General features: G+C 33.8%; 8 protein-coding genes and 1 non-coding gene across 13 annotated transcripts in view; 7 read left to right on the top strand and 2 right to left on the bottom strand.

Annotated features, from left to right (window-relative positions):
* The first annotated feature begins 21,994 nt into the window (after positions 1 to 21,994).
* Positions 21,995 to 23,732, top strand: LOC145593914 (BURP domain-containing protein 3-like). Its single transcript, XM_081650274.1, has 3 exons — positions 21,995 to 22,039; positions 22,173 to 22,281; positions 22,870 to 23,732. The coding sequence occupies exons 1-3, from the start codon at positions 21,995 to 21,997 to the stop codon at positions 23,730 to 23,732; spliced, it is 1,017 nt and encodes a 338-aa protein (XP_081506400.1).
* A 37,453-nt stretch (positions 23,733 to 61,185) lies between these two features.
* Positions 61,186 to 63,468, bottom strand: LOC145593913 (uncharacterized). The gene is made up of 2 exons (XM_081650273.1): positions 61,462 to 63,468; positions 61,186 to 61,371 (listed from the first exon to the last, which is right to left on the bottom strand). The coding sequence occupies exons 1-2, from the start codon at positions 63,466 to 63,468 to the stop codon at positions 61,186 to 61,188; spliced, it is 2,193 nt and encodes a 730-aa protein (XP_081506399.1).
* Positions 62,978 to 63,084, top strand: LOC145596382 (small nucleolar RNA R71). The gene has a single exon (XR_014103222.1). It is a non-coding gene; the product is annotated as a small nucleolar RNA R71 (small nucleolar RNA).
* A 14,529-nt stretch (positions 63,469 to 77,997) lies between the features above and the next one.
* On the top strand, positions 77,998 to 80,906 carry LOC145595594 (BURP domain protein RD22-like). Its single transcript, XM_081652011.1, has 3 exons — positions 77,998 to 78,148; positions 78,445 to 78,553; positions 79,603 to 80,906. Exons 1-3 carry the CDS (start codon positions 78,110 to 78,112, stop codon positions 80,667 to 80,669), a joined length of 1,215 nt encoding a protein of 404 aa, XP_081508137.1. The 5' UTR covers positions 77,998 to 78,109; the 3' UTR covers positions 80,670 to 80,906.
* Positions 80,907 to 81,439: 533 nt separating this feature from the next.
* On the top strand, positions 81,440 to 83,461 carry LOC145595595 (BURP domain protein RD22-like). Its single transcript, XM_081652012.1, has 4 exons — positions 81,440 to 81,714; positions 81,836 to 81,968; positions 82,386 to 82,751; positions 82,803 to 83,461. Exons 1-4 carry the CDS (start codon positions 81,676 to 81,678, stop codon positions 83,459 to 83,461), a joined length of 1,197 nt encoding a protein of 398 aa, XP_081508138.1. The 5' UTR covers positions 81,440 to 81,675.
* Positions 83,462 to 97,628: 14,167 nt separating this feature from the next.
* On the top strand, positions 97,629 to 100,354 carry LOC145594729 (uncharacterized). Of its 2 annotated transcripts, none has more exons than XM_081651063.1 (3): positions 97,629 to 97,733; positions 98,220 to 98,346; positions 98,696 to 100,353. In XM_081651063.1, the coding sequence occupies exons 1-3, from the start codon at positions 97,695 to 97,697 to the stop codon at positions 100,045 to 100,047; spliced, it is 1,518 nt and encodes a 505-aa protein (XP_081507189.1). In that variant the 5' UTR covers positions 97,629 to 97,694; the 3' UTR covers positions 100,048 to 100,353. The 2 variants fall into 2 exon arrangements, with proteins under 2 accessions (XP_081507189.1, XP_081507190.1); XM_081651064.1 differs by having other exon boundaries at positions 97,635 to 98,047; positions 98,696 to 100,354.
* A 3,038-nt stretch (positions 100,355 to 103,392) lies between these two features.
* LOC145593912 (uncharacterized) lies at positions 103,393 to 106,062 on the top strand. Its single transcript, XM_081650272.1, has 5 exons — positions 103,393 to 103,467; positions 103,550 to 103,670; positions 103,908 to 103,981; positions 104,036 to 104,369; positions 104,820 to 106,062. Exons 1-5 carry the CDS (start codon positions 103,393 to 103,395, stop codon positions 105,641 to 105,643), a joined length of 1,428 nt encoding a protein of 475 aa, XP_081506398.1. The 3' UTR covers positions 105,644 to 106,062.
* A 2,011-nt stretch (positions 106,063 to 108,073) lies between these two features.
* LOC145593489 (BURP domain-containing protein 8-like) lies at positions 108,074 to 111,099 on the top strand. Its single transcript, XM_081649738.1, has 3 exons — positions 108,074 to 108,112; positions 108,446 to 108,566; positions 109,959 to 111,099. The coding sequence occupies exons 1-3, from the start codon at positions 108,074 to 108,076 to the stop codon at positions 111,062 to 111,064; spliced, it is 1,266 nt and encodes a 421-aa protein (XP_081505864.1). The 3' UTR covers positions 111,065 to 111,099.
* A 13,050-nt stretch (positions 111,100 to 124,149) lies between these two features.
* LOC145595591 (helicase and polymerase-containing protein TEBICHI-like) overlaps positions 124,150 to 144,179 on the bottom strand; it is a 20,609-nt gene continuing 579 nt past the window's right edge. The window contains exons 1-27 of one of the 4 annotated variants that reach the window (XM_081652005.1): positions 143,759 to 144,179; positions 141,852 to 141,919; positions 140,559 to 140,911; positions 140,039 to 140,273; positions 139,039 to 139,929; positions 138,672 to 138,736; positions 138,247 to 138,352; positions 137,939 to 138,139; positions 137,623 to 137,823; positions 136,251 to 136,412; positions 135,936 to 136,175; positions 135,522 to 135,734; positions 134,854 to 135,204; positions 133,581 to 133,733; positions 133,255 to 133,476; positions 132,674 to 132,892; positions 132,450 to 132,567; positions 130,509 to 131,617; positions 129,917 to 130,114; positions 128,020 to 128,279; positions 126,821 to 127,010; positions 126,607 to 126,717; positions 126,178 to 126,530; positions 125,216 to 125,324; positions 124,989 to 125,126; positions 124,441 to 124,537; positions 124,150 to 124,363 (exon numbers count right to left, since the gene is read on the bottom strand). The exon at positions 143,759 to 144,179 is cut by the window's right edge and continues 579 nt beyond it. In XM_081652005.1, the coding sequence (XP_081508131.1) occupies positions 124,293 to 124,363; positions 124,441 to 124,537; positions 124,989 to 125,126; positions 125,216 to 125,324; positions 126,178 to 126,530; positions 126,607 to 126,717; positions 126,821 to 127,010; positions 128,020 to 128,279; positions 129,917 to 130,114; positions 130,509 to 131,617; positions 132,450 to 132,567; positions 132,674 to 132,892; positions 133,255 to 133,476; positions 133,581 to 133,733; positions 134,854 to 135,204; positions 135,522 to 135,734; positions 135,936 to 136,175; positions 136,251 to 136,412; positions 137,623 to 137,823; positions 137,939 to 138,139; positions 138,247 to 138,352; positions 138,672 to 138,736; positions 139,039 to 139,929; positions 140,039 to 140,273; positions 140,559 to 140,911; positions 141,852 to 141,887 (6,402 nt within the window). In that variant the 5' untranslated portion in view covers positions 141,888 to 141,919; positions 143,759 to 144,179 and the 3' untranslated portion in view covers positions 124,150 to 124,292. Of the gene's footprint in view, positions 124,364 to 124,440; positions 124,538 to 124,988; positions 125,127 to 125,215; positions 125,325 to 126,177; positions 126,531 to 126,606; positions 126,718 to 126,820; positions 127,011 to 128,019; positions 128,280 to 129,916; positions 130,115 to 130,508; positions 131,618 to 132,449; positions 132,568 to 132,673; positions 132,893 to 133,254; positions 133,477 to 133,580; positions 133,734 to 134,853; positions 135,205 to 135,521; positions 135,735 to 135,935; positions 136,176 to 136,250; positions 136,413 to 137,622; positions 137,824 to 137,938; positions 138,140 to 138,246; positions 138,353 to 138,671; positions 138,737 to 139,038; positions 139,930 to 140,038; positions 140,274 to 140,558; positions 140,912 to 141,851; positions 142,367 to 143,758 lie in introns of those variants that run through there. The other 3 variants (XM_081652006.1, XM_081652004.1, XM_081652007.1) reach the window with 3 other exon arrangements.

Genomic DNA, 144,179 nt, shown 5'->3' with positions numbered 1-144,179 from the left:
GGTTCAAAGTTATATATATTTCGTTTTCATAATTATAATGTGTTTGATAATTAGCTTAGATGGCTAAAGAATCAATTTTTTTGTAAGTGGTTTGGGGTTCAAATCCTCTTATCATCATTTTTTTTTATTTAGTGATGGTGTGGTATGTGGAGATGTTGGGTAGGTGACATGGCGCCGTCAAATGTTTGTGAAGTGACGTGGCGTCATGAATTGTTGGTGAAGTGACGTGGCGTAATTTGGAAGAGGCTACGTGGCGCATAGACGTTTTTATAAACGCCTTTTAATATATTAGTATAGATTGTGTTGTGTTTTGGACTTTTGGAGAATTAATTTTTGGGTAATACATGGTACTCCTAAGGGCCTGTTCTCATTGACTGAACTCAACTGAACTGAACTGAACTCAGCTGAACTGAACTGAACTGAACTGAACTGAAATGAATATTTTATAAGAGAAGGAAATTAGGAGTTGAACTGAAATGAGCTGAACTGAACTGAACTCAGCTGAACTGAACTGAACTGAATTTCAATGTAAGAGAACAGGCCCTAAGTTATTGGGTTTTCTACATTGTACCCTTCTAAATTCTAAGTTCTATAAGGTGCCATTGAGTTTTTCTACATGGTACCCTTGAGTTGTAAAATAATGACTCTAACTTAATTTGACTCAAACCGACACCATCTAAATGATCTATTTACCACTTCTATATTTATATTAGATGGAGGAATCACCAATCTTCATTATTCACTTGTGGAACTTTTGTATGATTGTTTGAGATTGAAGATAAGTACTTTAACTAAAAGAGCTTGTTTTAGATCGAGGGGACTCAAGTTATTTGTCTTTTTTTTTTTTTTTTTTTTTTTTTTTTTTTTTTTTTTTGTGCAATAAACATGCTAGTTATGTCTTTGACGGTGCTAAATAAGTCGTTTAGATGGTGTTGGTTTGAGTCAAATTAATTTAGAGTCATTTATTTTACTACTCAAGGGTACTATATAGAAAAATCCAAAAACTCAAGGGTATAATATAATGTAAAATAAACTAATAACTCAAGGTCACCTTGTAGAAATTTGAATTTAGGAAGGTACAAGGTAAAAAAAACTCAAAAACTATAGGATAACATGTAGAAAAAACCCTTAATTTTTTTACAACATAAAAAATTTTCATTTTAAAAAAATTACAATGATTCTGTCCATATTTTGTTAAAATAGAAATATGTATATAGCATATAAGTATATAATATTATAATTATTTTTTTTTTTTTTTTTTTGGTGCAAACGAGGGGCTAGACCTCGGATGATGAACTTATAGGAGTTACTTTATCGATGTTATAGGGGTTACCTGGTTAGTGTTTTAGGGGAACTCGGTCAATATTACATGGGTTGCTCGCTCAGTGTTATAAGATTTACTTTGTTCTTTTTTACAACTGATTATATGGTGTGACTAACCGCACATAAAACGTGTTGTTCTCTCCCATCCCCTGTTACAATAGATAGGTTATACTCTCTCAAGAACACTATGCTCTTTTGCCTACGGATTCCAATAAAAAAGAATCACAAGATAAACAAGGAATTACGTGATAATGAAAAATATGAGTAGCATATTATTGAATCAAAACAACATTTGACGAAGTATACTTTTAAAAACATAACGGAGTATTTATCATTCAAACTAATATTTATTTTATTCATGATTCTTGTTATCTTTTCTTATTTTATTTATTTATTTAAAGTTATTATTTATTTTGAAACCTTTGACAATATTATACCAACATTCAATGTGTATTTTCTAACCTTGGGCACCCTAAATGCTAACACTTATTTAAGAAAATATAAATGAAACACACCAATGGAGAGTGTGTCGCTACTCGCTACATACGCTCTTCTAATTGTGTTGGTGCTTCTTTTTGTACATTGAGCAAAAAAGAGCACGCATGATATTCTTTTTTTCTTCCTAACCCATAGAATCTTAATTTATACTTAATTAATGTACTAAGTTACATTTTAATAATCCATAGGAATAAATTACACCTTTTATAGTAATACTAGTACTATATATAACTAACTACATTATTTATCTTAATACTATAAGGTTTGGGGCACACCACTAGGATGGTGCATTGCACTTAATTAATTAAATAATTTAATTTACACTTATATTTTTCTCATTCCTTATCTTCATTGGGTTATGATAAAATTAGCCCACATGACCCTAATAATGATCTTGGGTGGAATAATCAGCTGTCTTTTTTGCTAGTTAAATTGATTAAGGCTTCTATCACCACCTTAATGAATGTTATTATCAAGCATTTATAGTGCAGCACTTACCATTTTTTCTTTCTCTCCATCCTATAAATGAAAAATAAAGCAATAAGAATTGGATTCTAGAACTATATCTTTATAATATTATCAAGCAAGTGATAACTATTTTTTTTATAATACATACTAAATTAAGAATAAGGGTATATAGTAGGCCATTGTCATGTATTATGGGTATCTTGATCCCATGATTAAGATCAACATTCTTATTTATTATAGAAATAAAAGACAAATCAATTCCCCACTTCACACTAAATAAACAATTGCCCATACTATTCAAAGGTGTAGAATAATTACTTCAATTAAAAGTGACAAACAATCTAGGTAGGTCAAGTTTGAATTAAGTTGCTTTCAATAATTCTGATTTGATTGAGGTCGAAATAAGTAGTTTTTAGTTTGAATGATTTATAGGTCATGTAGAAATATCCAAAACATGCATGGCGATCCTTGACCTAATAGGGAATTTATGAGAATTGGTTTTGAGTTTGATCGAAAATTGTTGTTTGTGATCCAATAGCCGAAAATTCATATCAACTATAACAATCCCTATGCTGCAAGATGTTATACCATTAGGTATAATAGAATTATTTAAGTTTAATTATTATAATTAGAATAATTTACAAGGTACATACGGTTCAAGCGTCAACTAGGGTACCCTAATGAAACCTATGTAACAGCAACTCAATTAGAATTTTGCCCCTTGATATTTACAAGTATGTCCCAACAACTATAAGTATCTCCCAGCTTAATTATAGGTTTGATCATGTTAAAAAAAAAAAAAAAAAAAAAAAGAAGGCCTTATTTTATGAACGAATCTGCATAAGTTTATGTATTTCCTCAAAATCAATAAAATAAGTTCACATGTATAAACATAATTAACTCATTGTTAATAAAATCACGGAATTAATTTATATGTTCTTAATTGCTGTTACCGTTTATTATTTCTTACGTTTGTCACAATAGATCTTAAATTCATTCAATTCTATTTTTGAAAAGATATTTAATCAATTCCCACATACACTCATTTTTTTTTTTTATCACTATTACATACTTCAATTCTTATCATCTAAGGCATCACTCAATATTCATGGAGCATCCATTGAGCCACTACTAAAACCAACATATGATTGACAAATTTGTAAGTGGATATTATTAATAAATTTATTTCTACCAACAATTGATAATCACCTATTAGCATGCAATTCAATTGTACATGTGTCAAATATCCGCAAATGACAATTCCCTATCTTATATCTCTATCCAAATATATGGGGCTGGCCGTCCAACGGTCAAATTTTTATGTTGCGTCATTATAACTATCCTTGCTTCCAATTGATTAACATGATTATAAAAATATTAGATATATATGCACTTTTTAAATGACAGCATTGTTGATCAATTAACACTTCGTATGAATATATTTGGTCCAATCAAATTGAAAGGGAGGTAATTTTTTACTAGTTGAAGTTATTGAGTATTGACCGACCTGTGCTAGGAGTTACCGACATTTATAGTACGTACAGTGTAGAAAATAAAATAGTAGTATGAGTTGCATTTTATATTTTATGTCACCATGGGTTTATTTGCGGGCTTTGTTTGTTTTTTATTTAAAGGTTAGATGAAAGAGTGAAAGACCCTACTAAATTATTACGGAGTACCTTTTACTAGAGGTGATCAATGGATGGGCCGGGCCGGGTCAAGGTCACAAAATTTTGTCATTTATCGGGTCGGTCTGGGCTAAATTTTGGGCCGGAAAATGTGTGCCCAAACTAGGCGGGTTACGCGGGCTTTTCGGGCCAATTTCGCATCGGGTCAAAAAATCAACTAAAACTGCATAAAATTGATTTCACAAGCCCGCCCAAAATTGATTTCGGGCCGGAAAAATTTGTCCAAAGCCCGCCCAAAATCGGGCCGGGTCAGTCCGTCCCAACGGGTCAGGCTCAACTTGATCACCTCTACCTTTTACAGATTAAGTCAATTCACCTTCGTATATTAACGCTTGAGAATAGAAAAAAGGGTGAGTAGACCAGGTAATAAGAAAATCCCCATATTCCCTAGCAACAGTAATTGATGGGGCTCGAACTTGTAACCTTGAGTTCTCCACCTACAACCTTTTTGTTAACCAATGGTTTTATATTGGATTTGGAGTACCATAACTCCATAAGCATGGTATCTAGGAAGCACAACGCCACAGCGAGCACCTATTACTACTTGCCAACTACTAGAGAATCAAGAAGTGAATTTTTTGCATAGCTAAATTGTGGGTTATGATTAGCGACTTAAAAATAGAGCGTATTCGGCAAAATTAGTTGTTATAGTAATTGATAGTTGTGTCGCCTACATGAGTAGCTGTTAGCTGTTTAGACTCTGTATATATGTTAGAAGCAGTGCGCTACCACAATAGCTGTTTGGTTTTTACCATAAACTAAGGTTACAGTAATTTAATAAGTTTTAATAATGAAAGTTTAAGGCTCTATTTTGTTCACTTTATCAAGAACCATAAATTTTAATTAATCTCTTGTATAATTTATAACCTAAAAATTAGTATGGATTATAATTTTTATTACTTTTGTTTTTTTACATGAATTTTTATTATTAAGTTTAATTCAAAATTTTAGCACGACTTATATACTCTAAGTTAATTCGTTTCACAAGATCCATGATAAATTTCCCCCCGAAACAGTGGCGTATCCAGGAATTCCGAACTGTGGGTTCGGAATTTTTTAAAAAATGATGATCATATATTAACTAAATATTCAATACATAAGTTCATTTTTTTTTAATTACAAATGGATGGATTTTACAAAAAAAAAAAAAAAAAACACCTACAAAAGCATTTTTCGAGTTTTCATAGTTTGAAATTAAAGCGTGCTAATACATTACTACTTCTATAAATCTATATTTCTATTGCAAAAAATCAATATTACACATAAAAATTAAAATAAAAAATCTCAAGCCCCCAATAAACACAAATTTAACAATGTAAACTTCTTCTAATTATCAATTAAAAGACCAAGTAAAAATTTTAAATTCTAAGTTTCTACAATTCAATTTGTCAACAATTCAAGTATTCAACAATATATCAAAACCAATTAAAAAAATCAGTATGTAATTAACTAATTATCACTAATTTTAATAAAATCAACCATTAAATAAAGATTTAAGAATTAAGAGGAGTAGAGGAATAAGAGGTCTCACAAACTCACGAAGAACGGAAAAACTCGGAAAAAATTACAAAAAAGAAAGATAAAAACATAAAATGAGATTAACCATTAAATAAAGATTTAAGAATTAAGAGGAGTAGAGGAATAAGAGGTCTCACAAACTCATAAAGAACAGAAGAACCCGGAAAAAAATATCAAAAAAAAAATAAAAACATAAAATGAGGGCAGTAGGAATCGAACCCAAGACCTAAGGAGGAGATTCAATGCTCTAACAATCACTCCCTTACCAATGTGCCAGGCTTTAACATTTGATTATTTATCTCACATAAATTAGTTTTAACCCTTTTTTTCTTTTTTTTTTTTTAAAAAAAAAAATTAAAACTTATAATTTTTTTCCGAAAAATCTGTGGGTTCAATGAACCCCCTTGAACCCCCCCTAGATCCGCCCCTGCCCCGAAAAGCAGACAAAATCTATGATATTTGGTTGCAAATTATTTGGTTGCAAGTGACTTACAGACAAGAAAATATTACACGAGTAATAATTATAATTCATCACTCAATTTGATTTATAGCACTAAAAAACAACTTAAGTAATGGTTGAATCTTCATAGATCTTCATGTAATGCTTGATTCTTGTCCCATCATGTCCAATTAGTAAGTCAAAGACTTTACCATCTTGCTACAACGTGCAACAAGAAATTATTTACAAGTTCCTTTTATCCAGTATATGCTTTTTTCATCAAAACTTGGACCTACATTACAGTTGCTCGATCATGATTCTACATTTCTACTAGGTATGTACTAGCTTACATTAATGCTTATATATCCACTAGACAGAAAACTTACATACATCACCTCATTTCAATTTTTTAAGTTAGTTGGGTAAAATTAATACGAGTAATAGAATTTGTTCTAAGAATCTTGACAGCTGAGAATCGGAAATGAACACTTATTTCAGGTTCCATAAATTCAAATGAAATAAGTTCCAAAAAAAAAAAAAAAAAAAAAAAAAAATCTAATAAGGATATATATAAGAGCAGTTACTTCACTTATTTAAACTTCATTTATATTATCTAAACTTATTTGAACTTATTATATTTGTGATTTAAATTTGGATAATCCTTATTAGAATTTATTTTTTTGTCTTGATGAAACTTATCTTATTTGAACCTATTGAAATTATTTAAACTTAGGGTCTGTTCATATTTACTGAACTTAGGTGAACTGAACTGATTGAAGCTGAACTAAAATTAAGCTGAAGTGAGCAGGCCCTTATTAGACATGAAATAAATGAAAATAAGGTGAACAAAACAGAACCTTAAAAGTATGTAACTATTATTTTAGAGACATCAACTTTAATAGGGACAAACACGTACATACAATGAATGGAACTATTGTCTACATTTGTATGCGCATGTATGTGATGAGTACTTATACGGTTATACGTTATATTGCCTCCATTCTACTAGAATCACCTTATATTTCTCTTAGTTTGGATGTCCCGAGCCTCAAACGGTCATACCATAAATTATTTATTTTCAACTATTTCAATAACTAAGGGTCCGTTTGGCATCCCTGTGGTTTTCTGTTTTTTGGTTTTTTGTTTTTTAAAAGTATATTACATATGTTACAGAATGGATCAAAAAATATTTAGACTTATTAAAATCATCATAATTTTGGAAACTGACAACAAAAAAGTGAAAACACCTTTTTCTTGTTTCCTGTTTTTGGTTTTTAGTTTTCAAAAAAACAGGAAACTGAAAACCAAAAATGATGTCAAACAAGCCCTAAATTATGAATTTCAATTCTAAATCTCCCGGAAGCTCTCAATTTCTTGAGCATTTCCTCGCTTTCATCAGTTCAAGTAAGAACCTTTTACTTCTTGACTATGCTTTAACTATTTTAAAAAAAAAATTTACAAAACTCTTATAAAGCCAAAGCTTTTATAAAAATTGAACTTTATATTCCACCAGAGAATCGTTTTGCAACAAATGAAGTATCTTACTTGATAAAGACACATTGGATTGGATGCCAAAGAGGAAAATCAACACAAAATAATTCTTTACATACACCGTACAACTTATATCAATTAATTATTACTCGTACTAATATTAATATTAATTACGCATTAAAGTTGTAATTTCCACTAGTTCTTGATCTCTTCTCATGTAAAACAAAAAATAATTCATCAACTTAAAAAAAATTAAAAACCATGGGAATCATGCATTGTACTCTTCTTGAAGAAACCTAATTGATAATATAACTACATTAAAAATACATCTTTAGATCATTTAGTTAATTGAGTTCAAAGGTTGATTAGACATTGGTGGAATTACAACTTTTATCTTTAAGCTAATAAGCTATTATCTTAATTTAAACATTAAGATGAATTAACTTTATAGTTTGATTTTTTTTTATTTTTAAAATTAATTAATATTTTTAAGTATACAAGTATATTTCATCCAAGAATGGAGCTTTTTTCCAAGTGAAGAAATACTACTAAAATTGGAAACCATATTAAGTAATAGTGAGTTCAAATAAATCCCAAATTTACTAGTGGAAAGGGGTGGCGGATAATTGCTAGTAGCCGTCATTTTCTATAAATCTAATTAACACAAAAGAATCTCATTTAGTAGCTTAGGTAATTGAGCTACAACCAATGACAAACAAGCAAACTGAATTAACTAACAAATGGTGTGCTAAGTTACGTTTTATACTAGCTTGCTCTTCAATTAAGTAATGGACTAATTGCTTTTCTTATTGGCTTCAACAATCATGAACTCTATTTTTAAGCTTTATAAATTAAGCTCTGTATTTATAAATTAATTATTTCAATGTTCTTTTAGGCTTTAAATACTCTCAAAGGCTATATTGCCCTTAGTGGGATAAAATTAGCTTAATGACTATAATTGGATCTTGCTAACAAGCGTTCTAGGGGTGTTAGATAGTTATCGAATACATTTGCTAAAATTGTTTAAATTTTGGAATACATGTTAAAATCACGCATTAATCTTTGTAAGTAAAGTTTATTTCAATTTAATTACTCTATTTTTAGTCATTTATCAAATGCCTCTGGGGGTGTTCATTAGCTTTTTTATATTAATAATATTATTATTACTCCGTACTAATATTATTTTAAAAAGTAGGGAGAAAATTAAAAGCTAGCTAGATTAAGGCCTTTGCAAAGGCCAACAAAAAACATTTTTACAGATGATGAGGGAGAGAAAAGGGTCACAAGGAGAGAACCAATAATTAATAAACACACCAAATTCAAAGAGAGCATCAATATAATACTTTTCACAAGCATATATATTATTGTATTACCAAATTACATTTTTTTAAAATGTAAACCAGTGAATCAGTGATAGTAAAATAGTACATGGTTCACGAGAACAAACTTTCAAAGTTAAGTAGAAATAGTGATATGAGTAAGGGCCTGTTCTTTTCAGCTTATTTTCAGTTCAGTTTAGTTCACTTCAATCTAGCTCCAATAAGTTCAGTTCAATTCAGTTCAGTTCAGTTCTTATCTTATTTCTCATAAACTATTCAGTTCAGTTCAGCTCCAATTAGTTCAGTTCAATTCAGTTCAGTTTAGTTCAGTTCAGTCAATCAGAACAGGCCCTAAGATTATTCAATGCTTGCTCAAAATTAAATAATTGGCAATTAAATTTTAAATTATAAATAAAAATGAATTTGTTGCTATTATAAAATTACTTTGCAATCCATGATGTATATACATTTTGTTTTTGCAAGGGGTTTCAATTAATTCAATTTATATTGTGAATACATGTTAATTTATAATAGTAATCAAATCAAGAAAAATATCATTTAATGTGTAGAAGTTTAAAGAATTCTATAATTTTTTAATTTATTCTTTTATAACCTATTTTGGTTTATAACCAATGATGTAATAAAAGTTTTAATGTTAAATACCTAATTTGCTCCATGAAATAATATCCATTTTATATTCATATTCGCAAAATACAAGTTTATATATTTGATAAATGAAACTCGCGTTTATATAGGGGTATTTGAGTCATTTACATCAGTAATGTGGGGGTAGTAGTGTAATAGAACAGTGGGGTGACTAGGAATTAGAGCCACATTAAAATATTCGATACACGTATGTTACTTTATAGTCAACCCGTTTGAAGAATTAACGGAGGACGACGTTAGGGTATTCAAAGTAAAGAAATTGGGGCAATTTCAATTGCAGTAGGAGCTTAAGTAAACAAAAAAATTAATTGCAGTAGGAGTTGGATCCAGGTTGAAGGATATTGGTGATAAGGGCTTCGTTGCTCCGCGAATCGAAGAGCGTATTGCGGAATTCATCTTCCAGATAATTCGAATCTTGAACATAGTAATTTGCAACCTTTAACTACACTTACAATGTCCGGCCAGAATTCCCCAGAGAATGCCTCGCCGACCGAAAACAAATGTCAATGCTCCCGCAATCCCGAGACGCTTCACTTTCAGCTTCAAAGACAAGGAAAATTGCTCATAAGCTTTTAAGGTGCCGACACTACTCAACCACCAACAAAAAGCTTTACATGACATATTTGTCAGAGTAGGCGTTAGTTTAACGTCGTGATTTGGAGCGTTTAAGATATGTCCCATTTTAACCTATGTGGAAGTACACACAACCAAACTCAACCATGTTCGAAGTTCAGACGAGTCAGAGGTGAATCAGACGCCAACAAGGACTATATAAACATGGTAAGTTTATCAAATATATAAACTGGGGCGCCCTCTTTTATATTTTGATCCGTTTTATAAGATTCTACACGAGATTAACGTCTTTATTTCTTAAAAGTTTTCTTATGTAACTATTAATCTGCCTATTGGGCTGCATGCTCCTTTTTTTTTTTTTTTTTTTTTTTTTGACAACACAACCCACACTTTCTTATACTGTACTCTTTTTTTTTTCAACATATATCGTACTTTCTCTATTCTTTATAAAGTTCTTGAATGAAGTTAAATAGCGATTAGAACACTAAAAGAATAAAAAATTCCAATGTCTCAAAAATTTAGTCCTTATTTTGTTTACCCTATTATTTCAATTTATACTAGGAAAATAAGCTTAAATAAGAGTTAATAAGTCAATATAAGAAAAGTTAAATATTATGAAAAATGGTTAATAAGGGCTATGTAAATAAGCTCAACATACATCTAATAAAAGTTCATATTAATTCTGACTATTAAGAGAAAATCAACTTAATAAACACAACCACAAACTATTGGGTCAGTTCAGCCTGACCAAATAGTTTGTCAGTCCATCTATTGTTTTTTGTAAAATATTACAAACTTCTCATACCCTCATTTCTACTCACCACCACCAACAATACTCCCACTCAATCCTATTTCACTTTCTCTCTCCTCCCTCACCTTTAACCCACCCCTATTTTCTCACTCCTCAACATCCTACTAAATTACTCCCATTTAATTTGTTCATAATTCATGCTTGAATTGAAGATTTGAAGAGGATGTTAAGGATAGTGAAAAGAAATATTGTTGATTATATTTGTCCATGATTTATGCTTGAATTAGCTTGATAATTGATTGAGATTCTCGGATTTTTCGAAAATAGCCCAAAAAATTGATTTGGGGGTTTCTTGTGTGATGTATAATTGTCGAAATTGATTGTTCTATATGATTGTATGTTGAATTGAGCGTTTTGATAACAAATGCATGTATTTTGGTTGTGAAATGAGTATGTTATGTTATACCCATGAGCTTAGTACAGGAACTTTAATGGTGATTCCACCATTGTTCACCTTTTAATTATTTTTATAAAATAAATTCTATTTTCTTGATTATATCTATAATAAGGTGGATGATATCCTTTTATAAGTTGGATGATATCCTCTATAAGTTGGATGATATCATCCATTGTCCATATGATATCCTCGATATATTCTATTATATAGGTTTCATGATATTATCTATAGTTTGGATGATATCCTCTATTGGTTCTATGATATCATCTATTGCTTATAATATATCATTTATAGGCTGGATGATATATATCCTCTAATGGCTATATGATACCATTTGTAGGCTGGATGATAATATCATCCAGCCAATAGAGGATATCATATAGCCAATAAAAGATATCATATAGCCAATAAAGAATATCATCCAGTTAGTAGAGGATATCATTCAGCCAATAGAGGATATCATCCATCTAATAGAGGACATCATCTAGCCAGTAGAAATATCATCCTCACAATAAAGGATATCATATAACCAATAAAAGATATCATCCAGTCAATAGAGGATATCTTCCAGCCAATAGAGGATATCATTCCGCTAATTGAGGATATCAAAAATCCGCATGCATTTTGTCAGTCCGAAATGATAAAATATTTCGTCAGTCCGGACTGACACAATACCTTCTCTAAACACATCCTTAATCGTCACACCAACTTTGGAATAAGCTAGGTGATAGGTCTAGGTGTTGTTTTTACTTCAATTCAAAACTTTACTTTGGTAGTTTATTAAAGATTTTACATCTATTCATTTCACTAACATTAGTCTTGTTTGTTTTTGTGATTCTATTGATTAGAAATTACATTATCCATTTGACTTTATTTTTGCATATTAAAACTGAATTTTATTGATTGAAACTTTTATCTAAGTAATACAGTAATTGATTACTTTATTTATTGTTGGAGAGAGCATACACTTATATAGTACTTGTAAAATACAAAAATATGGGTATACTTTGCGAATAAAAAGCATTTTTATTATTCATCAGTGGGCCAATATAACAGATGATCAACCAATAAAAATTGTTAAATGCTGGTAAAATGGTCTATCTTTGTAGTGTAAAGAGAGTGACACATAACAAATGATGTAGATAAGATTCGATTTCAGTTTATAAATTATGCTTTTCAAATTTTTAATTAGTTTACTTTTTTTTTTTTTTTTTTTTTTGGAGGGAAAACTAGTTTAATTAATAGCAAGTCATTAATTGCATTTTATTATAGAAACTCACCTTTCACTATATTGCTACTAGAGCTGGGCATGGGCCGGGTCAGCACGCGGGCGGCCCGGGCACGGCACGAGGATGGCCCGGCACGGCACGGCCCGACGGCAGGCCCGGCCCGGCACGATGGCACGCCCCTCGTGCCTCGTGCGGGCTGCGGTGAAAAAAAACCCAAAAGTGGCCCGGCACGGCACGAGCCCGGCCAATAGCCCGTGGCACGGCCCGCAGGCACGGCCCGCAGGCACGGCCCGCAGGCACGGCCCGCAGGCACGGCCCGCGGGCTAACGGCTATAAACTGGCGCTGCTCTTGTTTTTTCCCTCCAACGGCCATAAACGGCTATAAACGGCTATAAACGGCTCTATTTTCACCTATAAATACCACCCTCAACTTCCAATTCTTTCCACAACTCAATACTCATCTTCTCATCTCATTCTCTTACTCTCTTACTCTCTTATTCTCATATATTATAATTTATAAATTATAATCTCTTAATATTTCTTAATCTCTTATTCTATTATAAATTTTACATTTTTAATATTATTAGTCTACTACCAAAAAAAAAAAAAAAAATTGTTATATTTACATTCGGGAAATTATAATTTCGGGAAATTATAAATTCGAGAAATTATAAATTTGGGAAAGCATTGAAGCGTCATTGTAAGATCTAACTCAACTTTATTTTAATTTGTTATTGTTATTGTTATTGTTATTATTATTGTTATTATTATTATTATTATTATTATTATTATTATTATTATTATTATTATTATTATTATTATTATTATTATTATTATTATTATTATTGTTGTATACTTGGAACTATGAATGCATGCAACTCGGTGATGGTGTCGAACAATATAAAAATCATGTGAAAGATAAATTTTTTGAGTTATATAGAGTTTATGAATCTAAATATGGAACCGTCACTCATTTTGCCCCTTCTCAAACATCCAAAAGCGTAAGTAAAACGGGCAAAAGTTTGGCGGCCCAAGCTGCTAACATGTTATCTAAGTTTTCAGGTAGTGGATCATCATCAAGGCGAACACAAAGCGATGTTTCGGAGTTGCAAATGTACTTAAACTACGACTTCATGAAAGGCTTGGACGAAGATTCGAGGTTGGGGATGGACATCCTAGATTGGTGGAAATCCCAAAGCACAAAGCATCCAATTTTGGCGGCAATGGCACGTGATATTTTCAGCATCCAAGCCTCCTCCGTTGCCTCGGAACGAGCTTTTAGTGCTTCGGGAAGGGTTCTAGACGATAGAAGAACAAGTTTGAAGCCCGAAACACTAGAAATGTGTGTTTGCTTGAAGGATTGGATGGATGCCCAAGAACGCATCCAAGATCGTACTTTTACGGCCAACGACAACATCGATGGTTCCGATCGTTCTGGTTCAACTAGCTCCTCCGCATTAGCTAGTGAACATGAAGCCGAAGATGAAGACGAAGAAGATAATGAAGACCTTGATTGAAGATTACCAACAACTCGAGAATTAATATTAATTAGCGAAAATTCTAGTATTTCCTATGTACTCTATTAATTAGTGAAAATGTTAGTATTTCCTATGTTGGCTATGTACTCTATTAACATTAGCCGTATAATAAAATAACAAAATAAGTTATTCATCAATTATTGTTAGTTGTACCCTTGTACTTCATATTATCTTTTACTTAATAAATTTTTATGAATGAATTTTTTCAACTTTTAATTTTATGGAATATGTTATATTGTTATTTAATTTTTGTCTAATACTTATATAGTTATATGAATAATATGATATATAGTAAATTATGAATGAACAATAAATATTAATATAATTTAAACAATATTTAATATAACTTAACTCCATAAAAAATTTAATAATTATTAAATTCAAATATTAAATTGTATAATTATTCAATTCAATTTTTTCTTTCATAAAAAAAATTCAAGTTTTTTTAAAGTTTTTTTTAATTTTTTTTTTTAAAAAAAAAAAAGAAAAAAGGGTAAGCCGTGGCCCGTGGGCCGGCACGGTGGCCGGCACGGCCCGCCTCCACCGTGGGCCGGCACGACGGGCGGCCCGGCACGGCACGACCGGCACGGTGGGCCGTGCCGTGCCGTGGACAGGGAAACCTTGAAGGCCGGCACGGCACGGCACGGCCCGCCTCCACCGTGGGCCGGCACGGCCCGGCACGACACTGTTCATGGCCCGCCTAGGCACGGCCCACGGCAGGCCCGGCACGGCCCATGCCCACCACTAATTGCTACGTATATTAGTGTCTCTAGCATTTAGAATAATTTCATACAAAATTTTTAAGCATAGATTGCTCATTTCAGAATTGTGGATTGTTAGGATCCAATTCAAATCAACTTGCCACCAACAAAAAAAGGGATTTTGCAAGCATACATGCATCCGATAAATAATTGGTTCATGATTCTATCTTTATGCGGTTATTACAATTGACTCTAATTTTTATAATTTATGTTTTTTCTACATTTGTTATGTTGCGCATTACTTTTTTGTTAAAATTTTAAAATGTTGTCCTCTTGCATGTATTTTAGGGAAATGTGAGAATAAACATCGCATACTAGCCAATAAGTATTGTAGCAACTCGGAAAAATAATTTCTAAAATTCACACCATCTATAAAATAGGATTATTCTTAATCACATGGAGCCAATGCACTCAAAATCCAACAATACAATTATGCAATTACTACAAATGCAATCAAATTATTTGCTAATCAACATTATTTAATAATTAGTGGATGACACTATCCCCATCAAAAATTGTGAGAAAAGGTCAATAAATAATTTTTCAATAAGTATTATAAAAGAGGGGGCGTTTTAGTGGCAGAGGAGGACAATTTTAAAAACAAAGTATTAATTTAATGGTTCAAAAATGCATAAATGAAGTAAGAGTTACATAATAAGAATATTAAAAGTGGGGTTAGCCAACCAATCAATTGCAAAGATAAGCTAAGTGCTACTAAAACAAAAAATAAATTAAATGAAATTAATGATTTGTTAACTTAATGAGGTCTTTAATTTTTAACCACCGTCACTTAGAGGAAATCTCATTAGAGCAATAAAGCTCATTTTGATGAAATCAACGTATTGACATTTTTAGCCATATGATGTAATACAAAGTATTGCTAAATTAAGATTGAGACCAATTACATGTACCTCAATTGATATATGAGTTAGCATAAAGTATGTACTATCTACTTCATATAATGTGTACTACAAATTACGACAAAAAAAGTATAGCAATAAGTTTGTGAATTGTGATGCATTTATGATTCATGAACCTAGTTTAGATTAATCAGCAACATGGAAAGGAAATATAGGTATCTGTTACAAAATAAAGTGCTTCATGAACCTAGTTTAAATTAATCAAATTAGCAACATGGAAAGGAATCTATTACAAAATCTGTTTTGAGATTAATATCGAAAATGCAATGCCACGCAAAAGATCACCTGAAAAAACAATAAATATTCTGTTCACCAGAATATCAGCTCTCCAGTGATCAAGTTAATGATCGAAAACGATAAATCTGAAGAGAGAAAGTACAGAGATCAAGTTTAATTGTTTTTGGTACTTTACCTAGAAATATTGTTGCAATGATGTAAACCAAGCTATCTCATTAATAAATGACTGAGATATACATGAATACATGATTAACATGTATACAAACACAATATGATCAAAGAACAACATTAACTCGGTGTTAGTCTAATGATCAAAATTCACGATGATAGATCACATATTCAAATCCTATTTTCTCATTTGTAATTTTTAGTGTCATCAACTCATTTAAAAGAAAAAATTAAGAGCAACAATTTTCAAAATTTTAGCCACCACACGTGGTACACCTAGTATTAGAGTGGCTATGCTGCTCATGGATTAAAATAAGGAAATATTGCACTTCTTTTTTGGAGTAACATATAGGAATACGTAGAGGTGTCAATTCGGATAACCGGATGGAGTTTGGGTCGGGTCTGTTCGGGTCGGGTCTGCTCGGGTCGGATATGTTCGGATCAAAATTATCCTTTTAACTCGGATCGGGTCGGATCGGGTCAAATTCGAGTCGGGTCAAATTCGGGTCATGGTCTATCGAGTCCGGGTCGGATATGGGTCGGGTCAACTCCAGATCGGTTCACTTTCGGTTCGGATAATTTTGGATCGGGTTCAAAACGGGTTTAACCGGATAACTTCGGGTCGGATGAACATGGGTCGGGTTGATTTCGGTTCGGTCAAGTTCGGTTTAATTAAGATAAGGTTGATCCGTTGATTCATTAATTGGTCAGTTTCGATTCAATTCCTTTTTGTGTTTGGCTGGATTTTGGTCGATCTGACCAAATTCATATCCAAATAAGGTTATTTTTAATCTAGAGATATTATTGAGTTTTTACCTTATTATTGGTTCGATATGATTATTAATTATGAAGCACGAAGTTTTAGTTTTCTCATTTGATCAAGTTATGTATAATTTTTATCTTAAAGGAAAATTGAGATTGAATAATTATCGATAACTTATCATACCTATATAAGTGAGACCGAGCTAGTGATATATTGATGAGTAATAATAGTTACATATGGTGATATATACAAAATAGAATATCAGTTTTTTAAGGTTATTACAAGGTTACAACTCTTCATCAATTGTACAATCTTGTGAGGTTATGAGTTCTGTACTATTAGTTTAGTTTATTACTAATTCAATTTGTATAAGATATTTGTTATGGTTGTTAGAATTACTTTATTACTAATTCAATTTTTATATTAAAAACTTGACATTATACATAGTGATAGTTAATTGTTACTATGTACATTCTTTTTATTTAAGCATAAATTATTGCATAGGTATGTAGTGTGTATATAACCGTACGATGTATAATGCCTATAATTCTAGGATAATGCACAGTCGTAGAGGAAGTAGTAATGAAGGAAATGTTATGTATTTGTAAATACATAACAACAATTAAAATATTCTAAAAACACATGGTAAAGAGAGAAAAAAGGAGAGAGATAGGAAGAGAGAGCTCTTTATATGGACCCCACCTACTTTTTGGTTAGATTGTCTCACTTGATGGGTTTGTAGTAAACTTAAGACTCTAGACTATTTCTTTGTAGTAAAAAAGTTAACTTATTAATAATTAGTAAATATATAGTATAAGAACTTGACTAAAAAGGTCAATAATCAATTATGGTCGGGTTAAATTCGAATCGGGTAAAAATCAAATCGAGTTAAAATCGGGTCGGGTTAATAACAGTTCGGGTCAAAACAGATCGGATCTGATCGGTTATTTGTCGGGTCAATTTCGGATCGGGTTGAGCTCGGGTCGGGTCAAATCGGTTCGGTTTGAGTTCAGGGCGGGTCAAATCGGATTCGGATTGAGTTCAGGTCGGATCAAATCGGTGCCGGGTTAAGTTCAGATCGGGTCAAGTTCGGATTCGGGTTGAGTTCGGTTCGGTTACAGATCGGGTTTGGGTCTTGAATTTCTCGGATCAAATCGGTTCGGTTACAGTTCGAAACGGATAATTTTTTTCGAGTCGGTTCGGGTTTGACACCTCTAGGAATACGTACACCTAGGGGCTCACTATAACTTTTGATTTTTCAACCGACCTTAGCACACGCATGCATATACACGTATGTTTAACCAAGCCTGTAATCAATTGAAAGTTTGAAATAAACTTTTAAAGCTTTCTGTTGTTCCATATGCTTATATGACAAATTTAAAGTATTATAAATTAAGATAAATATTAAAATTTAAATCACTTAATGGAGCATTTGTTATTTGTTTTTTTTGTTATTTTTTTTTTTTTTTTTTGTTTTTTGTTTTTTGTTTTAGTGTTTAGAGAGTCACAAGAGTGAATGATGAGAATCGATCTCCAGATCTTCTAAAATTAGGAGGAAAGCTCTAACCACTTGAGCTATCCCCCACTCTCAATGGAGCATTTAATTTGTTACAAAAATAACCAATAATATAATGGATTAATGGTTCATCTTCTTCTTTTAATCTCGTTGGTTGAAAATTCAATTATTTGTCTTCGAGCATGCTTCATGAAATATTCATACCACATATCTTTGTATTCCAACTCCCATTGAACTTGGCCGAGAATGAATGTGAAAACGAGGAACATATAACTTCTAGCATACATTTGAATGAACTCAAGAACATTAATTCTATGTTAAGCATCATTTAATAATCATTGATGTTGTTTGGTAGAATCATTTAAACAGTAAGTCGGTAAATCTAAAATGTATATACCATTTAGCTGGCACCTCTTCATTTTGATAATACGGACTAGGGCTACATTCCAACAATCTTAACGTTTTTCATTTGCTATATTATTTATATATATTCTACTTTTGTCAATGCAAGATCAGTTTCAGTAAAATTCCTTATAAACTTGTAGCCTTTTGACTTCTTATGATATGTCTTCAACCATTCTTAGTGTTTCAAAAACTCCAAACTTTTCAAAAGGCCTCGACAAAAACATATCCACATTAAATTTTGTCAAAACTCATATCATTAGTCTATATACGGAATACAAGAATAGATTTAGACTTAACAAAATTGACCATGCTCGATTATCCAGTCCAAGGCTCAAAATCTATTCAAACGAGTCTTACTTGAAAATGACCCAGCCCAAACCCAACCCGAGTGACCCAATTCCTTTTCTTCACCTCGATTAGAGTCTTTGAGTTTAAATTTCTCTAGCTTTCTCCTATTTAAGCTTATTTTTAGGTTTGATTGAACTTAGGTTGATAATTGATATAAGTAATTATCAAATTATGTACTCAGCATTGGGAAGAACTGTTATTATAAGGGCTCCTGGGCTGGTCAGTTTACATCGAACACAACTATTAGGCCCAATAATATCAAATAATATGGGCCGGGCCTATGTGACAGCTAGACCCATTCTTATAATGGAGATGGGCCTTTGCATCCACATAAGCGCGTGAAAGAATGCCTTTAAACGCAGCTCCCAAAGTCAATCCAAAAAGATATTGGGTTTCCCATTTTTAAAATCAAAGATTTTATGTGTCACGTACTCATAAAATAATACAATTGGCCTGTCTTACTCAAAACTTGTTGTACGTAATGATGAATTAATGATACAAAGTGTTTTTATTACGGAGCAGTAGTTACTCAAATATTATTAAGTTGTTTCTTCTCAAATTTATGTAATTTTCTTTGATCGTTTACGAAGAAGTACTTGTATTGTTATAAAGAAGCAATGTAAATAAGTACATGAATCTACTTTATCACACAATAATAAAAGTTTTGTTTATTTTTGCAATATTGATAGGTGAGACGACACTTTTTCCTTATCTATATTTTCATCCTTGCCGTATATTTGAAAGAAAAGGTATGTCATTTTATTGACTAAGGGGTTGTTCATATTTACTGAACTGAGCTGAACTGAACTGATTGGAACTGAACTGAATTGAGCTGAAATGAATATTTTATGTGAGAGGGAAATTAAGAGCTGAACTGAACTGAACTGAACTGATTGGAACTGAACTGAACTGATTGGAACTGAACTGAACTGAACTGAAATTAAGTAAATATGAACAGGCCCTAAGAGCTTGTTTACATTTATAGAACTGAAGTGATTGGAGCTGAACTGAACTGAAGTGATTGGAGCTGAACTGAACTGAACTGATTCGAGCTGAACTGAACTGAACTGAATTGAGCTGAAATGAATATTTTATGTGAGAGGGAAATTAAGAGCTGAACTGAACTGAACTGAAATTAAGTAAATGCGAACAGACCCTAAGTAGTGTTCGAAGGATTCATTACAATCAAATCATGAATTATTCATGGAGCACCCCGTCTAACCAAAACCTTATACCAGTAACTAGTCAAGACATAATAATTAATAATATAGGAACAAATTAAATTTGTGTATGGACTTATGGAGTGCCATTACAACAAATATTTGATACTTTTACCTAATACATACATGTCCATATCATAATATAGGTTAATTAGAAGCTAAGAATTTTCCATTTACATAGCTAAGCTATAAACAAGGCAAGTTAAGAGGCAACCAATGGTAATCAAATTTATTCTCGATTAACCCTGTACAAAGTTTAACCATAATTCAAGTCTTTGACTTTTTCATCATCTCCCATTGCAACAGAAAACTTACAATAACTACGTTGAAATTGTGCTCATTTTAAAGATATACACATAGGCTACTAAAATGTTACAAGTCACCCAAAATTTGTTATTGAAAAGGATATAAATCAATAATGCATCTATAACTTTTGAGATTTGATGACTCATTATTTTGTGATTTCAGGTTGTTGGAATAGTGTCCCTTCACCCCTTAATCGATCTCTATGTACTCCCTTCTTTTCTTTATACGACCTACTTAACTACATAATAAAACTTTTTAATTATATCCGTATGAGCTAGGGAAAAAAAGCCAATTTAGACTAAGCTAGTGATCGATGTAAAAAAGAAAAAAAAAAGTGAGTAATATGATTGAGTTTGATCAGGCACAAGGCTACCAATTAAGTCCTAGTAAGAGACACTTGTTATCATATTTTTCCCCTTAACGTAGGTCTAAACACACAAAAATTTCACTTGTTTGATCATGAAGTTAGCTTATTAGTTTGATGTAATCCAATTGAATGAAAAATAAACTAACATCATCATGTAGGAAGGTCCTAATTTATGGACACGCCTCTTTATATACCATGTTAAATACAGGTTTGGAATGTAATTATCACTAAGAGAGAGTTCACTTCACAAGATTAAAGGAGGATCTACTTCAAAATCATATGATAAAAGAGTAGTTCTTAACCTTATTTAACACTATCTTCTTTCATCAATATGGGACATCACTTGATCATATGTACATGTAACATGTTGATGGTGTTGTTGAAGAAGGTCCTGCTTTAACAAAATCATACTTAGGCCACAACGTACATAGTCTATATACTTCGAAGGGCCGTACTAATGCACGGCAAATTGGCAACTTTAGTAGTTTAGTAATTTAGAAAGATATTCTACTGATGCAATAAGTATAATTGATTAACTTATTTTACTTCTAGAAGTTCTCGACACTTGAGATAAACGGGCCATGCAAAAACCGCCATAGTTACATCACGTCCTCCATCATTTTAGTGTAAGAAAATCCCAAACAATAATGTAATTTGATGATGTAGACGTAATTTTAATTTTAAATTTTAAATGCCACTTTTCAGACTTTAATTGGCTAGACAATTTGACATCCGCCCCACCATTTATTTTGATTGCTAGAGAATTCCTTAAAAGGCCTTTTAATTTCTACAATTGATCAAACGAATGTGACACTTAAATATTTTTAAATCAATATAGCCTATGTTACACCACTCGATCCTTATCAAATAATTGTTATAAATACACTCACTCCCTTTGCTAATTGCCTTACTCTTGAGTTATAACTCTGTGTTCTACTCTTCTGTAGTTCTGTTTCTCAACCTTAACCTTACTTTCTTTTGGTTTTTCTTTTTGCTCTCTACTAAATTAGCTAACCTTAACTACAATGGAGTCCTACTTCCGTCTACTATCGATATTCGTTGTTCTCTTTGTAAGATTCTTAATCCTAGCCTATTACACACTTGTTATACTATATGTTACGTACGTTTTATTTAATTTATATATATGATGATTAGAAAGAAATTATTATACTAATTGAAATTCTTTAATGTTAATTTTAATAGGTTGGACTTGGAGTTACAAGTCATGCAGCTTCATCCTCAGAAGAATACTGGAAAAAGATGTTGCCTAACACTCCTATGCCTAAGATCATTGAGGACTCTTTAAAGTCAGGTTAGTATATATGTTATATACAAGTTGCATTGATTTATTTTGGCCTGTGTTTGGTGCATAGCTTAAAACTAAAAGCTGAAACTGATTATATTAGCTGATTTTGACTAGCTGATTGTATTAACTGATTTGACTAACTTATTTTTTTAGATGATTGTATAAAGATATTTGGTAAATAGCCGATAGCTTAAAGTTGTTTGAGTATGTGAAATGACCAATAAGCTAATTGTGGGATAGGAGGATTTTATAAATTAAATGGAGATATAAGTGTCATTTCACCATATATTAATGAAAAAGCTAATTAAAAGATCCTGAAAGGAGCTTTATTTTCCAAAAAATACTTATTTAGTGAAATAAGCTCTTTAAATAAGCTTCCCACCAAACACTTTAAATTAGCTTATTTAATAGTCAATAAGCTAATGTTGGTCAAATAAGCTAATATGTCCAAAATTCCAGATTATTCATGAAATTGATTATCATGTACACGTATCTTGTAGTAATTTGTAAAGTCCTTAATTGATTAGATGTTGATGTCTATTATTTGACATTTAAAATCTACTATCATGCTTGTTACATACACTATTGTACTAGAGGGTGGCACGGGAGTTCATGTAGGAAGCAACGGAGTTGATGTGGATGTTGGGAAACCAGGCAAAGGAGCAGCCGACGTTCACGTTGGCAAAGGTGGAACATCCGTATACGTCGGTCCAAAGGGAAAACACGCCTCAGTCGACGTCCACCACAAAGGCAAACCATCTCCTTTTCTTTACCAATATGCCGCAACCAAGACTCAACTCCAAGATAACCAAAGTGTAGCCCTATTTTTCCAAGAAAAAGACCTTAAACCCGGAACTCACATGAACCTACACTTCACCAAATCCACCAATGGAGCTCCCTTGTTACCCCGAAAAGTTGCTAAATCTATTCCCTTTTCGTCAAAGAAACTACCGGAGATTTTGAGCCGGTTTCACGTGGAAACTAACTCAGAACAAGCACAAGACATGAAGGAGACTATCAAGGAGTGTGAAGCCAAGGGCATCCAAGGAGAAGATAAATATTGCGCGACTTCCTTAGAGTCTATGGTTGATTATGCTACTACTAAGCTAGGAAAAAAATTGGATACCGTCTATACTTATGTAGAGAAGGATAACAAGATGCAAAAGTACGATTTTACGGGTGTCAAAAAGGTACCATGTAAGGGGGCAATAATATGTCACAAGATGTTTTTCGCTTGTGGCGTATATTATTGTCACAAGACCGAGACAACAAAACCTTACATGGTCTCATTGGTAGGCGCCGATGGTACAAAGGTTAAGGCCGCGGCTATATGTCACGTTGATACGTCGAAATGGAACCCTAAGCATTTGGCCTTCCAAGTGCTTAAGGTTGAGCCAGGGACTGTGCCCGTTTGCCATTTCCTACCGGAGGATCACATTGTTTGGGTTTCCAAATAACTTATATATTTTTTTTATCGTATTTATTATTATATGTCTTGTAATTTTATTTAATTAAAGTACCTTTAATTTGTTATTTGGTGTGCATACCATAAAATAAACAGTTCTTGTTTATTTAGTAATGTGCCTCTTAGGCATGATTGTTGTACGTGGATCTGATGTAATTTCATGGATATGTATGTATGGATTGCAGATAATTTATTTGTAATGTAAAATATGATTATAGTTTATATATATTGCTTTAATCTCTTGAACTAACTTTTTTTAGTTAATTGTTAATTAATTAAATTCTTGACCATGTACGACTGTACGAGTTGTTTATAGGTACACAATGTACTTTAAAAAAAAAAAAGTTTTTGCTGAAATATGCTTATATTATTGGAAAAAAGAATAGTTTAAAAAGGAGAATAAGGGGTGAGAATTATCTATATTTGTAATATAAAGTTGGGTGAAAAATTAACTAATCGATAACATCAATGAATTTATGGAATTAATGCTAGGTTATTTTGTTATTTAACCTTTGTTAGAAAGGGGACACAAAATTGAAAGATTAAATTAAAGGATGTGACATGGGACATGAGTTGTTTTAATATTTACAGAATATATGTATAAATAATCAAATTGCACTAGGTTACCTAAAATAGATAGATATAAATCATATTAGTATGAATTTGGTCATCCTTATTATTATTCTCTCCATAAGTCTTTGTTGGAGTTGGTAATGCAACCGGAGATATTTGTTCTCATTTGGTTGTAGACTCGTTTCGCAACAATTGATACATGGTCGTGTGTCTAATAGTACACGATCGTGTGATAGCTCTTACATATAAACCCAACTACACGGCCGTGTGATCTTTCCTACACGACCGTGTACTTTTGCGGACAAGATTTTACCACACGGTCGTGTACCCTCACCTACACGACCGTGTACGACAGCATCAAAGAGGAAGTTTATATTTATTAGGTTTCTTTTGAAGACCTTATAAATATACTACTACTACTTTTCCTTATTCAGATATACGTTAATTTCATTATTGAAATACCCTAAACACATAAACACAAACCTACCCTTTGAGATCTGAACAGTTCTTGAGCAATTCCTCGCTTCGGGTTCGGGTACACGAATTACGAAGGAGAGTTGCGTTAAACTTGGGGGGCATGCGTCATCAGGAAACCTGTACCGGTGGTGGCGTATTTCGCTTCTAAGGCAGTGGATTTTGTTCCACGGCGCAACTGTGAGTTTGAGATCTTCGATCAAGTATTTTTCCCTTTCATCTTCTCTATTCTGTCATTGGAATCAACAGGTATTTTACCAACAATTTAGAAGCGAAATAGTATTAATTATTATACTGTTGATTCCCGGATTATTCAATTATATATATCATTTGATCGGGATCGTCGTATGAAATTCATCCACATTATTCGAATTTCAAGAACCCTATTTTATGGGGATTATTTCTTAATCGGCAGTTTGTGAAATCTGTTTACGTAGTTGATCGATTGACTTTCTTAAGAAATTAAGTTCGATCAAACAATTTAATTAAACCAATCTATTAATGTCCCTGTGTTGGAGATCAAGGTGGGTCTTGGTTTATCAAAAAATATTAATCTTATTGTGATTGTGGGACAAGGAATTAAAGGAACGTTAATCCTCTATCTTCCAAGGCTTGCAGACTAGTTGCCTTATTATTTAATTCCTAGCAAAAGGATTTTTAATGGATGGGTAAATGTCAGAGAATGAGTACAACTAATGTACAAAGATCAAAATTCTCTATAATGTAAAGATGGAGTACCAGAGTGGTATTATGGTGGCGAGTAGTTAATTTAAGTCAACTGAGATAAAGCACATCAGATAAAGTGGTCGGCCATGGGAGCATGATTCAGGTTCATTGATTGTCTATGCCGTCTATCGATGAGTATGTGGCAGCGAGATCGATTAAGCCTCATAGCTGTACAAGCATTGTACAACAATGTAAGTCACAACTCGAAGGAGTCGATCATGCTCGACATACCAGGGAAGTTCCTTCTCAGTATATTAATGTTTATCAATTTCTAACTTTACATAATATTGGTGTCTATTATTATGTGCCCCTGTTTTATATGCATAAGTTTATTATTATGAGCTATTACAATGCAATGTGGGGATGAGATGAGTTAGTTCTTGAGACTAACTAGTAAGTTAGTTGTACTCTTGTTGCTGAGTGGTATTGAGGAGGAAGGTCTCCGAAAGTGACGTTTATCTGTGGCCTTTTGCTTGTTGGTTTGCGAATAATTTATCTCTGCTAATGTATGTTTGTCCAATGATAATTTACTTATGCTCATGGACTTTAATGTGTTTTGTCCTAGTAGATTAGGGATGATATGTGTTCTATCTTACGATAGTGTGTTGTTGACCTTATTCCTAATCATGGACAATGTTTTGTTGAGCACGGAGTATGTGATAAGCTTGTAAGTGTCCCTTTTTAGATTAAAAGGGGATTTAGAATTATTATTTCTTTTAATTCTTGTGATCTTATATTAGCTTTGTTCACGAACTTGAAATGTATTTAACACTACTAGAAAACTGCTGTTTTCCGACGGAAAAAATCCCTCGAAAACACCCTTTTTTCCGTCGAAAAAGGTGTTTCCGACGGAATTCCGTCGGAAACTGTCGTCGGAAAACCTTTCGTAGGAAAATCGACCTTTTCCGACGAAATTTCCGTCGGAAACACTTTTCCGACGAAAATTCCGACGGAATCGGAATGCATTTTTGGGCACTAATAAAGTCCGTCGGAAAATTCCGACGAACACAAATCCGTCGGAAAATTCCGACGGAATTTCCGTCGGAAACGGATTTTAAGAAATTAAAAAAAAAACACGCCACGCCACCAGGGGCGCGGCGCATCACCACCTCTAAACACCACCAACCCTAAGCCCAAACCACCACTCCCTAAACTAACCAAGATCCATCCACCACCACCACCAAACCCTAACCCAGACCCACCCAAATCACCCAGATTCACCAACCACCACCACCGCACCACCACTCCCCAGCCTTCCCCAGCCTTACCCTAACCGCCCAGACCCACCCAAATCACCCAGATTCACCAACCACCACCACCGCACCACCACTCCCCAGCCTTCCCCAGCCTTACCCTAACCGCACCACCACTCCCCCTTACCCAACACAGACCCACCCCCTAATCCTGAACGACCATTTCCACCACCCTAACCCACCCAAATCAATATCTAACACCAAAACAAACCCAGATCTACAACAAATCCGGCCGTACCACCACCAGAAAAAACCACCACCATCGCAAAAAACCACGAATTTCAACCAAAAAACAAATAAAACCCACGAATTTCAACCAACAACCAAAAAAACGAAAAACAAAAAAAAATTGAAACCAGAAAACATACCTTACCAACCGAAGCTTCCAATTTCAACCCGTATTTGGTTTAATACGGCTAAATTCGACCCTGAAACCTCTAGATCTAGAGGTTTCAGGCTCGAATTTGGCCGTATAAACCATTAATAATACTCCGTATGAAATAGCAAGATAACACCATTAATATAGGCTCGAAATAGCAAGGTTTCACGGCGACGGTGAGAATTGAGCAAGAGGAGGCGGAAAGAAGATGAGGAGAAAATAAAAAAAAAATAAAAGAAAAAGGGAGAGAGGAGAACGGAGAACTGAGGAAGAGGAGAGAAGAGAGAGCTGAGAAGTGAGGAGAGGAGAGGAGAGAGAGAAGAGAGGCGGAGTGAGGAGAAGAGAGGCGGAGTGAGATAGAAGAGAGGAGAGAGAAAGAGTAGGTTGAATATATATGGTGGGAGGGGCGCCCATTTAATTAGGGTTTGAGGGGTTTGTTTTTTTTTTTTTTTTTTAAAAAAAATTAATTTCCGTCGGAAACTTATAATATTCCGTCGGAAATTTTGCGACGGAATATAATTCCGTCGGAAATTTCTTACGGAATAAAATCCGTCGGAAAACACTTACTTTACGACGGATTTTCGACGGAAATTCCAAATTCGTCGCAAATTTCCTACGGAAAAAAAATCCGTCGGAAATTAGTGTTTTCCGACGGATTTTCATGTCCGTCGGAACCGTTCCGTCGGAATTAGACCTTTTTCTAGTAGTGTAATTTGCTAGAGGTGTAGCAATTATTTTTCTTGTTGATGGTCTAGATGAGACCAGGTTGATTTCCGTGCTTATTAGTAGAATGAAAAAGGCTTGACGTAGCAAAGCCAGAATGGTCGTGCAAGTTTAAAGTGTAAGTGCCCCACATGAGGTAAGGATGGCAATTAACCTTCCATATGTCTTTAAGATCTATTAATATTCTGTGAATGTTAGTATTGTGGGGGTTACAGATATGTTTCAATTGTTTATTGGCCTGGTGTGTAGTAAGTAATTCACCCAAGTATATGGATGTTACTCCCTATTTTGTTACCCGAGTCATGTTTATTTTCATGTGGTATATGTGATGTGGGGGTTTCCAATTATGAAGAATTGATTTCTATATGTGTTTCACGTAAAGCATGAACGCTTGTGGGACTGTGGGTGATGTGTTTGCTGAATATCTGCTACGTTTATCATGCATGACCGTGATATGTTCAAACCTGTGAAATGTCTCAAGTATATGTTTTCCTATGACATGGCATGTTAGTTTTGCTCGTTCATAGAATTTGTTCTTGCTTCCTAAGCTTTATTCTGCCAGTAAAGTCGATGAGTTCATCACCTAAGGTGTATTTGATTAAAGCTTGAACTAGTTTTGTATCATCTTGATTTCACTTTCTTGATCGAAAGTTGTATGTAGATGGTTTGTCGTGTGGTATGTTTTCATGTAGTGGTGGATAAACAATCCTGAAAACCATATGAATACGCCTTGATTAACTAGTTGTGGAAAGAAGCATGTTAATGCGAGTTTGCGCTCCTTTGAGTTTATATGCTTGAGAAGAATATATCTTGCCTTGCTATTAGAAATCCATCTGTTGTAAGTATCTTTCAAGGTGAGTTGAAAGGAGGTTGATTGGAAATGAGCTGAAGGTAAGATACTGTGATGTCAGGATTTATACTGTAAGTTTGGTGCTGACCCATCTTTGTGACTCACATGGTTTGTTCTAAGCTTGTCTGTTTTGCAGTAAGGTTGCTTAAGCTTCCTAGCATGATTGATTGGAAATCAAGGGTGTGTATTTAAAACGCATGAACAGGGGACAACTTAGAAGATGAGGTATTTTTACTCATGATGTTATATCCTTTGTGATATGTATGGTGAGTGGGGGTTAGATTTGAGTACCCTAACTTGTTATGTTAAGTTTTTCTTGGCATGTGTGTTGAATTTCTTGATGCATGTGTGATGTTACTATGGTTCGCATTGATAGAGTTCATATGCTAGAATGATCATAAGTTGTTAACTTCACATGCATGTTGTTTATTGAGATAAAGATGTATATGTGTCTCAAAGCCAAGAAACAAATACAAGATTATGAGATAAGAAGAATGGTTCTAGGCAGTAAGCCAATGAACTAATAAAGGTACGCATTAATCTCATTTTTGTGATGTAGAGAAAGTATTTTGGTAAATTATATTTATCATGCTTAAGCCAAAGTTATTTTTATGATTTTCCCTTGATGTTTGATTCAAGTGTGCAAATGTTTTGCAATCTATATGATGAATACAATTATTCTTGACGTGAAGTGGTTTTGTTGTGAACTATATTGTTCATTCAGTTTGTCAAAAGAGAAAAATTACTCAATTATTGCTTGAGTTTCAATTAGTACAGGGATGAAGGTTAAAGTGAGAAAGATTCTCAAGTACATGTCCAGTAAGTTCTAAGAGATGATGATTGAATGAACAACGATGATTAGTTGAACCTCTTCAGTGTATGGTTTTTACATGATGAAAGGTGATGCTCTGTTTCTAGTGAGCTGCAAAACAAATTGGTGTATACTATCCATTATGAAGCAAAGTTTCATAAGATTGGATGACGTGTGTCAAGAAAATGATTGTTGCAAAAAGTAATCTCTGGAAGTTTGTCCATTGTGGGGGTAAGTTAATCCTCATGTATGTTCTCTACATTATTTTTCACAAGTGTCTATGTATGTTGTCAAGAACTACAGATGTAGTGACAGAGTTAGACAGATCTTGTGGAGGTGATACTCATATTAGAGTATATGAAAGCAAAGAAGAATCAAGCAGGTCCTTATACAAGGATGAAGCACAGGTAAGTGCTTGATTGTCTAAGGGAATATAGTTAAGATCCTGTGGGGTATTTTAAATTATTCCAGAGACAAAGATTTAAAAAGATGAGTCTACGTTTGGAAGTGATCTGGCTTGATAACCCTCTAATTTATATGGTTATGAGATGCTTTGGTAGACTTGTTGCTTGAAGTTTACAGGTTGAGCTTTAAGTGCTCTTAATATGTCCATAACCCAGGTTGGGTAGTCAATTGAGACAGCTTACATGGACATACCGAAGTGATTTAATTTGTTGAACTTTTGTTCATCTGAATGGGTCTAGAGCCTTGTTTTGGTTGATTCATTGTTGGATTTACACCATTTATGTTTGTTGAATCTATAACTCTTTTTAGTGGTTTGTTGACCAGGTAGATTCAGTAAGGTTGAGCGTAGCTCTTAATGTCATTTGTCCAGTTATTCTTTGAGCAGGGATTGATGATGGTTCTTAAGTGGATTTAAGACCATTAGCCCAGTGGCTCTTAGAGTAGGATTGATAATGACACCGAACGTGGAAGGTTGAGCATTGCTTGCTCTTAATACTACTAGCCCAGTTGCTTGAGAGTAGGGAACGATAGTGATCCTTAAATGACTTAGAATCACTAGCCCAGTTACTACTCAAGTAGGGAATGATAGTGGTACCGAATGACTGAGGTTGGGAGTATCCCTTAATGCATCTAGCCTAAGAGCTCATTGAGCAGTGGATTGATAGATGCACCGTCGAGTTGATAGGGTTGAACTTTACGTTCTTAATGTTCTTATTCCATTGCACAAAGAATCTTGGGTTTGCAAGGTGCTTGAATGTGTTTTAAGCCTGCAGGGAAAAACCCTAGATGTGTTGGGAATGTGTATTTTATACACAGAAGGAACACCTACGTGAGTACGAGGGGTGGCCTCCTTCAAGGGAAAATTGTGGTGTAGTTTTCCTGAAGTACTCATGAGAGCCCAAGGTGTTGGCCAAGACTGGCGGAGTTGCTCAAGTTCAAAAGGTGAAGTATGTGATACATGTTCCTTCCTCGCTCCTGGGAGTTCAAACCTTTGGATACTCACCAGAAGAGTGTTGAATACCTGTGTCACTAAGGCATTAGTTCAAACCTTATGGATACTAGTGCTTAAGTACCTAGCCTTTCATTTTACTGTTCAGATTTCATGATCTCATGTCCGTTTGCATTAGTGGGGGATTGTTGGAGTTGGTAATGCAACCGGAGATATTTGTTCTCATTTGGTTGTAGACTCGTTTCGCAACAATTGATACATGGTCGTGTGTCTAATAGTACACGATCGTGTGATAGCTCTTACATATAAACCCAACTACACGGCCGTGTGATCTTTCCTACACGACCGTGTACTTTTGCGGACAAGATTTTACCACACGGTCGTGTACCCTCACCTACACGACCGTGTACGACAGCATCAAAGAGGAAGTTTATATTTATTAGGTTTCTTTTGAAGACCTTATAAATATACTACTACTATTTTTCCTTATTCAGATATACGTTAATTTCATTATTGAAATACCCTAAACACATAAACACAAACCTACCCTTTGAGATCTGAACAGTTCTTGAGCAATTCCTCGCTTCGGGTTCGGGTACACGAATTACGAAGGAGAGTTGCGTTAAACTTGGGGGGCATACGTCATCAGGAAACCTGTACCGGTGGTGGCGTATTTCGCTTCTAAGGCAGTGGATTTTGTTCCACGGCGCAACTGTGAGTTTGAGATCTTCGATCAAGTATTTTTCCCTTTCATCTTCTCTATTCTGTCATTGGAATCAACAGGTATTTTACCAACAGTCTTAGTTTGTTTTCCCTAAAATCAACTAATATTATTCTAACGATTACATTTGTAACGTTTTTGTGAGCTAAATCTCGTCATAGTTACATACTACCACGTGTGTGATCAAATTGGGAAATTTAATTACATTTATGTGAACTAAATCACAACTCAGTCTTAGTCATGCATTATCGTAAAACTTTCCGCAAATAAACACATGGTTGAAAATCACTCAATACATCTTTTTCATGCCTTTAAATACCCCATTTTAATTCACTTCTTACCAAAAAAACATAAGTTAAAAAGTTTCTAATTAGCTTATTATCAAAATTATATATATTAAAAAAAAAAAGAAAAAATTAGAAAACAAAAAAAGGAAGAATTTCACCATTCTTTAAATCGATCTTCGTATATCAATAATTATTCAGTTTGTTCTTTCAAATAAAAAATAATTATTCAGTTTGAATAATTTCCAATGGAGTCATACATCCTACAGATTGCTACTATTCTTTATGTAAATTACATGTCTTTTTCAAATTTTTTTAAAAAAAGACTTTATTCATCTTCTTTTCACTTGATTAATGCGTTTATTTGTTTCATTGTTTTGATTTTTGATTTTTGCAGATAGCAATAACAGCCACCGAAGCAACCTTTATAATTCCAGGAGGAAAATTTCAAAAGAAAGGTATATAATACAAAGATTTTTCTTGGTAGTTTACTTCAAACTAGCTAATTTTACTCAACGCATTTTATATAGATAATAACCTTTCACATTTTGCCTACATTTAATAGGAAAAAAAAAAGATTTAAGCTAATTGAAATATTAAGAGAACTCTATAAAAAAAAAATTTGTTTCAAAAAAAAAAAAAAAAAAAAAAAGAACTCTATAAAAAAAATTACAATAAATTACGTAGTATAACAATATTTACTTGTTTGTGAATAAACTTTAGATTTAACATATTATATCTAACTCTTGATGTAATCTTTAAATGATTTGTCAAACTTTTAGGTGATGCACAGTTAGGCGGTAACTTGAACTTTAATACTCCCTCCGTCCCTAAATTACATTCCTCTTTGGAAATTTGCACGGGAATTAAGGAGGGAAGAATAAGACAAATAACAATAATTAGATAATGCAATAGGAAGTACAAAGATAGGGTAGTTATTACTCATGACATGTCATCAATCCTTTGTAAAAAAAAAGGACCAATCACATGCTCCTAATTGAAAATTTTTAACCAATCATATTCATTGTAATTTGGCACAAGGATTATGAGTGAGATTAGGTAAGGATGAGTGAGAAAACATTAAATATAAAACAGAAAAAGAGAGTTAATTTACTAAAAAAAACTTACCAAAAATAGAAAGGAGAAATGTAATTTTGGAATATCAAAAATAGAAAGGAGGAATGTAATTTAGGGACGGAGGGAGTAAGAATGTTCATGCTTCTGGAGGGTTTAATTTTGGTGGACACAAGGAAGTTTCAGGAGAAGGACTAACTGAAGCAAAAAATAAAGGTCAAACACAATTGGGTGCTAATTTGAACTTTGATAAACAAGCTAGAGCCTCTGGAGGATTCACTTTTGGTGGATCTAGCGCGGCAAAAGGACAAAACCAAGGAGCAGTTTTAGGCCAAACACAACTAGGATCCAACTTTAACTTTGATAAACAAAGTAAAGGTTCTTCAGGCTTCAATTTTGGAGGAAATAAGGATCTTTCAGGTTCTGCAAATGCTCAAGGGATGGGAAAAGGCCAAACACAATTGGGTAGCAACATTAACTTTAACAAGAATGTTCGTACATCTGGAGGGTTCAATTTTGGAGGGAAGAAGGAGATTAACTATCCCGACAACCACGCAATAGGGGGACCTCAAGGAACAGGTAAAGACCAAGCACAATTTGGCGGTAACTTAAACTTAAAGAATGAAGCTCACGGTTCTGGAGGGTTCAATTTTGGTGGACTAAAGGAAATTTCTGGAGCAGGTAAAGCAAACGGACAAACAGAGGCAAAAACTAAAGGTCAAACACAATTAGGTGGTAATTTGAGCTTTGATAAACAAGCTAAAGGCTCTGGAGGATTTACCTTTGGTGGATCAAACACGGCAAAAGGTCAAAACAAAGGAGCAGTTTCAGGCCAAACACAACTAGGATCCAACTTTAACTTTGATAAACAAACTAAAGGTTCTGCAGGCTTCAATTTTGGAGGAAATAAGGATATTGCAGGTTCTGCAAATGCTCAAGGGATGGGAAAAGGCCAAACACAATTGGGTAGCAACATTAACTTTAACAAGAATGTTCGTGCATCTGGAGGGTTCAATTTTGGAGGGAAGAAGGAGAATAATTATCCCGATAACCATGCAACAGGGGGACCTCAAGGAATAGGTAAAGACCAAGCACAATTTGGCGGTAACTTGAACTTAAAAAAGGAAGCTCACGGTTTTGGAGGGTTCAATTTTGGTGGACAAAAGGAAGTTTCTGGAGCAGGTAAAGTAAACGGACAAACAGAGGCAAAAACTAAAGGTCAAACACAATTAGGTGGGAATTTGAGCTTTGATAAACAAACTAAAGGATCTGGAGGATTTACCTTTGGTGGATCTAACACAGCAAAAGATCAAAACCAAGGAGCAGTTTCAGGCCAAACACAACTAGGATCCAACTTTAACTTTGATAAACAAAGTAAAGGTTCCGCAGGCTTCAATTTTGGAGGAAATAAGGATATTTCAGGTTCTACAAATGCTCAAGGGATGGGAAAAGGCCAAACACAATTGGGTAGCAACATTAACTTTAACAAGAATGTTCGCGCATCTGGAGGGTTCAATTTTGGAGGGAAGAAGGAGATTAATTATCCTGACAACCACGCAACAGGAGGACTTCAAGGAACAGGTAAAGGCCAAGCACAATTTGGTGGTAACTTGAACTTAAAGAAGGAAGCTCACGGTTCTGGAGGGTTCAATTTCGGTGGACAAAAGGAAGTTTCTGAAGCAGGTAAAGCAAACGGACAAACAGAGGCAAAAACTAAAGGTCAAACACAATTAGGTGGGAATTTTAGCTTTGATAAACAAGCTAAAGGCTCTGGAGGATTCACCTTTGGTGGATCGAACACGGCAAAAGGTCAAAACCAAGGAGAATTTTCAGGCCAAACACAACTAGGATCCAACTTTAACTTTGATAAACAAAGTAAAGGTTCTGCAGGCTTCAATTTTGGAGGTAATAAGGATATTTCAGGTTCTGCAAATGCTCAAGGGATGGGAAAAGGCCAAACACAATTGGGTAGCAACATTAACTTTAACAAGAATGTTCATGCATCTGGAGGGTTCAATTTTGGAGGGAAAAAGGAGATTAATTATCCCGACAACCACGCAATAGGGGGACCCCAAGGAACAAGTAAAGATCAAGCTCAATTTGGCGGTAACTTGAACTTAAAGAAGGAAGCTCACGGTTCTGGAGGGTTCAATTTTGGTGGACAAAATGAAATTTCTGGAGCAAGTAAAACAAACGGACAAACAGAGGCGAAAACTAAAGGTCAAACACAATTAGGTGGTAATTTGAGCTTTGATAAACAAGCTAAAGGCTCTGGAGGATTTACCTTTGGTGGATCGAACACGGCAAACAGTCAAAACAAAGGAGCAGTTTCAGGCCAAACACAACTAGGATCCAACTTTAACTTTGATAAACAAAGTAAAGGTTCTACAGGCTTCAATTTCGGAGGAAATAAGGAATTTTCAGGTTCTGCAAATGCTCAAGGGATGGGAAAAGGCCAAACACAATTGGGTAGCAACATTAACTTTAACAAGAATGTTCGTGCATCTGGAGGGTTCAATTTTGGAGGAAGGAAGGTAATTAATTATCCTGGTAGCCATGCAACATGGGGGCCTCAAGGAGCAGGTAAAGACCAATCACATGTGGGTAGTAATATTAACTTTGATAAGAAAATCAATGGTGGATTAAATGTTGGTGGAAATAAAGGCATTACAAGTTTAAGCCAAGCGGCAGGGGCTGCCTAAGGGAATTGCCAAGATGTCTAAGCTACCTATAATGTGAAGTCTGATTATGGTTCGTTGAGAAATAAGTTGAGTTTTCGCATCCAATAATTTTGGTCGAAATGCCGAGGATTCATATTCAAGCCAAGGGATTATCAGAGCATTAGATTAAACCTAAAAGGGGCCGGGCATGAAGTCATCAAGAGATAAATGTCAAATTTTATGAGTTTATGAGATAACTTAGTTATTCAATTGGGGTAGCTAGGTAAATTATTGCATGTAACCACTTTTATGTAAGACATCAAGAAACGAAATGGTTAATGTCTTTTTTTCCTCGCAAACTATCTTTTTAAATTGAATGTTTATTAATTAGATTGCAATACGTATTATAAGTGTATTGCTAAATAACTAAATTTTTCTCGATAATGTACACATTTAACTTAAATAGATGACCTTATCATAAAAGACGTGTACTCCATGATTTTCACACCATTTATTAAATTCTAGCATTCTATTGTCCTAATAAACCACTATCGACCACCATCATGCATGGCCATCGTTGCGCTAGCGATCAAGTTGTATTTTTTTGGATCGATCAAGAAAGTAATTAAATGTCTTGGATTTTAAGGCAAAAATGCCTATTTTAAACATTTGTACTTGGGATTTTTGACGTTAATAATAATAATAATAATAATAATAATAATAATAATAATTATTTTGTAAATTAATCCTTAAATTTTATTAAATAAGGCCTCCACCTTTAATTTTGCTTTAGGTTTTGTTAATAATTTATTTTAAAAATAATAATGTTATTTTGATTATTTTTACTATTTTTTTTTTTTTGTAATTGGTATTTTTTGTCATTTGTAAGTGAAAAAAAATTCAACATTTAACAATGGAATAATATATTGGAATGTAGCAACAACTATATCAAATTTGTACAATTGTAACAATTTTGCAAGTTTTAGATGATTAGTTATGTACAAATGATTTTATTCCTTTGCATCCGATCTCATAGTGATTCTTAATACTAACTAAGAAAAGACTAATAATAATCAAAATTAAAAGTATTTGTGTATTATTAATTCTTGATAATTTTAGTATTATCTTGTATCATGTAGTCTTTACTAGAGGTTAGAAAATTAATAATTATAATTAAGTTCTCACAAATGATAAAATTTAAGAATGCTCATAGTTGTCAAATTTAATTAAGAATTTTAACCACTTCATCCTTATATATAAATAAATATACTACAAGAAAATTGATTTTTGGCAACCACCCATTTTTGACAATAATAGTGGGGGTATAGCAACAACCCGTTTTCAGCGACATATAAGTTGTTGCCAAAAAGCCATTTTTTACCACGAAAAAAAGTCGTTGCAAGTGTGTGGCACGAGCGATGCACTGGGATTTACTTTGAATATCAACAAATATTATTTGAGCTATAAAATATAAACTATATAATTAAAATAAAAGTGAACAGTAATAACTATGAAACTAAATAAGTGATCTCAAATTGATGCTTAATACAGAGTATTTAACATATTTTAATTGAATATATAACGTACGTAATTAATAGATAGCAAAGATGATAAGAGCATTATATTAATTCAATTCTTATTGATCTTGTGTTCAATTCTTGTAATAAACATTTTTGTATTGCCATCAAACCCCTTTTTTCTGGTGCTCACGAGGGGCCAAGCCCCAAAAACTGAAGAAACAGAATCAACTCAATTCTATATCATTATGTAAAATTCTACCTAGAGCTAACGGGGAGACTTGAATCAACTCAATACTGACAAGCCAATCCGCAGCTATATATCCTTCTCTATATATGTGAATAATCTCAACCTCCCACTCCTGTCTAGCTAGTAGCATCTTACAGCTAATAATGTGGTGCACACATCTCCACCATACTCTTCGTTATTTCTCAAAATCTGCACTATAGCTTGATTATCAATCTTGGCTTGCAACTTAGCTATGCCCACCCTCTTCGACAAGTCTAGGTCATACAATACATGTGAAAAGTGATGTGGCATACATGTAATATATATACATGTGAAGGGTGTCACGTAACGTGGCACATATTCTGTTTTAAGAAATTTTACCATTTTTAATTAAGAATGTTTTTTAATATATAAAAAGGAAAATTTGACAATTACCACATTCTATTATGTCCATTATTTTAGCAATTATCACCTTCTATTTTTTTTTTTTTTTTTTTTTTTTGAAAATTACCACATTCTATTTTCAAAAACATCAGAAGTTACCACCTTTTTGCCTCCCAACTACCACATGACGCCATTATGGGCCCACTCTTTTCCTTCCCTTCCTATTTCCCTTCCATTTCTCATTCCTAACTCGATTCTCATCTCTCCTTTCACTTTTTTACCCCCCAAAAAATCAGAAACACTTCAATTCACTCCTTCAAATTAAAAATTGACAAACAATTATTTGTGGTTTGGGGAAAAAAAAGTGAAAGGGAAGATAAGAATCGAGTTAGGAATGAGAATTGGGAGGGAAATAGGGAGGAAAGGTAAATGGTGGGCCCAAGATGACATCATGTAGTAGTTGGGAGGCAAGAAGGTGGTAACTTTTAATGTTTTTGAAAAGAGAAGGTGGTAATTTTCAAAAAAAAAAAAAAAAAAAAAAATAAAAAAAAAAAATTGAAGGTGATAATTGCTAAAATGGAGATAATTGAAGGTGGTAATTGTCAAAATAATGCAATAATACAATTATGTATAGAATATAATGCAATAATACATTTATGTAGTATATCATTTTAAATTTTTAGTACTTTAATTCAATTCATGTAAAACATACTACTTTAATTTTTAGTACTTTAATTCAATTCATGTAGTATATATTTATGTATATTTTTATTTATATTATATATTAGAGGAATCCAAATATACAATAAAATAATTCTTTAATAGCAAAAAAAGACATTTTACCAACAATTTTGACTTATGCATTGCATGGGCCAAATACTACTAACAAAAAAATGTATAGAAAGAGGCTTGAAATCCTAACCTCATAGAATTTTCTTGTCATCTTAACAAGCACTAAGTTACGCTCTATTCATTCACATAATTAAATCTATATAAATGTAGAATAAAAAATAACATCCAAATTAAATAAAAACAAAAGAGACTCATAGTACTCCTTAAATTCTTTTCAACATTCAACATTTTAGTGTAAAATAAATGCTAATTAGAATGAATAGGATTTTACAATGTTTAAAATAACAAAATTATACAAAGTATGTTATTAAGTGTAAAAAATATGATGATTTCCATTGCAATTTTTCTTCAATAAATTACTCCCTAAATATTTAATTATTTTTCTTATGTTCTCTAGTCTTTACTAACCTTTTAATTCCTTTTATACAAAGTCTAATAGACTTGGTGTACCCAACCATCTAAGTATATCATTTGAAATGTAATTATATCCCTACGGGCCTGTTCACATTTACTCCCTCCGTGTTTTTTTAAGTGATACATATTGACCGGCACATAGTTTTAGGCAATTTAATTGACTTAAATAAAATAAGACGTAAGTGGGGTAGTGGAGTATTAAAAAATTGTTAAAGAAAGATAGTGGAGTTAACAGTTTATTGAAAAGTAATACTTGTATATGTGAGGAAAGATATAATAAAAAAGTAGTAGTGGGTTTGGGTGGGGACCATGAGAGAAGAGAGATATAATATTTTTAATTTATTGTTTTGCCAAAAAAGGAAATGTATCACTTAAAAAAACACGGCCGAAAATGGAATATGTATCACTTAAAAAAACACGGAGGGAGTACTTAATTTCAGTTCAGTTCAGTTCAGTTCAGCTCTAATCAATTCAGTTCAGTTCAGTTCAGTTCAGTTCAGTTCAGCTCTTAATTTCCCTCTCACATAAAATATTCATTTCAGCTCAATTCAGTTCAGTTCAGTTCCAATCAGTTCAGTTCAGTTCAGCTCCAATCAGTTCAGTTCAGTTCAGTAAATATGAACAGACCCTAAATGTGATTATATCATTTGAAAAGTGATTACATCATCATAAACTTATTATGTAAATGTATCGTTCAAAACATAAATATATCATTAAAAAAAAGTATCAAATAATAATTATATCACTCGAAAAATAATTATATCATCTAACTAAATTGTTTAAAATACAACTATATCATTTAAAATATGACTCACAACAAGATTATTATATCATTAAAAAAAAAATAAAAAAAATAAAAATAAAAAGTGGTTATATCATCTAGAATGTGATTATATTATTTGAGAGTGTCAAATAGTGGGTCTACAATAATTTATTGTAGACCGGGTTCATACAAGCTATTCTTTTAATGTGTAGGTATCACCTACTAATCTACTATATATAGCATGTTCAATTTGGAAAAGAGAACAAATACAGTTACATTTTTGTGGAACAAAATTTATCAAAACTATAGACCATTGCATTAATGTCCAAACCTTCCAATAATATACTAAGGGTGGAGATAATTTCTCCCTCCAATTAATAAATTCGTATAATTGTATTAATATTTCAATTGCCGTTATTATTATTTTTCTTTAAATTCTTCCCATTTACTACTAATACAGTACCAAATTTCTCCTAAAACAGGAAGAAAAAAAAATAATAAAGAACAAAATAAATCCGTATCAACTATTCAAAATTGAAGTATCTAATTTTTCTTACTTTCAATGGGATCACAAATCTTAAATATATTCGCACTTCTCCATGTAAAACATAATTAATATTTCTTCATTTTATATGAAAATAATATTTTCTATGTAATATAATTATAGAAAACATAATATTTTCCTATCCAAATTGGATGATGATAAATTTCTACATATTTACGTATTTTTAATTATATTATTTTAATTTTTGCAGATTGCAATAATAACAAGTGAAGCACATTTTATAGGAGGTGTAATTGCAGGAGGGGGTGCTGTAGGAAAATCATTAGCCCCTGGAGCTGCTTTTGGAGGATTTGGCATGGGTCTTACAAATGCTCAGGATAAGAAAGATTAGAGAATAAATTTAAATACTCTATGTTAAAAGACGATTACGTTTATCATTTTAGGTGTCCCTCTTTTATGGTTGCGTCCTTTGATTAAAATATATTTTTTATGTTTATTTTTCCCTCATAGTTACCTACTTTCCATTGGAATTTGTTATATACACTCGGGTGTATTATACATCTATAGACACTTTGTTCTCATTTTGATGATTATTTTTCATTTCATCATCAAATGATCTGAAAAGCAAAACTAACCTTGAGTTAGTTAGGTGTACGTTACACCCGGAGTATATAACAATCTCTCACTTTCCATGCAACTAATCTTATTTATCAAATTGCTTTTTTTTTTTTTTAGATTTATCAAATATTTTCATTCTCCCCATTTAACTAGTCGTATTTACAAATAAATTTACCTACTCCCAAAAAATATTTGATGTATGTGATATCTAGCATTCCTTTACACTATCTTATTTTTCTTAATAATCATGTAAAATCACCAAACATGACTTTCTTTTGTAAATAGAGGGAATACATAGTAGCATTTTAGTTGCAGTACCTAAAAACTTGTACAACATATAAGTTTTTAAATATAAAAAAAGAAGAAAAAAAAAATATCCTTCATTCTTTTAAATGGTTTATGCCAATTTTTTTCTACAAATGAAAACATAGATATATGATCAATGATGGAAGTGGTAAAGTTCAATCTCATTGGTAATTAAAATGTCTTAACATATCCTTGGTAAAATACTAATATGCATGGATGTCAATTCACTTAATTGAGTAATGCTTTATGGTGCTTTAGATTTGAGATAAAATTTTGTCTACATAATATACTACTGTACAATGATTGAGGGTCTTAACTGAATAACTAAATTGAGCTGAGTTGAACTGAACTAAATAATTTATGAGAGAAGGTAATTAAGAACTGAATTGAACTGAAAATAATCTAAAAAAAACAGGTCTTAGAGATATACTCCGTCCTATACAACTAACATGGTTTAATTTATTTTTTTTTTTTTTTTTTTTATCAAAACTGCAGGCCAGCAAGGTTCGGGCCCATCATTTGAAAAGTCTACTAACCAAAATCAATCTCTTGCAAAATCTTTGGAGCAAAAATCAGGAAAAACATCTAATAACTTTAGTTTTGGAAAGTCTTTAGACCAACCGTTTAACATATCTTCGGTGGATGATCATCCTTTTGGATCATCTTTGAACAACACAAAAAATAAGACATATGACCTATTGTTTGAAAACTCTACAAGCCAAGGACCCAATCAACCTTTCAATATATCTTTGGGCAACACATTTGGACCTCCCTTGAACAAAACATCTGATCTACGTTTTAGTAATTTAAGTCGCGAATTCAACCAATTACCCATCAGTATACCATCGTTGGAAGCAGCCAACAAAAACTCTAGTGGCAACCACTCTATATTTGGTACCTATCCCGGGATGTACTTTAACCAAACATCATCTCAATTTTCTAAAATGAACTCGACCAAGACTTCAACTCATGCGTCTAAGGGATCGTCTAAAAAATCTTCAAGTGAAGCATCTAAACAATCTTTAGAAAAATCTTCTAAAAGTTCTATGGGACACGAATCAAAGGCAACTTCAAAAACAACCACAAGAAAAACCTCAAGACAAGCATCAAAACAATCTTCTAAAAAATCTCGAAGCAAAGTATCTAAAGGATCTTCAAAAAAATTAGCAAGCCGTAAATCATCAAGTAAAGGTTCTACAATAAAGTCGAAGAATAGTTCAAGAAATGCACCATCATCTCATTCTACCACGAAGTCATCAAGAAGCCATGCATCTTCTAGTAAACAAACATTCAAAGGATCAAGGACACTTTTGATCAATTCTCAATAGGAAGTGTTTTAATATAAAGTTTTATAGCTAGAATAGCATTAGATAATAATTTACTTGAGTATTTTTTTTAGGAGAAAAGATACATAGAAATTTAGGGAAGTTATCTTTCAATACTAGTAAAACTTGACTTATCTCAGTGATAAAATAAGAATTTTTTGTTTTACTATTTTCACTTCATTTTTTTTTTAATTTTTTTTTTTTTTTTTGTGTGAGTTAAAAGAGTCACAAGTCCAAGTGATGAGAATCGATCCCAGGAGTATCTGAAATCAGGAGGAGGACTCTAACCACGTACTTGACTACTTGAGCTATCTCTCACTCTCTCTTCATATTATTTGTAATGTAGGGATATTATTTATAAGACATAAATATTTCTTTATTAAATAATATGAAACAGAAGTACTGCAAAGAACATTGACATCAATGTAACGGTAAATATATCTTGATTTTGGTTGATTTGAATGCAATGCATGTAATCTTTTAAAGATCATTGACCCTCCAAGACAATTATTTTTAGTTTGAAGTTTTAAAGTGCACAAGATTTTAGAAGTCTTGAAAGTCTAGTCTTTTGAAGATGATCAAACTAAGCTACGTTTTAAAACTATTTTGTATCATATGTGTTGGTGAAGCTATGCCTATTTTAAAATAAGATTGTTCAATGACAATCAATTTCGATAGCTTGATTATTAGTTTTGGGGGTAATACAAAAACTTTACAGGTTTTTATTTGCTATGGGTTAAATGTAATACTACGTAATTAATGGAACAATCAATCAATCAAACTCCGTCAATGGGTTTCCCGTTACTAGTCCCAAGATTGGATAAAGGAAAAGAGTTTCGATAGGCCAATAATAGCTAGTGTAAAACTTTGTCACATTCAATGACATGAGCCAAACTGATAATTACGTAATTAATAGAACGGCAAAAAAAAAATAAAAAAAATAAAAATAATAATAAAAAAAAACCCCATATATTCCCTTTCATTTTTCAGTGGAGGCCTATTAACAGCTCCCTCTAGTTTTATTTAAGTGTCCTAGTTTGGCCGGCATATTTATCAATGCACAACTTTGACTATTGATACCTTTAAATACCAATACGTATAATTTATTTAATAAAATTGATATTTGAAAATCATTTTTTGAGATGATTCTAACAAGTATTCTTTTTTTTTTTTTTTTTTTTTTTTCTTTTTTTGACGGGATTCTAACAAGTATTCATTAATTACAATTTATCTTACATATAAAGCACAAACATTGGTCAAAGCAGTACATGTGAATAGTGACAAACTCAAGTTGGGGCACTTAATTAAAATTGAGGGTATATCTTTGTTGGTTAAAATCTTGGGGAGCAGTGATACACAAAGCTTAAAGTTAAAATTAGTGTGTGTCCTGGGCGATGCCCCGGATTGCTAGTTTATACTTCTTTAATTTGATAATTATGTTTAATTGTTGTATAGCTAGTGTGTGATTTGGGTGTTATCTCGATTTTTTTTTTCTTCATATGTATTTATTTTCTAATTTTGTGAAAAATAAATATATTAAATAACCTCTAATATAAAGGAATATATAACATTAAATATGTGAAATTTATAACACTAATAGAAGTTTGTTGAGATGGTAAGTGTGTAGCATTTATTTGTTTGAGGTTGAGGGTTCGAATCTAGATATAACCATATTTTATTAACTTTGTTAAATGAAGTCGCAAGCTTACGTGTCGCTGACGTGGCATTGTGAAGGAACGCCTTTTAATATAGAGTTGAAGAGTGCCACGTGGCACTGTTCCTTTAAAAGGAACGCTTTTTAATATATAGTATAGATTTAATATATAGTGTAGATATAGATATAGATGTTTATATTATTGGCCTTTTTTGCACATTTACAGTTCTCACAATGAATTATTTTTTTTTTAAAAAAGGCAGAATTCTTATAATGTACCTTGTTTGTAAGGCTATTATTTGAGACGTGGTACCATATAGGCATATACTTTAATCTTTTTTTTTTTTTTTTTTTGTCAAATATTACTTTGAATTAAATTTGTTATAAAAACAGCACCTTAATGACGGGTTCCATAGAAAAAATAAAGTTTTTGGCATTTGCCTTTCATCATTCCACCGGATCTTTATCTGAAAAATAGGATCTCACAAAAATTAAAATAGTGAATCCATGAGTCGAATTCAAACCGGTTTTGAATTTAGATTCGGTCCATTTAAAAATGGATCCAGATTCTTATCCGTCGCGTCCGAAAATTAGGGATCCAGATACTATAAAATAGATCTGGGCGGTCCATTGGTATTTGATCGGATTTAGGATCCATTGCCATCTCTACCTATAATATATAAATTTTTCTTACGTTCTAGTAATTTTGCAACAAGAATGGAATTACGCATTCTAAAACATTTTAGGTTAAAGAAATATCTTTTATTATATAATAATTTTTTTTGAAATAATAGTTATATAATACTTCGTATTTAAAATTATATATCAAAAAAAAAAAAGTTGACATAATGAAATTATTTTAAGAGACGAATTTAACAAGTTGCCATAATAAAGGTATATTATTCTGTCAAAAAAATAATGAAGGTATATTAAGAGACGAATCTAACAAGACGCCGAATGACTATAATTTATATAACATATATAATATTAAAAATGGTCAACCAGAAGTGATTATGTTTAGTGCAAAAGTCTAATTATTATATGTTTCGTACTTATAGAGTAGGTTAATAAACCTCTACGACAACAATTTCTCTTATTTTTCACTAGGTTAGATTTTGTGCCATGCACAAAAATTTTTAACAATTAATTTAATTAACATTGTATAAGTAAATTTACATATGTAAATATCATAATGGATTATAAAATAGCCTATTTGCAAAACATATACTTTAAAATATGCATTTGACTAAAACTATATTGTGGAAGGATACATGCATACATCAAATATTTTATTTATGTAAATTAGGGTCTGTTCTGTTCTGTTCACCTTATTTTCACTTATTTCAGGTGTAATAAGTTTAGATAAGTTCAGATCAGGTCTAATAAGTTTTAATAAGGGTTAACCAAGTACAAGTTACATCTAAAATAAGTTTTAATAAGGTCTAATAAGTTCTGATAAGTTCATGTAAGTTCAGATAAGTTAAGATAATTTCAGATTAGTGAAAATCAGGTGAATAGAACACACCCTAAGAAATTTCGTTTTGTACGTGGTACTTAAGTTTATAGTTGGCAACAAACATAAAAATGCAATAGTTGGCAACGAACATAAAAACGCATCAAATCTTTTACTTATGTATAAAATTTGTGTTTTTTATATGGATTTAAATTTTTTTTTTTCAAAAAAAAAAATATAAGGAACACACCAGGAAATGAGACGTGTCATTACTGGTGTGTCGTATATATATTATTGAAGTAGTGATTGGTTGATGATTACCCAATTCAATTCAGTAAGTCACACCCTTCGTTACTATAATCTATCTATCTATAAATAAATTAAAGGAATAATCGCTGACATCATATTGTCCACGTGGCTGCTTTATAAGAAAAATTTTCCTGCCTAAATAAAAATATGACGTCAATATATTTGGTTTCAAATTTCAAGTTTAATTTTTCCTCCTTTCAATTTATCTAGCTATACTCTTTAATTTATTTGTTTTTCTTCTATCATCAACCATTGGTATCTAATACATCTTTCCCTTATGCTTCATCGAACAAAATACTTTGATGTATAAATTTTTTTTATTTTCCTTTATATATTACAAGTTTAAAATCATTTTTTATTTGCTTAATTAAAATCGTATATTAAAAAACTCACTGTTATGTATATGCTTAAATTTTCATATTCGGTTTGTTCTTCTTCAAAATTAATTTTATAAAATTAGCATTTACAACTAATGATTATATCTCAATAATTTTTTTTGATACGTAAGAATACATAAAATATATACTCTATATTTCAAAGAAATTTGTACATCGTACGGGACCAATCTAGTAGTATAATTATTTAATTAACCATACTCTAAAATCTACCCCCTTGAGCCTTGACCCCCCTTGCTTTATGTTCTGTTACCACATTCTATAACGGGCAATCACTATTATTTTTGAATGGAAATTGTACTAATTAAAACTGAAAATGACAAAATGATATTCCTAAGCTAGTTTGCTCTTCGTATTTCCGTAAATCTTGTTTTAGCTAAGATTCAACAACTATATTTACATTACAATTAGTTACATATTCTTGACTTAATCTCACCTCAGTTACATTTGGGTTACTAATTTGGGCAAAGTCGTTACAATTGTATGGAATTAACCTCACTATAGTTACAATGTCGTGCAATTGTCTTTAAATTGTCCCCAAATTAATGTATGGTGTAGTATCGCTCAATTTCATCTTTTTCTAACGCCTTTAAATACTCCATTTCCATTCTCTTTATCTCATTAAAACAACCTTAATATTTTAAGTTACTTAGCTTATTATCCACTCAATTATTATTATTATTATTAAACACGACAAAAAGTAAAAAAAAAAAAAAAAAAAGAGAGAGAGAGAGAGATATTTCAACTATGCAGATACGTACGACAATTAATCGGGATCGATTGAAACAAGCTCAATGGAGTCGTACATTTTAAAGATCACCGTTATTCTTTATGTAAGCCACATTTTTGAAGAAAATATTTTATTTTTTTTTATTTTTTTTTTTTTGGTGCAAGAGAGGGGCAAGGCCCAGAAAATATTTAATTTCTCCTTTCTTTCTTTATTTGTTTTTTTACTTAATTAATTAGGATAATGTGACTATTATATTTTAACAAAATAAATTTATTTGCAGCTTTCAATTGCAGCTACCGAAGCAACTTTTTTTCCAGGAGGCCAATTCACTGGAAATAAAAAAATAGGTGTTTCCGGAGGTTATAATGTTGACGGTCGTAAGGAAATTTTAGGTGTAGGACAAGGTCAAACTCATGGAGAAGCTAAAGGCCAAGGTCAAGCAAATTTAGATTCAAATGCTAACTTTGGTAACCACATTGAAGGGTCAGCAAACTTCGGTTTAGGTGGAAGTAATAAAATTTTAGGTTCAGGTGAAGTTAAAGGTCAAACACAATCAGGTGCCAACTTTAACAATAAAGATAGAAGTTCCGGAGGCCTTAATTTAGGCGGAGAAAATGTGATTTCAGGTGTAGAAAAAGGAGTAGGGACAGGTCGAGGAGAAGCTAATAGTCATGCACAATTGGATTCAAATGCTAAATTTGGTAACCAAGTTGAAGGCTCAGCAAATTTCGGTTTAGGTGGAAGTAATATGATTTCAGGTGAAACAAAAGGATTAGCTCAAGGAGAAGTTAAAGGTCAAACACAATTAGGTAATCAACGTTAACAATAGAGATAGAACTTCCGGAGGCCTTAATTTAGGTGGAGAAAATGAGATTTCAGGTGTAGGCAAAGGAGTGGGGACAGGCCGAGGAGAAGCTAATGGTCATGCACAATTGGATTCAAATGCTAAATTTGGTAACCAGGTGGAAGGCTCGGTAAACGTCGGTTTCGATGGAAGTAATAAAATTTTAGGTTTAGGTGAAACAAAAGGATTAGCTCAAGGGGAAGTTGAAGGTCAAACTCAATTCGGTGGACGTAAGGCAATTTTGAAATCCCCTCAAGCAGGTTGAGCACTACCTAAGGGGCTACTCTTAAGTACAAATGAGTAGCAATGCAAATTACTTCTTCCATCCCCAATTTTTTGCTCGACATTCCTTTACTGGTTATCCCTGAAAGATTGCCCCATACTACTTTTTACATCTTTTTACATTGCACTCTCTCTATCTCTCTCTTTATTGATATTCGTGTTAACCCATGTACACTATTTTTGCCCAAAGCCTTAATAAAGTGATTATTTTTGATTGGGGCAAATAATTAGAGAATGAGGGAGTATAATAAACTGTTCTGATCAGAGTTTCTAAAAACTCTAATGTTCGTTGATGGAAATGAAGTACTTTAAAGATTAAGTCAAAGGTCAAGCTTAGCATAAAGTTCCATCAAGACATGAATTTACAACAACATAAGTATTTTAGAGGATCGGATCATTTGGTCAACCCTTGTACTATCCCTTAATCATGTGATTGAGGTTGGTATAATGAATCTGACATTGTTTTAAAATGGAATGAACAATTTATTTTCCTTTATATATGTTAATTTTGTCTATAAGCTCATCACATGATTTATTTAGCATTTTTCTTATGTTGTCTTTAATTTGTTTAATTTTGAGGCACACATGATACATATATTTATAGCATAGAAGACCTTCCATATATATTCTTTATTTCACCAATTTATACTTTTTTTTTTTGAAGCAATTCACCACTTTATACTTAGTTACTAGTTATTTTATATTAATTATATTGATGGCTTAATCAAACAATATATTAAAACTATATCATATAATTATACTAGATGAAGCCCGTGCGATGCACGAATCGATTTTTTTTTTTTAAAAAAAAATTCATATTTATGTAATTATATTTGTTGTATTATTAGTTGTATGTAATATATCATTTTCTCCGTATTTGTTTTAAAGTATTAGATAAAATTCTTAATCTCAAAAGATAATATTTCATATTTAATTAATGTAACCATTAAAATCTTATTGGTCATTTATGCTTATGTGGCACTTGAATTATTTATTGGATAGATATAACTATAATTTATAATCTTACGTGGCACGTTAACTAATCTTAGGTGGCACAATCCAATTGTAGCGTTTTAAAAATATTAATCCTGTGTGGCGCTCTAATAATTTTTTAAAATTAAAAATCCTACGTGGCGCTCTAAAATCTCAGGAAAAAACTCTCTTTATATATGTATATTAGATTTCCTCCAATTATATGCTTAAAATTGAGTTCCCCTTCTCCCCTTTAGAGTTTGTTTCTCAACACTACTAGCTCTTTCGACTTAAATTAATTTCATTTTTTAATTTTGAGTTTTTTCCTTCAACTATCTACCTTTACTCCACAATAGTCCACATCATGAGTTTGCTTGTCCATATCTACCTAAAAAATGAAAAAAAAGACAAAGGTCTCGATTTAATAATCATTCTCCTTTATTTACTTTTGTTGATAAAATAACAAAGATCGAATAAGTTATGTAGAGAATTGGAGAGATTGCAAGTGCTAAATTCCACATTTAAAAGAAAAGTATGTAGTTTTTATTCGAATGGGATACATAATCTTTTGAATGTTGTAAGATCAAGATCATAATGTTATGTATGCCATTTTTTTATTAATATTATTATTAATTTTTTTTTTTTTTTTTTTGTAAAAGCATATTATATATGCATCTCATAATAATCCTAATTTAAACTTAAAATTTTATTAAAAATCTGATGATAAATTGATAATTACTGGTATCAAGTAATCTAATACTTCCTCCGTTTCTATTTAGTTGACGCGTTTGATTTAGGCACATATATTAAGGAGAGGAGAGAGTGTGAGAAAGAATGAAAAAGCAAATGGGGTAGCTAATAGCTACAAGGTAAAAAATTTACCCCAAAAGGAAACGTGTCAACTAAAAATAAACTTCCTAAAAAGGAATACATGTCAACTAAAAAGAAACGGAGGTAGTAATTAATTATTATTGAATATTGATTGTCTAAAATATCATATTTTTTTTCTATAACTCCTAAGGGCCCGTTCACATTTACTTAATTTCAGTGCAGTTCAAAACTGTTCAGCTCCAATCAGTTCAGTTTCAATTAGTTCAGTTCAGTTCAGCTCTTAATTTCCCTCTCTCATAAAATATTTATTTCAGCTCAATTCAGTTCAGTGCAGTTCAGTTCAGCTCCAATCAATTCAGCTCAGTTCAGTAAATGTGAACAGGCCCTAAGTTAAATTTTTTGCAAACAACTATCTTATCATACATTCATACTCTTATCTTTGTAAACTACAATGAAGTACTTCGTATTTTATTACTTTGCTTTTGTTTCGATACCACTATATGTGGACGCGCGGAGTCCATTAAAATTATGTTTGCAAGGCTTACATGCAAATATACAATGATTTCATACTACCTCCGTTTCTTATTAGTTGCAACTTTTGGTATTATTTGTGAGATATAAAATATTCCAAAGTTGCAACTAATACGAAACGGAAGTAGTACATTAATTTATACCTAAATAGTAAATACCTAATGAAGAACGTACACTTGAATAGTAAGAATAAGATTTTGGATAGAAATACTTGCTAATCGGGTAAATATAAGCAAATTAAAATGCAAACTAATTACGCATTTTTGCTGATTGGGTGAGCATGAGCAAATCAAAAATGCATATTTTTTTTTGCTTGTTACAATTAAATCAATTTAACACCGTATTTAAAAAAAAAAAAAAAAAACCGTAATTTCATTATTTGACAAAACCCTCCAAATTTGAAACCTAATATAAACTGGTTGTAAATTAGAAGATTTGATCTGAAACCGCAAACAATTCATAATCTTCATTATTGAAATGTTTTGAATTTATTAAATTATACTAGGTTAAACCCCATGCAATAGATGCACAGTTGTTCAATGAACATTATAAACATTATTTTTTTAGGCTACGTATAAAGTTATATTGAACAATTAAATATTTTTAGAAAGTTTGGTTTATATTATATATAAAGAAAATGTAATAAATCAGATGCAATTCTTTTTTAAAAGTTATAATTTTTAAAGGAAGGATTATTGTGAAAGATAAATGTTTTTAGCAAGTATTATTGGAGGGAAAATTTTTAATAAAATGTTGCCAAGTGTCCCTATTAGTTTCGCCTTTAGTAGTATGTAATAGATAGATAGATAGATAGATAGATAGATGGAAAAAAGTCAATCTTTTATTGAAAGATTTGATTGTTTTTAATCTACATATATATTAGGGTTTGACAAGGGGTTAATAAAATAAACTTAATTTTTAGATAAATTGACAGATTTTAGAATTAATTTAGGTTTAATATACAAAACATAGAATTCATGTTTTTATGAAGAACATGCCCCATGTTTTAATAATTATGCATGAAACAACTTTATGTATAATGAAATATAAAATTTTTTTCATATTGATGACATAATCAATCATGGCATAAAGTTTCCTTTGCTATGAAGGTTCACCCTTTTTCTCTTAAATAAGGTACGGAATAGTAGTGTAGGTACGGAGTAGTAGCATACTAGTATACACCGTTTTTTATAAACGTACGTTATTGGATGTTATACCTTATCTATAATGCTTGGTTATTTCGCGCAATATGCCGCATTCGTACAATTCTACTCTTATGAGTATCAAGTACTTAGCAAATTTTTAATATTTTTTTACTATTACATTTCATAACAAATTTTATTGAAAATTTCATAAGATATAATTTTAAGAATATATTATACGTTGTACTCGTATCCTCTACTTTAAAAACTCCGGAGATACTCTCTATTAAAATCTTTTGAAGATGTGAAGAACCCGAAACACTGTTTCTTAACAATTGTATCTTGATAAGAATTAATATAACAAATGTATCTTGATAAGAAATAATATTAACAAATGTATCTTGATAAGAATTAATATAACAATTATTCCTCCCAAAAGCACCCGAAGTACAACCGATAGAACTTTATTCTTGAATATACTTCAATTATGTATCAACTGATAATAGAAATTAATATTATCATAAGAAACAAAGTTGATCGTAGAAGAAATACCTCTCCAAGACTTCTAAGTCATGGTCATACAAAATAGAGTTGTCTCCACTAATACGATAAAGGGGTAGGCCGAGTCTACCAATTAATCTTTCTCAAAAAAAAAAAAAAAAGAAAAAAAGTCTACCAATTAATGGTGCCAAGGGATTCTCACGTTATTCACCATGCAACCTGTTGAATCATTAGTTTAGTAGCTCGATGAGTTAATATTAGTCATTGGGAGAGAAGGAACAACAAAAGCCACAAATACCAAAATATTCTCCTCCTTCCTCCAACAAAGCATTAATTGTGTTTTTATTCCTTTCAATGACATGTACATGCCACATATTACAAGCAATGCACATTGTTTGCCAACTCACATGGGTAGACTACCTAGTGGGTGAATTATGTTTTCTCCAGAAAACATTAAGTATTGATGATGCATAAATGTGAATATTAATAAACTACTGAGTACTAAGATAATTACCTTAATTTAGTTCACATTTTTGCTTCATCCCTACCTTTTAAAAGTTTGAGATAATTCTTACAAATAGTGTTTGAACAATTAACTATACCCCTTAAAATATTTATTTACTTATGTGACCTCATTAATATATAAATTCCCAACCCTTTAAAAGTTTGAAATACAAAGTAATAACTAAGTTTTTTAATAGAAAAAAAAAATCCATTAATAAAAAATCATACGACATCTACAAAAGAGATTCGACTTTAACATATACATAAGATATTGAATCAAATAAAAATTTTCTATATAAAAACTACAACCGTCGAGTAGATCTTGCACTATGAAACATTTCCCACTTATATCGCTGGTAGATACAGCCTTGTTAGAGGGTCAATTAGAGGATCCTTTGTAGAAGTGAGGATGTTTTCCTTTTGATTCATCCGTCTGTATTCGAAAGCTTGATAACCCTTGCGATCTCGCATAATTTTTTACAAAGGAGATAACTTTGATGAATAGTGCTAGAATAACTATACTCCTAATGATGTCGACGGCTGAGAGGTGGTTCTAGTGGTGGCTAGGTGGTGGTGTTGGCGGTTGGGGTTGGCTAAGCTATGGTTTTGGTAGTTTTGTGGAGGGAGGGGTTAACCACATGACCCTCAATGTTAAAATAGGTTCAATGTCTTGAAACCGGCCTAAGGTGTTATATTGCAAAATAAATCTGGTTTAAGGTGTGTTTTTATAAGAAATTTTTTATAAAGGTGTTTTTTCACAAAAAGAGTGTTATAAAAGGTGGTTTCTTACACTTTTTTCTCAATGAATTTGCCTAAAATTATGTGCAGGTTAAAGTATAACAAATTTTAAAACAGGGAGTTATCATTATTTAAAGTTTTCATAATGATCAAATTTGAGAATTGCAGTAATAATCACCTTATACACCGACAACTCCAAGGCAGCCAATCATGAAAAAATATAACAAATTTTAAAACAGGGAGTTATCATTATTCATTTCTATTTTTTGCACTATCCATTTTTCCTACTTTGACTAATGTTTGTGATTTATACATAAGAAAAAATATAGTCTTGTAGGTACTTGTTGGAATCATCTCAATATATAGATTATTAGTTTTCAATTATTATAATTTATACGTATTGATAATTAAAGATATTAGTGATCAAAGATTAGCATCGACATGCGTGTCCAAGAGAAATGGAGCAAGTATTTAAAAACGGATGGAGTTCTACTCATTTGAATACTTCGTCACGTGCACAAATGTATTGCAAATTTACACAATATTTTATGACTAATAATTAACTTTTCTTAGATGTAAGATGAATAACATACGAGTAATTAAGTTACCGTCTTCATTTTCTTATTATTTACAATTTTTTTTGAGTAATACTCCTTTATTGTAAATATAAAATACAGAGGTGGTATTTAGTTTACTATAATCATTGACTTGTCAAGTTAATTTTACATGATTATATCAAACGGTCATGGCCTAGCTTAGGAACCACATGACAAGTTAATACAATGTAAATTCAAGCAACAATATTTATGCATGAATTGGTATTTGGAATGAGAATAATTAGCTATGCGATAGCACTACAAGAAAAATGTCTTTTCGTAGCGATTATTGTGTAGCGATTGTACATTCGTTACAATATGCAAGTTTGTTTGTGAAATCATAAAGGAAGTCGTATCATTTTACAATCGCCATTATTTTCCCAAATAAAATCGATACGGAAAAAACATAATAATATATATCCACACTATTTTTACAAATTTATATAATTTTGAGAAATCGTACCATTTACAATCGCCACTAAATCCCAAAAGTCTTTTCATCACTAGATATATAAATATTGTTTGACATAGAATACATAAAATATATCATAGCTTATTGGTGAAACATTTACTATAAGAGTTTGATGTTGCATGTTCAAATCTTATAATGATCATTTGCATGTTTGTTTTTTTTTTTTTTTTGAAGAAAATGAGTGCAACATATATAAGGATTGTAATCACTACAATAATCACCATGATTGGATGTCGTTTTCGTATCGATTATTGAGGCCAACCCCAACGATATTGAAAACCACTACTAAAGGCTAAGGCAACATGAGATATTGTATCGAATGACCATTCGTTGGGAAAACTTTTTGTTGCAATTACAATCGATTCTAAAGGTTAAAATAATCGCTACGAATAGGGTATTTTCTTGTAGTGTAGCTTGTAATTTTGTATGATTTTAGAGTAATTTTAAGCCTTAGAATTGTGAGAAATCAATGCCTTAGTTCACTAATTACTCTATTTTTATGCATTTTTTGTGTATCCTATACTTCATGGGGTTGCTCGTGTTTTGGTGCATATTTAGGTATAAAGAAGGCACTTTAATTTGAAGCTTTTGAACAAATAAGAAAAGAAGTTGGAGGCAAGATGAGGAAATAAGGGAGCTATGGAAGAATGAAAGAAACAAGGAAAAGAGTCCAAGAGTGAAATAAGAGTATTTGGAAGGGTTATAGAAGGATTTTTGCACTAAGGTCAACTTCAAATGACCATAACTTTTGTTTTACTTCAAGAAGTGATTCAAATTGGATATTTAAGTTCATCTCAAGATCTTTCCAACGACTGGTCACGTGCCTTATTCTGAAAAGTAATAAAGAAGTTATGACCTTTCGAAAAGAAGCACTACTACATTTTTGACCTATTGCAACCCCTAATTCCGTGGCATTAGGCACCAAAATCCGTGGCATTAGGTCTACTGCAACGGTTATGTACCGTGGCATCTGCTGGCGTTGCAATAGGTCTAATGCCACGGTATTCGACACCTAATGCCACGGTCTCTATGATCCGTTGCGTTAGCTTAATACCTGATACCACGGCATAATTTATCCGTGGCAATAGATTACTAACTAATAATTATGATGAAATTGGCACCTAATTTGCAACGGATGAAGCGTTGTATAGAGTACGTATCTACTGCAACGGCATTATTATTATTATTATAGGGAAATCAATGGAGCTTTTTCTTTTCCTCTTCCTGTTGCTAAAGCCTAATAACAAGGGATGTTCGATAGACTGGCTAAGAGCTTCCTGTTGCTATTGTTTCTATCTTGCCCTAGAAGAAGATCACTTCGGGGATCACTGCGGCGTGACTGAATGTAGAGCAGTCCGCTCTTACAGCCTTTGATCAGTAGATTATTTCGAAAGGCAAGCATCAGCTTAAACCCTCAAAAACAGTATACTTAAAGAAAGGAATAGCTGTTGTAGCTACCGCTTTCTAAGAAGTGAGTGAGACCGGGGCGGGCTCACGAACGTTTAAGTATAAGCTTGAAAGAACTATGCTTCCTCTTTAAGGGACTAAGCTGGGAGTTCGTTCTTATTATTATTATTATTATTATTATTATTATTATTATTATTATTATTATTATTTAGAACGGTAATATAATACATATGAGTAAGGTGTAAATCACTAATTAGTCACTACAAAAAATCATTAAATTTATATATAATAATTATAATACTAATAAATACGTACATTACAAAATATTACTTGCTTGTTTTCGGTATTACACCCTACTAATAAACTAAAGTTATATAATTGATTTAATCGTCCAAAATACAAATTCCAACATATATGTAAGCCGGATTTTCTAAATCTTCACAAACTTGAACTTAATAGAATAGGAGTCACCAACATATATTTGCACCATTTGTTAGATGACTAGTCGTCTAGTCACTAGCTATACTTCATCTCCATTTTGCTCGCCATGCACCTACACGTAAAATAGAATTAAATAATAGAACTAAATAATAGAAAAATAATTTAACTAAATAATAGAACTAAATCAAGGAAACTTAAAGCACAAAAATTGCAGTATTTCCAATGACAGAGGAACTGGAACGAAAACCTTAATAAAAGTAAAGCAATCTTGAGAGGTCTTTCTCTAGCCTGGAGCCTTTAGAAAAGCAAAGTCCGATTTAAGAGACATACCAGGGACCTCACACCTTTGCACCAAGGTCTTAACAATATAGTACCCCTGACCCCTGTTCGAACACTAAGCAAATCAAGACCTGGGCTTGACATCCTTCAGGACTCAGGAAAATAGCCCAGACATTCACTCACTCTCACTCTCCACACACACACACACACACACACACACACACACACACCTCTTCAATAAGAAAAAGCAACATGGTGTAAAATTCAGAAGAGGATAACACTGATGAAATTGCCAAAATGTCCTAACTTTAAGTTCAAACCCATCATCTTTAAAAAAAATAAAATTGCATCACTCTAATATGCACAGGACACACATGACCTCTCAAGTCTTTATACTTAATGTTCTTCTCACTTCCAAACATAATTCTGAAGACATATGAGTTAAAAAGCAAAAGCAAAACAAATTTCCAGTGAAGAATATTCCAGTGAAGACAAACAAATCCTCATACAGAAACAACAAAGCAGAACAAATTTCCAGTGAAGAATATTCTGAATACTTACTCATTAGATGGTCAGTTAATCAGTTTTTCAAGGGTCAGACCTCCATCTGAGGAGTATACAGGACACCAATTTAAGGAAGTTTCAGAAATCAACACCGACAACATTTAGGAGTAAGAAAAAAAAAAGCAGAAGTTTTGTATTGCTGCCTGGAACCTTTATTTAATAAAATCAAGCCTGCTTTCTGCCATATCCTTGTGTGTGTGTTTTTTTTGTGATTGATCCGGGTTGAAAGCTAGTCCATTTCAAATAAAAAGCAGCAGCAAACAAAAGCTAGACAGAATTAGTAGAAAATAATATATGTTATCTGATTGATTGATTGTGGCTCCAGATTTAGAAGATTGCCCATTTTGGTCAACAAGAAGATGTGGCGCACTAGATGCATCCTTTGGAGCTGAGCCGATGGAATTGCAAAATCAGGAATGACAAGATTGATCCCGGGGTTATCATCTCGAAGTTGAGTCAAAATTGCAGTTGTTACACTTGGTGCTAGTTGTTGTACTAATTGAGCTTGCATATTTTCTAAGAATTCCACTGGGAATATGAAATCTGACTTGTTTTCCTTTTTCTTCAAATCTGACTTTTTCACACCTTTTCCTAGTAGGCGTACCCGGCTTTTGCGCTTAGGTTCTGGAATCACTTTGGAATAAAGGTCCTTAGAGTTACTACCATCTTCATGTTGGGAAGACTCCAAAGCATCCATTTTAGCCTATATTAGGAAAATAAAGCCACCTGCTTATTATTTATCAAAACTAAACAAATATAACATAAATCTAACACGTTAACTCACAATATTCTCTGCTACTTTTCATGGTTGGTAAGGTATGTCCTTCCCTCTGTTCTCTTTCTTGACTCCTTATAGACCCTTGCTTGAGAAGGCTCTTTCTTATCAGGATTGATAGGCGTGTCGCGTACCTAACAAAGATAACCTAACAAGACCACTACTATGTAGAAGGGCAAGCAAGGGTCGGATCCCAAGAGACTATGGTTTAACTAATTAAATAGACTCAAGCAAATACTAAGCAAGTAACCAAATCAAACAAATGAGGATCAATAACTAAAGAACTAATTAAAGCGATTAAACTAAATAATATGATAAATCAATGCTACAAACATCCAAGATCAAGCATCACCACGAATACAATTAATGCAATAGTCGTTCTACCCCTAACATATAATTCAATTGATTAATGAGGAAAAGTAATCCCTATATAATACCAATGGTCTCTCCCGAGTTATCAATGGCTTCTCTAATCACAATCAAGCCTACTTCCGTGGAATCATGCAAATTAAAGACTTTGAGCACATTACTCTAACTTCCTAATCATCCGTTCACCTACTTCCGTGATGAACTTCAAACCCTTAATTGATTTATTCAAACCCGTCAAAACCCAACTCCCGTTGTGATTAAAACAATGGATTAATAACAATACTAATTATCCCTAATCTAATATTGGCATGAGCACAATCAATTAAGCATATCAATTGCAATTATCATTAAAGAATTTAAAGAATTAAATCATGCATTAATCATATTCGGGTTCCGCTAGATCTTGGAACAAGGAAACTACTCACACATATTAATGAAAACAATAATGATAATCAATAAAGAAAACATAATTAACAATAATAAAATAAGAGAATTGAGAGAAGAAATCAATACTTGGAATTAATTATGAAATCTTGAATCTTGAAAACAAACCCTAGGAAATAATATGGAAGAACGTAATACCCAAAAAGAAGTCTAAAAATAATATCTGAACAATGAATAAAAAGTGATCCAATAAAAGACTATCTAAAACCTATTTATATCCTAGCATAAAACTAGGTATTTTTATCTAAATAGGACTCTCAAACGCCACCAAAACGAGCTGCCACAAGTGGGTTGTGGCACGAGGAAAACGGCCACAACCAGGCTGTGGAACGGGCTGTCCTTGCCTCTTCCTTGCTCCAATATCGACGCCCACAACCAGGTTGTGGCCAACATATTGCACGCCACAACCGAGCTGTGGAGCAGGCTGCCAAAATGCTCCATCGATGCTCCATTGGTGCTAGAAACGCTCCATATGAAGAACTATCTCACGCTCAGAATAAATTCCACGCAAATCGAGCCCTAATCCTATAAAAACAAAAGCAAACATACCGAGAAGAGCAATATCGAAATAGGAAGAATAATAGCTCAAAAAGATTAGGAAAATGAAGAAAACACAATAAAATATGACCAAATATCACATATAAAATCATGTATAATATCGTGTTATCAAATTCCCCCAAGCTAAACCTTTGCTCGTCCTCGAGTAAAGCAATGAATAAATAAATCAATACTTCACCCCAAAATTAATCAAAATCAAGAACAACCAATTCAAGGTAAATCTAACAATTATGCTTCAAAATCAACCAATCTCATCCATCCAATCACTCATCCTCCCTAACAATTGTCAAATAGAGCAAACCACAAGAGCATATAGAATTCAAGACTAGTGCTCACACACTTGACTCTCATTTATGTGGCGAGTAAAAGATGTACTCGATCGCTCTCCATCCCAATCCCATCATGTGAACGATGCCCTCCCAACTCACGCACTCGTGTGTTTAAAAAGACATACACTCAACCTAATAGTCGACTCGGAATATGTCAAGTCATTCCTTGCATTGATAAGTAACTACTTTCACATTCACACAACTCTATGCACAAAGGTCGGAAGGTCTTTAAAGCTTGTAATGTAAGGTTAGGGTAATGGGTAGGAAATATTTGGGAAAATGTGAGAGAAAAGCTATGCTAAAAGGGAGCCAAATCCTAACAAAATCAAAGTCAAAAATAAATAATGACCAATCATCTCCAACATACTCAACTCCACCAAAAGCCACCAAATATATAACTCCAAACATATCAAACAATCCCAACACTTACAAATTTCACTCATAAAAATATAATAATGTAACACTTGAACGAATAACAAACTTTAACTCTCAAATTTGAAATTTTTCATTGAAACTCAAATTTTTTCTTACTCAAATTTCTCATTTTTTCACTTTTTTTTCTTGAACTTTGTTTTTTTTTTATCAACATCATGCTTTATTTTTTCTCAAAAGATTTAACTTCCATAATCATCAAAAATAAACCACAATCAAGAATAAACAACTTCTCATAACCACCCAAATTGTGCAAAAAATAAGCACACTACAAACTCCCTTACCTCACTCACTAATAGCTCCCCCAAGCTAAGCTTGGGACTAGTAACCAATGGGGCAGAATCAGCTTGTAATGTGGCTAAATAAACAATAAAAAGGTACAAGCAACAACATGGGTAGCAAGAAGGGAACAAATATATCTAATATCGTCTGAAGGCCACCTAATAGAATGAACGCCTTCGTCCTCCTCAATGTGCATAATAATGAGTCGTAAAACACTACTTATAGTCACAAACCAATACTCAAATTCATTGACATACCAGGAACTAACACACATTCCTCACCAAATCAACTAGTCAAGCACTATATTCACAAGCAGTTGGGCAAAATTGACGCATGTTAAGGCATCCAAGCAATCAAATATCAAATCATGGCTAACTTATCCACAATACTCATCATCATATACCAAGAATCAAAACAATTTTAAGTATGGGGCACAGGGAAGCATGATTTACAATTCATTGGGATAATAAAACCCTCCTCCACGCTAAACTTCACATTGTCCTCAATGTGAACATATATAGAATAAGAACAAGCAAGGAAAAAAAAAACCAGGCCCTACTGGCAGAGGCGGGATCATACCTAAGGGCGGAGCTGGGACCGCCCTCAAAATAACGTCGCATCATAACCCCAAACTAAAAAGAAAATAAATGAATAAATAAATAAATAAAGTGAAAATAAAATAAATAAAAAAAACGGAATGGGTTGCCTCCCATTTAGCGCTTGTTTAAGGTCTTTAGCTCGACCTCCTCTAGTAGCTCAACCCGGATCACCACCATGCAGAGAGGATACTCTACGGTCTTGTCTGTAAATATGTCCACCTCTATAGGACTCCTTCACGCAAGAATTGATATGAATTGTATCCGAACTCATTTTGATGTAGCTAAAGTCATCATGTGTTGAAATGTCGTCCTCCTTTCTCCCAAGATTTCTATTAGATATACTCTTATCAACCAAAGGGTTAGTAGCATCAATACTCAAACAAGTACCACTATCAAAAGTAAAATTATGGTCATTGAAAAGTTTAAACACAACTTGTTTATCCCGAGCTCTAATGGTCACTTGTCCTTTAGGAACATCTATTAAAGCCTGACTTGTAGCAAGAAAGGGGCGACCAAAGATAAGTGGGATCTTATGGTCTTCTTTCATATCCACTACAACAAAGTCAGCAGGAAAAACAAATTCACCAATCCCAACTAATACATCTTCAACTACACCCTTAGGAAGTCTAACAGTTCTATCAGCCATATGAAGAGATATATGAGAGGGTTTAAGGTTTTTCAAACCTAATTTGTCATACACTGAAGAAGGCATTAAGTTAACACTAGCACCTAGATCACACAAGACCCTATCAAAATATGTTTCGTTTATCATACAAGGGATAGTAAAACTACCAGGGTCATGCAATTTAGGTGGTAAGCTATCATGTAAAAGATCAGGACATTTCTCCTTTACTACTAAACCTTCTAATTTCTTATCATTATGATTATGATCTAGAATTCCTTTCACAAAATTTGCAAATTGAGGCATTTGAGTTACAAGATCGGAAAAAGGAATGGTAGCATATACCTTCTTTAGAGTCTCAGAATACTTCCCAAAATGCTTATCGAGCACGGCTTTTGATAACCTTTGCGGGAAAGGCATCGGCTCCTCATATGCTTGTGGAGCAACATACTTGTGACCTTCTCTCTCATGCTTCTCTGTTCTTGACTCCACATTGCATACTTTCTCTTCTAGTCCTCCTGTAGTTGATTCAACACTCTTCACGAAAATTGCATTGCATTGTTTCGTCTGGACTTTTGCTTGATCTTGAAGAGTTGTTAGATGACTCACTTGCTGTGAAAGTTGAGAAAGATGAGTTTCTATCCTCTTATTTTGAGCAACGAGCAATTGGATCGAGTTTTCATAATATTCGTTCTGCTTTGCTTGTAACTCAAATTGCTTTGAAATAAGCTCTTGTTGTTGTTGTTGGGAAGTAGCAAAAGTCTCCATTATGGATTCAATATTTGAAGATTGAGGTGGTGGTTGGTGTATGGGATGATGATTGAAAGGTGCCCATGCTTGAAAAGCGGGTGGTGGTAGAGGATTTGCTATAGCTTGAGTGTTCTTGTATGAGAACCCTTGATGATTTCTCCACCCTTCATCAAATGGCCTTGTGGAGGTCGTGGTATAAATAGCATTAGCTTGCTCAATCGTCATTCCATCATAATTGGGTTGACACTCCCGTGCAGTATGGCCTTGCAATCCACACATCTGACAAGTTTCCATCGAGGGTCGAGGGGACTCAACTTGGAGTTGATTGACTTTATGAGTTAGTGCCTGCACAGAACTAGTCAACATGGTTAGAGCATCAACATCATGTTTATTACCTATGTTGATAGCGTTTCGTCCCCTTGGATGGTAATTATCATTAGCCGCCATCTTCTCAATCAAATCCTTCGCATCGGTTGGGTTCTTAGTCATGATGGAACCTCCAGACGCAGCATCAATGTATATGCGAAACTCATGGGTCAAACCATTATAGAACGTTTGGATCAACATCCACTCTGGAATACCATGGTGAGGGCATTGTCTTTGCAATCGTTTAAATCTTCTCCATGCCTCATATAGGGATTCGTCATTGGATTGATGGAAAGTAGATAGCTCGTTCCTTAATTTTGCGGTTTTCTCTTGCCCCAAGAATTTGACTAGAAAAGCCTTGGCAAGCTTGTCCCACGTATCAAAAGAACCAATACCTTCATCTCGTAACCACTCCCTGGCTCTATCCCGTAGTGAAAAAGGGAAAAGGCGTAGTCTAATAGCATCATCAGTGACACCATTGAGCTTCATGGTGTCACACTTCTCCAAGAAACTATCAATGTGAGTCACAGGACAATCATTCGGTAAACCCGCAAAAGAGTCATTGGAAATGAACTGTATGAATTGGGGTTTCAACTCAAAACTTTGAGCGGTGACAGGTGGTCTTACAATACTAGAGAGGAATCCAGTTGTTGTATCCGGAATACCATACTCCAAAAGAGATTTTGTTCCTGGATCAACCATGTCTCTTGTATTTCGATTTTCCTCCTTTTACCTCTTTGTCTTATTGCAGTAGCTTCGATCTCAGAATCAAAAGGTGTTAAATCATCTGAACCTGAACTTCGAGTTTGCATGCAACAAAGAAACTAAAACGGAAGATCAAAGAAACAAGGAACAATAGCCGAAGCAACAAAATAAATGCTTAGTAAAAACGAATCACAAATAATTAGTATAAAACCGTTAGTCCCCGGCAACGGCGCCAAAATTTGATAGGCGTGTCGCGTACCTAACAAAGATAACCTAACAAGACCACTACTATGTAGAAGGGCAAGCAAGGGTCGGATCCCAAGAGACTATGGTTTAACTAATTAAATAGACTCAAGCAAATACTAAGCAAGTAACCAAATCAAACAAATGAGGATCAATAACTAAAGAACTAATTAAAGCGATTAAACTAAATAATATGATAAATCAATGCTACAAACATCCAAGATCAAGCATCACCACGAATACAATTAATGCAATAGTCGTTCTACCCCTAACATATAATTCAATTGATTAATGAGGAAAAGTAATCCCTATATAATACCAATGGTCTCTCCCGAGTTATCAATGGCTTCTCTAATCACAATCAAGCCTACTTCCGTGGAATCATGCAAATTAAAGACTTTGAGCACATTACTCTAACTTCCTAATCATCCGTTCACCTACTTCCGTGATGAACTTCAAACCCTTAATTGATTTATTCAAACCCGTCAAAACCCAACTCCCGTTGTGATTAAAACAATGGATTAATAACAATACTAATTATCCCTAATCTAATATTGGCATGAGCACAATCAATTAAGCATATCAATTGCAATTATCATTAAAGAATTTAAAGAATTAAATCATGCATTAATCATATTCGGGTTCCGCTAGATCTTGGAACAAGGAAACTACTCACACATATTAATGAAAACAATAATGATAATCAATAAAGAAAACATAATTAACAATAATAAAATAAGAGAATTGAGAGAAGAAATCAATACTTGGAATTAATTATGAAATCTTGAATCTTGAAAACAAACCCTAGGAAATAATATGGAAGAACGTAATACCCAAAAAGAAGTCTAAAAATAATATCTGAACAATGAATAAAAAGTGATCCAATAAAAGACTATCTAAAACCTATTTATATCCTAGCATAAAACTAGGTATTTTTATCTAAATAGGACTCTCAAACGCCACCAAAACGAGCTGCCACAAGTGGGTTGTGGCACGAGGAAAACGGCCACAACCAGGCTGTGGAACGGGCTGTCCTTGCCTCTTCCTTGCTCCAATATCGACGCCCACAACCAGGTTGTGGCCAACATATTGCACGCCACAACCGAGCTGTGGAGCAGGCTGCCAAAATGCTCCATCGATGCTCCATTGGTGCTAGAAACGCTCCATATGAAGAACTATCTCACGCTCAGAATAAATTCCACGCAAATCGAGCCCTAATCCTATAAAAACAAAAGCAAACATACCGAGAAGAGCAATATCGAAATAGGAAGAATAATAGCTCAAAAAGATTAGGAAAATGAAGAAAACACAATAAAATATGACCAAATATCACATATAAAATCATGTATAATATCGTGTTATCAAGGATCTTGTTGTTGCTGTGAAACATTATAGATAAAATAGAAGTGATTACAAATAATTAAAGGCCAGAGGTGAAAGCCTCATGTAGTACATGTAATTATTGTGAAATAAAGATTATAATGATAATAAAATTGTCTAGAAATGAGATGAATTATTTTACCAACTCATGGCGTAAAATTGCATATTCATCTACTCCCCGTTCATATTCATCTACTCCATTTGGCAAACATCCACCACTCTTTAGTTCCACTATCCATACCTTACGGTAAGAATTAAGAGGGTTATTTTACTTAATTTTTACAATAAAAACATTTAATCAATTCACTAAGAACCATGAGTCACTATAATCAATTAGAAAGAACGAATTAAATCTGCTTTACAACCACCAGGAAGAAAGAGGACTAGTCTAAAAATCAACTTCTGCTCCACAATTTAAATTGTAGTCATGACATCACATGAGTTGTGATACATAAAAGCGTTCTCAGACATACATTTCCCTGAGAAATATATATTTTATTTGAAAATAAAAATATATCATAAATCATCAACAAACTACCAATATACTCTAACAAACAAAGTTGCCAGAACCATAACAGAAACCAAAACAAACAAACCATATCTGTAGAACATTTTCCTAAACCACTCCTGATTTTTCCTAGTTTATACGGGCATCACAAAATCAGTTCTATGCTAAATATCATACAACAGGTCCTTAATAGCCATTTATGGTCTTCTGAGAAATATATTACAGTAGCAATTAAGTATTAGATCTTTAAACTAGTGTCTTTATATTGTCAAGGACAACTTTATCAAGTAATTGGTAATCAGTAGGGCTAGGTGCAACACTAAATAACCAAGGTGCAACACCTGATACACTAAGACTTTGTATAATCCCCATAATAATGCATTTTCATTTTTAAACCTTATTAACAAGTTTGCCTATCAATTAGTATGAGTTAAAGCTTGTTTTATTGCTAACTAAAGATACTATACAATGGCAGGCATCAGGGTAATCAATATATTATTTGACTAATTAAAATTCTTAATTTAAATTTGAAAGGCACAAGTGATTAAAGTGAACAATCAACACCCCAACACCCCATAAAGAATATTCTTACTTGAACATTTAAATCTATTCAAATTAAACGCGTTTAAAATACTCAACAACAAATAATAAAATGAAAGAAAGGAGTATCAAACTTGTATTCATACAAATTTATGACCCACTTTACATCAATCTATTAACAATGAAAAAGAATTGAGATATTAAAAAGAAGCAAGTGTAATTAGCAAGGAAAGTTCTTAAACAAATAATATTGGGGGAGAGCCCATATCATATATAGTAGAAAGCAAGTAATTTCTCAAAATCCAACTAAGTTATTGAATGATGAAAACATTTTTAAGTCATGAAGCACAATCGTAAGTTTATTACTACAAATAATGAACAAGATCAGATTTGCGTAGGCTATTTTCATTGCAACCGTAATTTTAGTGATTATATATTTATATTCTTACTTTTTATTTGAAATTTCAATATTTCAACAGATGGCATGTGCATCATCGGCCAAATTTAAAAGTAGTATGTATGCAAAATTGCAAATGCAACTGTATCCATAACCATTTCAATGTAAGCATTGTGCAATTATGAGCAAAATATTGTCACAAATATTTTACACTATCAAAATCAAATGTCAATATATATAAAATTACGTGTATTTACGTTTATTTAACATTCTGAAGTTCCAATTTGTCATGTTCCAATAGCACTTTATTTTAGTTCTTTATCTTAATTATCAATTGGTAGTCTAGAGCAAACTATGAAACCAAACCATAAAATAAAATAAATAAACAAGCCAAAAAAATCACAAACTTCTCCTAGTAACAAAAATACTCGTGATTTTTCTATTTAAAGGAAGATTTTAGCTCAACAAAATCAAAATACCCTATTCAAACCACCTTTCAGACAAGTGAAAACATTGAAATTCAACCAGATTTCTCATCAATTTCAGAAATTCAGCTAAATTAAAAGAAACCTAATAGAATCATCAAAACCCCAATTCAGATTACTCTCCAAACAATTCAAATATCAAAGATTAACAATTAAAATCTGACATACCCACAATGGAATAAAGAAAAAGTAGACAAAATAAAGAAAACCCCAGGAACAAACTGGAGCAATATTCAGTTTAAATTATCCATTTATATGAAATTCCCCCCAAAAAAATCCATTACACTCAAAAACAAAAACGAAATATTCAATTAACAATCTCAAAAACGAAAATTTGTTGTATACCTTAAATAGAAATTCGACCAATCAGCTCAATGAAGGGACATGCAAGATGAAATTCGACCGCCTGAGTGCCGCTATCAGCCACCACCGTCGTCTGAGTGCCGCCTTAATCTACTTCTTGAGTGCCGCCTTAGTCTACTTCCTGAGTGCCGATTTCTTTGCTTTTTTTCTTGTTAGAATTTTTGAGTACTTTTTTTTAAAGTAATTTTCCTCTCAGAATTTGGTGGAAAAATGGAGAATTGGGGAAAACTGAAGAATTGGGGAAAACATGAAGAATTGGGGGAAAACATGAAGGATTGGGGAAAATGGGTGTGAGAAAATGGGTGTAAACTAGCTGTAAGGGTGTACACTGTGAGAAAATGGGTGTGAGTACTTTTCCATTTTTCTTTTCATTTTTTTTAAAGCCTTGGGAAAACACGTGTAATAGAGGGAAATGGGTGTGAGTACTTTTCATTTTTTCCATTTATTTTTCATTTTTCTTCAAAATATTTGGGCAAAGAAATAGAGGGAATTCTTGAAATTTTTCGCGCCCTTCTAAAATTTTCATTATACCGTTGCATCAGCTCCCTTGTTTTGTTGAAACAGATAGGCTATTGCAACGGTTCTTTAAAGCCGTGGCATTAGCTCTACCTTTAAGAAAATTAGTGTTAAAACCGTGGCATTAGCCTACTCTATTGCAACGGAAATTAAAATACCGTTGTAATAGCCTATAATAGGCCGTTACATTAAGTCAAAAATGTAGTAGTGAAGTTATTTCTCCATAAAAGGGTTGCACGTCTGTGCCAAAAAGTGGCACGTCCGTGCAAGGCTCTGCTCGTTCGTACCAAGTGATGCACGTCCGTGCAAGGTCAGGGGTTGAGTGAAAACCCAACTAAGCCATGGTTGATTGACTTGAGATTTATTCATGTTCTACTTTGGATTGATAGTTGTATCTGCTTGAATTGATATATTTTTGCATGTGTATTTTGGTGGCCACTTTATGCTTATGTGTTCATTCCCTTACTCACATTGAAAAATGGGGTTTGGTAGTGAGTCATTTCTTGTGCAATTAGATTATGGCTCTTTCATGACTATGGATACTTTGTTTCAATGAATAGGATGCTTTAGAGTCATAATTTAGGACACAAATCCCAATTATTTGTGCCTTAAGCTTTCTCGGACCGATCGAAAGAAAAACTCAAGTTAGAAATCCACTTCCTATCATTGAGACTTTGTTTCTTATTATGTTAGTTGTTTGGTCTAGGAAATTCTTAGTGTTGTGGCTTTGAAATAAAGCAACATTGAGTTCTGATCCCATTCTATCACCCATGTGCGTTCATGATTTATAACTTATTATAATTAACACTTGTCAGTGATTCCCTTAGTCTTTGTGGAAAAATGACCCTTACTTACCATTATGCTTAGGTTAGTGCTTAGTTAGGTAGTTTGACTTTAGGGTGTTTGCCCAACGACCAAATATCCCTTCTGTCATTAGGCAAGGAAAAATAAACATCGTGCACACTAATCTAAAAAATAATTAGGTTTTTCTACATTATAAACTACCCTCTAACTTTTCGTTTTCTACGATGTGCCCCCCTTTTTTAGAAATCTACATTGTAACCTTAAAGTATATTTACCTTCTATAAGGTAACCTTGCCGTTAACAAATTCTGTTAGTGGGGCCTACTCACCACTTAATAATAATTTTTTATCGATTTGCGTGTTGGAAATGGTTCTCTTAAAGGTTTTGGGGGCTATTTTGGTCCTAAAGGAACTAAATTGAGCTCAGATTTAGCAAAAAATAACACAAATGCCTCGTTTTGCATATTTAGAATTGTCTCGATTTGCGTGTTTATGTATTTAATACGCAAAACAAGACATTTGCGTCAATTTTTTTTTGTCAAATCTGAGTCAATTTGGACCTTTAAGTGCCAAAATAGCCCCCATAACCTTTAACGGAACCATTTCTAATACGCAAATCGATAAAAAAATATTATTAAGTGGTGAGTGGGATTCACTAACGAAATTTGTTAACAACAATATAATGGCAAGGTTAACATATAAAAATTAAATGTATTTTGAGGTTACAATGTAGATTTCTCAAAAAGAGGGGGCACATCGTAGAAAATGAAAAGTTAGAGGGTTATAATGTAGCAAAACCCAAAATAATTTCTTATACAAAGTATTAAAATTCTTACCAGGTACAAAATAAATTTTTCATAAATCCAATTCAAATACACTTTACTATAAGCAATTTGAATTTTATTTTTTCTTTCTTGGTTCTCTACGTGTTATTCATCCCATAATTATATCTCAATCCTTACACAACAGTTGGAATTTCTTCTTTGAATTAGTTGTAGTTTCCCATTTTTTTGCTCTCCATTTTACTCATTTACTCTAAAAATCAATAGCTATTTTTAGTTGAATTACTAAATTGAGTAAAAATACAGTTACATTTCTTTGAAAATCACACTGTAGTCTTAGCCATGCATCCATTCTAAAACATTCCGCAAATAAACGTATGGTAGAGAATCACTCATCTCATTTTTCCCGATGCCTTTATATACCCCCATCCTAATTCTTTATCCCACAAACAAAAAAAAAATTGAATTTTCTTACCTTAATATCATCTCATTTATTAAATAAAAATTACAAGAAAAAAAAGTAGAAAATATAAAAATAATAGTGTTATTCTTCTTCAACTTTTCGTATACAATTTGATCATTTAGAATAAATTCAATGGCGTCTTATTTCCTAAAGATCACCGCTATTCTTTATGTAATACTCATTATCTTTTTTTTTCCCCTTGTTAATGATCTAATTAGTTACTTCTTCTTTGTATATACTAATTTCTTTCTTTTTTTTTTGTCGACTTTATGCAGATTGCAATAACAGTTACCGAAGCAACATTTTTTCTTCCAGCCATATTAGGAGGGGGCCTCCATCATGGAGGTAAGGATTACTGAAATATGTTTAATTACTTTACTTAATTACTTGTTACTCTACTCATTTATTTTCCCTTGAATTTTAATTTGCAAGTAGGTTTAAATGGAAATTATGAATTCAGTTTAAAAAAAATTGTAATTTATAAGGTCCTATAAGATTTAGTTATATTATTTACTGTGTATTACAAACATTTATATTGATTTTAGGTGATTTTAACACACTAAATCTTTGTTCTTTTTTTTCAAGGTCAATTTGGTGGCAACTTTCGCTTCAATCACCAATTAGGAGGGGGATTCAATGCAGGTGGAAGTAAGGAAGTTTCTGGCGGAGCTGGAGGGGGAGGCGGATTTGGAGGCAATGCACAATTTGGAAGCAATGCTAATTTTGACAAGCAAATTGGAGGTGGATTTGGAGGCGGATTTGGAGGCCAAGGGACACCGCAAGGTAATGCACAATTTGGAGCTAATGCTAATTTTGACAAACATATTGGAGGTGGATTTGGAGGCGGATTTGGAGGTAATGCACAATTAGAAGGAAATGCTAATTTTGACAAACATATTGGAGGGGGGTTCGGAGGCAACGGAAAATCGCAAGTTGATGTACAATCAGGAGGTAATGCCCAATTGGGAGGCAATGCTAATTTTGACAAACATATTGGGGGTGGATTCGGAGGCAACGGAAAATCGCAAGTTAATGTACAATCAGGAGGTAATGCACAATTAGGAGGAAATGTACAATCAGGAGGTAATGCACAATTAGGAGGCAATGCTAATTTTGAGAAACATATCGGGGGTAATGTAGGAGTCAACACAGGTGGAAATGTACAATCAGGAGTTAATGTACAATCAGGAGGAAATGTTCAATCAGGAGGCAATGCTAAATTTGAGAAACATATTGGAGGTAATGTAGGAGTTAACACAGGTGGAAATGTACAATCAGGAGGTAATGCACAATTAAGAGGAAATGTACAATCAAGAGGTAATGCACAATTAGGAGGCAATGCTAATTTTGAGAAACATATTGGGGGAAATGTAGGAGTCAACACAGGTGGAAATGTACAATCAGGAGGTAATGTACAATCAGGAGGAAATGTTCAATCAGGAGGCAATGCTAAATTTGAGAAACATATTGGAGGTAATGTAGGAGTTAACACAGGTGGAAATATACAATCAGGAGGCAATGCACAATTAGGAGGAAATGTACAATCAGGAGGTAATGCACAATTAGGAGGCAATGCTAATTTTGAGAAACATATTGGGGGTAATGTAGGAGTCAACACAGGTGGAAATGTACAATCAGGAGTTAATGTACAATCAGGAGGAAATGTTCAATCAGGAGGCAATGCTAAATTTGAGAAACATATTGGAGGTAATGTAGGAGTTAACACAGGTGGAAATGTACAATCAGGAGGTAATGCACAATTAAGAGGAAATGTACAATCAAGAGGTAATGCACAATTAGGAGGCAATGCTAATTTTGAGAAACATATTGGGGGAAATGTAGGAGTCAACACAGGTGGAAATGTACAATCAGGAGGTAATGTACAATCAGGAGGAAATGTTCAATCAGGAGGCAATGCTAAATTTGAGAAACATATTGGAGGTAATGTAGGAGTTAACACAGGTGGAAATATACAATCAGGAGGCAATGCACAATTAGGAGGAAATGTACAATCAGGAGGTAATGCACAATTAGGAGGCAATGCTAATTTTGAGAAACATATTGGGGGTAATGTAGGAGTCAACACAAGTGGAAATGTATAATCAGGAGGTAATGTACAATCAGGAGGAAATGTTCAATCAGGAGGCAATGCTAAATTTGAGAAACATATTGGAGGTAATGTAGGAGTCAACACAGGTGGAAATGTACAATCAGGAGGTAATGCACAATTGGGAGGAAATGTACAATCAGGAGGTAATGCACAATTAGGAGGCAATGCTAATTTTGAGAAACATATTGGAGGTAATGTAGGAGTCAACACAGGTGGAAATTTACAATCAGGAGGTAATGTACAATCAGGAGGAAATGTTCAATCAGGAGGCAATGCTAAATTTGAGAAACATATTGGAGGTAATGTAGGAGTCAACACAGGTGAAAATGTACAATCAGGAGGTAACGTACAATCAGGTGGCAATGCTAAATTTGAGAAACATATTGGAGGTAATGTTGGAGTCAACGTAGGTGGAAATGTACAATCAGGAGGTAATGTACAATCAGGAGGAAATGTACAATCAGAAGGCAATGCTAAATTTGAGAAACATATTGGAGGTAATGTAGGAGTCAACACAGGTGGAAATGTACAATCAGGAGGTAATGTACAATCAGGAGTAAATGTACAATTAGGAGGTAATGCACAATTAGGAGGCAATGCTAATTTTGAGAAACATATTGGAGGCAATGTAGGAGTCAACACTGGTGGAAATGTAAGAGGTTCAAGTGAAGGAAATATGGATAAAAATATTGAAGGTTCTGTAGGCTCTAACTATGGTGTAAATGGTGGAGGCTCAAACCAAGAAAAAAGCCAAGGTAAATCACATTTGGGTAGCAACGTTAACAATGATAAACAAAGTGGAGGATCTACAACCTCCAATAATGGTGTGAATGATAAACAAAGTGGAGGATCTACAAGCCAAGACATTGGTAAAGGATCAAACCAAAATACTAAATCTGGAGCTAAGCAGTCATCAAAAAATTCCTCAGGCAAAGAGTCAACTGATCAATCTTCTACAACAAAGACAGGTTAATCTTCAATCTATTATATCTTTATCATATACTATTAGTCATTAATTTGGAAACTAATTATAATACGAAATATAACCAATTTTATACACCAGGGAATAAAGCTAGTGAATCTTCTGGAAAAACTTCAGGCAACAATAGTAACGAATCTTCGAACACTGCTGAACAAGGATCAAGTAATAAAGGAGGCACATCCTCAGAAGATTCATCAACAAAATCTTCAAAGAAAGGAGCAAATGAATCAACCGGACAAACCTATAACCAAGGTTCAGAAAAATCTTCGACAAAAGGATTAAACCAATCTTCGACAAAAGGATCAACTTCAAAGTCTTCCAACCAAGCCACGGGACACTATTCGGGAGCAACCCAAGCCTCTGGTAAATCTTTAACTCAAAGATCAAAGCATTCTTCTAGTGCAACTCATTTCTCTAGTCACGAATCGAGATCATCAAGCCATTCATCACACAGTTCTTCTTCAAATTCTTCTTCAAATTCTTCGAGCAATTTATCCTCGGGAAAATGCACATGTCAAGATTCAACTAGCCCGTCGGCTGCCCAAACATCTAGAAAACTATTAGTTAAAGCTGAATAGATTCAAATACAATAAATGGGGTATATAATTGTATTATATACCTCTGCTCACTATTTACAATTAACTTGCATTGTTGGTTGCATGCACCAATAATTACGTTGAATCCTACATTCTAATAACCTAGAGTTTGGAATAATATTTTGGACATTGTCATTTCGTTCAATATATTTAAGCTACTATTTTATGATTCAATAAATTTACATTTTTTGTAATATTGGTTCATTCATTTATATCGATTGTCTTATTCTTAATTTATACAGTATATGTATTAAAAATTTGTTCAAAGTATATCAATTATTATCTAGTACTCCCTCCGTCCATTATTGATAGTCTCTTATGACTAATTTTAAGTCCTAAAATGATAGTTCCATTTGTTTTTTTTTTTTTTTTTTTGCAAAAACCAAACATAGTCACATTGCCTTGTGACTCGATGCCGTACTCTTAAGATTGGTGCACGTAGTCTCCCTATTGTCCTATTGAATGGGATCGGAGATACCAATAATGATGTTGGAATGCTACGTACAACCCCCAAAAAACAGTTGGGGAGCCTTCTTTCAAATAACGGTTTTTGAAAGTAATAATATTCCTCATTGTCAAACCTAAGATAAATTGAGGGTTATGAATCTCATGTTATTCTCATAAATTTTCAATAAACAATATAACAAATAAATTTAGACATTTTTTTTACCATCATAAATATTACGAGTAGGTCTTAAGACTCTCAACGCATTACCCTTGGAGGTAATACTAACATCAAAACCACTATTATACATGTCGTATGATTTTAAATTTAGTTGCCGAACATTATACGGAATGGATGTATAGTTATGTACTTTATTACATTTCTAAGCTTGTCTTGTTCTATGTTAATTATTGAACAATATTAGCTTAGGAGAGCCACAATGTGCTACTACTATGGGATAGTATATCTATTCTCTAAAGTTTTTTTTTTAAGCTTATTGAATTGAGTGTTTGATTATCGTATCTGTTTTATTATTTGTTAAAACGAAAGAAGACCAATTAATGTAGATCACATTGTAAGAGTAGTCATGAACTCATTATATATATTAATCTTTTCTCCCTAAAGCTAAGCTAGATAATTACGTGCAAGAAAATTAGAGGAATGTATTCCTAAGACTATGTATCTTTGTTGACATTGTAGCACAGCACAATAAATGAATCAAGTAGTTGTTTGTTAAAATTTGTGTCTTCTCAATTGGTTAATGCAATAAAGAGTACTCCTTCAATTAATAGATTGGTAAAAGGTAGGAGCAAACCAAATGATAATGGTCCACTTAATTACCAAGTACTAATAGATTTATATGCACGCAATAACACTTCGTATTATTAAGTGGTAGAATAATACGAGTGTTTCACATGAACATAGGAGGACAATTGTGGGGCATTTTTCTCTCTCTTAATGGTACAGTGTTATATTTAATGTTTCATTATGCATGTAGTGGTACTTTTTGTCATCAAATTTTCCACCACTGTTTTTTCTCACATTCCCATTATTCACTTAAATGCCATTCTATTTGTTTCATTGGCACATAAGTCCTATGCGTCAATACTTCTCTAGAATAAGGATAATTTGTAAATTACCACCCAAAGAGGGGACCTGTTTTGAAATTACCACCCATTAAAAATTTTATTTTAAATTACCACCCATTAAATAAAAAAAGTTTTCAGATTACCACCTTTTTGGAATTACGATGGAATCTCCGTTTGAGAGCCCCACCATATTAACTTCCCTTCTTTTTTTTCTTCTTACCCCTCGATCTAACCTTTTGAAGCGTCCCTCATCAAATCCTTCCCTCATCACTTTTTCCTTCTTCCTTCCATTAATTTTCTGTCTAATTTCCAACAACCCCTAAAAACCCTAACTTATCCTTTTTCTGCAAATTGAATTGATTATTGTACTTACATGTACTGTTGATGCTGATAAATTGCGAAAATTCAGCAGAAATTGGCGAAAAACCCCCAATTTAAATACCCCCAATCAGCAGAAATCTACAATTATTCAACAAAATTGGACACCATCAAGTTGAATTAGCAGAAATCTAACAAAAACGCCTAATTAATTTCAGACAGGTAGCCTAATTGCAAAAAAAACCCCAATTTAATTTCCCCAAGAACCCTAATTTCCTAAGTTAGCAAAAAACCCAAAATTATGAAGCAGTGGATTCATACCTTAGATGCAAATTGAGAGTCTGAACTTCACTGGATAAATTCTTCACACAATTACTGCTGAAATTTGAGAAATTTTGGCTGAAATTAGGGCAAAAATTGTGAATAGAAGTTGGAGACTTTAAAAAAAAAACCGGGGAGGAAAACGGTCAGAAGAGGCAATGTAGCCATTATTAGCCGTTGGGTAGGGCCTTCAAACGCAGATTCCACCGGAATTCCAAAAAAGGTGGTAATCTGAAAACTTTTTTAATTTTATGGGTGGTAATTTAAAATAAAATTTTTAACGGGTGGTAATTTCAAAACAGTTCCCCTTTTTGGGTGGTAATTTACAAATTAACCATAGAATAATATACTCTAAGAAAATTATAAGATTATCCAACTATTTCGCAACTGATTATAAATGATGTCGGTTTATTCGTTCCTTAGTTATGCATTCATTTTAGGGGTGAGCAAACCGGGTACCCGGTCAAAATTTTAGTACCCGGACTTGGAATTGGTTGGAACCGGGTCCTAAAATTCGGAACCGGAATTGGAATTGGTTTAACTGGGTCCTAAATTTTAGGAATTGGAATTGGAACCACCGGGTACCGATTCCGGTTCCGAGTACCCACTTATGTATGTAAATGTTAAAATATAATACAAATTATAATTCTTATTTTAGTTAGTATCATTATTAGTGTTTAATACTTATATTTATATATGCATTAAGCTATTTGTATTCATGTTAGGTATTAATAATACTTTTTTTATTGTACAAATTAGATACATTTAACATATTTTTATTACTACCTCCGTTAATTATTATATGCAACTTTCGAATATTTTATATCTCACAAATAATACCTCAAAGTTGCACATAATAATTAACGGAGGTAGTATTTAAAATTTATTTAGTTTACTATATATTGGGTAACCGGGTACCCAACCGGTTCCGGGTCCAAAAAGTTGAGAATTGGAATTGGAATTGGTTATAACCGGGTCCTTAATTTATTACCCGGAATTGGAACCACCGGGTCCAATCTCGGTTCCGGACCCGCCGGTTCCTAACCAGTTCCGGTTCCAATTCCGGGTACCCGGAATTTTTGCTCACCCCTAATTCATTTTACATAAAAGGAAATACACGGTGCCGTGAAATTAAAGAGGGCAACTCTAGCCTTTTTGTTCAACCGACTATCTTGTCTATCTATTAGTCAAACACTCATACTAGACTTATATATTCCGTAGCATTTAAAGACTGTAAAAAAGAAGGCTTCAATCTCGTGGTTGTTGTACCTACTGTGCATGATACTAACCTCGTAGCAGATTAATTCCAATTAACCTTATAAACACGATTTTTAAGTATTTTATGATAGAATAATATGATCCTCATCTCATTAAACCCTAATATGTTTCGCATATCTCATCACCTAAATATAACCCAAATCGATCAAACATGATATGAAGATTGTGGACACCAAACAACATACGAAGTATTTTCCATATAGAAAGCACTTATTTAACATCCAAAATATCCAATTGTTGTACACGTACCAAATTGATGCCTGACATACACCGACGCAGATTGAGAGAAGTTAAATCTGTGTCAGACACACACACACACAAAATCTATAGTGATATATAATTATACTACTATGTTATTATAGCTTGTGTAACTGTATTTTACATTTTCATCATCATACACGTGTCCGTAATTTTGAAATTATCGTAATAATTTTGTGTTCATACTCATCAAGTCATATTCGTACTAGATCTCATGTATCCTAGCTTGCCACCTCTAATCAATACAAACAAAGAAAGAAACCACAACAAGTCTAAACACACCAATTCCCTCAAGAATAACATACAAACTTGTAACACCCCAACCTCCTACAATCCTAGTAGTGTCCTCTTGTTAATAAATCTTTAGTGGTTGGTTGTTAAAACTTCAAATCCATCTTATAAAGTCCAAAGAAAATGAAATAAGCCGCCTTACATTCACAAAATTAAATCATCAACCCACAAATCATTTAAATGTGACGAACTATTTTCAAAAAATACAAACTTCCTAGCTCCCATCTGTTTTTTGCTCCATCATATTCATTACTAGCAAACTGATTTAGTTGAGATTACATTTAATGTTTGGTTGATGTGTCACTTGTAGAAAATTCAGATACTACTTACCATAATAAATTTCTTACTATAACTATATTTCATGTTATAAATACAAGATCCCTTCACTTGTATTTTCTTCATCTATAATACGTACAATACAAAACAATACAACTTAATATCTCTCTTTGAAACTATTTTTGTAATATTAAAATGGAGTTTCGTCAATTATCAATCCTCGCCATCTTTTCTGTAAGTTCATCACACTAAGCTACGTGCTTTTCACCTTCCTTTTACGGAGTCTTATTCTATTTTAAGCACTTTAAATTAGTTTTGTTAGCACCTACTTTCGCAATAGTATATTAATATTTTGGTCGAACTTTATTGAAAATCTATCATAGTTGAGATTATTATGATCTGGAGTTATTCTAATCTTGGAATATTTTAAATAGAACTTCTTAAAGTTCATTTACTCGCACAACCTTAATTTTTTAGGCTATTAAATTAATATTTAATATTTCATACTTTCGTTTTTCTTTTATTTTCAGATTGCTTTGATGGTTAGTGAGGCAGCTCTACCACCTGAAATTTATTGGAAGAAAATGCTGCCAAATACTGAGATGCCAAAGGCTGTCAAGAATTCATTGCCTAAGCCTGGTATGGGTTTGCTGGTCTCATCATTAAACCTAGTAATTTTTTTATACCACGTATTTGCATTTCTTGAGTGATAAAATGTCTATTATGTATCCGGGTATACTACCTATATTACTTAACTATAAGTACTATGTTACTTCTAATTATTTATCATAATAAATTTGGATTAAAGAAGTGGATGGAATTAATGAGTTATTTAAAGAGGAAAGAGACAGAACTAGCTAGACAAGCTAGTAATATGGTAAAAACTTAAGTTACAATATTTTCAAATTAATCACGATATATGGTAGAGTATGACACGTCCGATTAATAGAACTAGAACTACACTAACAGGTAAAGCTAGACTAATTCCTATATTTGTATGTAGGAAGGTAAGATGTCATTATAAGCCAAATCACATGACAAATTAATACTCCGTAATATATTACAAATAATTAGTACGGTACATATAGTTATGTGGGTACTTATTAAATCGTTTCTATACATAGTTTATAAATTTTAATTTGTTAATAATATGACTATTATTGACGATTAAATAAATCATCGATCAAAGTTCTTGTTGACAAATATAAAGGCCAAATTCGAACACTTAACAAGAAGTATCAAATTATTCAATCAACACTACTATTAAATTGTGCTATATCTTGGACTACTTGTTTTGAGATCCCGGCCACACTAAGGGCTTGTTCTCATTAACTGAACTGAACTAAACTGTACTGAACTGAACTGAAATGAATACTTTATAAGAGAAGGAAATTAGGAGTTGGACTGAACTGAACTGAGCTGATGAATTTCAACATACGAGAACAGGCCCTAAATAGTGTATGCTCTCACTTTCGCCATATTGGTTCAACTGATCTAAAATTGTCTTATGTCAAAGGAAATTATGTAATTATTGTACATCATGTAATAATTTATCATTTTGACTTATACACTTGTCAAAGTACAATTTTGACTATACTGTTCATATCACCCAGTTTTAGATTCCTAATAATAAAAGTTACTTCTAAATTATAAATGTATTTATTATGATTTTTTTATTTGAATTGTAGAATGGATGGAAGAGGAAAGCACATCAGTAAATGTAGGGAAAGGTGGGGTCCACGTCAACACAAGATCCAAACAAGGAGGAACCGCAGTGAATGTTGGGCCTCATAAAGGAGTCAATGTAAACACAGGAAAGCCCAATGGTCACACAAATGTAAATGTTGGCCCAAAAAGTGGTGTTGGGGTCCACACAGATAAGCCCAATGGAGGGCACACTGATGTCCATGTCGGCCCAAAAGGTGGAGTTGGGGTCCACGCTGGAAAGCCCGGAAAAGGGGCAAATGTTGGAGTTGGCAAAGGAGGAGTAACTGTTAGAGCAGGCCCGAAAAAGAAGCCCGTTTATGTTGGAGTACATCCAGGCCCAAACCCGTTTAACTACAATTATGCAGCTTCTGAGGCCCAACTTCATGATGATCCAACTAAAGCTTTATTTTTCTTAGAGAAAGACATGAAAGTTGGACAATCAATGAATGTGCATTTCACAAGGAGTACTAATGCAGCCACCTTCTTGCCAAGGGAAGAGGCGAAATCGTTGCCTTTTTCTTCTAGTGAAACCTCGGCGATTCTAAAGGAGTTCTCGGTTCAGCCTAACTCAGATGAAGCTAAGGTTATCCAAGAGACAATTAAAGGGTGTGAGGAGAAAGGCATCCAAGGTGAACAAAAGTATTGTGCAACTTCTTTGGAATCTTTGGTGGATTACGCGAAAAACTCTCTAGGGAAGAATGTTAAGGCCATGTCTACTGAGTCCAAAACTATTGATGACAAGGTCCAAAAGTATACTATTACCGCGGTGAAAAAGGTGGCCAATGACAATGAGGCCGCAGTGTGCCACAAGCAAAAGTATGCCTATGCCGTGTTCTATTGCCACAAGACTAAGGATACATCTGCATATACGGTGTCCTTGATGGGCGCGGATGGATCTAAGGCTAAGGCAATGGCTGTGTGCCATAAGGATACGAGTGCTTGGAACCCGAAACACTTGGCTTTCCAAGCTCTTAATGTGAAGCCAGGAAGTGTTCCTATTTGCCACTTCTTGCCAGAGGATCACATTGTATGGGTTCCCAACAACTAGACTTATGACAAATTAGTTTATTTTCAAATGGAGGCTTGAATAGTTATACTTTGTGTATTTTAAATTGGCTACAGTTGGTTGTTGTATGTGTTGTCTGTGTACTACATTACATGCATCATTACATGCATACTTAGTTTTATATTGAATAATTAAGATGCATTTGTTATATGAACATAGAATACTGTATTAATATTAATTACCTCCTAAACTTTTATAAATTTCATTTTGTTGCTTGAATGATATATGTAGATTTTAGAATTGAATATCATTATAAAACTTCAAACGATACAAATTACATATGATTTTGTCGTCATAAATTTCTGAACTATAGACTTCGCATAGCATTTTATAGCAAATATATCTTCTTTTTTTTTGTGTGAAAGCGTTTATATTTAGTTAGCTATGTAACAACAAGTCAACAATATTGTTTTTTCTTTTAAACAAGCAAGTAGAAATCTAGAAAAATGCTTGCCAATATTTATGCCATTTCCCCTATTAATATTTTATGAGTTTCCCTTCCGTAAAGAAATGATTTCCTTTGGTTCCTTTCTAAATATAAATTCTTACCATATAAAGTTATCCTCCAATATATAATTAATTATTTATAGAATAATACATTTTTCGCATTTCCTTAACCATGCATTCATTCTTAACACTTTCCAATAATAAACAAATGGTAGAGGTACTTTGAACATCTTCGCTTCAAAAACTTTATAAATACTAAGTTCTGTTATTATATCATCAAATCTTAGCTACTTCAATCCACCTTCACTCTCTCTTCCATTTAAAAAAAAAAAAAAAAGAAAAACAAAACAAAAAAAAAATTCAAAAATTAAAAAATTAAAAATGAAAAATTAAAAGAAGTCACAAAGAAATATAGAATCAAGCTTTAACTAAAATCGATTATAATAGACTACAAAAAGAAATTCTTACCAATTTACTTTTCTTGTTATAATACAAAATTCCACTTTATATTCTCTGTTTTTTAAGGTTAAGTTTTATATTCATGGATTTGCATATTCTACCAATCCTCACCCTCTTTTCTGTAAGTTCATTAAACAAATTGCTATATAAATATATAATAATCCATTTATTAATAAGGTGTTTTTTTTTTTGTATTTTTTTTTATTTACTTTCTTGCTAAGCCTTTATTTAATTTTCCACAGATTGGTGTAGTATTATGCCAAGCATCTCTACCATCTGAAATTTATTGGAAGAAAATGTTGCCAAATACTGAAATGCCAAAAGCTGTTAAGCTTTCATTGTCTGAGCCAGGTATTTGTTTTTCAATATTAACACGTTGTAATAATGATACTAATTGATATACATACGTTCAACTAACCAATTAATTGATATATATATATATATATATATATATATATATATATATATATATATATATATATATATATATATATATATATATATACACGCTCGATTAACCAATTGGTTGAAATATACTAGTGTATTTTAAACAATCCTTGGTTCAAATGGTACCATTTAAAATACATGTTATAAACCTAACCTTGGTTCCACTTGTCCAACCTCTTGCAATATCAAGATCCGAAAACCTTGTAAACTAGTAATAAAATTATAAATTCTAGAATACTAATATAAGATTTGATAACTAATTTCTTATTGATAAATTAATGATTGTAGCTTTATTTGTCAATATGAACTTATTGGAACTTATATATTTTGTGTTAATAGGAGAAGACTTAAATGAAGAAAAAGGCGGTGTTCACCTCCACACCAATGGTAGGGCCTTAAGGCACATTAGACATCATCATAGACACCACGAACACGAAGGAGGTGACGCAGATGTGAACGTTGACCCAATGACTGGAGTTGGGGTACACACAAGAAAGAATGGGGGTGGTCACACGGACGTTGATGTGGGGCCGATGAACGGAGTTGGAGTCCACACAGGGAAGCCTGGAAGAGGAAAAGCCGATGTGAAAGTAGATATGGGAGGAGTAACGGTCAATGCAGGCCCCGAAAAGAAGCCTGTTTACGTTAGAGTACATCCTGGCTTTAATCCATTTGATTATAGATATGCACATTCGCATTCTAGTAGTAATAGTTCTAGTAGTAACGATTATTCCAGCAATAATTCAGATGAACAATTTCAAGAAGAACCAGGACGTTCATTGTTTTTCCTAGAGAAAGACATGAAGTTTGGACACTCGATGAAATTACACTTCAAACAACGAACAAATGATGCAACTTTCTTACCAAGAGAAAAGGCGAAAACACTTCCTTTCTCTACAAACAAGATATTGGATATCCTTCGTGAGTTTACAGTCGAACCAAACACAGAAGAAGCCAAGGTTATCGAGGAAACAATTGAAGGGTGCAAGCACAAGGGCATCCAAGGGGAGCAAAAATATTGTGCCACTTCCCTAGAGTCCTTAGTTGATTACGCGAAAAACACTCTAGGGAAAAATGTTAAGGCAATGTCAACCGAGGCCAAAATTATTGACAACAAGGTCAAAAACTATACAATTGCAGCAATGAAAATGGTGGCTAGAGATAATGAGGCCGCGGTGTGCCACAAGCAAAGGTATGCTTACGCGGTGTTCTATTGCCACAAGACTAAGGGCACATCCGCGTATAAGGTGTCCCTAATTAGCAAGGATGGATCAAAGGCTAAGGCAATGGCTATTTGTCATAAAGATACAAGTGCTTGGAACCCACAACATTTGGCATTCCAAGTTCTTAATGTGAAGCCTGGAAGTTGTCCTATTTGCCATTTCTTGCCTGAGGATCACATTGTATGGATATCAAATTAGACTAAAATTGATGTTATTAGGACAAATTAGTGTACTAAGAAATCAATTTATAAATTGATTGCTTAGTACACTAATTTGTCCTATCATTACCTTTTTAAATGTGATACAAAATCAAGGCGACAAAAAACTCGTCATGCATGTCCGTCATACACATGATTTAGATAAAGCTGCTGATCACATATCTTGGTTTATTTGTGACAATTTGTTCATCATAGTTTATTATTTATTTTAGCTCTTTACAATAAAGTTGTTTAGATCAAGATGCCTACTTAGGGCCTCAGCTGAAGTAACTGAATATTTTATGAGAGAAGGTTATTAAAAACTGAACCGAACTGATCTTATTAAAAATGAACTGAACTGAAAATAATCTGAAGAGAACAGGCCTTCGGTGATACTGTTCAATTAATGTAATTAAATCAGTTTATCGCTCAACTATCATAGAATAAGCACATCTTGATCTAAACAACTTTGTTTTGAAGAGCTAAAATAAAACATGACGGGCAAATGTGATAGGTTGAACCATGGAAATGTACAAACACCCAAAGAAAAATTTAAAAATCAACCTTCTTAGGGACCATTTGGTATCACAGTAGTTTTATTTTTTTAATGATAAAAAAATAAAAGAAAAAAGTCTAAGTCATAATTATTAAGAAAGAAAACTACTTTATGATGTGTGATCGTGATTTGGGAGGGGATAGGCCAGATGATAAAAGACAATCATATTACACTAATATGATGTGTGATCGTGTGGTTGTCAATTTTAATTGGATGTTTCTACAGTGGTCCATTTCAAATGGACTACCACTATAATTAAATCTCATTGGCTGATTTTATCTTTTTTTTTAAGCATGGTCAAACCTTAAATTAAGCAATTTCCTTTTTTAATTCTTTTTTTTATTTTCCAAAATCTTTTTTAATTCTTTTTTGATTAACCAAAATTTAATTACTTTATTTCCGAAAATCAATTTATAATTTTCGAAATTTATTTAATAAATTCAGTTTTTAATTAAATTAAAAAAACAGATTAAATTAAAATAACAAAAACTAAAAAAAAGTTCATCAAAGTTCTTCGTGTTCTTCGTTGTTCATCAATGTTCATCGACATTCTTCAACGTCCTACAATTTTGTGCAACAAATCGATGAATTTCTCAACGAAATTAAGAGTTACAGTCGTCCATCGATGAAGAAACCGATTGAGAAAACCAGCATTCGCGCGTGGATGGAGAAAACGAAATCAGATTTAAAATCCCGATTCATAGCGGCGTTATTATGAAAGAATTGTACAATATAAATCATCGGATGCAAAAAACATCGAATTTATGTATTCGATCAAAAAAATGTTGATTTATTTCGGTAATCTGAGTTATTCTAGAAACCCAGTTAAGAAACGCGATATCTTTTCTTCGAAACGCTGTTTGATCCAAAAAATTTCAAAATCGAATAACAAATCGTGTTTGTGTTTTAGGTATTCACCTACTTACAAATAGGACATCACCTTTTACGGACATCTTTAATAATAAATTGTTATGCCCTTACGTTAAGTTGGACATTACTATTTAATGTGCGACCATTACAAAATAACGTAACCAATACTTGTTTAAAATTTGAATTCAATCTCCTGTCAAAATAAAAATTTAAAAAAAAATTAAATTCAATAGCCTCAATATCTTTTAGGATATATTTTAACATAAGAAATATTATTTTAAAATTGTTCAATCAACAATGATAAAAAGGATAGTTTCCTAATTTCTTATCTTATTATGAATGTATAAAAGATTTTAAGAATAGTATAATTTTCAAATTCGAAAAGATTATATTCTACTATTTTCAGAATATTTTTACGCTGCACATCTCCATCGTTGTACACGGAAAACTCTTTGCAAATTTTGCGGCTGCCGAATATTGTGTTTGAACACCATGGTTAAAAAGAAAGCAGATGTAAGTGTACTTAAATCATATTTGTTTATATGTATTTGTACTGTAATTTAATTATTAAATTGTTTAATTTTTATTTGATTCAATCATATATGTAGGGTTTATGTATTGAAATTATTCAAAAACAAATTAATAGCATAAATAATCTAGGGTTTATGTTCTCGATAAAGACTTGTAATTTACTTGCTTTTCCTTGTAGAAAGATAAGGATATGATAAAAGACATTCACAGCAAAGTGTCAAACATGGAGGCGTCATTGGCTGCACTACTCACCGAAGTTGCTAGTATAAAAAGTTTAGCCAATAGTACGTCCAAGGTTCCAGAATCAATTGGTACGACCAATCAAAATCAACAACTCGTAAATCGCTTTAAGTCTCCTTTCCTAAGCCCAAATGGTGAGTTGATTGTTAGTACACGTGTCTCAACCACTAAGAGGAAGCTAGATGTGGACAACACTCAAGATGCGGACAACACTCTAGATGTGGTGGAAAACACTGACTTTGAAAACGAAGAACAAGTTAATTGCTTCGATATTGATTCATTCAGCATTCGTAATATCCGTTTTAATGAGCCTCAATTTCCGCCGGGTCTTGAAACACTTAAGGACCTTATTGAGAAGGAGGAAACAGTGAAGGACACAAAAGCAAAAGAGAAGGCGAAAAGCCCTGACATCAAATTGAAAACTCCAAAGGCAAAATCAAAAGCAAATACTGGTAATGACAAATCAAATGACATGCTTTCCTCAGATTCAAATTCAGAGAAGAGGCCTTTTAGGAGGCCAAGGACTAAAGCAATAAATCAAGTAATCGATGATTCTGTGATTGTAGAAAAGGTAATGATTCATTAATATATAGGTGATAAGTGTTTTATTTGTCCACTTATCATGGTATTTTTAGCACAATTTTGTTGTCATTTTCCCCTCTTTACCCCCCCTTTCCGACTCCTTTTTGTGTATGATTACAACTTTTGGCTTCCCCATTCCTTTTTATGTGTGTGTTCGTGTTTGTAGATGCAAGGAGAAATTGGTCATATAGCATGAACATGAAGAACTATATTGGAAGCAAAGCACAAGAGGAGAGGGCGTGCAACCCCTTAGGAGCGGGCGCTCCTCCCTGATCTTCCACAAACTGCCTCAAATCGCTGCAGGAGGAGAGGGCGCGCAAGAGACAGGAGAGGGCGCTCCAGCCTGAGGAGCGGGCGCTCCTCTATGTAGGAGCGGGCGCTCCTACATGCAGACCCGACTTTTTGGGCGGATTTTACAATGTTATTTCGGGGTGTATAAATACGACCCTTGGCTTCAGTTTTCTGCATCTTCTTCCTTGGAGAAGATCACCTTCTTCCCTTTAGTCTTCTTAGGCCCTTAACTCTCTAAACTCTTATTAATTAGCTTAGTTTCTCTCAAACTCTATCATTGAAGTAGATTAATTGAAGTTTGTATTCTTCCTTTCAACATTTTCTCAACCTTGAAGCTTCATTAGTAATCTCTTTCCTCTATCCCTTACTCTTTATTTTCTGTTTTTAATTCCTTGAATTGTAGATTTCTCTCTTAATCTTGGTTAATTGTTGTTGCATGTTCAATCTACTTTGTTCTTACTACTCTCTTCAATTTGTTAGATTAATTTTGAATTTAGATATTGTTGTTAGAATGTTCTTCACCATGTTTAGTGAGTAGTTTCTTAACTAGGGGTTGGTTGGAGACCCAACCAAGCCATGGGTTAATTGATGTTTGTGTTTGCATGTTCATTTTGGGTTGATGATTGATTGTTAAAGAATTGGTTAATTGCATGTGTAATTGGATGGCCACTTATTGCTCATGTATTCACTTCTATGCTTGCATTGAAAGATGAGGTCTAGATGTGAGCCATTTCTTGTATGATTATGCTAAATTCCTCTTGATTACGGTACCTCGTTTGGATGATGTAGTAGTCTTAGTTGCGGTAATTAGGAGAGAAATCCCAATTATTTGTGCCTTAGTACTATCTCGAACCGATCGAAAGACAAACCCGAGTTAGTAGTCTACTTCCCATCGTTAAAACTTGGTTGGCCTATCTTGTTAGTCGAGTTTAGTTTAGGAATGCTTAGTGTTGTAGTTTCGAGAGAAGTGAACCTTTTCTTGTATGATTAAACCGAATTTCTATCTTGATTACGGTTCCTTGTTTGGATGATGTAGTAGTCTTAGTTGCGATAATTAGGTGAGAAATCCCAATTATTTGTGCCTTAGTACTATCTCGAATCGATCGAAAGACGAACCCGAGTTAGTAGTCTACTTCCTATTGTTAAGACTTGGTTGGCCTATCTTGCTAGTTGAGTTTGGTTTAAGAATGCTTAGTGTGGTGGCTTCGAAAGAAGACAATGTTGAGTGCCCTCTCTATCACCCAATTTGTGTTCGTGCTTGCCTATTGTTTTGATTCATTGGTTTGGTTGGTATCGATTCCCATTTCCCCCTAGTGTTTGTCTCCATAGTAGTTATCTAATCGAAACCTCCTATTTGTGACCGAACTAGATTACAACCGTTTCATATTCTCGGTGTACTCATACCCATTCCCTGTGGATACGATCCTTTACTTGCCCTAGACTTGTCTTAGGTTAGTTTAGGTAGAAATAGTGTTTGGCTTGAGGGTGATCGTCCAACGACCGAATATCCCACTACCAATAGGTCATTACATTAAAATATGGTAAACATTCATTAATATTTTGGTCATTACATCTGTTAAATTTGATAAAGGCTTCACCGTCCTCAAAGCCAGAAAAAGGAAATAAGGGCAAATCAAAAGCACAATTGGAGAAGGTAATAGACATGAATAATTCCTTAACATTTAATTTTTCTACTGACTACTAAGTATTGCTAACTGTGTATTGTAGCAACATACACCTGTTCATGAAAGAACTCCAACGTGCTCCATTGAGAAGGATAATCAAACTCTTGGAGAATTGGTAATCATATCATATTTCCTTTATGTTTCTTAATTTGATATTCAACTCTATTTGATCCAAATAAGTGACATCATACAAAAAATTATTTTCAGGCCCAGTTATCAAAATCAAAGAGGCAGAAGAAATGCATGACGAATGCATTTACCAGAGAGGTGATCTCGTATAAAATGATTTGTTTATAGCAATGACTAAACACAGTACTGGTTATTGCATAATTAATTTATTATCCTATTTTCTTATGGTTCATTGTTATCTAAATTACTACGCATAACACGTAGGGACCAACAAATAAGGTTAAAGTACAAGGTTGTGATGATAATGGTGATGTGAATCAGTTTCAATATCAGCATTCTTCTCCAACTCCCTTATTTCTTGAATATGTATCAAAATTAACATCCTTGGAGAAACATATATGTATCATGGTTCACAAAGAACGGCATTCTGAAGAATTCTATTGTGCCAAAAATAAACCAATTATCAGGTTGACCATCGGTGAATCTTGGTCTTTGTATCCAGATAGATTTCTATCTGCTCAGGTATGATATATCGTAATCTTCTAACCCTTAGTAGTTCAATGATCATAGACATGTTAACCTATATGTCATTTGTTTTGTAATTTTTTTTCTCCCTTCAAATGCAGCTGATAAATGTGTACTTATATGATTTGGTAATGGGATTAAATGACCCAACTAAGCTCATATTGCCGGCAATATTTCAGGTATTCACAATAGTTAGTATTACACATATCAATTCATTATGATTTATAACAATAGTTTACTTAAACACTGCATCGATATCCAGACTATAGTAATGAGATCAGATGAACGGTGCCAGCATATGATAAATCAATCTACTCTTAATTACTGGTACAAAGTGTTTGAACCCTTTGTACCGTCTGGAGATCTCGACAAGATTGAACAGGTTTGTGCCTTTTTTGTTTGGTACAATTCTGCATGTGTTTAATGGTATGTGCGTCACTAAATGATGTATGTTCATCAGATATTCATCCCAGTTACGGAATTAGGCGCGCCAAATTGGTTCCTACTAGTATATCATGTCTTTGATAAAATGGTGTACATCGTTGATCCACAAGAGAATACTAATAGCCGAATGCTTCTTTCAATGGATATGGTAACTATCTGATTGTGTGTTAGCCTTAATGTTATTGTTGTTCTTGTTTGTTTACAATGGTTTATGAAATTGAGAACAGATGAAATATGCTAGCAATGCTACACGAAGAAATCCATTGGGTCGATTTTTCAAAGACTATACAGTTATTTCACATCAATTTGTAGATGTTCATACGCAACCACATGGGTAAATCCATCTAACATCATAGCATTAACCCAAATATTCATCAGTTTAATCTATATTGCTAAGTTAACTTTATTTCCTACCTCTTTTTAGTCGTGATTGTGGAATGTATGTATTGAAGTACATCGAGTGTGGTGATATCAGGGCCATGAAGGACATTACATATTCAGTATGTTTTGTAACTTTATTAATTGTGAAAGTTACAATATTGTAATAGCAATAAATTTAATTCTCTTTATTATTGTGCCATTGAACAGACAAATGAAATGCGTGCTGAACGGTTAAAGTACTTGGCAAAGCTTCTTACCAGCGAGCATAATATCGATGACAACATCAAAAGGTTGTGCAGTGATTTTTCCGCTTGAGCGGGGCTAATTATACTGTTTAGTCTCGAACATATTTGGGCAGTACACAAGTGAAATACGTGTTGTAACAAGATTTCTTTTTTATTTACCAATTTCTTATAATATTTAAAGACATCATTAGCTAATCTTTTTTTTTTTTGTTTAGAATGTATATATACACATATGCAATGATTTATTTTCAATATGGACAATACCGAAACATATTACACTTCTTATTTTTTGTTTTTTTTTTTTAATTTTTTTTATCATTATTTTTTTTTATTTTATTTTATTTAATTATTTATTCATTTAATTATTTATTTATTTATTATACATGATTGGGCAAGTCCCATCAATCAGCCTATCTTTTCATATTATTATTATCATACATTATTGTGCAATGTCCTATGTTTATACATGACGATACACAATAAAAAAATTGAAACAAATAAGCTGTTTTGCTGCTTCTTGTTTATTTATTGTTATTAAGTTATAGTCCATGTGGATTGATTTCTTGATTATTTTAACATGTAAAAACCTGCACTATATTGTTAATATAAAAGATTGGGCAATGTCCTATATTTATACATGACGTTACCAATTTAAAAAAATTTCAAAAAAATTAAAATACATAAGCTGTTGTGCTGCTTCTTGTTCCTTCTTGTTTATGTTTTTGTATTTAGTTATAGGCCCTGTGGATTGATTCTTTTTTTCATATAATTTAAAGATGCTAACCATTTGGACATACATTTTTCTTTGTTGTTTTTCTTTATTTATATTTATTTTAATCCAATTCAACTAATTACAATTTTAATAAGCCCAAACCATTTTGCACCAAAAAAAAATAAGCCCAAACCATTAAACATTTAAACATTAGGATGTTTCATATAACAATACATACTGTTTTTAAAAACAGAGTTCTACTACTACTACTTGTGCTAATAAAAAAAAAAAACTTGTCCATGAACGCAATAATACAACATCAGCTATTCAAAATATGTAATAACCAAACTTAGGTTATGTTAATGCTAGTTCAACAACAAAAACTTCAAAGTTAACTTCATGTAGCAGAGGCATCAGGAGCATCACCACCTGGATCAGCTGTAGTGACAAGAGATCCATCACCACCTGGATCAGCTTCACTGACAGCAGACCCATCACCACCTGGATCAGATGCACCAACAGACCCATCACCACCTTGTTCACCAGCCCCTACGGTGGTAGCAGATTCAACATGTTCACCACCAGCCTCAGGAGGTTGATTGATGGCAGCAGCAATAGGTTGATCACCACCATCCTCACCTTCTTTTGCATTGCCACTCTCATCATCCACCTCCTCGCTAGCGTCGGTGTGCTTCAATGTTGCAACATCTTCACCCTCTGCCCCTATCACACCCTCTGCCACAATCACACTGCTCGATTCCTGTCCCACAACTTCAGTTTTCTTTTCTGATTCAATGCCAAAACCCGAAAAAACTTTAGCCTCATCGGTTTTTTTTTCAACTTCACCTCTATCAACAACATCAGCATGTGGCTCTTGGACATTGTGCACAAAGGGATTTTCAATTGAAGATACAATGCGTGAAATGGTAATTTCAGCGCTTTGTTCTTCACCCTCGTCTCCACTTGCAGCCTCTTTGTTTTCTTCTTCCACTTCCATTGCTTCTAGTTGGTCCGATGTCTTTCCTTTTTTGGTGGGGGGCTTAACTTCCATGGGGGCCCCAGGAACTCCCTTCTTCTCTTCCTCTTTCTTCCCTTCGACATCAATCTTCCTTTTCACAGCTCCTTGTTTGCCCTTTGGTTTTGGTTTGGGCTTTGGAGCTTCCTCATCTTTTTCTTTTTCCTCAGAATCTTCATCTGCCTCCACCTCTTTCTGAAATAGTAGAGCAGTTACATAGAGTTAACAAATCACATATCATACAGATGTGTAATGACATATACTCCTTTAGGTGAAACCATATTTGATAAAATATATATATATGCAACTTAAATACATAATATATCTTTAGCATGAATATGTAATGCCAAACATTACAATATGTTAAATCACGTATAAAGAAACCATCGATGTATTTATTTTTATATTTTTTTTCTTTTTTATAAAAGGAAATAAATTAAGTTGGGGTATTTGAAATTGGTCGACGTATTCAAAATTCTAATTAGGATTGTAATTACTCTTTCTTGATTTGGTTAATACCAATTACAAATTTGATGGTGGATCATAGCTTCTGTTTTCTGTCTACCTATGATGAGACTCATTTTGGTTAAATCTGCCTGGACATTTCAAATGGCATTCTGATTTGGTTTTGCAATGACCCTTAATTGTATTTGTTTATACATTTTTTCATTTCATAGGAAATCCAAGCATCTAATATTGCCTATGTGTCTAAAGTTGAATGTTCTTAAATATTGGTTAGGTAATTACTATTTCCTGTTTTGGTTAATTCCTTTTTGTATTTGACAGCTGGTGAAAGCTTATGCTCTTGTGTTTGCTAAATCCCTTATTTTTGCTGGGTCTGTTTTGCCATTTCAAATGAAAGTCTGACTTAAATATGCATTATCCATTTTTTGAGTTGATTAATACCCATGATCTGTGTAAATGAAATCCAATCATCTATGTTATAAAATAATGACCTGTTAGATTAGGTATGTAATTACACATCATGATTTTGGTAATTACCTAAATGATATGCTCTAACTTCCTGTTATGTGTACTCTTGACCCTTGTTGTATTTCACTGTGGCTGGCAATTTCAACTTGGATTCTGAGTTCATTCATAATAATTAACTTTCTGATTTGGTTATTTATTTATTGTATTGTTTGTAGCATAATGGTAAGAGTCAAGCATGTAGCTACTTCATCTGATTCTCTTCAGGACCTTTATTTGCCGTAATGGGAGACTGTCCTCCTTGACATACTTAGACATGTTGGTCATGTACTTTATACTTTCTGGTATCAAAATGAATATGCCGAGGATGATGATTGACTACATAATTACTACTCAAAGATCGTCAAAGAAAGGTCTATTCCTTCCTTATGGGATGTGGTTGACCAAGATTTTTATGCATTTTAATGTTGATTTATCTGAGGAAGTAGAGACATCTGGTCCAAAGCAGCCGTTTAACGACAGCACCGTTAATAATGCTTTGGGGTACGAATTTGATACCAAAGCAAATAAGTGGGTTAAAGTAGGGGTCAAGCGTGCACCTATACGTAGACGCGAACCAGCAGTGAAGGTGGCAGTTGATGTTGATATTGATGATGATGATGATGTTGATGCTGACGTAGCCCCTTCAGACGCTGCAACACTTGAGAGCATCGTTGTGCAAGAAATGCTTAAGCGTATGCGGCCGGACCTATTCACTGCTGATGTTATGAGTGAAATCCGAGAGAGTGCACAGATAATGCTAGACGCTCGTAATGAGGCTCCAGGTATTTATTCTACTTAAAATTATTTAATTTACATTATAGTGTTTATGTCAGACTTAATTTGTTGTGCCTATAAATCTTGTTGATTAATGCCTATGATCTGTTATTATTAAATAGGTAATTGCATATACATAAGTATATAAATACCTATGTAAATCAAGCTTATGTTTTATGCTTTCTATGTAATTGGTAATTTCATATCTATATGTATGTTAATACCTATGATCTATATAGTAAAACAGAACCTTTTATTTTTTTTTTTTTTTTTTTTTTTTTTGTTTTTGACAAAACCTTTTATTTCAAATCTCACTCATACTAGCAATTAATTAAAAATAATTGTTTTACTAAGCTTCATAGTCCCCATATACCTTGTTGGTTATTGCCATGATCTGTAATTGCTTATTGACTATTTTTTGTAATTGCCAATCTATATGTTGGTAATTACTTATATTGGTTGAACTCGTTCTAAAGTTTATGTTCAAAACATTAATATGTAATGATATAATGAAACTCTTGATATTACCGAATTATTTTACCCTGACAATTAAGGGGCACTAATTGTATTGTTTTTGTACATTGTTTGGAAGCTGATGATGAGGATGATGATGAGCCTGATGCTGACCTGGGAGGCAATGATGCTGGTGATGGTGGTAATGGTGAATCTGATCCTGATTCTGGAAATGATGACTTTGGTGATGATTAAGCTATCGACTTTTATGTTGTTTTTTTTAGTTAGTATTTTATGGTTATGCTATCGACTGCTGTAGAAAGATATCTATAACTGGGAACAATTGTTTTTTTTTTCTCAAGTATTTTGTGGTTTCATGTGCTATGTGAAGACAATTTAACCTCATATATTCTGTAGGTCTAAATATATATTTGGCCCTATGTGGCAAAATTCTACTAATGACATGTAATTAAAATGTGTTATGTTTCTACACTTCGCGTTTAAGTACCAAATTCAATTAAATTGTGTTATGTACGAAACATGATAATTACTAATTTATTCATTAATATTTTCATTATTTTCCCATCTTCTGAACTTAAAATGGATATACAATTTTTCCATTTAGTCTAAAATTATGTAAGGTCATGGATGATGCACTCAATTAGCAATTTTCCTATGCTAACACGATTTATTAAAGTAATAATTTAAAGTGCTAAATTAATACATCATTACATAAACTTTTTTTTTTATAATTTAAATAACGAACGCCCCACAGTATAAGTGATTTCACAATGAGTCTTATTGCATTAGGTAAATCATTCAGTAGAATTTGACCACAAACATAGCCCATGATATAACCATTGCAAACAAAGTCGCTATTGTGTATGCAATATGTTTGTTCTTCTCCAAATTCGATTGACATAGCTTGCTTTTCAAGTCGCTTATTTGTTCATGAAATTGTGACTTTTTTGCCTTCACTTTGTTTAGCTTCACAGTAAGAGATTCAACTTCCTTCTCAATTGCATTCAACCTCTTTGACATCATCTCACACTCTACGCATCCACCGACATCATCGTACAACCATTTGAAAAATCCACAATCAACCTCCTGCGATTTACACATATTTAAAAACCCTAATTCGTAATTACAACCCTAATGAACAGAATATTACACGTACACGTAATCATATTCATTAGATAAATTATTTAAATCCAATCTCTACACCATTTAACAAATGACGAGAGGATTTAGAAATTTTACCGGAAATTTTCCACATCCACGAAATTTTCTTCCCCTGTTGTGGTTACGCTTGGTCACTGTTCGAATCTTAGAGGGAACACCACATCCACATTTCATCATAAATCCGCCAATACTAATAGATGAACCTCCAGAGTGTAGTGAATCCCCCATTTTTTTTTTATATGATTTGTTTGATTTTTTTCCTTTTTGTGGTTATGTTTATAGAATCAGGTCAAGGATATAAATTGTAGTTTTGTAACTGATAACCGAAAATCATGGGCGTTCATTTTTCAATTTTGAAATCCAATTAATTTGAAAATTTCAATTCATTATTTAACCGCGTTGCTCTTTACAAGTACTAAACTTATGATTTAGCATATTTATTATCTTGTCATTACCTATTATTATGTAAACTAATTTTTACAAGTAAAAGTGAATTTGGGCCAAAACATGTATGAATAAATAAAAACTATGGTTCATTTCAGATAAAACCAATTATTATGTAAAAATTGGTTGTTTCGAAAAAAAAAAGAAAAAATTGATAACTTCCTATGTAGGGAACAAAATAATGGACTTATTTCAATTTTGAACTAGAATAAACTTATGATTTAGCATATTTATTATCTTGTCATTACCTATTTTTATGTAAACTAATTTTTACAAGTAAAAGTGAATTTGGGCCAAAACATGTATGAATAAATAAAAACTATGGTTCATTTCAGATAAAACCAAGCAGCTACCCAATTGCGCAAATTATAATCTAAAAATTGGTTGTTTCGAAAAAAAAAAAAGAAAAAATTGATAACTTCCTATGTAGGGAACAAAATAATGGACTTATTTCAATTTTGAACTAGAATAAACTTATGATTTAGCATATTTATTATCTTGTCATTACCTATTATTATGTAAACTAATTTTTACAAGTAAAAGTGAATTTGGGCCAAAACATGTATGAATAAATAAAAACTATGGTTCATTTCAAATAAAACCAAGCAACTACCCAATTGCGCAAATTATAATCTAAAAATTGGTTGTTTCGAACAAAAAAAAAAGAAAAAATTGGTAGCTTCCTATGTAGGGAACAAAATAAATGGACTTATTTCAATTTTGAACTAGCATATTAACTTTATTACAAAGATAGCAGAAATTGTAACTATGCATTGGTGATGTCCAAAACATGTTATGACCATATCCAATACTCATTTAATTGTGTGTTCGCAGGTAAATACCTATTTGATTTTTGGTGAATTCCTTTTCCATAAATACGGTTTATATTCATTCCATAAACAAGGGGGGATTATATTTGTTAGAAACTATCCTTTTATTAATTGAGATTGAAATGTATTTAAATAATATTTCTAAGTTGAAAGATATCCTTAAAGATTGAATTAATTTTTTTTTTTTTTTTTGACAAGATTGAATTTAATTTTTGTACGTATAGGTAAAATTTAAAACAATTGGTCACACGTTAATTTAAATTACATAGTAATGTCCAACATAATGTAGGGGCATAGCCATTTGATATTTAAGATGTATATAATAGGTAATGTCTAATATGTACGTATGTTAATTCCTTACACCCAAACACGAATTGTAATTCGTCTTCAAATATTTTGGATCAAACAGCGTTTCGAATAAAATATATACCGTTTCTTAACTGTTTTTGTTGAATAACCTATATCAACGAAATAATTCAAAATTTGTTGATCGAATACATAAATTCGATGTTTTTGCATCCGATGATTTATATTGTACAATTCTTTCATAATAACGCCGCTATGAATCGGGATTTTAAATCCGATTTCGTTTTCTCCATCCACGCACGAATGCTGTTCTTCTCAATCAGTTTCTTCATCGATGGACGACTGTAACTCTTAATTTCGTTGAGAAATTCATCGATTTGTTGCACAAAATTGTAGGACGTTGAAGAATGTCGATGAACATTGATGAACAACGAAGAACACGAAGAACTTTGATGAACTTTTTTTTTATTTTTATTTTTTAAATTAAATGTTGTTTTTTTATTTAATTAAAAACTGAATTTAATAAATAAATTTCGAAAATTAAAAAAATGAATTTTGGAAATACAGTAATTAAATTTTGGAAAAACAAAAAAGAATAAAAAAAGAAATTACCTAAAATAAGGTTTGACCATGATTTAAAAAAAAAGGTAAAATCATCCAATGAGATTTAAGTATAGTGGTAGTCCATTTGAAATGGACCATAGTAGAATTTTCCATTTTAATTATTTGTTTAGAAATTTAAGAAGTGATACTCAAAAGATGGGATCGTTACATGCATCATTTACTTGTCATAGTTTTCTCTAGTCTTTTTTTAAACAAATTATTATATTGTCTAGCATAAATAACTGAATACCAATTAAACAATTATTATATATTTGGTTCTATATAATTATTCCTATAATTAAACCCTTAAATTGTTTTTGGATTTATCGATGTATCAGCGTGTGACATAACTACTCCTATAAATAAGAGTGACAGTATACTAGTTCGACTCACAACAGCCTAAATCTAATAATCTCCCCTAAACTCCCTTTAACAACAATTTCATACATAGTTTCGTAGCTATAATGGCAAATAGCCTCTTAATCCTCTCTTATATGTTCTTGGTAAGTCTTCTATACATGCATACTAATAGAAGAAAAAAAAAAATCTAAACTGTTTATTTATGTACGATGATTTCCTATTTACGATAAAATATATAAACTAAGCTAAAACTGGACTTCAACTATCAATTTAAATCTTTAGTTGATTTGGTCTTTTAACATAGAAGGTCACAATTCAAGTTATGTTATTTTAATCATATACGAAGTCTCATGTAAAAAGAGATGGCAATTGTGTAGCCCATCATCTTGCCAAGATCGTTCCTAGTGGTGTCGAACAAGTATGGGTAGAGCACTGCCCTAGGGAAATATCCATGTATGTATGTATTCCCGGACACTTTAATTTGTCCCTTAATTAATGATTTTGTTCGGCAGCTTTCCTCAAAAAAAAAAATATATATATATATATATATATATATATATATATATATATATAATATAACTTTTGTATAATTTACATAATTATCTATATATTTATTAATTGTTGTCTAGATTGCTTTGGTGGGATTGGGAAATGCTGCATCAATTTCTCCAAATGCATACTGGAAACTTAAGCTGCCTTACACACCCATGCCTAAATCTATCCAGCAATCACTGGTGGCAGGACCTCCAATATCTGGTTTGTCTCAATACTATATATCTTTTAAATAATTAATATTTCATCCGTGTTTTTCTTCATGTTATTAGAAATTTCACGATTAAAAAGCCAAATTTTATTTTTACAAATTAAATACTCTCTCGTTCTTTTTTGTTTTTCGTGTTTGAATTGTTTCGATTGTTATTCCAAACTTTACTTTTTACATTATTTTGAAGTTATTGGGAACTTCAATAACGTAAACATGAACAAAAAAGAATGGAGCTGAGGTTGGAGTAATATATAGATTTTCCATTACATATTCATTCATTTACTCGTATTTTTTTTATAAAAAATTCTTATTAATTTTTCTATTACATTGAATATTATGCAGACGGAGGCGAACCAATGGATAAGTTGTTATCTCAAGGCAAAGCTTCTTTGGAAAGCCTAAGTGGTTACAATGGACTACTATCCTACAATAACAAAGAGTCCTTACTTTCTTATATTTCACGCTATATATTTTATAATAACCCAGGATTAGTGAATGTGAACAGCTATGGTGGATTGTTAGCTTACAATAAATTAGGCCGACCATTCAATAATAAGCAAGGATTAGCTACCACCAATAGTTATGGGGGGTTGTTAGCTTATGATAAAAAAAATTCACAACTTGATAATAAGGAAGGATTAGTCACTACCAATAGCTATGGTGGACTGTTAGCTTACAATAAAAAAGGTCAACACATTGATAATAAGCAAGGCTTAGTTACAACCAATGGTTATGATGGATTGTTATCTTACGATAAAAAAGGTCAGCACATTGATAATAAGCAAGGCTTAGTTACAACCAATGGTTATGATGGATTATTATCTTACGATAAAAAAGGTCAGCACATTGATAATAAGCAAGGCTTAGTTACAACCAATGCTTATGATGGATTGTTATCTTACAATAAAAAACGTGATATAAATAAGCAAGGATTAGTAACTACCAACAGCTACGGCGGATTGTTAACTTACGATAAAAAAGTTATACACGTCGATAATTCCAAGTCATCCCATGTTGATGATGATGATGATGCTAATAGTGCAACCAAAGATCAATTTTTCTTTGTAGAGAAAGATCTTTACTTAGGGAAAAAGATGACCTTACACTTCCAAAAAAGCACTAGAAAGGGTTTCTTCTTACCTCGTGAAGTTTCCAACCAAATACCCTTTTCATCCGATAAAGTTCAAGAAACTCTCCAAATTCTTTCCTTAGACCCTAAATCCAAAGAGGCCTATGTTCTCTCGAAGAGGATCGAGCTTTGCGAGGAGCCTACAATCGAAGGAGTCGAGAAGAAATGTGTGACCTCACTCGAGTCCATGGTAGACTATGTTATCTCCATGATTGGTACACATGTCAAAGCACTCACAACACAAGTAGAGAAAGACTCAACAACGGAGTATACAATCAAGGGGTTGAAAAAACTCGTGAAAGATGATCGTGAGACCGTGGTTTGCCACAAGATGGGCTACCCTTACGCCGTGTTTTTCTGCCATAGAACAAACACAATAAGATCCTACATGGCTTCCTTAGAAGGCAAAGATGGTACCAAAATAGAAGCAGTTGTCGCGTGTCACATGGAATCAAATGATTTCTTGGACAATTACGCGAAAAATGTTCTTAAGATTGTGCCAGGAAGTACTCATATTTGCCATTTCCCACCTGCTGAGGACACCGTCATTTGGGTTCCCAAGTAGAGTTGCAAGTACGTACATGTAAGCGCGCTTGTAATTGGTGTTGATCGGACCATTGATGTTGTGTGTAAGCTTAACTAGACAAGCTAAGCTAGTTGCTATATAATATGCCTTTGTTTGAAGACATGATTTCTAAAATTTGGGAGGAATGAAGTTAACTTAGCTTCACTTCACTTCACAAATGTATGTACATTACGAGTGTATGGATGATAATGAATGAAGAATAAATTGTGTAGTACAAATGTTAAAGTCTTCTTACTCTAGATTAAGTTATTTCTTATTAATTGACAATGTAATTGTAAATTCTAGGCTCCTTTGCTTCTCATATCGGATTATTCTCCTTCGATCGAGAAATCGAAGTTTGAACTCTACACTGTAGTGAATTGAAAGGAAAATAATTAAGATATGTTGACTGATGAATTGAAGAGATCTAACAAACAATACATATGAGAATCAACTTCCTCTTATTTCCTAAACAAACCAAAACTAACGTTCCCAAACCTAGATCATGATTAGAGAACAAATGACCAAATTTGTAATTTTTTTTCCAGACTATATTGTCAATTAGTTCACACACACACTCTCTCTCAAAAACAACCACCATCACAATTTACTACAAAAACAACAACAACAACAATAATAGTAATAAAATCCTCTCCTTTTTTTTCTTGTTAAGATAAAATAGATAGAAGACACTAAAAAAAAACCCTCCTCACGATGAGAATTTCTTGGTACATTTAATTCTCCATCAAATTAACAACACGTACATACTTCGTATCTAATATTGATATGTACTTCCTCCGTTTTCTTTTACTTGCAACACTTCTCTAAAAAGGAAATGTCACAATACTTGCAACACACTATAAAAGGAAAGTTAATTTTGGAAAAAAACTATACTATTTTCCTATATAAAGCACATGACCCACTAAATTACACTCCTAACAACCACTCATCCCATTTTAAAGTGTATTATATCATGTGAACCCCACATTACTTAAATACCGTGAAAAAGTGTGTATTGCATCTAAAAGAAAACTGAGGAAGTAAATAGTCCATTCCAATAAAGTTGAAAAGAGCATAAGAATTGTAAAACTAGCTGGCTAGTGGCTACTATATTGGGTGGCTACTGGCTCCTACTTCGTATGTGCTTAAACATGAAAAAAACACAATGGTGCCCCAGTTTTTACGGCCCATAATCAAAACAATATGCTGAATTTGAATTCTGTGGCCCATAATAACCCTAAAATATAAGTTTATCAAACTTTTTATTATATATAGGTTCCACTGTTGTTGATATATTTAAGAAAATGTCATATTGACTGGACATGTGCGTTGTTTTATTTACGATTTTACCATTTGATAAATTGGGACTTCCTAATTTATTTAAATCGAATTCATTATTTCAACTTGCGATACCAAGGTGTTGCTAACTCCTCGTTCTCCTATTTTTTTTGTTGTCATCCATACAATAAGTGTATTCTATTAGAAACTAATTCTAATAATGATGAAGCAGGTTTATTACATTTTAAAAAATGGTAATCAAGAAAATAATGAAAGACCATAAGACTAAGGTACACTTAAAAAATTACTGGACTGCAGATATGAAACAAGAAGCTATTGTCTTTTATTGATGTTAGTTAGCTAAAAGCTCTATGACAAGTTGCTGCTGATTGATGGATGATATTTAATCACAATGAGATCCATTTTAGCTTATGTTGCAAATTGAATATGAGGAAGCCCCAGTTTATCTCCTTGATAAACAAATTTCGTTTATCAAGTGGTAAAATTGTAAATAAAAAAACAAATGTAGGGTAACGTTTACTAAAAAGTTCGTTGTTGATTTATTTACATTTTTGCCGATCAAGGTGATAATCTTGTATTTTTCTCATTAAATCCTATTCGTTTCTCCATGGTGTTTTGTTAATCGGATGCAAGCCCCTATACCCTTAATTGTGGGTAGCTGTGTTAACTATGAGTAGAATTGATCATTGAAGTCTCTTGTAAAACCTATAGGTGAGTTATCTCATTGAGTTACATTATAGAAGTTGAAAAATTATACTACATCCGTTTTATATTATTTGCAATGATTTGATATAAAGTAGAGAGGAAAAATATCTAATCATCGCAAATAATATGAAAAGGGGGTAGTAAGTGATGAACTGAAATCAAACTTTCAATTATTGAAGAGTACAAGCCAAAACCTATTACAAGGAGTCAATTAAATTGGGAAGTCAGACAATTAAGTCAACCCCAACACTTAAACTAATTTTGCCTTACTGTAATGATAAATTAACCTAAGATGCTAATTACACATCTCATTATTTTTGTCCTATCACATTTGCCATAAAATTTAATCCTCCCTTCATTTGTTAAATCCTTCTTAAATCAGTGTTATCACTCTGCTATCTTCCTACTCTCTCTTGTCACTATATGTTCATTTATTTTTTTAATTCCACTTACTAATTATTAATCTCCTATAATTAATTTGTATAATAATTTTCATTTTTTTGTGAATTTTGTTATCATATCCAAAGTATTATAAAAACTTGTGTTAGTAGTAAGCAGTTCCACTCACAACAATCTCTAACAATCTAGCTTTTCAGTTCTCTAAGTTCACTTAAAAGGTTTCTAATGATGGCAAACGTCCTTTCCTTCCTATTATTCTTTGTAAGTCCTCTATTCAACACATTGCATGATGCATTGCATTACTTTCTTTTTGATTCATTGAATTTATATTATTTAAATTGATGTTAAATTAGAGTTTTGAAAATTTTAATATTTGAAGATTTCACTTTATAATATAATAATGTTGGTTTTCGTTCCAAAAAAAAAAAAAAAAAAATAATGTTGGCTTTTTCTTATACATTTGTGAAATAACACTGTTTAGTGTGTAACGTAGTATTGGGTAATCAAGTCTGACTAATAACCAACAAGAGTTGGCTCAAGTGGTAAGCAACTTGATGTCCCTTAAGGGAGATCTCGGGTTCGAGCCTCACCGTATGCATAAACTCTTATTGGGAGACTCACCGACCATAAGCCAGGTGTGCTACCCGAGTCGGATTCGGATGTAGTCAACCGGGTGGGCATCCTAAAAAAAAAGTCTAACTAATAAAATCGCTATCATAAGATACTTCATTGTCTTCATATATAATTATATATTTAGGATAAGGTTAACTTAGATCAAGTAAAGAAGAAATAAAGCACGAAAAGTATAAATTAATTTTAGACGAATGGAGTAGTTTTATAGATTTAAGTTTGAAACGTCATTATTGTCTAGCTAGATAACATGGATAATTTTAAGCAATTTTAATTTTACTTTTAGACTATTAATTTAGTTGTTTTCTGAGAATGAGGAATAGCTCAAGTGGTCAGAGCTCCCTCTCGGTTCCAGGGGATCTTAGGATTGATTCTCACCCCTCCCTTGTGGCTCTTACTTTCTTAAAGTAAAATCTTAATATACTACGTAAATCATTCGATGAAGACATTAATAAATTTTTTTCTCCAGCTTGCATTGGTTAGAATGGGAAGTTCTGCTCCTGCATCAATTTCTCCAGAAGCTTACTGGAAGCTTAAGCTGCCTTACACTCCCATGATTCAATCTATCATGGACTCACTACCACCAGCTGGTTCATCTCGATCTTATTTCCAATGTTCAACTTTCTTACCCGATGTTACCGTTATATAAATAGCGTGCAAATGAACATCATTTAATTTATTTTTTTTAATTGGTGCGAAGTATTAGTATAGGAATGCATTACAAAATTTTATTTTTGCTTTATACATTTAAATTAGTACTATATTTTTTACATATTTATTTTCTTGTATTTTATTTATTTATTTGTTTATATTTTAACTTTTTGTAGGTCCACCAGTGAATATGCCACTTAAAGGAATTCGACCAAGTGCAAAAGAATCGTTAGCGAGTACCAATGGCTACGTTGGGCAAGAGTCTTTGGCTTCTTCTAATCCTCGCTATTTATCTTATGATAAGCAAGGATTGGACTCGAGTAATCCAAAATACCTATCTTACAATAAAAATGGCTTAGACTCCGTAAATCCAAATTATTTGTCTTACAATAAGCAAGGATTAGACTCCAATAATCCGAGCTATCTATCTTACAATAAACAAGGTCTAGATTCCGTGAATGCAAAGTATTTGTCTTACAATAAGCAAGGATTAGATTCTAAGAATCCGAATTATCTTTCTTACAATAAACAAGGTCTAGACTCCATAAATCCAAAGTATTTGTCCTACAATAAGCAAGGATTAGATTCCCAAAATCCGAGCTATCTATCTTACAATAAGCAAGGTCTAGACTCTCTAAGTCCAAAATATTTATCTTACAATAAGCAAGGATTGGACTCTAAGAATCCAAACTATCTTTCTTACAATAAGCAAGGTCTAGACTCCGTAAATCCAAAGTATTTATCATACAGTAAGCAAGGATTAGATTCCAAAAATCCGAGCTATTTATCTTACAATAAACAAGGTCTAGACTCCCTAAATCCGAAGTATTTATCCTACAACAATAAGCAAGGATTGAACTCCAATAATCCTAACTACCTTTCTTACAATAAACAAGGTCTAGACTCCCTAAATCCAAAGTATTTATCCTACAATAATAAGCAAGGATTGAACTCCAATAATCCTAACTACCTTTCTTACAATAAACAAGGTCTAGACTCCCTAAATCCGAAGTATTTATCCTACAATAATAAGCAAGGATTGAACTCCAATAATCCTAACTACCTTTCTTACAATAAACAAGGTTTAGACTCCTTTGATCCAAAATATCTATCTTACAATAAGCAAGGTTTGAGATCTAGTAACGCAAAGTATCTATCATACAATAAGCAAGGTTTGAACTCCAATAATCCTAAGTATTTATCTTACAATAAGCTAGACCATGCCGAAGAGTCATTCCATGTTGATGATGCTAGTAGTGAAGCCAAAGATCGAGTTTTCTTTGTTGAGAAAAATCTTCATGTAGGAGCAAAAATGACCTTGCACTTCCAAAAGAGCGTCAAAAAGGGTCTCTTCCTACCTCGAGAAGTTTCCAACAAGATCCCCTTCTCCTCAAACAAAATACAAGAAACCTTGCAAATTTTATCCTTAGACCCTAAATCGAAAGAGGCCTTTGTTCTCTCAAAGAGGATCGAGCTTTGTGAGGAGCCTACAATCGAAGGAGTCGAGAAGAAATGTGTGACCTCACTCGAGTCCATGGTAGACTATGTTATATCCATGATAAGTACAAATGTGAAAGCACTTACAACACAAGTAGAGAAAGACTCAACAACGGAGTATACAATCAAGGGGTTGAAAAAACTCGTGAAAGATGATCGTGAGACCGTAGTTTGCCACAAGATGGGATACCCTTACGCCGTGTTTTTCTGCCATAGGACAAACACTATAAGGTCTTACATGGCTTCCTTAGAAGGCAAAGATGGTACCAAAATAGAAGCAGTTGTCGCGTGTCACATGGAATCGAATGATTTCTTGGACAATTACGCGAAAGATGTGCTTAAGATTGTGCCAGGAAGTACTCATATTTGCCATTTCCCACCTGCTGAGGATACCGTCATCTGGGTTCCCAAGTAGAGTTGCAAGTACGTACATGTAAGCGCGCTTGTAATTGGTGTTGATCGAACCATTGATGTTGTGTGTGACCTTAAGCCTAACTAGCTAGACAAGGTAGTTGCTTTATATTTTCCTCTTTGTTTGAAGAAATAAGTTGTAAAATTTGATAGGAATATATGAACTTACTTTGGCTTCACTTCCCAATTCGCATGATATGTGTATAAGTGTAACTTATTGCTTGTTGAGTACTAATGTACTACGAACCAAGTATATAATAGTTCTTTGTGTTCTTATAAGAAAGTTTTATCAATATACTACTTTTTTTTTTTTTTTTTTTTTTTTTTTTTTTTTTTTTTGGTTGTGTGAAATCTAAATACCCATAGATAGATGGCATTTCATGCAAAGTAATTTCCTTTACGAAAGTCATAAGTTAAGGGTTTTTTCACTTTTTTTTTTACAACGTGAGAATTGAAATTTTCGTGAATTTTGATTGGCCAAGACGAAGCTAGCTTTACCTCTCACATGTTTCGTTTTAAGTTTCAATTCTCTTATTCAATCTCACTTTTCCCATTTTTCCGGTATATGTTTAGATTTAGCTAGTCAAATAACAATCTATAGCTGGTATATCAATTTCCATGAACTGTTTCGTTCAAAAAAAAAAAAAAAAAAAAAAAAAAAAAACTTGTGATACATACCCTTGATTCCCATTTTTGTTGTCACCCGTACACACATTATAATATGTCATTAATTTTATTCGCAAACTAATTCTAATAATGGTAATAAGAAAATAAAGAAAGACCATAAGACTAATTAAAGTCCACATAAAAAAAATGAACTACAGATTTAAAAGAAAATATATATATATATATATATATATATATATATATATATATATATATATATATATATATATATATATATATATATATATATATATATGTATGTATGTATGTATTAGTGTATTACTATTACTGTATCTTTTTTTATGCAAGTTAGCTAAAATAAAGCTCTATGTCAAGTTGCTAATGATGATATTTAATAACAATGAGATCCATTTTAGCTTATGTTGCGAATCTTGTTCGTTTGTCAATGATTCTATTGATTGGATACATGCTTTATAATTAATTTTGAAAATGCATTAATTTAAACAAATTAAAGCTGTTGAATATTTGCTCTCCATACAATTCATTGGATATTATTAGATAAAAAAATGATAACAATTACGAACGGAGTTTGATACAAAGAGCGCACTACTCTAGTTATTTATGATTTATGTAATAATTATGTACATTAAACTACTCCGTTCAATCTATATTACGGAATACTGATCAAATATGTTTATGGTAAAAGTTAGGTATCTATATTGGCAAACATATCCGATTAAAGTGTTGTGCAGACAAAAGTAGGTATTTGAAGAGATAAATAAAAGAAAGACCATAAAGACCAAGGTATACTAAACAAATATTGGACGACAGTAATCACAAAAAGATCCTTAGCTTATTATGATGATACAAATCTTCTACGTCTCTCTAAGATTCATGTTCGATTAAAACATAACAAAGTGGAATCTTATTTGATTCATTTCAATTAATACTTTTAAGATATCAATATTAACATGTAATTAGATATTAATGCTTTAAAATGTACATTGACAAACGTGTCAAAGAAAAATGGGAAAAACTTAAAAGGTCGGATAACGTTGTATATTTTATTAATATTAAAGTTTTATACGAGTATTTTTTATGCGTATGAGATTACATATGTATGATTAGAGACAGAGCTGAGTTACATATGATTCGGGACATAGCAAGACACAAACAAACTACGTACCGTAAACTTTACCTAATAGCAAGCTTACTCATACCTTGTTCATCGTGTAGCTCCTCATAACGAAAAATTTCTAAATATAATAATTGCTTATCACACATCTCAGTAATTTTGTCCAAAATCAATAATTGCCCCTTCATTAAACTGAAGTTGTACTACAACGTAACTTGCATGGTCACGCTGCTATATTGCTAACATGCTATCTACTTGTTTTCTCTATCACTGTTATGTTTTTTTATAAGAACTTTGTACCATTCTGATCATCATCAAATTTGTATTTATATTATATTGTATACTTCCTCCGTTTTTTTATGATGTGTTGCAACCATTGTGACATTTTTATTTTAGAAAGTGTTGCAACTATAAAGAAACAGAGGAAGTATATATTTATTTCTTATTGTTCTTCTTACTTTGACCAATTTTGTCTCACAAAAAAAAATTCTAAATGAGATAAACAATATAAAACGGAGAAAATTATATTATTTTTCTTTCGAATCCAAAGTAGTCCTAGCTTATAAATACCCTGTGTAGTCCGCAATTCTATCTACAATAGTTTCTTATCTTATCTTCTCTCAAAATATTAGGAATAATATATTGTAAGAGCTTCAAAGTCGTTCTAATTTAATGGCAAAGTTTCATCTGCTCTTATTTTCTTTATTCACTGTAAGTGCTCTAATTAGCAAATGCATTGCTTACTAAAAAATCCTCTTGTTGGTGTTAAAGAAACAAATGGAGTTCTCTGATCGAAACTAATAATCATTTATTCTATCTTTGGATAGAAAGATCGATCAATAATTTGTCACCTTTCTTAATATTTATAACAAATTATAACCATATATTTCCTTCGTTTTTTTACTTGTAATTTAATAGTGTAACACTCTGACTTTTATCACTATTCACATATGCTACTTTGACTACAAACGTGGAATTTTATTTAACTCATCTTTATATAATACCGAATTTTTATTAAACATTTTTGAAATATATTTGCTTCAGCTTGCACCGGTGAAACTGGGAAACTCTGCTCCAGCATCCATATCTCCAGAAGCTTACTGGAAGCTTAAGCTGCCTTACACTCCCATGCTCCAATCCATCAAGAACATACTACCCCCTGCTGGTTTATTTCTTACTTACATACAACTTTCTTTAATTTGTTTTTATTTACTCCCTTTGTTTCAAAATGTATTGACAGTTGTGACAGTCAACTTGTTACACATTTGCAATTATTTTGAAACACGTAAAGTGCTTTTTCGGTTTTTCCCTAGCTAATTTTAACACGGAGTACGATAACACCTTTTTTTTTTTTTTACAAAACTTTTTTTTGCCTTGGATAAACAATGATCTTACTAATATTTCTGATCTGATGTGATATAATCTGATTTGGACAAGTAGATAGCATAATAGCAATATCTACTATAAAGAGATATACTAATATTACAAGTACTACATATAGAGTAAAGAAATCTTGCATGGACCTGGTCCACAATAATATTATTGTGGACCTAAGCTTTATACACACGTAACTGACATTATATTCAACATAGTGACCCCTAATTTTAATATAGTGACCTTATTTTTAACTTTGTAACCTTTTTTAAAATTTGTGTGATCTTTAATATTAGGAAATTTTGACAATTACCACCTTCTGTTATGTCCATTTTAGCAATTACCACCTTCTATTTTTTTTTTGAAAATTACCACCTTCTATTTTCAAAAACATCAAAAGTTACCACCTTCTTGCCCCCCAACTACCACGTGACGTCATTTTGGGCCCATTCTTTCCATTTTCTCCCTATTTCCCTCACATTTCTCATTCCTATTTGGATTCTCATCTCCCCTTTCACTTTTTTTCCCCCAAACCACCAATAATTGTTCGTCAATTTTGATTTGGAGGAGTGAATTGAAGTGTTTTTTATTGTTTGGGGGAAAAGAAGTGAAAGGGGGGATGAGAATCGAGTTAGGAATGAGAAATGTGAGGAAAATAGGGAGGAAAGGGAAAGAATGAGCCCAAAATGACGTCACGTGGTAGTAGAGGGGCAAGAAGGTGGTAATTTTTGATGTTTTTGAAAATAGAAGGTGGTAATTTTCAAAAAAAAAAAAAATAGAAGGTGGTAATTGCTAAAATGGACATAACAGAAGGTGGTAATTGTCAAATTTTCCTTAATAATTATTATGAACATAAAGTACGACATTATGTTGAATAGTGACCTAATTTTAATATAGTGGTCTTTATTATTCACATTGACCATTATACTAAAATTTCATTAAAAAAATTATAACCTCTTACAGCTTTTATGATGTCACACTAACTTTTATTTCAACATAATAACCTTTGTATCTAATCTGATGTGATATAGTCTGTTTTGGACTAGAATAGTTAAAAAGTTTTTCTAAATAATCTGAAGGGAATAAATCCTTTTTTTACCTTGTACTATGATCAAAATACTATAAAATAAACTACTTCATACTCAGTCTAACTTTTTTTTTCTTTGATTTGAATCTAATGCAGGAGCTGAACCAACAAATATGCCACTTAAAGGAAGTACAAAAGAAGCATTAGCTTCTACCAATGGCTACATTGGTTTGTTATCTTACGATAATAAAAAAGGATTAGCATCTACCAACGGTTACATTGGTTTATTATCTTATGATAATAAAAAAGCATTAGCATCTACCAACGGTTACATTGGTTTGTTATCTTACGATAATAAAAAGGCATTAGCATCTACCAACGGCTACATTGGTTTGTTATCTTACGGTGATAAAAAAGAATTAGCATCTACCAATGGCTATATTGGTCTGTTATCTTACAATAAAAAAGGATTAGCATCTACCAACGGCTATATTGGTCTGTTATCTTACAATAAAAAAGGATTAGCATCTACTAACGGCTATATTGGTTTGTTATCTTACAACGCAAAATCTATTAATACCAAAGAGTCCGTCCATGTTGATGATAATAATGCTAATAGTGCAACCAAAGATCAAGTTTTCTTTGTAGAGAAAAACCTTCGCTTTGGTACAAAAATGACCTTGCACTTTCAAAAGAGCATAAAAAAGGGTTTCTTCCTACCTCGCGAGCTCTCCAACAAAATCCCTTTCTCATCTAAAAAGATACCCGAAACTCTCCAAATTCTTTCCTTGGACCCTAAATCAAATGAAGCCTATGTTCTCTCGAAGAGAATCGAGCTTTGCGAGGAGCCTACAATCGAAGGAGTCGAGAAGAAATGTGTGACCTCACTCGAGTCCATGGTAGACTATGTGATCTCCATGATTGGTACAAATGTTAAAGCACTTACAACACAAGTAAAGAAAGACTCGAAAATGGAGTACACAATTGATGGGGTGAAAAGACTAGTGAAAAATGATCGTGAGACCGTAGTTTGCCACAAGATTGGCTACCCTTACGCCGTGTTTTTCTGCCATAGGACAAAGACGTTAAGGTCTTACATGGTGTCCTTAGTAGGAAAAGATGGTAGCAAAATAGAGGCAGTTGCTGCGTGTCACAAGGAAACAAATGATTTCTTGGACAATTACGCGAAAAATGTTCTTAAAGTTGTGCCGGGAAGTACACACATTTGCCATTTTCCGGCTGCTGAGGATACCGTTATATGAGTGCCTAAGTAACAAAATTCGCGTACTAATGTATGTGTGAGCTTGTTAGTGTTTATGATGTTATGGTGTATGTGAGCTTAGTTTGTTGTTTTATATTCTATCTTTGTTTGTTGAAAAAATAAGTTGTGGATTGAATTTGAAAGAGCATGTTAAGTAGGCTTTTTGCCGCCTCCTTAACAAAGCAATACAAATTCACCTTGCTTCTCTTTATCATTTAGTGTAACATTTGCAATAAGACCTTTGCAATATTATGTAGCTCTACTATGCTTGTAATATAGAGTGTAAGTGTACTACTGTGTATCAGTGTATGTATTGTATGCATGGTTGTGTAACACAATAAGCTTAGATGGTGATTCAGCTCTATTTTGTCTAACTAACAAAACTCTACTTCTTGTAGGCCGAGGCATAATAGATAAAAAAAAAATAAATAAATAAAAAATAAAAAAAAAAAGAGAGAGAGAGAGAGAAAGAGCATTATTGATGGAAAAAGTCAAAATTTTAGACGTACTGAAAAAAAAAATTGTAATAAAAAAAAAACGAAAAATGTATATGTATCTATTAATGTTATTAATAAATTATAAATTAATAACTAGAAGAAACAAATTACTGTTTTCATGGCAGTGCTTCCTTTATTCTTTCGTAAAAGGAGTGGTTTCCTTCTAATCCCTTCCTAAATATAAAGTCTTGCCATTTTAAGATTACCCAATATTTATTTATAGAATACATTTAACAAATTCATAACCATGCCATTGGCCAAAATTTTCTGCATAAATTAATGGAAGAGAATTATTGAGTAACTTCACTTGAAAATTATATAAATACTATGTCTCATTGTGTCTTCAAATCTTAGTCACATTAATTTCTTCTCACTATCATTACATTCCAAAAAAATAAAAAGAAAACAAAGTAAAAATAAAGAGTATAACTTTATTTCAATTTTATTCTAATTTCTTCATCATATATTCATGTATATATAATTAAATCTTCTTTAGTCCGGTTGCAAAAGTTCTAATGGAGTCACGCATCCTTCTGATTGTCACTTTTGTCCATGTAAAGGAAATTTTGTCAACAACTACCAATTATAGACTCTGTTTTGAAAACAACTACCTTTTAAAATTTTTTTTTAAAACAACTACCACAAAAATTTTAAAAGTTAGAGTAGCACTACCACATTAGTATTTCCGGCTAGAATCTCCGGTGAGTGGGGCCCACTTTTTCCCTTTCCCTCCAATTTGGGTTTCTCTCTCCTCTCTATATAACTGTTTATATTCGTTCAACAACAATAACCCCTCCTAATGAAATTTCTTCTCAAAATTCTTCCTTTTTTCATCAATTTCATCAATTGAGCAAGGCGAAATCTTTCTGGAGCATTATATCAGGTAATCGTGTTTATATTCTACGAAATTTGAGAATTTCGAATCCTAATTAGGGTTCTTAATGAGTTGAAATTGGGGAAATTAGGGTTTCGCTTTTCTAATTTCCACATTAGGGTTACTTAATTGGTTGTAATCCATGTAATTGCAGGTAATTGGCGAAGATAATTATGTCGAATTCATCCTATGAAACAGCTCTCCCTTTTACTCCCAAGTGTTATTGTGGAATCCCCCCCAAAGTGGAGACTTCTTGGACTAGCACGAATCCTGGGAGGAGGTTTGTTGCCTGTAAGTTTTACGATGCATATACTGGTAGGCGTGGATGCAAGTTTTTTGAAATGCTGAGATTGTGGAATGGCAAAGGGTCATCACTAATCAGCTTGTATTGGAGAAGAAGCTGATGAAGGCAGAAATTGCTAATCTGAAGCAAGAGGTTTGTTTGCTCCAAGATCAAAAAGCAAGATTGGCTGAACAAAATGAAAAACTGAGCAAAAAATTGAAGGGTTCATCCTTGGTATTGAGCAAATCAAGATCATCTGGCAAACAAGGCTGCATGACAGTTTGTTTCTATGTTGTATTTGGGATGATGGTTATGTACTTGGCATTTCTTTTTATGCTTTGAGGTGTTGTAGTTAGTTGTTGAACAATCAATGAATGCCACAAATTCTGTTATGTAAGTGGCAAACTTGTTCTAATATTATCATTGGTGATGTCCATGAAATGAAATTGGCACTCTGAGTATTTTGTGATGAATATGAAATGCACTAATCCTTATTTTCTTTATCTTTTGCAAATAAAAGTAGAATGCATACAACCTTGATATTTGACAAAGGTTTAAGGCCAAATGACCACAATAGATTGTATTAGGTAAAATGTCACCAAACTTCATTACATCTCTAATTGTCAAAAGAAGCAAATAAACTTTGCTAGTGTTATCACAGTTACAGAACACAACAGCTACTACTGTCAGAATCCAAAATAATTACAATTAGGCTAAAATATTAAGGCTTCCAGGCTTTTTGTTTATTCCTAGCTGACTTGACAGGGAGCTTTGCTTTGGGTGGCTGTTTAGGAGGCTGCTTTGATTTGGAAGCTTGTTTACCCTTTGCTTTGATCAAAGCCTGGGATGAATGTTGTGCTTGATCAAGTGTGACATTGGAAGACCCTGCCTGACTGCATTGGGTATCCATGGCTTGAGTCCCTGAAGCTGGTACATCCTGCATCACCATAAGAATACATAAACATCATATTCAAGCACAAAAAATGATAACTTTAAAAATCAAATCTGTCAAGTAGTTAATACCTGTCTTAAAACCCTATCCCTTTTGTTGTTCCTTCTTGAGACAGTCCAAGCATCAGTTGAAAAGGGTCTTCCACCTTTATCAATTGTTTGCTCTTTTGGAGGGTTTTTGCATTTAGTCTTGTAATGGCCAGCAACTCCACAGTTAGAGCATTTGTTCTGTCTTTTTGGCCTCTTGATGAACCTTGATTCTTCTCCCTCTCCTGGCTCTTTTCTTCTCTTTTTTAAGGATGGTCTTCCTGGCATTTTCTTCATTAAAGGTGGCAAGGGCTGAACCATTTTAGACCTCTCCCACTGCTTCATTCCAGGCATGGGTTTAATTGTTGGGGTGTAAGCTTCCAAGTATGTTTGCTTGGTGTAGAACTCATTGACAAAATCTTCAGGCTTGAGTCTTTTTTTCACAATACATGCCCATGCATGAGGACAAGGAATACTTGTCAACTCCCAGTGAAAGCATGTGCATGTATTATCATTTAGGTTAACAACGAACCTATCAGTTTCAAAGTCAACCTCCCAAACATCTAACCTAGAGGGCACAACAGTGCACTTAGCTGCATATGAAGAAATCCATTTAAACACCTTATTCACATAAGGGACAAACCTCCCTTCATGAGCTTGTATTTTCTCCCACTTCTCTGTGTTCCTTTGCATAACATACCTTCTGATCCACTCTAGGCATGTTATCACAGGCTTATCTCTTGCATCTCTTATCACAGCGTTGAATGTCTCACAGAGGTTATTTAGCAGCATGTTAGACTTGCTGAAAGTGCTGAAAGCATGCCTTGCCCAATGTTGTGGTGGGATAGCATTTAGGTAGTTGAATGCATCCTGATCTAACAGTCTTATGCATTCCAATTGAGCATCAAAATCAGCCTATCACAAAGACTTTAGTAGTTAAATTCCACAAAACAAGAATCACATTAAAATTCATAGAAAACTGTCAGAGAAAAAAAAAATGCACACCATTGACTGTTTACCTTGTTTGTTGACCTTGAAGCTTTCCAAAACAGCTCCTTAAATGTGTCACCATGGAATTTAAGCTTAAAATTAGCCCAAATGTGTCTAGCACAAAACCTCACTTCTGCTTTTGAAGCCACCAATGCAATAGCTTCTATCAGGCCCTGTGAGTCATTTAAATATCAGTACATAGTTCATTAGGTGCATATGTAATGACCAAAAAAAAAAAAAAAACATGTCTTACCTTTTGCCTGTCTGACATTAATGTTAATCCGTGGCCATCTTCAAAGCCAGTATCCTTCAACAGCAATTCCAAGAACCAAGTCCAACTATCCTTGTTCTCAACTTCCACAATGGCCCATGCCACTGGGAATATGTTATTATTCCCATCCTTACTCACTGCAATCAGAATCTGGCCTGGAAAAGCACCCTTCAGGTGGCAGCCATCAACACCAAGCAATGGCCTACATCCCCTTTTAAATCCCACTTTACAAGCTTCCAAGCAAACATACATTCTTTGAAAGTAAGGGGGAGGTCTCTCAATTCCTTCAAGGACAACTATGGCACTTGAACCAGGGTTGTATTTCAAGATTGCATACCCATAGTCAAATATTCTTGCATACTCTTCTGATGCATCTCCATATAATATCAATTTAGCTCTAGCCCTGGCATACCAAGCCTTGTAATAACTAATATGTATTCCCAAATCTTTGTACACTCTATCCCTAAATCTAACCAACTTCCATGTGGGATCTGACCTTCAATCATCCAAGTATTTCAATGCAAGCCACTCTGAGTTCACTTTTGAATTTGAATGGAAAAACCCACAAGTATGTTTCAGGTTCATGGTTTTCACTTGAAGAGTGGATTCACCTTTCAGTTGTCTTAAATAAATCCTAAAATTGCACTTATTATCATCATTACACTTACACTCAACCAATTTCCCATGTTTCTTATCCCATGGACAGTTACATCTATGCCTACAATATGTTGTCACTCTTTTGCTACTGTTATGCAACAAATAATAATCATAATTATTCTCAATACTGTGATTCCTAATTGCATTTCTAACTGCATAAACATTTGGAAATTTCAAACCAATAGTAAAGTTAATTTTACTCTTAAAATCTACCTCAGGGTTGAAGGTGGGGTATGGATCCACCTCATCATCAGATCCATGTAAGCTTCTCAGCTCCTCAGAATCATACTCAACCTCTTGCACATCTCCAATTACCACATCTTGTAGCTCAGTGTTTGCTTTGCCTTTGCTGTCATCCTGTGGTGTGGGTTGAGATGTACCCTCTCCATTTGTCCTGGCTCCAACCTTCCTAGATCTTTCAGCCTCAACAGTTGCTCTGGTTCCAACCCTTACAGATCTTTCTCCCTCTCCAATTTCTTCACCATCAACTTCCTCACAAGGATCAAAATCAACATCAAGGTCAGAGAACTCTGAGTCACTTGACCACAACCCTTCCTCACTACAGTCAGAGTCACATCCCAAGTCTAGAACCCTCTTTGCTTTCTTGTTGCCTTGGACTTTCTTCCCCTCCTGTACTACCTTCCCTGTCTTCTTATTCTTCTTCTTCACAGCAACATTCTTTCTCCTGGGTGTTCCTTTACTTAAAGGGGATACAGAGGTAATATTAGGGTTGTTAGAGGGAGAGTTGTTGTTCTGAAATGATACATTGGGTTCAGAGGTTGGTAAAGGATTACTTTGAGAAGCTATGGGTTTTTTAGGAGAGTAAGTTATGCACTGTGAAAGAGGTAGTGGGCCTTTTGCATGAACTGAAGCCATGTGTTCTTCAAACTCCTTTTCACTGACAACCACAGCATCTAAATCCTCATTAGCCCCACTTGCAGGAGATAACCTACAACTTCTTCTTACCTCAACCTTCTCCTTTTTAATGGGTTTAAGCTTCTTAGGAGGTGACTTTTTGTTGGGGTTAGATAGATTTGGGGCAGCTGGTCTGGGTGGAACATAAGTTGGATTTTTGATGGGGTTAGATAGAATTGGGCCAACTAGTCTAGGTGGAACATAAGTTGGATTTTTGGACCTCAAATTTGGGTTGGGCCTATGTTGTGGGGTATCAGGCTCAACTATAGCCCATATAATCACCCTGTCATTCAAATCCCTCCCATTAACCAAATTCATCAAGTCCTCTTCTGATTCTAGCTTCCTTATGCCATTAGTCAAATTTCTTCCATGCAACCTATACCATACACTGAAGTTCATAGGCACTCTTTTCACAACCAAGTCATAAGCTTGTATCACTATTCTCCTGACAGTGTTAATACTCAACTCCTTCAACCAGACGCTCAACTTCATAAACATTCCTCCCCCAATGTACTCAGTTTTTCCCTTTTTATATTCAAATTCACCCCCCACCCATACATTCATGTCAACATAGTCAGGAACAGGCCTACAATTAAATAATGTGTAATAAGATGTAAATTCATTGTTTATTAGCCAGATTTCAACACATGCAAAGCATAAACACATGCTCCTAGAAATAAAATACAATTTATCAAAATCAAAGCAGCAACAACTACAATAATCAACTAATTACTCACACATTGGCAACTCCAATTGCTTAATTACAAGTTAAATTACTTAATTTGTACTTTAGGGTTCCGACATTTTCGATTAAAAAATTAGTGTTTACAGTAATTTTTAATTTCGCAAACAAAAGGTCAAAGATTTCACTTATAATTACATAAAATACCTGACTTTAAGTGGAATTTGTCCTTTAACACCTGTCGCCATCTTCACCTTCTCCATTAAAGCTCCAGCTCCTTCCCAAAGTAGAAACGACAACTCCTAAAGTCAGCTTTTTTGGGTTGAAACTTTGGACCACACCAAAAGATAAAGAAAAAGGAAAGAAAACATGTAGAAAATTGAGTCAAATTCAATTACCGAAGCAGCTTAGAGTGTGATGTGAGAAATGGGGAATATTCCCCGTGAACAGCAGAGGAGGTAAATGAAGAAGGAGATGAAAGTGAGAGTTAGGCGGGAATTAAATGAAAAAGAAGGGAGTTAGTTGGGTCTGGATTAAAATAGGGGTAAAAAGGTAATTTCAGATGGCCAAATTGGAGGGAAAGAGAAAAAGTGGGCCCCACTCACCGGAGATTCTAGCCGGAAATACTAATGTGGTAGTGCTACTCTAACTTTTAAAATTTTTGTGGTAGTTGTTTTAAAAAAAAAAATTTAAAAGGTAGTTGTTTTCAAAACAGAGTCTATAATTGGTAGTTGTAAATCACACTATCTTTGCATCGTAATTTTCTTTTCTCCGTTTAAATTTTTAGTTCTACCTCATTATTTATATAATACTCACTCTAATCCTACATAAACATGTAAAACAAATTGTTATTAGATTTATCTCGATGCACATTCTTAATATGTCAAATCTTTACAATTTTCTTATTGATACATAGTTATAGATATTAATGATCGGTCAATATGGTAAAATTATTTCTCAAAAAAAAAAATGGTAGAACTAACAAAAGGAGTAAGTATTAAATAACGATTTTAACTAATACAATTGATAAAAGTATATTGATTTGTTTAATCGTTTTTTTATTTTTTAACTCTCTATTAATTGATATTGCAGCTAGCAATAATGACAAGCCATGTAACATTTTCACAATCAGAAGGTAAAATGGAAAATACTAACAGCAATTCAGAATATTCTTCGGAGTCTCATACATCATCCGAGTCAAGTTCTTATACCAATTTTCATAAGCAAGAAGAATATTGGAAACAACATTTAGGAGAAAATACAAAAATGCCAAAGGCTGTTACAGATTCTTTAAAAGGTATTCTTACTTGTTTTTTTTTTTTTAAACAATATTCTTACTTGTTTGTTTCCTCTAATTTCTATCTTATTTGAATTTCTTATTTACTTTGAAAGATGTAATATAATAAAGGTGCCGAGGATAATGTTTAATGGTAAAAGACTAAAAATATTTAATCAATTTGTGAAGGTCTTGCTTGATTGAACTTGATCTTATTTAAACTTTGACATGTCTTATCAATTTTTTATTTATTTCTTTTTGTAGAAGATAACAACTTAAAAGGTAATGCACAAATGGATGGCAACTCAATGCTTAAATTTAAAAGTTATGTTGGACCTAAAGGTTCTGGAGGTTCCAATTTTAACACAAAAAAACAAATGGAAGATGGTGAAGCTAATACTGGCACTGAAACACCAAATGGTGAAAATTTTGGTTCTTCATCAACTTTAAGTCAATCGTCGAGCAAGTGGTCAAGTGAGCATTCTAGCCATTCGTCTAGCCAATTCTCAAGGTCACACCATGCCTCAAGTCAAGCTTCTGGAAAATATTCAAGTAACACATCTGGAAAATCTTCAAGTCACAAATCAAGTCATGAATCAGGGTCATCAGAGTCATCAAGTCAAACATCAAATTCTGCTAAAGCTTCAAGTAACTCATCTAATCAACATTCTAATATGCATACGGGGCAAGAATCAAGTGAAGCACCAAGTTCAACAAAAGGCTTAAGCCAAACTAATGGTCAATCGTCTAATTAAAGGATCATCAAGCCAATCTTCAGAAAATTCTTCTAGACAAGATTTAAGTAAAGCTTCAAGTCAAGCATCGAAGTCGTATCACGATTCTAATAAAGCTTCTAACATATCTCCTGAAACACCTACAGGCCAAGAATCAACCCAATCACCAAATACATCATTCAATCAAGATTCAAATCAAGCCTTGATGTCAAATAAAACAACAAGTTCAACTGAAGGAACAAATCAAACAGCTGAGAAATCGCCAAATACACCATCAAGAAAAGAATCCAACAAAGCCTTTGAAAAAACCTTAAGCCAAAACTCTAGCCAAGCATTAGGTGAAGCACCGGGCAAATCTTCTGAACATGCATTTGATCAAGGATCTAACTCATCAAACCAAGAATCAAATACGGACTACACAAATCACACTTCTGAACAATACCCTAGAGAATCCTCAACTCAATCATCAAATAACAATTCTAATCATGAGTCTGAACAATCTTCCAATAACTCTACAAATCAAGCGTCTAGGCAATCTTTTGAGAATTCATCAATTCAAAACTCCAACCAAGCTTCTAATGAGTCTTCTACGAAATCATCAAGCCATAATCGAAGTCATGCATCAAAACAACCAATAGATAAGCATTTAAGTCAAGCTTCCAACAAAAACATTAGTCAAGCAACAGGAGATTCTTTTGAGAAATCCTCAACTCAAGACTCAAATCAAAATACAAATCAAGAATCCAAAAATTCATTTGATAAATCTTCAAGTCATGCTTCAAGTCAAAACTCTAACCAAGCATCCAAACACTTTAACCAAGCATCAGATCAAAACTCAACTCACTCCTTCAACCAAACATCTGGTAATTCCTCAAGATTTACAAATAAGGGATTTGACCAGGAATCTAGCCAGCAACCTATTCAAGGATCCAAACAAGCCTCAAGAAATAACTCTAGCCAAGCCTCTGGAGAAGCCTTAAGCCAACAAGCTAATGAAGAATCCAATCAAACTTCTAGGAATCACTCTAGTAAGGGATCTGAATATGGCTCTAGCAAACACTCTAACCAAGCATCTGGAAAATCCTCACGCCAACACTCTAGTCAAGGATTTTCACAAGGCTCAAGCCAAACATCCGGGAAATCCTCAAGCCAACAGTCTAATCAAGGATATTCACAAGGCTCAAGTAACTACTTTAGACAAGCATCCGGGAAATCCTCAAGCCAACAGTCTAATCAAGGATATTCACAAGGTTCAAGTAACTACTCTAGCCAAGCATCCGGGAAATCCTCAAGCCAACACTCTAGTAAAAAATCTTCACAAGGCTTAAGTAACTACTCTAGCCAAGCATCTGGAAAATCCTCAAGCCAACACTATGGTCAAGGATCTTCACATACCTCAAGCAATAACCACTCTAGCCAAGCCTATGAAAAATCCTCTAACCAACACTCTGATGAAAATTCCGGTAAAACATATAGCCATCATTCCGGTAATGCTTCAAGAAAACACTCCAATCAAGGATCTGAACAAATATCAAATAACCATTCAAACCAATACTCTAATAAAGGTTCCAATCAAACATCTAGCCAAGACTTAGGTCAAGGATCTGAATACTCCTCAAATGGCCACAATTCAAGCCAACATACTATTGAAAAGCATGATCAAGCATCCAGAGAACATTCTAATCAAGCATCAAACCAAAAATCCACCCAAGAATCTGACGAAGCCATAAACCAAAATTCCAGTGAAGCATCCGGTCAATCAAACCAAAACTCCACTAAAACTTTTGATCAGCCCTCTAACCAAAATTCTAATAAAACATCCCAGGAAACTTCTAACCAAGCGTCACAACAAGTCTCGAACCAGAATTTAAACCAAGAAAATAATAATGTCACAAACCAAAACTCTTGGCAAGCGTCGGGAAAAGTATCAAGTGAAGAATCAAAAAAGCACTCTAATACAGATTCCTTGAAATCTTCTGATAAATCCTCAGGTCAACACTCAGCTGATGGAACTAATCAAGCATCTAGACAACACTCTAGTCAAGAATCTGATCAAACCTCAAACCACCACTCTCACCAATCATCTGCCGAAGCCTCAAACCAACACTCTAGTGAAGCATCTAGTAAATCCTCCTATCAACATTCTAATGAAGCATCTAATGATTCCTCAAACCAACCCTCTAGTCAACATTCCCAACAAGCCCCGAGCCAAACAACTAGCCAAGATGCTCAGCAAGCCTCAAGTCAAGATTCTAGCAAAACATCCCAACAAACTTCAAGCCAACAATCAAGTCAAGTATCTAACCAAGACACAAGCCAAAACTCAAGGCAAGCATCTGGTGAAACTTCAAGACAGCATTCACACCAAGAACATAATAAAAAAGAATCAAAACAACACTCTAGAGAAGATTCAGGGAAATTCTCAAGTAAGTCCTCAAGCCAAGACTCGGGTGATGGATCTGATCAATTATACAACAAACCCTCTTATAAAAGATCCAATCAAGCCTCAAGCCAAAAATCTATTCATTCATCTGACGAATCTTCAAGCCAACACTCTAGTAAATCATCTAATAAATCCTCAAACAAACACTCTAGCCAAGCTTCACAACAAGCCTCAAGCCAACCAGCTAATGAAGCATCTAAGGAAGCCTCGGAAAAAAATTCTAGCCAATTATCCAAACACCATTCAAGCCACAACTCTGTATCAAGGCAACAATCTAGTGAGAGTTCTAAGAAATCGGCATCAAGACAACAATCTAACCAAGAATCAAGTCAAAACTCCAATCAACACTCTACCAATGCTTCTAATCATGCCTTTAATAAACAATCCAACCATGCCTCTAGTAAATCATCCGGTCAGTCTTCCACCCAATCCTCAAACCATGCTTCAGGCTCTAGTAAGAGTTTTTATGGCCCTCCCAGATCGTCCGCTACAGACATGAGCAAAAGCTATGGAGCACCTATGGACTTACCTAAAGGCACGGAGAAATCCTCCTCCATAGCGACACTCAAAGGTTCTCAAACCATGAAACAAGACATTTCCAGTATTGTGGATGTTGTTGCTTCTCTCTTCTTTTCCGAGAGTGACTTAAGCCTAGGGAAGAAAATGAACCTCCACTTCATGAAGTCTACTAATCCAACCACCTTTATATCTCGAGATATGGTTGAAAAACTACATTTCTCCCTAGCCAACTTACCCGCAATCTTAAAACACTTCAATCTAAAACAAGACTCACTAGAGGCCACCATGATGAACGAAACACTACAATATTGCGAGGACGAACAAGGTGGTGATAAGTGTTGTTACTCCTTGGAATCCATGGTCGATTTTGCCACCTCTACGATAGGATCGCAAGTGAAGGCAATATCGGCAAACATAGATAAAGATATCAATATGGAGTACAAAGTCCAAGGGATCAAGAAGCTTCCATGTGGTGCTCAAGCAGTAACTTGTCATAAGATCCCTTTCCCTTGTGCTGTGTTCTATTGCCAAAAGAGAGAGAACATGGATGTGTACATAGTAACTTTGGTGGGTTCGGACAGCTCCACCTTGAATGCACCAGCAGTTTGCCACAAAAATTCAAACTCAGATGACCATGCTCATTTGCTATCCTTTCAATTTGAGCCTAAAACATGCGCAATTTGCCATTTTCTACTTGATGATGATGTACTATGGATTGCTAAATAGGTCGACATTTCAAAAGAAAATGTGTAGAATCACATCATTCATTTCCTAGCTATTAGGAATGAAGTTTGCCACCTGCCAGAAGTCGGGGTGTAATGCATTTTTGTACAACTATGGCATGGTGTAGCTTGTTTGATCAAGAAGAGTAGAATTACAAATTTTGATCATTTTTTGCCCTTAAACTTTATGTGAAATATAACTTCAGGGTTTATGCATGTTTTTAAATCTAAGGTTTGGTGTGCCGAACTTTTTTTTTGCCTATATGTTCATAAACAATTACAAAATTTAAATTGAATCAAGAATCAGTAAAGTTTTTCGAGCTACTAAAATTACAAATTACAAAAGATAAAAAAATTTAACTAGGATTATCAAAGGATTAGTTTACAATGAAGAAATTTAATACCTAATAACACATTACACTCTCCATCCATGCTGAATAAAATTAAGAATAAATTATGAAGACAAAGTACGTGATAGACAAGAAAAAATACATGAAAATTAATTTCAAAGACATTTTTTTTATATATCTAAGTATCTTTATAGGCTCGGATATAAATTGATGTTAGATTTTACATAAGAACGCAAGTATCTTTATTCAAACTTTTCTTTATTTTCTGTGAACAAAATGCCATCTTTGATAACTAGTATCTGAAAAATAATTCTTGTCATCGTACAAATTTTACACTATATACAAATGAAGAGGCTAATGACACAATACCTCCGCAATTAATTGATGATTAACAGGTGGAACATCACAAAGAGTCATCCATAGAAATCAACGTTGAAAGCAAGTCAATCATCTGCGACTCTTCCAGCATTTACAGACATTTTCCTCAAATAAGCCATGTACGCACAAAGAAAGGTAGATCCCAGGGCAATCCCATGAGGCATCTGATTATCATCCAATAAGGCAGCGACTCATCAGCAAAATGAGACTGATGAAAGAGGATTGTGAAGATCTGTGGTGACCAACATTGGTTAAAGACAGTCTCATGCAGCAATGGCTCATAGAAGGCACTGCATAAATATCGATGGAAGACGAGCTAAAACCAGGAATCAATTCCCATTCCTTCAGCTCTAAATAATAGCTCCATTCAAATAATTCCAACTGCCTCCATGCAAAATATCCCTGAATTTCAAGCCATCTCTCTCAGACTTCGAGCCATCACTCTCAGGCCTCAAGCTCAACTAGTCTCATCTGTTCAGAGATTACACCCAGACAATGGCCACACCCAGACAATGGAAGGGCGCATGGTGGTGTTTCTCCTTCATCTCTTGCACAAATCTAACCTCCTTTGCAACCCAACAAGATACAACCGTCACAATTGAACCCCACTGGTTGCCAGCAAGATGGAGAAACTTCGAATATAAAGCACCCTTATCCTCTTTAGTCATTGACATTGAAAGGCTCCAATGAACCCCAAGTCCTGCCAACCTTCACCTTCACTTGTAGAGGGACTGCAACACCATAAAATACAGATGAGTATTGAAATTTGGATAACAATATTATTATCATGCAAATCGTCAACACAAACCTAAGAGGGAAGCAGCACTCTCCATGCTCGTCTTCAGCAATAAACCAGCTTCACGTAAAACAGACGGATCAACTTCCAAAACCAACTCATCATGCACCTGGCAGTGAAGGAAAACATTTAAATGATATATCTTGAACACATGCTCAGAATATTAATAACATTAGTGTAGAACCATGTACATAATATAGGGCATAAAATGTGACAAGTATGATGATGACAGAAAAACAGGTATAAAGCATAATTATGACAGGGATGATGAAGCATATATGACAGCAAGAGCTACTGTCAAGCATGATGAGGAGTGACAACAAGATACTCCAGTCAAACACACCCCACTTGTTGCCGGCTATATGTCAGTACCCAAATCGATCCAAAGATGTGAAATGCCTCATTCAATTTTCCTGACTGCTAGGCTAATTGATGGTACTCTGACAGAGAATTTTTTTAGTACAACAGATGTACAAAACGTCTCCCAACCCTCAGGTACTTTGATTAAATCAAATTTCCAAATTTCATAAATCAAACACCATTCAATATGTATGGCAAACCTGCAAAAGAATATGGCAACGACCCTTGAGCATGGAAAATTTTGTCACATGTGCATCTGTAGAGCTATGTGTCTCGGATCCAGCAATTTCAGAGTATATGTTGATCATTGCAATCTTAATTATGTCAGCTGCAGAACCCTGTTAGATGAAGATGCGAATTATAGAATATAAATTCCCTTTCCCTTAAGCAAGGTCTCAGAATTGATCAAGCAAATAGAAGATGGTACCTGACATATAGAATTCACAGCTTGTCTCTGAGCTTTAGCTTTCTCCTTACCATCACCAAATTGTATTTTTGATAAGAAACGTTTTCTACCCTTAAGAGTCTGCACATATCTGCACCCCAAAGATGGACAAAGTGGTACTTGTCAATGTCTGACAAGGTGGAAACTAGGGGAGCAGTGGCAGGACCTAAATGTAGTGCTCATGAAGCTAAAGATGAATTACTGCTTCACATGATTTATAACATAGATTTTTGGAAACGAAACAAAATAAAATGGCAGCAAAAATGGTAGTAATTTTATATTCTCCAAGCGGGGCAGAAGGAGAGGAAAAAAAAAAAAAAAAAAAAACAATGTTCTTAAACTTCCCTAACATCACAACGGACCCTTAAACTCAGTGTGCTGGATACACTATGACAGCAATACAGCATGTGGAGCAAAACTAATTAGAACAGGTTAACATTGATTACAGACCATATATATAACCAATTCGTTAAACGTGTATAACTGTATATACAGCAGGATATTGGAATGCTAGTTACTAGCAAACTACAAGAGCAGTGAAGCAAAGCTAGTCATCTACTTTCTAGCTAAACCTTGAATCTCAAAACAAAAGAAATTACTACATAGACTAAACAGTTTTCTATGCGAAATTACTCAAGATTTGATTTCTAGCCCTTCAAATGAGGTAAAAGTGAAGAAATCTTCATTACTCTTCCAAGTAGGAGGAAATCATTGTTTGCTTTGTTTATTAGTTTTTTTTCTTTTTTTTTTTTTTTTTTTTTTTTTGTCTTGAGAGTTAAATTACTCCTATTCATTATACAAGGACATCATTCTTATGCCAATGAAAATCTTCTCAGTCCAAAATGAGCGCAGAATGAAAGACAAGATAAAAAAAACCAATGGATACTGAGTGTGTGTATGTGTGTGTGTGGGTGGGTGGGGGTGGGGGGGGTGGGGGGATGTACCCGCGTTGACGGCAGAATGCAACAGCTTCATGAAGCCAAGAAGCGACGCCTGGGAAAGAATCTTTAAAGCTTTGGATCTTCGCTTTGGCTTCATCTGCACTGCAGTGCAACTGCTCAGCAAGAGAATTAGCACCCATGCCGTAAAGAATGCCATATACTAGTCTTTTGGTTTGGTCTCGCTCTTGAGAGCTTACATTGGATTCCAGCTTGCCTGTCCATCTAGATGCTACCATCGTAAAGGCATCACCATGAGGATTACTAAGAAGTTCAATTAGAGAAGCGTCCTTAGAGAAGTGAGCCATCAACCTCAGTTCTATCTGAGAATAATCTGCTGTTAAGAGAAGCCAGTTTTCCTGAAAGAAAACATCAATTGCTACCAATGCTCGTATAGAAGTAAACAAAACAAAAGAGTACAGGCATCTGCCTTACCTCAGTTGGAATAAAAAAATCCCGTGCATTGATTTTATAATCTATACCATCAGAATCACATTGACCATCACCATTTTGATGCATTCGAAATTCAACCACATGTTCAACACACTGCAAATTTTCCATGCACCAACAATTCAGCTAAATTTTTGTATGCTAATGACAAAGAAAGTAGAGCAAACGACAGATATTCAACCAGAAAAGGATGCTGAACCTGAAGGTTGGGTTCCTCCATTGAAAGTCGTCCAGTAGCTGTTGAAGTTTGGAGCCAACGGCCATGTAATGTATACCTCTGTGTCCTCATAGACAGCTTTGCTAAAGAGCATATTGATCCTAAAGTACAATTCAGGAGCTTTGCTAATGTCCGATGCTCCTTAATCACTGGAACAATAGGGTGTTCAAGCCTGCAAATTAGAAAGTTAGCATAATACACTGAAAGATTAACATATAGAAAGTACTTGGTAATGTCTTATAAGTTCAACATTTTGCTAAAATCAAACATACATAAGATGTACAAAGTGATGCATCAATTAATGCCTCTCTCCTATCTGAAAAATCCATGTCTAATGCCAACTTATTTTCTTTCTGGAGGAAGTATATTGCAGCAATATACATACATTAAAAACATTTACTGCACGAATATAGTCTAACACACAAACCCACCCACCCACCCACTCACCCCCACCCCCCAAACCCACACCCACACCCACACTCCCACAGTCCCACCCACATCCACCCCCACCCACACACATCCCCACCCCCAGCAAAGTCCGATTGAAAAACCTTGTTTCTATCATTAATTTCATTACCATAGATTGCCCACAAAATTATACGAGTAAATATCATCATCCCTAAGGGCATTGCTCTGCATAGACAGCAATACAAAGGTCTCCTTGTAAATTATGGTGGCAGACAGAACTACAGAAAGTAGCCATTCAAATGAGATCAATAGAAAATAAATTTTGAAGGCTTGGCTTTGCAAACTTCATTAGAAAAAATAGTGCTTTGAAGGATCAAAGTCACACTTTATATCGTGACACCACTGTGAATGACACAAAACCTTCAAATTCATCATCAAATATCAAGTATACATCTTAGACCATCAAAGTGTTAGCTAAAACCAAAAGAGTGAAAAGACTATAAAAGACCACCATTTTCAGATAGCAGATCTCAGAGCAAAACAGTATTCCCTATATTTAGAAGAGTTTAACTTAGGGTAGAAAAGAAATAGCAACAAATTTTGAAGGAATGAGACACTAGTAACGATGGGGAATAAAAACAAAAAATAAAATAAATCGGACAGCCAAAACAATCTGTCCGAAAGTGAAAAGCTTGCAATTTCACTACAAAACCAGTGAGAGAGTACCTCAAAGATAAATAAGCAACTCATAACCATTAGATACAAGAAGGTACCTTAGCGCATCTAAGCAATGTTTGTCTGTACTGGCATGCTGTTTTCCTTTGTTGTGTCCTTCAGGTATTGGGAGCTTCAAGTGTTCATAGAGCACATTTGCAATATCTGCAGGCATATTCAGTGAAAATACCATGCCAGCAAGTTTGTAAGCTTCCTTTTCAAGAATCTTAAGCTTTTTACTAATCACTTGCCGTGCCTTGAGGCAACCTTCCATGTCAACACCTATTCCCTGGTCCTCCATTTCTGCAAGGACATGAACCTGCAGGGGAATTATAGATAAATAATTACAAAGTTTAAATTTTAAAAAAACAAAATTTACAAAATGGTATAATAATTGAGAAAACTCCAAATTTCGATACGATTAAGTAGCAAAAAAAACCAATCAACAAACATCACGACAAAATTTGCCTACCCTAAATTTCAAGTAAACGGGATGGGAACTCTCTGACCTGGAGCAAATTTTTCCACATCATAATAAGGAAACCCCAGCCATGTCAATCCCACCCACCACTATCAAAAGACTATTTATGTTCTCTGGGGATTTAATCATAATTCAACTTTTCGGAGACCTCCTCTATCCTTTGGTCTGCCAAGAAACTGGTCAAGCTAAAAAGTGGATGTGGCAGCTAAGACCACCTGAGAAGCAGAAATTTATACTATGGCATGCCTGAAGAGATACTCCATGCTAATCTTCTCCTCCCCAAACGTTTGGGCCTTTTGCCATGGAAGTAAAAAAAAAAAAAAAAAAAACACCTAGTGTATTTAGTAATTGTCTGAGAGCAAAAGAAACTTGAATTCTACTGAGACCTCCCCCTGATTGTTTCACCCTTTCTTTGCAGCATTGGCTAACAGAAAAAATTACCTCCAATTACAAAACCAATATTACTTCTTGGAACATCATAATTGCTTTTACCCCCATCCAAACCTGGTTCAAAGCCCTTAACAGGATTGTATCAGAGTTCTATACCACCCAATCAAATCCCCTGAACATAAATAACCCAACATTGGATACAACCTTCCATTTAAAAACTTATGATAAGTGTGGATGCTTATTTCTCTCTGGTCTACACCTACCTTAGTGGAAGGTATGGACGGGGTTTGTAGGCTTTATACCAACTATAAAGGACAATGGATTGCAAATTTAAGAGCTCTATCTGGTGTGACAAGAAACTACTGCTAAATTTTAGGCCATCCAAGCTGCCATCACACAGAGACAGCTAGCACAAATACAAAACCCTTTCAAATCAACAGATTGTACAACATTATCAATTCTGAAACAGCTTCTGACCCTTGAGTAAATGACAATCGTATTCCAAAGGGATGGGATATTCCAAAGGGACGGGGACAATCATATTTCATGTCCACAACAGATTGCCTGTAACATCTGCTCAGATGTAAACCCTATAGTTTCAGTTAATTTAAGTAGCCAAGTCTTCAAAAAATAAATTTTATATGCTTCTGCACCTAAAGAAGACCGTGAAAAAATAAATAAAAATAAAAAATAAAAGCAAATATAATCAGCAATAACTAGCCATCTATATGGTCAAATAAATCTGCTAACAAACTAGACTTACCTAACAGTACAACAAAACATAGATAGTTAAACAGACATAGGCTTTGACTATTTATGAAGTACAACGGCAAATGTATTCAAGAAGACCCTTACATATTAGTGCCAAGGGCTTCATGAAGATCCATACAGAAAGGTGAAAGAAGCAAAGAAAATAAGGAGAGTATGTCAAGAAGAAAGAAATCCCACAGAGGACAAAAAAAACACTGACTTTACGTATTTTATCATTGTGTTAAATGAGTTAACAAACAGAAATCAACCACAAGTATATCCAACCAATAAACTATATAAGTTAATAGATATAAGCTAGCAAATATAAACCCTACCAAGGGAAGTTCAATTCCCAAAAGTGAATCAACAAGTTCTTCAGAAACAAGCAATTTCCAAAGAACACATTGTAGGGCCCGCGTTTGAGCAGCACGGCGACAGCATCCGTTGTGTGCAGCTCTTCGCATTTGATTTTTCCACCTTCCACTCTGATTAGCTGTTGCTGCTGCGTCATTAGTTAAACGCCTCTTAACTTCCTGTTTAACAGATAACATAGAACAATAAGCACAGCTCTAGACATTAAATCAAGCATAACATGAAACGCTTTTCTGTGTCGGTGTCATATAGAAACTGAAAAGCCACAATTAAATAACAATATAGTCGTGAAAAATAGTGAAATGCAGTGACCTTTTGTTATCAATCACAGAGCTCAAATTCATGGTTGTTTCAAAAACATACTAAAGTGCATTTTATAAAAAATCAAAACAATGGAAACTCACAAAGGCTTCTCTTTCATTTCTGTTAAATAGCAAAGAAAAACATTAAAATATAATACTGCACGGAGACTGAGTGACACACCATCATCAACCATATTTAGTAATCTACTTGGAGGGGACTGACTGACATAAAGGAAGTGCAACAAAGAACTACCTTCTCAAGATTTGGATTGGAGCTCCTCTCCTCATCAGGCCAAAGGATCCAAGCTACAATACAGATGTCTATTCCATTTTGCAGAATAACCTTAGGCAACCTAAAGAAAGATCCGTCAACAAGTTCAATGGCTGTACTTTTTATTGTCTGACTCAAGCTGTTTTTATTCAATGAAAGAACAGCATTTTTCAACACTACAAGCTGAAGTTTCAAATTCCAAGTGAATTTTCGAAGGCTAGTCCTCCCCAGTAAACTACCAATCCTATTCCACCGGAGAATTTCTGTAACTGACAAAATGTTTGCATCAATTGAATTAACTTGCCCGGAACTTTCATTGTTACATGAGTCAAAATTGCTGCTCTGTAAAATTTTGGTGAGATTGACATAATACACGGGTGAATTTTCCCAGCAAATGGCAATGCCCAGTACTTCATAAGCAACCATAGAATTTGCTTCAGACTTTTTGTTGAAGTGTATATCAAAATAAAAATCTCCAACAGATTCCCAAAGATCCAAAAGGGCATCTAAACTGCTTGCACTGGCCACATTAATGGGACCTTTTTCATTACAACGTTGCTTATTGCCACCAGTGCACTCATTATTTCTCTCTCGTCTCCGGTCTCCCTCAATCACAGCTCCTACACATGCCATGGTATCATTCTGACCCAAACAAGGCGAGGATGTTGTGGCCTCGACTGGAACTTCAACTGATGTAGAAGAAGCTCGAATTGCACAAGCACCAGGCAAGGAATTGACTGCCTTTCCCTCAGCTGAATTTTCCAAGCCAATTATTAATTTTTTTGCCGGCCTTCCAGCATCAGAATCTGGAGCACCTTCATTCCCCTTTCTTTCAATCAGTTCAGTTGAGAAATGCTTTCTTTTATGGTGAGAAGAGCTACTGGTACTTTTTTCTCCAGAAGAGTTGGTCGCTTCACCAGAAGCAGGCAACAAGACAGGATGAGAAAGTTGAGGAACACTCAGTCCAAGTGATTGAAATGCCGAGAATGCAGCAACTCTCGCCTCCTCAGCTTTATCAAGGACAATTTTCCTCGCACCATTTTTTATCTTATTTGCTATTCCCAAATGAACACGCCGCTGTGCTTGATTTTCTGAAATTTTGGCCAAGTCCCATTATTAGAATCAGAGGGTTTTGAATCTAGGTGGAAAAAAAATTAATTTAGGGAAAGCTCAATAGCAGAAAAGCAAGCCCTTAATTCCCCAGAAAGATTTCCCACAAATTGAACTAAATAGGGTAATCAGACTAGAGGCCCATTAGCAAATCAATGTCCAATTCCTGTTAGTCAGAAATCAATGCCCAAACTTGAATGTTACAATTATCTAAAGAACACCCTGTTACCTACTTTCAAGATTTCTAAACATGTAAAAACTTTGGAAAAGAGGAAATATGAAACATGATTCTTCCATGGAACCAAATTATAATAGAAATACAAAATTGCTAAAAATTTGTTGAGTGAATATGCTTGTGAAACTTTAATTGATTGAACAATCTAACAAAATAGGGTAATCAGTCTAGAGACCATTCAATACATTCATCATGCGAAAGTATGGTTTACACCAGATTTAAGTGATTTCGTGTACTATATAAAGCAAACCTTCATCACAAGTATTCCAATACAACCCAGTGACCATGTAAGGATAAATGACATCTTAAGTATTTTGCACAAATGAGGGATATAACAGCAAGAAAAATAATTGCAAGTTTTTGCTACTTGATCTGGTTTTGGCATAATAAAGTGATGCGAATAAAAGCGGACTGAATTCTCATTTAGATTCCACAAAATCAGGGAAAGACATTCTAAGATGAAAAGGAAGATTAGTTGAAAAAGTTATTTGACTTATCCACACACCCAGAATACCAGATAAAGACACAAATCCACACAATAGTCCACCAAAAAGGCCATAACTAGTTTAGAGTCTCACCTGATGCAGCCCAAGATGATGATTCAAAGAGGGCCTTTGCTATTTCTGCAACAGAAGCTTCAGCAACTGCCAAAGGAGTACGCAAGCCAGCTTTGTATAATGCTCTAGCCCGAGAGCCCTAGATTCATAAAAGAAAATACATATGGGATAGCTGGCTAACAAGCACACAGAAAGGATGAATAATAAGTCCACAGCACTATACAGAACCACATCACGATATCTACCTTTACATATGGAATAGTAGTAAGCTCTACTATCTCTGCTCTCACTCCAAATGAAACACGGTTTTGAAATTTGGCAACCAAGCCTTCCAGATCAAGCCAACCGAGTCTCTCACAAAATAGAGAAACCATTGATGCAAACCTTCCAGCATTCTCTTGTAAAGCTTGAACCATTCCCCGTGCTACTTTGAAGGCTGCACAAACCTCGCCAACTGGTAGTTCCTTAACCAGGTATTGACATACAAACAGATTAATAGATGAAACATCATAAGCAAGGATTTGAAGAGATAAAAGGTCTATTTTACTGAAAGATATTGAAGAAAAACCTAATACAAGCTCTTACTACTCCTAAAAATAATAATCAATACACAAAAAAAAAAAAAAAAAAAAAAAAAAAAGAGCATGTGAATATCAATGTCTAAGTTGAGAGAAATGAAGGACGGTGATAAAACATGCTACATTGAAAATAAGTCATCAAGAAAACACATGCCAAAGTAGCCCAAAATAGCACAAAAGAGCAAGCAGAGAGCGAAGAAAGAAAAAGGGGAATCCCCACAATAAACATGAATGATAAAAGAGACTACCTGCACCAATCGTGACAAGATAAGGGCAACATAAAAACGTCGGCAAACACGAAGAGACTGCTCATCAGAGAGGGTATTGCATTTTGAGACTCCTAGTTGGGAATCTATTCGGCTATGCAATCCTTTGATAACATTTCTGGATAGACTTGCAGTACGCACAGGTGCCCCATGTGCCATTCGCATCAAAAATGGCTCAATGACTCCAACACGGTTGCCAACTGACTATATTTAAGAAAGTTACACAAAACATGTAAGTAACGAAGTACAAGAAAAGAACCAAGTTCAATCCAAGAATAGCGTCTTAATAAGAAAAAATCCCAAAGTACCTGGTCTAAGGACGAAAGCTCCAGAAATCTTTCATAAAACAATTCCCAATCGGGCTCAACTTCAACATTTATTGGTGTTGCCAAGTAAACCAAATGCAGATCAGATGCTAGAACAAAATCTTCTCTTGCACGTGATAGATCATCCAGAACAATCTGCAGCAGAAATAAGTAGATTTTAGAAACTTGGAACACAAATAGGTAAGCAAGTCAGCCTGGATAAAAATACAAGAAATAAAACATAATATTAAAAATAAGAAACAGCTTTTCAGCAACAGTATCAACTGTCAAACAATGAAGGAGCAGAAGTTCGAATTTATCTTGATAATTGAATATATATACTTCCTCCGTTAACTATTATTTGCAACATATACTATAAATGGATGCTAACTATTATGTGCAACAAATGTTTTCTTTCCTTTTTAGGTAATCATTTCTCTCTATCTCTCTCCTCATCACATGCACCCAACTTTTTCTCTCTCCATTTTACTCTCACAAACAAATTTTGCCTAGGAGTCCACAACACCCCCTTTGTTGCAAGTCATAGTTAACGGAGGAAGTACAAAACCTCAACAGCAACTCTTAGTTTTCACTAACAAAATCATTACCTTGAATTGTCCAATTTCCAAGAAACCTAGTCAAAATGATATGTTCCCAGGCCTTCTAGATATGATCAATTTGACCTACTTTGTATGCTGTTCGGTTCAACTCTATTTCAGTTGAGACGTAAATTAAGTGTGATGTTGCAGATCAGTTAATTTCAGGGTGGATCACTATCGTAATGGGTACAATCCAGTCAATATAGGACAATTTTACTGCATCAGGTCAGATTCTATGTTGTCAGGTATTCGACTCTTCAAGTTAGATATAAATAGGTTTCCATTATTTCAGCTCAGATCAATATTCTTGTGACGAACATCCAAAGCTTAAATGTATTGATACCATTAATATGTAAATATAAAAAGTTCCCTTTATAAAGAAATGTACTGAAATATTTCAAAATTGTAACATGCAAAAACATGAGCAAACTTTAACATATGAAATTTTTTGAGTCGTTGGAGGAGGCACAGGTCAGAATCAACTCTAGAGACCTTTCGATCAGTTTTGGTTCAATCAGTTCATTTCAGGTTTCAGGGTCAAAACCAGATAATTTAACTCCAATAAATTAAAAAATCAATTTTGAATTATTCAGTAGGAGAAGCCAACTCCTGGTAAGGTTTGCAAGTCTAACAGGAAGAGAGGATGGCTAGATGTTCAGGTAACTGACAGTACTTACAAGAGATTCTTCTGGAGACAGAGAACTGCCAAAAGCTGCTCGTCCCAAAGGAGTGGTACTGTATAGTTTAGTATCATCATTCCATTCAAGGAATTTTTTCTGACAGAGCCACCTAAGAGAATCTTGTGCTGATTTGACAACATCTTCAAATGGCTTTGTAGAATTAAGGAGAGTACACCTCACATATCGATGAATATCATTAGCTGTTTGTACAATTCCACTAGCCACAACTTCCAAGATAGCATGAGTCATTCCATTTTTATCTTCTGAAAGACATGATTGCAGTGGTGGACAACTGTCATTCAAAAGGGCCTTTATTCTCTTAACTTCTTCAGGTCTGCATATAAGAACCTGCCTCAGCCAAAAAAGGTACATCATTTGCAACAGCCCAACAGGCACATTCAGTTTATAAACAGATGCAAGTACAATTTTACTAGGGTTTGAAAGCAAAGCTAAGCAAAAGTTGGACACATCAAATGGAACATTAACTGAAGTCGTCACACATAAAAATCGAATTAGCAAACATTAGAGGCCCCTCTTCCCCTCCCTCTCTCCCCTAAAGTAAAACTACACAACTCCTGAAAAACAAGAATATTCATGAGCAAATTAGATAACTAGGCCTCAAACGTATTGGAATATTGATCAAGCAAAAAGAAGTAAAAACATACACTTTCTCCTTTCGCATCTATACCAGTTCGACCAGCCCTACCAGCCATTTGTCTGTATCGTGTCCCATCAATGAAATCACGGCCAATCTTGGGTTGCCGAAATATGACTCTCCTAGCAGGTAAATTAACACCAGCAGCTAAAGTAGATGTGGCAGTTAGGACACGTACTAAGCCTTTACGATAACAGGTTTCAACAATGTCTCTTTCCTCAACCTGTACAAAGTATAACATGCAACTCTTCAGAAAGCCAACTGCTGAAATTGGTCAATATCTCAGACTATATATCAGTAAAAAAGCCTGTAAAGTTGTAACTGTTGTACCAAAAAAAACAGGAGTTGACATACCCATATATAAGTTTTAGACAACAATTGCAGCTCATTTATATGCACATGTACAGTGTACTGCAGTACTTACCGTGAGGCCAGCATGATGATAAGCGACACCAGAAGGGAGAGTTTCCTCCAGCACAGGATCTAAACCCACAGGACACCTTCTCAAAGAATCAATGGCTGAGGATACATCATTATATTCACTCGACTCTTCTTGGATTTTGGCAGAAAACTTTTTGAGATACAATGAGATATGCTTAGCTGTAGACTCGCATCCTTTCCGACTTGAACAAAAAATGAGCACAGAATGACCGTCTTGAACAACCTAAGAACATTTAAGTCCGTCATTTAAAAAAGTGTGTAACACATGGAAATCTCAACTATGAATATAATTAGATACCTCATTACATAATTCCACGACATGATCTGGATCTTTGCCTCTGAGATCCGCTGACTTAGGTATAGTCCTAACAACTTCCATCTTTTTGTCATAGATATTATTACCCACTTTTATAAATTCCTCCAAAGGGACTGGACGAAATTCAGTCTGGAATAATGCCGCCTAAAAGGGACAGGAAAGCAGAAATAAGGTGTGAACATTTATTAATTTATTGTTTCTTTGATAAGAATACACCGATACAGGTCTCAGAAACCAAAATCCAGAGAGTGGAGAGTGACAAAGTAAAACAATACATCTTTCTAGTGTGAACTAGTCAAACAGCTATTTTTTTTAGTTCAGACCAGGGGTTTAGACTTCAATCCCTGTACCATATCATCTAATCAATAGACCAACGAAGTGAGCCTCGCTTGATAAGGCGAAATTCATCAGCGCCTTATTGAAGCGAGGCTCACTTAATATAAATAGATAAAAGTTCGGGGGGTTGCTCCTTGGGTGGTCCTTACGCTTCATTGAAATCACCTCGTGTCTCGGGCACACCCTTTTTTATACACTGCCACAACAAGGCTAATAGATATAATTAAACTTTTATCGTATTGTTCTCCTATTCATCGGAATGGGAGGAGCAAAATATAAGAGGAATCCAATACAAGAAAACTTGCCCAGAAACTTAGTGAGACAAGTGATCCAATCATACAAGTAAAGCTACTTGCTAAAGCATTACTGCATCAGAAACAGAAACCAGACTTCATTGCCCAGTAGTACAACCCAATTTACTACTACTATTACTATCACTAGTGTAACCCAATACATTTCCCACCATAATTAGGGTCTGAGACCATGAATCAAGCATGTTCAGCCTCAAACCCTTACAGCTTGTTTGGTAACCGGTAATGGGAATGAATTTAAGTGTAATTTAGTATGGATAACAACCTATAATCTCCATGGGAGCACAATCTCATCCCCCAAACACACGTTTTTTCCATGTTTTTCCATTACGAAACAAGTGGGGCCCACACGCCGGAGTTTGTTGCCGGAAAGTTGAAATGGGTAGTGCTACTCTAAGTTTTTAAATTTAGAGGTAGTTTTTTTGATAAAAATTTTTAGCAAGTAGTTGTTCACAGATACCCCTATTAAGCGTGTAGTTCCTAACAATTTTTCCCGACTTTTAAATTTGTTGTCTCCCTCGATCGTACAACAGCATACACACATAGAGGGTACACGAGCAAAAACAAATAAAATGATGTTTCACTAAAGACTAAAGAAAAGCTAGGAGGTCAACTCTTTTGTAATGATACATGCTGTATGATTAAGTTTAATGCACATGACTAGAGTCGACTCCAATTGGAAACACACAGTGATGAGTGATACTTACATGAAGCCATTCAGCAACAGCTGCCACATTTGGCATTGTAGCACTCATCCCAACAATTTGAAGACCATGAGTTATATCACCCTTACCACTACTTGTGGCAGAACTATCTCCACTGCATGATTCACCATTACCTTCACCAGCTGCGTAACGAAGCTTTGTCAATAGAAGCTCCAACAGATATCCCCTACTGGGATCAGCAACCTAGTGCAAAACAAATTCTACATAAATTAACTTAAGACTAGATTTACAAAAAGGAGGCATAAAAATAACATAAAGTGCAGATGTGCAGTAGTACACTAAAGAGTAGTGCACTAACCATGTGCAATTCATCAATCACAATAATTCCCACTTCTGATAATCTGTCTTCTTCCAGCAATCTGTTAACTAAAGAGTTGGCCTTCTCTATAGTACAGACAGCTACTGATGTATCCTTAGGAAGTGTCCCGCCACCTTGATTCCCATAATAGCTGCGAACATGCTTGCCAAGGGGCTCCAGTAAGACCTCAAGATGTTCTGCCTGCAAAAGATAACAATTCATGCTTCACGAAAAGGCATGGCCAATTCATTTGATGCTGCCTTTAAAAAAAGTACAAAACAATAAGACAAAAAGAGTTCAAAGATAACCTTTTCAACACAGATAGAAACATAAGGCAGCACTAGCAAGGCAATTTTGCCAGAGTCAATGACACGTCGCAACATCAAGATCTCAGCAACAAAACTTTTGCCTGCACTGTTACAGGAGGAGAAGGAAAATTATAAAGTCCCATTGACAAATGTAATACATTTAGAGCTAATAACGAACAACAAAATCATCATCTACTGTGCATTGAAATCAATACAGTTAATACAACTGTTATATGATATAGCAGGTGGTTTTCCAGCTTATTTTTTCATGCCAGCGGGAACTTTTAGGTCTGTTAAAAACAGAGAACAGTGTGATTGGAAATTGGCATGCAGATAGCATCTATATCCCTGTAATGACATCTAATCTAACAAACAGCTACACTCCCTTTCGCCAAGATAAATTTTTCATAAGAATGAATACTTACCTCGTAGATGCACAATAAACAAGATTTCTCTTCTGCAAAACACCATCCATTTGAAGACAATCAACCTAAAAAGTACAGCACAAGTTAGTACATGCATGGGGAAACAGTTCTAGGAACGTATAGATCAAGTTAACGATCGCAAATTCACTATAACAAAATTAAAATGCAAAAAGACCCTATTTATCTTACTGCATACGTGATCACTATATTAGAGCTAAAAAAAAAGCACCAGGTAATTACAAGACGGGTTTAACCTAGAAAATAATCTTCAATGTACAGGATATCAAAATAAAGTTTTTTTTCCACTGTCTTTCTTCAGGCTATTAAACAAAGAGCTAAATACAATGAACAATGTAACAAGCCTAACCTGCCAAGGGTAGAGTTTAGCTATTCCTCTTTGTCTATAGATGCTACATACTGCAAGAGGTAGCCAGTGGCTGAGGTCTAAACGATCTTCCAATGGCATGGAACTTGAAGGAGTACTAGATCCATCAGAAACACCGGAAGCCACAAATTCCGCGTTTTCCCTATTTTGTGGATTGGAAATGTTTTTGTCACTATCAGGACTAAATAAACTATGCCTCCTCTTTTCAGCTCCATGCACAGGAGCTGCGTCCTCCAATACTTTATGCTTTAATGCATGTAACTGAGCTTTACTACCTATTACAGCATTCTTATCTAGTGGCCTCTCAAGATCTGCAAATTTGCATACAGCACGTTCATCACTATGATCTTCTTTCTTTACTGAAGAAATATCACTTGGTATAATTCTGTCCGCATTTTTGTCATCACATGAAAAATCAAAATGCTTAACAGGCAATGGGGATGCTTCTATTTCCAAAGGTTCCCCATAACTGTCCGGCAATATAGCGGTTGATTCAGTCATCTTAGAGCTGCTAGCATCAGTAACAACTGGTACATCAAATTTATTATTTGAACTCCCTTCAACACAATGACGGGAGGCCCCTTCATCTTGTGTCTTGCTGATATTGATACCTGTATCTTCTGCAACTTGGGAAAAACTGTTAGCGGTTTGGGCACACAAACCATCAACAACTTGAATAGCCTCATTCCAGAATTCTTCTCCTGGTGAAAATATTGAGCTTCCACGACCTGATACGGGAGTCTCACGTGCACTCAAACTTTTACAAAATGCAGCAGGCGTGGAACACTCATTCACTAATTGTATGGAGTTTGTAGTTTTATTGCATTTTCTTAAGCCGGATTGCTGCTTGGAGGAATCCTCATCACAGTCAACCTATTGTGAAAATAAGGACATTAGATAGTTCGATATCAAAGCAAAGCGTGTTAGGTAACAATTGCACCAATCAAAAAAAATGCAATAGTTACAACCAGATGAAGCTCACCCTTGTGACAAAGTTGGCAACTCCTTCCACCTTTTCAGAAAAATTACTGCATGACACAAGACCAGGAGCCCTTTTATCAGAACTCGGAGTCCGATGATTCGGCGATGAGATTTCTTTTTCAGCAGCACAATTCCTTTTCTTGGATGCTGCACCTTCCCCAACAAGAACTGATGGACTCCCACATCTTTTATGCTCATTTATATTTTTCTCATATAATGAGCTTGCTTGAATTCCGCTACATATTATACAACATGATAAAATATCAACAAACTGTGCAGTTTTACTTTAGAATCAACCCCTCCATCCCATACATGGTTATCTCATTTCTGGAGAAACACGGCTTTGAACGAAAGACCTCGAAACAAGCAGACTTTCAAAAATCAAAGAGCTTATCTTTCTACAACCGAAAAACCATAAAAACTTAAAACAACCAATCATACATGCAAAAACACTGCAAACATCATAATTTTTTTTAATTCAAAAAATGAAAAACATGACTGCACCCAATTGAAATTATTACCTGCAATACAACGACAAAACGTCCATAGGAAACTGCTTAAGCTCCGGATTCTCAATAGCTTGAACTTGGTCCGACTTATCCCGCCCACCAACTTCACCACTGGCATTTCCAGCCCCGGAATCGTTTCCAGGAACCGCACCAGATGAAACTGAACCCCTAAATTTACCATCAGTGGAAAAAAGGGTATCTTTACTTTCATTTTTGGCAGATAAATCAATCTCCAATGCCAAACTTCTTTTCACAGAATCATTCTGTGAAGTCACCAAATAATTTTCCAATGTCCCTTTTGCACTAGGAGATGAATCTTTAGCAGTCTTTGGGGAAAATGTTTTCTTTTTCTTCGACGCGAAAAACTGTCAATTCAAACCCCAAATTCCATAAACTAGGCATTCATTGACGACAACAACAACACAAATTAGGGAAATTATCCAAGTCAAACAATTCCAATCTTCTACAAATTCAATTTTTTAGGGAAATAATTCCAAACCCTCCAATCTTGATTTATAATATCAATCAATCAATCAATCAAAGCCTTAATCCCAAAAGTGGGGTCGGCTAACATGAACCAAATTTGATTATTCCGTGTAGTCATCAACATAAATCTTTCTCCTCCATCCCTTACGATCCAAAACTTCATCCTCACGTAAATCCATGCACTTCATATCCTTCCTCACTCCTTCCAACCAAGTCATCTTTGGTCTCCCTCTTCCTCGTTTAATCCCTCCATGGTCCCACTCTTCCACTCTTCGCACCGGTGCACCCTCGGGTCTCCGTCTTACATGTCCAAACCAACGCAGACGATTTTCCCTTAATTTATCTACAATGCCCGCCACACCTACTTTCTTGCGAATAACCTCATTTCTGATTCTATCTCTTAAAGTGTTTCCACACATCCACCTTAACATGCGCATTTCCGTAACCTCCATCTTTTTAATATGCTCTTTCTTAGAAGCCCAACATTCTGTACCATAGAGCAACACTGGTCTTATGGCAGTCCTGTAGAATTTTCCCTTCAACTTTAAGGGAATGCTGCGGTCGCATAACACTCCCGTGGCCGCTCTCCATTTAAGCCACCCTGACTTAATCCTGTGGGTCACGTCTTGATCAATGTCACCATTCTTCTGGATGATCGACCCTAGGTACTTAAAACATTCACTTGATTTATAATAGCGCTAAAAAAAATGCACTTTGTTCAATTTCCCAGCATTAATACTGCAATTCATATACTGATTGACAGCATATAAAACGAAGAATTGCATAACAATTGAAATTGACAAGAAGAGAGAGAAAAACCTGATCAATACGGGTTCGCGGTGCGTCGGAATCCATAATCAAATTGAATTTGGGGGTTCGCCGGAACCCTAAATCGGAAATTGTTAGTGGAACCTTGAGAGTGAAGTGTTGAGAGATGACATTCCAAATTCAAATGCTTAATAAAAGACCGCCATCTTCTACAAAACTAGTGTCCCTACTCCCAATATACAAGAAGCCAAGTCCAAGTGTTGAGCAAGAGAGAAAATTTACAGGGAAGATCTTTTTTGAGGGTGGAATACTTGGTTTGCTTCGAGGTAAATGTTCGAATTTTTTAATAGTCGAAATATTTTTGAAAAATGATTAAATAGTGGGATTAGGTACTGATCTTGAGTTGTTACAAAATTACATTTTGAATTGAAGAAAATGAAGAAGCATGGAGGGATTGGTTAAAATTCATTTTAATAACAAATGACAAAGAAAATAAAATAGGTAGGAGAAAATTTCAATAAAAGGATAGAATTAAAGGAATTTTGATTTCACTAATAATGGAGAGATTTTTAAGGAAAACTCGACATAACTCCCTTCCCACCCCTTTTCCTTTGTTTCTCCCCTTTCTTAACATGTTGTTAGCTTTGTTAGCTTTGGATATGAAGTTTCACAAACTTTTAAATAAATCGGATGTACAATAAATATTGTACATCCGTTATAAAGTTACCCCTAAAATAAGCAAAAGTTACCCTAATATGAATAAATGTTACCCTAACATAAATGAATGTTACAAAGTATTTATACTTTATTGATAAAAGTTACCCAAAAAATTGTAAAAGTGACCCTAAATTTGATAAAAAGTGACCCCCGATGTACAGTAAATTACTGTACACCGGATATATACAAAAGTTATTGTGCCTTCAATAGGAAGTAATATTTTGGATCGTTGTCAACTTACTAGTTGGGTGTTAAGTGTTGTTACTTCAGATATACGGAGTATTGAACTTTATGTTGGTTCATGTGTGGGATGAAGATGATGTTATCAATATTCATGAAGGATGATACGGGTTGCTATTAATTAACTTGCCACAAATCGAAATGTCAAAGTTAATTTTGAAGATGGTAGAAGAAAGGGTCTCCTATGACCACCGTGGAATTTGATGGGAGTGGATTAGTGGTTAGACACATGGACCTCTCACGTAGAAACACAGTGAGATGTAAGGAATCTATGTAAAACATATAATGTCATGTAATGAATAAGAATTGCACTCTTTTTTGGCCAAATTCGAGCTTAATATAGACCATAATAACCAACATGGCCCCCAAAACCTTTAACACAACATATTTCATCACGTACATTGAAAAAAAATAGTAGGTGGAAAGTAGGCCCCACTAACAGTCATTGAAAAAATAGTGTAACCTCGTTATCGGCTACATAAACAGCAATGCCGCTGTATTATTAATAATTGTACCATAGGGTTACAATGTGTAACTTTCAAAAGAAGATACGCATCTTGAAAAATGCAATATTAGAAGGTCACTACGTAAAATATTTATTTTAATATTAGTATTAGTAAAATCCATTCTTGACTCCAATTGAAATATTCTCAACTTTCTTTTGTAAACATTCACTAGTAGCATGCTAGCATCTCCTACACAACTTCCACTTACCCTCTAATTTTCTTTTGGGTTGTTTGGGTTGTTTGGTTTGTTAAAGTGGGATGAAATGGTATGACATCTCATACTATGGGGTATGGACTAAACTAGTTTGAAAATGTTTGGTTTACATCATGAAACTGTTTATAAATTTCAATAATGGAATGGAATGTGAATCTTAAGGGATGATACAGTCATGAAATGTTAAAGGAATGGAGTAGAGTTTATTGGTATGAGATTTCATACCTAAAAAGCCTAACAAAACAATAATTTCTAGGAAAAATTGATTCTAATAATCCCACCTTTAGTTGATTCGCCGTTAATAATCCCACCTTTTGATTATTATCTAATAATCCCACCTTTATAGGCGATTTTCTTCCATTGGTCCCTTGTGACTGGTTACCTGTATAATGGGTAAATTTTTTTAAAAAAAAATTTAAATGACATGTGTTATTATGTGATAGGACAAAAAAAAAATTAAAAAGAAAAAATTAAAAATAATACCAGCCATCCCAATCTCACGCCACCTCATCCCTTCCGGCAGCTGTACTTACCCACCCCTCCTCCTCCGGCGGCCCCCTTCCCAACCCCCACCCCCACCATCGAAATCTTCCCCTCTCCAGGATCCACCCAACGACAACGCCCCCCTTCCCCAGAACCCATGGAGTCGTTATCCTTGTCATCGTCTTCACAACTAGGCGACAATGGTGAAGAAGTTGCAAG

This window comes from Chenopodium album, chromosome 19, assembly GCF_948465745.1.
Source record: "Chenopodium album chromosome 19, dcCheAlbu1.1, whole genome shotgun sequence".
Lineage (NCBI taxonomy): Eukaryota > Viridiplantae > Streptophyta > Magnoliopsida > Caryophyllales > Amaranthaceae > Chenopodium > Chenopodium album.
Note: the sequence above shows the minus strand (reverse complement) of the source record. Positions and strands in the feature narration are given on the sequence as shown.

Excerpts from the sequence above, each read along its gene's own strand:
- LOC145593914 (XM_081650274.1), top strand. The coding sequence starts at position 21,995 with ATGGAGTCCTACTTCCGTCTACTATCGATATTCGTTGTTCTCTTT. Across the intron at positions 22,040-22,172 it reads CGATATTCGTTGTTCTCTTT|GTTGGACTTGGAGTTACAAG; the intron begins GTAAGATTCTTA and ends TAATTTTAATAG. Across the intron at positions 22,282-22,869 it reads TGAGGACTCTTTAAAGTCAG|AGGGTGGCACGGGAGTTCAT; the intron begins GTTAGTATATAT and ends CTATTGTACTAG.
- LOC145593913 (XM_081650273.1), bottom strand. The coding sequence starts at position 63,468 with ATGGTTGATCCAGGAACAAAATCTCTTTTGGAGTATGGTATTCCGGAT. Across the intron at positions 61,372-61,461 it reads TTAGAGCTCGGGATAAACAA|AGTATATCTAATAGAAATCT; the intron begins GTTGTGTTTAAA and ends TTGGTTGATAAG.
- LOC145595594 (XM_081652011.1), top strand. The coding sequence starts at position 78,110 with ATGGAGTTTCGTCAATTATCAATCCTCGCCATCTTTTCT. Across the intron at positions 78,149-78,444 it reads CAATCCTCGCCATCTTTTCT|ATTGCTTTGATGGTTAGTGA; the intron begins GTAAGTTCATCA and ends TTTTATTTTCAG. Across the intron at positions 78,554-79,602 it reads GAATTCATTGCCTAAGCCTG|AATGGATGGAAGAGGAAAGC; the intron begins GTATGGGTTTGC and ends TTTGAATTGTAG.
- LOC145595595 (XM_081652012.1), top strand. The coding sequence starts at position 81,676 with ATGGATTTGCATATTCTACCAATCCTCACCCTCTTTTCT. Across the intron at positions 81,715-81,835 it reads CAATCCTCACCCTCTTTTCT|ATTGGTGTAGTATTATGCCA; the intron begins GTAAGTTCATTA and ends AATTTTCCACAG. Across the intron at positions 82,752-82,802 it reads TTCGCATTCTAGTAGTAATA|AAGAACCAGGACGTTCATTG; the intron begins GTTCTAGTAGTA and ends AACAATTTCAAG.
- LOC145594729 (XM_081651063.1), top strand. The coding sequence starts at position 97,695 with ATGGCAAATAGCCTCTTAATCCTCTCTTATATGTTCTTG. Across the intron at positions 97,734-98,219 it reads TCCTCTCTTATATGTTCTTG|ATTGCTTTGGTGGGATTGGG; the intron begins GTAAGTCTTCTA and ends ATTGTTGTCTAG. Across the intron at positions 98,347-98,695 it reads GGCAGGACCTCCAATATCTG|ACGGAGGCGAACCAATGGAT; the intron begins GTTTGTCTCAAT and ends AATATTATGCAG.
- LOC145593912 (XM_081650272.1), top strand. The coding sequence starts at position 103,393 with ATGAGGAATAGCTCAAGTGGTCAGAGCTCCCTCTCGGTTCCAGGGGAT. Across the intron at positions 103,468-103,549 it reads TTGATTCTCACCCCTCCCTT|CTTGCATTGGTTAGAATGGG; the intron begins GTGGCTCTTACT and ends TTTTTTCTCCAG. Across the intron at positions 103,982-104,035 it reads TAGCGAGTACCAATGGCTAC|CAAGGATTGGACTCGAGTAA; the intron begins GTTGGGCAAGAG and ends TCTTATGATAAG.
- LOC145593489 (XM_081649738.1), top strand. The coding sequence starts at position 108,074 with ATGGCAAAGTTTCATCTGCTCTTATTTTCTTTATTCACT. Across the intron at positions 108,113-108,445 it reads TCTTATTTTCTTTATTCACT|CTTGCACCGGTGAAACTGGG; the intron begins GTAAGTGCTCTA and ends TATTTGCTTCAG. Across the intron at positions 108,567-109,958 it reads GAACATACTACCCCCTGCTG|GAGCTGAACCAACAAATATG; the intron begins GTTTATTTCTTA and ends AATCTAATGCAG.